The following is a 126,080-nucleotide window of genomic DNA, read 5'->3' as shown; positions in this document are numbered from 1 at the left end:
CCATGTCTTGTCTTATTGCACACAAGAGAATGCTTACAAAAAATCTCTGAACAGACCTGATCAAGTGTCTTCTGTTGTACATCTTAAAACTACAAACTCTGCTTAGTAGTTGCTTGTTTCTCTAAACCATAGTGAACATCAAGCCATGGTTAACAATCCTCCCTTGTTTGCTAAAATGTTCATCAACAAGCCACAGTTAGTTGAAAGCTTCCACTACCCATTTTATTGGTGGAGGATCAGGAAGCATATGACCTTATGGCTCACCCAGATTCCTTCCCATAGCACTAAACTATACTTTAACATTGTGTCCAAACACAGCCTCTACATTGCCTCATGCACTTTGATCTAATACAGGCATGGCCAAACTTGGCCCTCCAGCTGCTTTGGGACTACAACTCCCATCATTCCTAGGTAACAGGACCAGTGGTCAGGGATGATGGGAATTGTAGTCCCGAAACAGCTGGAGGGCCAAGTTTGGCCATGCCTGATCTAATAGGTTTATTCACTGTAGAGAATGTTATGGTTAAATATTCATCTATCTATTCATTTATTTTATGATATCCTACTTTTCCCCGTGCAGAATCCAATGCACTTCACAGCATAAACCAAAACAGATACAACTAAAACCACACAAATATAAATATGCATGCGCCTGGCTAAGAAGAAATGGCAAGCCTTAATTAAATTTTTAGAGTATCCGTATCAGCAGTGTTGGGAAGATTATAGGTGAATAGGGACATTTTGCATATATGGGAATGATACCTTCAAATAATACGCATTGTAAGGGGGAGATTCATACTATTAATCTACTACTAGAAGCAACTGTGCTTTAGTGGAATCTCCCCAAACGCATCTGTAATTCAGGAAAAGTGCCAGTAACATCTTTCCCTGGTAGAATAATGTATTACAATGTATTGGAAAAGGAGTGAGTTTCATCTCCTGCAGCCTGGAGGCACAAATGGAAAAAGCAGCTCTGGCAGACAACTTCACGGCATCTTAGCTGCTGCGTTCTTAAGCATCTGAATGTTACATTGAACCTGATTTTTTCCTTTACGTGCTATTGTTAATTGGAATAAACAGCATTTAAAAATTACATTAGAGTGGAGGAGGTTAAACCTTTGCCTACTTCACGTTGTTCTGGGCTCTCATCACCGCTTGACTGGTGTTTACTTACAAATTTTAAAAGATTTCTAAACTTGCTACCTCACTACATCCTTTGAGACAGGGGCTTATATCTGACACTCTTGCTTTCACAGTACTTCTGAAAGTGACACCCTAGAAGTGACTTTCAAAGAAACTAACAGCAGATACGTTGAAAAAAATGTGAATATACTTTAGGGGTTTTTTTAAACCAAAATGAATAGAAGACTATCACAAAAGTGAGCCTTACAGAAGCTAGAAAAGACGTAGGAATACTTGGGGCCTTTTAAATGAACATTAATTCTTCTTCATATTCTTTTTGATTGCCCATCACAAAATGTCGTTTGCAGAAGACTTACAAGCAGAATAAAAAAAAGGACTTAGAAACAGCAATTACCAATGTGTAACTAAAACAACCACCTCACAAATCACATCAACAAAATCAGTTAAAATCACCTATTGAAAAGTTGGTGCCCGATGGGTCTTAGTGGGTGTCTGTGACGGACAGCAGAGCCAGACCACAGTCTGGTGATGCAGTGCCTCAGAATTCCACCAGAATGCTAGAACCTCTCTCTGATTGGCTGCCAAAAGAGCTAGCCAGAGGGGGGGTGGAGCCAGCACTTTGGGAGGGAGTATATAAAATGAGCCATTTCCAAAGGGGAGAGAGACAGGGACAGAGATAGGGCTTGATTTGAGATGGAAGATAGGGGTTAGGATAGGATTTCACCGAGGGAGAATTGGTTCTGAGTTGAGTGGAACATCCACACAGAGGAGACTTATCCACAGCAAAAGGAAAAGTGCCTCACAGTTGAGATTTGGGTTGAGGGTCTGGGGAAACGGGATCCTGGCTGTGAAAAGCTTTAACAACGATCCTCTGATTGGGTCAAGGAGCAGGATAGGAATTGGTGCAGAACAAGCTAAATACAGTGGTGCCTCGCTTAACGAATGCCCTGCTTAACGAAATTTCCGCTTAACGAAAGGTTTTTTCTAGTGGAGGTTGCCTCGCTAGACGAATTCGTTTTATGAAAAATTCGTCTAGCGAATCGCAGTTTCCCATAGGAATGCATTGAAATTCAATTAATGCGTTCCTATGGGCAAAAAAATTCAAAATTCAATGCATTCCTATGGGATTCGCTAGACAGATTTTTCGTTATAAGAAAAGACCCGTGGAACAAATTAAATTTGTCTAGCGAGGCACCACTGTACGTGCACGCCTCCCGGTACCATGACAGGAAATGTGGAGCTGCATCCCTCACCAACTGATGCTTCTGAGGAGCCCCACATGGAGCACACTGCAGTTCTTATATCATTGTGCCACACCATGCTTCAGAAGACCTCTGCCTCCCCGTTCTGGAAACATTGGACTCCGTGTCAGCAGGGCTATCCCAAGGTGGGAGGGGGGCGCTAGGGCAAATCACAGACTTTGGGGACCTTCATTCTCTCCTCTGCCGCATCCGCCCTCTCCCCCTTGCTCTAGCTGGGAGGGAGGCAGCAGGGCTGCCAGTTGCAGGCACAAGTCAGAGGTAGGTTTAGGGCAGTGCAACCAGTTCCATCACGCTGGGAGCCGAGCCTAGGGGGTGCCACAGGGCGCTGCAGCCACGGGGTAGTGAATTGAGAAGAACAGGACACCTCTGAAATCTGTAAGGCACAAGTCTGCCCCTGCCTAGGTCGCACAAAATGCGTAATGGTGACACACAGGCCTGAATGTTAGCATGGGGAGATTTATCTTAACCTAATTTTACCCACTGAATCATAACTAACATGGAAACTGGGTAGTTTGAGTAGCAGGGGAAATGGCATTTATATTTATGTTTCACATACATGCAGCATTTCAATAAGAAACCAGAGTTTCCCTCAAGTTTAAAAATCTAGTCTTAAAATACGATGTGGCAGAAGAATGTCATTACATCTACTCAGTGCTACCAATGGATGTTTTTGTACTTTTGGTATTTGCCATGCAGTGGGGGTGGGGAGGTGATTCCTCTGCCCATCATGGTGATGAGGGGGAAGGGTCAAGTGTCCTGTCTCCATGATCTGTGATGCAATCTGGATTGGGTGGAGCAGGGGGCTTGTCCTTAGTTTTCATTTTTCCTTTTTTAAAAAACAACAACAAACCCTTGTGTTGCACCATATTTGATATAATGTAATCGCCTGAAGTGGGACGTGGGTGGCGCTGTGGGGGTGAGCTCCCATTGCTCAGTCCCTGCTCCTGCCAACCTAGCAATTCGAAAGCACGTCAAAGTGCAAGTAGAAGGGAAGGTAAACGGCGTTTCCGTGCGCTGCTCTGGTTCACCAGAAGCTGCTTAGTCATGCTGGCCACATGACCTGGAAGCTGTATGCCGGCTCCCTCGGCCAGTAAAGTGAGATGAGCGCTGCAACCCCAGAGTCGTTCGCGACTGGACCTAACGGTCAGGGGTCCCTTTACATTTACCTTTAATCGCTTGAAGTAGCCACACAGAAGAAAACCTGCTCTGTCTGCCTTCCAATGTACTAGGCCAGGCATCCCCAAACTGTGGCCCTCCAGATGTTTTGGCCTACAACTCCCATGATCCCTAGCTAAGAGGACCAGTGGTCAGGGATGATTGGAATTGTAGTCCAAAACATCTGGAGGGCCAAAGTTTGGGAATGCCTGTTCTAGGCCAAGGAACTGGGATAACTAAGAAGCATAACTAAGCTGTTCTTTTGAAACAAAATAAAATAAAAATCCTTCCAGTAGCACCTTAGAGACCAACTAAGTTTGTCATTGGTATGAGCTTTCTTGTGCATGCACACTTCTTCAGATACAAAGAAAGCTCATACCAATGGCAAACATACGAAAGCTCATACCAATGACAAACTTAGTTGGTCTCTAAGGTGCTACTGGAAGGATTTTTTTTATTTTGTTTTGACTACATCAGACCAACACAGCTACTTACCTGTATCTGTTCTTTTGAGAGGGAGAGGGAGAGTGAAATGCAGCCCAGCCGGTCTCTAGCTCTGGCCCTTGGGACCAGAGAGCCCTGCCCACTCCCTAGGCAACATCTTTCTTTGGCTCTGCTGCAAACCCTCCTCAAGAGTTCTTGACCTGTGATAGTGCCCCTTGCTTGCCTGGATGGAGAGAGGTGTGTGACTCTGCATGCTTTTTTGTGTGCGCGCGCATAGCATTCGGAGGCTGAATGTAGCCTACTATACCAAAGGAATGTCCCCCATCCCTCTTTTAAATTTTAGGCAACATGTATTTAGAATTCTGCATCAATCCCTCCAGCCCACCTCCATTCTGCTGTAGCGCACAATAGAAGAATCACCCCAACCTGTCTGGTTGGAGAACAGTGTAATGTTTTCCTTCCTTCCTTCCTTCCTTCCTTCCTTCCTTCCTTCCTTCCTTCCTTCCTTCCTTCCTTCCTTCCTTCCTTCCTTCCGAATTGCGAGGTGCTGTTACCTGTCATTTCCCACATGGTAGTCACTTCTTCCCCACCTGGTGGCATCTAAGTTTCATGGCCTCTTAGAGATTGAAATTCAGGCTCCTAGGGGCTGGGCTAAATTCAAAAGTAGTGTTGCTTGTGTGGAGGTCCTTTTGTTTTTCGGAACAAGGAGGACTGGGCTGCAGTCTCTTATGAATCTGCATTTTCTGTTACTAGCGCAGGGGAAGAATGTTTTGAAGGAAATTGCTTTCCCGCTCATTCTAGCATTGTTGCTTTCGAGAATATGGTATGGCCTGTTTTCTTCAGGCTGTAGACTCTTGTCTGGTAAAGTAATTATCTGTGAGGCAGACAGGGAAGAAAAAATCCCATCTGCACAAGACAGGACAATCCGGCCGGGACAGCGGGGGGGGGGGAGAAGCTGAGGGGATCCCCACTAGACTCACTCAGAGCTCCCCACCAGGCAGAGGAGCAGAGCTTGCCAAAAACAGTCAAACTGATTTATGGGGGAAAGCAAAGGAAGCCATTTCACCTCCAATAGCTTGGACTGGTGTCACACTGCAAAAAGAACTGAACATGTTCAAACCATGTCTTTGTGCTGCCCTTTCTTTTATGTCACCTCTGCAGCAGTAAATAGGGAGGAACTAAATAAATAGCTTATTTTCACAGAGGTGCCTGCTGGAACTTTATAAATAAATAAATATAATAATAATTATTTGTTATTTTTACCCTGCCCATCTGGCTACTCAGCCACTCTGGGCGGCTTCCAGCAAAAGATTAAAAGTGCATTAAAACACCAACCATTAAAAACTTCCCTAAACAGGGCTGCCTTCAGATGTCTTCTAAAAATCTGGTAGTTGTTTTTCTCTTTGACATCTGATGGGGCATTCCACAGGGCAGGCGCCACCACCGAGAAGGCCCTCTCCTTGGTTCCCTGTAGCTTTGCTTCTCGCAGTGAGGGAACCGCCAGAAGGCCCTCGGCGCTGACCTCAATGTCCGGGCAGAATGATGGCAGTGGAGACGCTCCTTCAGGTATACTGGGCTGAGGCACATCACCAGCAACCATTCATTATGGTGCTTATTTTGCATACATTCCTACTTCTGATTGGTTGTTGCCTGTCCATCTTGCACTACATTTCCCTTGCGTTTGGTGCATATGTACCAAATGCATTTATGTACTCACTAAGGATTATACCTCATGCATCTAATGCAGTGGGTTCCTGTCCATGGAAACTTATGCTATAAGACGCCACAATACCCTTTCTTGATTTTGTGGCAACAGACCCAGTTACCCAGCTATCCCGCTGGTGATGACTCACAAGCAATCCTTTGTTCTAGGATTTCTACTGAAACACCTGCAAGAGGTTCAGGTAGCAACAAGCAGACCTTGCAACAAAATGCTGCGTTGCAGAGTCCCTCTGTTCAGGGTTCTAGGCAGTCATGTACAGTACGGAATATTCCTTTCCACACTGCTACCCCCACAATAACTGAATTGTTTTCAGATGTCCTCCCCCCCATCTTTGTCTCCCCCATAATGTTGTTTTCCTTCAGCAAAACTTGAGGGTTTTCCAAGCCTCCTGCCACTGACCCTGTTTTGTCTCTGGGTGGTGCTGTTTTGGCTACATTAGGAGAAGTACTCAGAAAATGAGTTTTCTATTAGTATATATAGGATATGTGCTCCTTCTGTCCAGCATTCTAGCCAATGCATTCCATTCTCCCAACAGTCAAACAGAATTTTGTAGCTACTGGGACAGCTCACTGAGCTGCTTCCAGGCTTCTCCTACAACCCAGGATCCTGCCTTTCTCAAAGACTCTTTGTACTTCTGCAAACATTGAGGCTCCTACATGGATGGAGGCATTTTCTTTCCAGAAGCAATGCAATTTTCACTACATTAGCAATGGCCAGAACATTGGAAACAGTGTGGGGGATCAGAGGCAGAGCAAGGGGGGTCAGCGGGTATGGCCCCTGCGCGTGGCAAAGCTGCAAAGGAGGATCGGGGCGGCCCCCACGCGAGGATCGGGGCAGCGGTCTCATGGGCAGGTCGCCCTACCCCCGCCGTACCGGGTACCAGAAGAGATAGCTAGCTATGGCAAATGATGATTCTGTCTACTTCAAAACGCAAGACAGTGTTATTAAAAAACTTACAAGACAGTTGTTATTTGTAACAAATTTACAAATAATGACTGAAGAACTAAAAAAGCTAGCAGAGCTTATGAACCAATAGTCCAGGCATCCCCAAACTGCGGCCCTCCAGATGTTTTGGCCTACAACTCCCATGATCCCTAGCTAACAGAAACAGTGGTCAGGGATGATGGGAATTGTAGTCCAAAACATCTGGAGGGCCAGAGTTTGGGGGTGCCTGCAATAGTCACTACATGTTAATAATGGCTAAAACCTGGTGCTATATATCAGGGGTGGCCAACTCTGAAGAGACTGCGATCTACTCACAGAGTTAAAAACTGCCAGTGATCTACAAGCTTTTGGGGGGTTCAGGTCAAAGTTGTTAAGCTTTTTAGGGAGGAGGAAAGCCCCATTTTTAGGGGTTTAGGTCATAGTTGCTGAGATTTTTTTAGGAAGGAGGAAGGCCCATTTTTTAGGGGTTCTGGTCAGAGTTGTTGCGCTTTTCTGAGGCGGGAGGAAAGCCCTGTTTGGGGGGGCTGAAGGGCTAAAATGTTGAGCATTTTTAAAGGAAGCCAAAGTTGTTGAGCTTCTTTGGGGGGAGCCAGTGATCAACCAGTGATCTACCGCAGACACCCAGTGATCTACTGGTAGATCACGATCTACCTGTTGGACATACCTGCTATATATAATGGAAAAGTCTCTGTTCCTATTTCCTTTTCTCTCAAATTCAAGCTAACCCCTCTTCTATGACTAAACTGGGATTTTTCTGCCCAGCACATGCAGTTCCTCATCAACAGCCTAAAACGGGTGGAGAACCTATGACCCTCCAGATGTTGAACTCCAGTTGCCACCTGGCCCAACCAGCCTGGCCTTTGGCAAAGGATGATGGGAGATGTAGTCCAACAACATCTTGAGGGCAACAGGTTCCCATTAGCGGTAAAGGGTGAATATATATTTATTGATGAAATTTGTCTACCACCCTTCAGCTGCACATCTCAGAGTGGTTCACAACATAAAAATGCAAGATAAAAAAAATACAATTAAAAACATGAACGAAAACTAACTCCCTCCCACAAACACGTTTAAAAGGCGAAGGGATGTTAATCAGCCCAAAGCCTGGTTGAAGATGAACATTTTCGCCTGCCGCCTAAAGATGTGTAATGAAGGCACCAGTATTTTTTTTTGGAAGAACATTCTGCAAATGGGGAGCCATTGCAGAAAAGGCACATTCTTATGTTGCCACCCTCCGGACCTCTTGTGGAGCACATGAAAAAAGGTCTCAGAGAAAGATCTCAGCATCCAGGTGGGTTCATATGGAGTTTGTGGTCCTTAAGGTTTGCAGTCCTGAGCTGTTAAACTGTTCAAAACCAGTACTGAGAACGAGCCGTCTCAACAGTTTCTTCCCTAGAGCAATTTCGGCCTTAAATGGAAAGTCTGGACTTTGGAGTCATCTTATTTTTACTTGCCATTTCGTATTATATTGTTTAATTAATGTTTTGTAGTTACAGTGGTACCTCTACTTACGAATGACTCAACAACTGAATTTTTCAACTTACGAATGTTTCGACATCCAGAAAAAAAACGCGGCGGTTTTAGATAGGGATTTTTCGACTTACGAATTTTTTGATAGGGTTGCTTCGACTTATGAGTTTTTCCGTTTCCAATGCATTCCTATGGGAAATTGCATTTCCAATGGCATTTTTCGACTTACTAATTTTTCGACTTATGAAGGTGCCTTCAGAACGGATTAAATTCGTAAGTCGAGGCACCACTGTATTTTAAATTTATGTGGAGTGCCTTATATGAGTGGATGGAGCAGCCGAGCAATTTCGTTGTTCCCGCAGGGGGGCAATGACAATAAAGATTATATTATCTTATCTTATCTTATCTATCTTATCTATCTTATCACCTTGATTCGGGCCTAGAAGCTAACTGGCACATAGCTGCCAAGTCTCCTGCTGGAAAATGCGGGACCAGCAGCGTCGCGGCGCCGGAAGTCGCTTCTACACATGTCCAGACATGCGTAGAAGCAACTTCCGGTGCAGCTCTGCCCGATTTTCGGTGCCCAGGCATGGGCAGAACGGCAACGGAAGTCACTTCTATGCATGTCCGGACAGTGGAAATCGGGTGGCGCCGGCACCCAAAATGGAGCCTCCCTGGCAGGTAGGAAATCCGGGGGATTTACGGGATTTTTTTTTCCAATCCGGGCTGCCAGCGGGAAACGGTTTAAAATACAGGGGTTTCCCGCGAAAAACAGGAGACTTGGCAGCTATGAACTGGCAGCCAGTGCAGTCAGGCCAGAATCGGCACAATATGCTCAAACCTTTCTTGCCCACATGAGTAAGTAAGTAAGTAAGTAAGTAAGTAAAACCTTTATTGGCATCAAACAAACACGCAAACAAAATAATAACAGATTAAAACTATCACTGTGGCAAACGCTGTGTTAAGAGAGAGAAGGGAGTATTCCGCTATCCGCTTTCACGACATTGGGGCTTCTAATAATTCAGACGTCTGCAGAATATAACGACGAGAAAATAGCAAATGAAGATAATGAGCCACCATCTTGGTGAGCTCCTGGTCCTTCCCCAACAATAGGAATTGTAGGATTTCCCGCTCTGGTCTCCTTCTGGGGATGCAGAGCCGGTCCAGGAATTGTTGACGAAGGTCGTCGTAAAGTTTACAATGAAGAACCATATGTAGAAGGCTTTCCACCTGGGGGTCATGACACGGACAGATCCTTTCACCCTCCTCCCTGCCCGAGAACCTTCCCCACAAACGCAAACACCCACATGAGCAACCTGACCACCAAATTCTGCATCAGCTGAAGTTTCTGAACCATCTTCAGATGCATTGCAGTTATCTAACCTAGAGGTTACCAGAGCATAGACAACAGACACTATAGAGACAACATTAGAAATATGGAGGCTTAAAATGTGGGTTGTTTATCCTGCCTTTCCTCCAAGGAGCTCATGACAGCAGCCATAGTTCTTCCTTTCCCCCTTCCTTTTATCCTTGCTACTGCCTGATGAGGTAAGTAATGCTGAGGGACAATGTCAGGTCTCAGGTTCATAGCCATGTGGGGATTTGAACTTTCATCGCCCCCCACGATCCAACACGCTAATCACACTGGCTCTTTTTTAAATATATCAAAGCTTCCACTGAAAGACATTTCTGCTCACCCAGAGCTAGGAAATGCTTGCTCATGTGCGAAGGAGTTGAAGCAGCACCCCTAAAAGGCAGCGTGTTGGTGCCTCTACTTTGGTGCCTCTACCTTCTGGCGGTTCCCTCGTTGCGAGAAGCCAAGTTGCAGGGAACTAGGCAGAGGGCCTTCTCGGTGGTGGCGCCTACCCTGTGGAACGCCCTCCCAACAGATGTCAAAAAGGAAAACAACTACCAGACTTTTAGAAGACATCTGAAGGCAGCCCTGTTCAGGGAGGCTTTTAACGTTTAATAGATTCTTGTGTTTTATTCTTTTGTTGGAAGCCGCCCAGAGTGGCTGGGGAGACCCGGCCAGATGGGTGGGGTATAAATAATAAATTATTATTATTATTACTCAGTGTGCCATGAGAAAGCACCAGCAGCTAGAAAATAGGAAACTGCCATAGAACATTTGGCTCAGATTTGCCTACTCTGACCGGCAGTTGCTCTTCATGCAGGCTTCTCCCCCCATCCTACCTGGAGATGCAACGGATTCATGCAAAGCAGTTGCTCTACCACTAAGCTACACAGTTCTTCCTCTACGCTGAATGCCTGCCAGGCAACTGAGGGGAAAGGCGAAGAGGAGGAAATCTGCGCTGTCCTGGCAACCTTGAGCCTTCGGTAGCCTTGCCTTCCAAATCCCGAGAACAAAGGATGTGGGTAAACAGAACACTGGGAATAATGTTTCTTGGGGTCATAAAAGGTAAAGGTAAAGGACCCCTGACAGTTAAGTCCAGTCGCAGACGACTCTGGGGTTGTGGCGCTCATCTCGCTTTACAGGCCGAGGGAGCCGGCGTTTGTCCGCAGACAGTTTTTCCGGGTCATGTGGACAGCATGACTAAGCGAACCAGAGCAGCACATAGAAACACTGTTTACCTTCCCACAGGAGCGGTACATATTTATCTACTTGCATTTTGAACGGCTAGGTTGGCAGGAGCTGGGACTGAGCAACGGGAGCCCCCCCCCCCCCGTCGTGGGGATTCGAACCGCCAACCTTCTGATCTGCAAGCCCTAGGCTCTGTGGTTTAGACCACAGCGCCACCTGCGTCCCTTTCTTGGGGTCATAGAATCATAGAATTGTAGAGTTTGAGGGTCATCTAGTCCGACCCCCTGCAATGCAGGAATCTTTCTGCACAGCGTGAGGCTGAGACCCTGAGATTAAGAGCCTCGTGCTCTACCAACCGAGCCCAGCCGATTATGACTGTGAGAGCTCACTTTATCCGTCTGCATAAACCATGGGAAGATTGCCCCCCCACCCTGGAACATGCCCACTTTTAAAACAAAAGAAAAGGTATATTTCCAAATCAGTTTTTGCAGGCTCCCATGTGAGCGAGAGCAATCACTGCCTTTAACTTCCTCTTCCAGAGGCAGGGTCTGCAGAAGAAGAAGAATTTTTCTGTGTATATACATATGCATTCATAGCAACGGGGTCCACAAACATAACAGAAGGCCCATATGTTGAAAGACTAATCTGCTAGTAATGAGAATTGCCGCGTTTTGGGGGCAGCGTAGTGGGACAGCTCCACAGCAGCTGTGGCTTACTCAAGCGGCAGCTAATTTCGCGAGCTGAGTTTAAGGATATTTCCCAGAACTACAAAACAATGAATAGCGGTATTGTTTCAGATTACCACGAGGGGCTTACACCCTCCCCTGACTGGAAGCAGAGGGAGGAAGCCTTTTATCGATGGTTCTGGGGCAGAAGTGCAGGATTCCTGGCTAGTCTATCCCAGGCAGCCCCCAGGGGAGCAGAGGGGACCGAGGTGGAAGTAAGGAAATGGTGCAGGATGAAACAAAGAGCAGTGCCTCAGGAAAGGAAAAGCACTTCAGATGACAAGGGAGGCTAAGAAGGCCAGATCCTCCTGGGGCCTATCTGAGGTCTTGTTACATCAACTCGTTTTAGAAAGGAATAATAATAATATATACATATATTAAAACTTGAGCAGGCGAGACTTGGTCTAAAAGCGTCTCCAAAGCATGCTAAGCCTTATGTTCTATATATTTAGAGTGCCTTTCTAAACCAGTGTGTTCATTGTTTTGGATATAAATAGGCTGTTTTCAGAACATGTAAGTCTAAGTTAAGCATCATTTACCAGGGCTTAAGCAGCATTTCAAAGTTTTCAAAAGAAAGATGTGATTGAAACTTAAGCCCTTTGAGAGCTGGTGCAGTGCAATGGAAGCACGTGAGTTGAGCTACGAAGCCCACACTTCAACTCTCTCTTCAGCCATGAAACGCCGTATGCAACCTTTTCCAGCGACGTGGCCTGCAGTTATTTTGGACTACGGCTCCTATTAGGCCCTAAACTTATAAACGCTGCAATGGAATGCTACTGATTCTGGGCTGGACTGAGCACCAGTTCCTTCTATTCCGCTCTCTTTTTTTGCTTTACAATTTTTGCAAATATTAGAAAACCAGAGGCCTCAAAGAAATTGCCAGCAACAGTTGCTTCTGCAAAAATCTTAATCAGGACTATATCCAAGGCCAGAAAACCTGCAGTTTTTTTTTAAAAAAGAAAGTTTCTGTCCATAAGGACTGTGAAGATGGGCTTTAAAGTGTGCAGGCAACTTGTGTGGACACAGTGCAGTGCTCCTTCCCTGGGAATTATGGGAAATATATCTAGATCAGGCATGTCCAACAGGTAGATCATGATCTACCGGTAGATCACTGGATGTCTGTGGTAGATCACTGGTAGATCAGTGGCTCCCCCCCCCAAATAAGCTAAAAAACTTTGGCTCCCCTAAAAAAACCTCAACACCTTTGCCCTGCACCCCTAAAATGACCTGAACCACCAAAAACAGGGCTTTCCTTCCTAAAAAAAAGCTCAATATCGCTTCCTTCCTAACTAAGGAAGCTCAACAACTTTTACATGAACCCCAAAAAACAGAGCTTTCCTTCGTAAAAAAAGCTCAACAACTTTGACCTGAAACCCCCCCCAAAAGGGGGTAGATCACTGCCAGTTTTTAAACTCTGTGAGTAGATCACAGTCTCTTGGAAGTTGGCCACCCCTGATCTAGATAAATAGGAATCTGCTTCTTTTGCATGATTTGCAGAGTTGCAGAATTAAGCTTTTATTGTTGGAGAATCCAGTAACTGGTATAGACTCCAGTTTTTTGTGTGTGTTTTAATCGGGTGTTAGAAATGCTTTTCTCATTGTGAAATGGACCATTTAGTCAGATGGCATGGTTCAGTTTTAGGTTGTATTTCTTTCTGCATCTCTCCATCTCTCCAGGGGTTGGCACTGCAAATTTGTTACAGGTTTTGTACATGCTAACAGAGCCCTGGTAGACAATTAAGTTAGATCCAAAGAACTTTTTCCGATTAGAAGAAAGCAAACAGGGAAGTGGAAGAGGGATTGGTTTTACTTTTGTTGTAATTAGAGACAGATTGCAAAGCAGTATCATTGCACATAGTGCAGTGGGTTTTCAGGACAATTTCCATCCTCTTCACCCTGTGCACAGCTCATTCCTATAAATATAGTTCTTTATTGCTGTGCAGCTGAGATAACTTCAGAGCTAGTGCACCACAATGGACAGACAGGTTGTCGAGCTGGAGAGGCTCGAGTTCAAATCTTGCTGGGCAATTCACAATTTGTCAGCTTAGCCTGCCTCACAGCATTGTGGGGTAGCAATGTAAGGATAAAATGAACTAACCCCAAATATGTTGCCCTAAGCTGTTTGTTTCGGCCCCCAAGACCTCTAATCATTCGCTTTACCAGATAAAACTGCAGGGCTCGAGCGCCAGCTATCCTGAGGGACCCAGGTGGCGCTGTGGTTAAACCACTAAGCCTAGGGCTTGCTGATCAGAAGGTCGGCGGTTCGAATCCCTGTGACAGGGTGAGCTCCCGTTGCTTGGTCCCAGCTCCTGCCAACCTAGCAGTTCGAAAGCACATCAAAATTCAAGTAGATAAATAGGAACCGCTACAGCGGGAAGGTAAACAGCGTTTCCATGTGCTGCTCTGGTTTACCAGAAGCGGCTTTGTCATGCTGGCCACATGACCCGGAAGCTATACGCCAGCTCCCTCGGCCAATAATGCGAGATGAGCGTGCAACCCCAGAGTCGGTCACGACTGGACCTAATGGTCAGGGGTCCCTTTACCTTTACCTTTAAGCTGTTTGTAATAACGGAAGGAAAGAAATACGGTAAATAAATGAAAATAACCCACAGATTCCAGAGGGGTAGCTATGTTTCATTCCTTCCTTCCTTCCTTCCTTCCTTCCTTCCTTCCTTCCTTCCTTCCTTCATTCATTCATGATTCGTACATACATACCCCACTCCGCTTAAGGTAAGTTTACATATAAAAATGAGAACCGCGAAAAATGTAGAAAAACCCACAATCAGTTAAAAAGCAATTAAACATTGAAAGGAGAAAAACATAAACAACACAATCAGCAGCTCTGGGCTCTAGTCCTTACATTCCCGCCCTGGGGGGCCATTACAGAGCACAAGCCTTGGGGAACATTCCTGGTCGAAAGGGGGGAAGGCCTGGGCACAGCTACCTCCTCTCCCATGGGGTGTTTACTTGTCTTCCCTATACGCATGGGGAAGTCGGAGCTGGTCCTGTCCCAAGTAGGACAGATGGAAATGGTCCTGTCCCAAGCGGGGCAGATGGAAATTGGTCCTGTCCCAAAGAGGGGGGCAGATGGTTTAACCAAAAGCCTAAGCCAACACTCAAATATAAATTGTATTTAAATAAAGTTGTGGCCAAAATAATGCCAAAACCCCAAACCTAAAATATTGTGTCTGTTGTGAGTTATTTAGGGGGGATTTCTGTTAGCCTCGTCACGCAATCAAAAAAACTTTATTAAGCCCCCAGCCCCAAAACTGTGTTATATGTTTACAGCAGGGGTGCCAACTTGAATAAAATATTGCGGGGGTCCAGGTAAGCCCTGCCCCACACAATCAATCACATGATGTGGTGCACACAAACCATTTGAATGGCAGTGCCCATCAACTCAAATATTTTATTGTGGGGGCCGAAGCCCCCACAGCCCCTAGGCGTTGGCTCCTATGGTTAACAGAAAGATTCCAATTAGCCTTTGTCATTGCTCACTTAAAGAGTAGGTTGATCTCATAGGTGGCAAACCATAAATACAGGCACTTGAAAGGACATGTACCCTATTCAGTGGCGGTATGAAAAAGGGTATATAATCTGTGACTTTTTAAATGTTGCAATTGTTTTCTCCCCCTCCTCTTTGTAATTTTCAAGACTACCAATTTTTTTTTTAAAAAAAAGGAAAGGGTTTTGTTCGTTGGTTGCTCTGACCATGAACAAAACCAGAATAAATTCCACATTACTGAGAGCAGGAACGCCGTAGCAAAGGAGAAAAAGGGGATACGATATGCATGCAGAACATGCCCCTTGCGATGTGAACTGCATAGCAAAGAGCAGATTATAGAACAGTCCTGACTTACTTTCACAGGCAGCTATTTTGTAGTCAGCATAAGGAGCAACCACGAATAGAGAATAGCAGACAAGACACAAATTACAACATTGACTAAAAGAAGAATGCTGATCATGTGGCACTTTAAACGGCAGACCAGATGTCTCAAGAGATGCATTCAGTGGTTTGTGATTCGCTTTGTGTGTTTTCCTTTGGGCGGGTGTGTGTGTGTGTGAGAGAGAGAGTTAGTTGCAACGAGATAGTCTTGCAAGACAGTCTCACAACTGTCACTCCTCCACAACCGGCTAAATTAAAAGGTGGGGAAGATGTCTAGCAACCTGCCAACATTTGCAGTAAAAACACCACTGTGGGTATGAACTGCAGCGCAGTGTGCATGTCAAATAATAGTTTCATTTATTTATTTATTTAGCAAAATTTATACACCACTTGATTTTTGTTTTTGTTTTTTTAAAAAAACACCCCTCAAAGCAGCTTACAAAACAGAAAACAGTAAAAATCAAGGGAGGGGGAATCACAACCATGCTTTAAAAACATGCAAAACTTAAAATCCCAAAACAGATTAAAAGTCAGCTCTGAAGATTTAAATTACTAGTTTTGCAGTTCAAAAGAGCAGGGCTTGAATTGTGGGGGAGGGTCTGCAGAACAGTCAGGGAATTGGTTGCATCCTGCCGGTGTAGCGTGCAGATAATGTTTCAGATACATATATAAATAAAGAAAATTTACTTTCCCTCCCATTGGGAGGCTGGGTGAAATCAATGTGCTACATGTCTCTGCACCTCACATCAAGGAACATAAAACTCATCATTTTTAAATTTCATCTATAGCTAGAAAAGAGGTTTGTTCAAGTTTTTTATGCAGCCAAAACAGCAGCATCCACACACAAGAAACAAGTATTTGCAGAACCCCAAGGCATACAAAACCACGTACTGTAAAAGGATCAAATTGAAAAAACAAGGACACAGAATTTATGAAATTATTCTTTAAAAATATCCCTGAAGTTGAACTCCTCTCTTCCCAGGTGGAAAAAAGCCATTGCCTGGGGACCAGCAGAAAGTCTCTCCTCACTCAATGGTGGTTGTTGTTGTTGTTTTGATTTAAAAAAAAACACTTGTGGAGGTGAGGGTGGGAAGTAGTCAGTTTATGAACAATTTAATTATTAGATTTGAAGGTTATTGTGAAAATGTTTGGAAAAGTAATACCTGCAAATCATTTTGAGAAATAACAAAACAAAAACGGGTTAAGTGGGACTTGATTAGTGAACTGTGATGAGCAGAAGACAAACCTGAACTCCCCTTTAGACATTAGCTATAATACTTGGCCAGCCATCATAGGTCTGGGTAGGAGTGCTCATTATCATTTTCAGAATAATATGTCTTTGATTAAGGTGGACCTCTTACTTCTCCATTTCCAAGCCTTGACAGACGTTTTGCAAGCGCTCCAGGGATTTTTTGCTTGCCCACGTGAGCTGCTCTGACGGGTGTGCGGCCCTTGCGGCAAAGCAAGGAACTGCTTGCCTCTTGCAAAGCTTGTTCACAGCTTTCATGGTGCTTTTTAGAGAGTTGGATTAAGGTTTAGAATTTCGGGGTGATAGCTTGCTTCTTCTCCTGCCGACCATGGTTAATAGGGTGATATAGCTAGTCTGGCTATTGCTCTCCGTAGGTCACGGGGGCCAACTTGATTAAAATATTGGGAGGCCAGCTAAACTCCAGCCTACATAATCGACTCCAGGACTAGGGCTGCCATATTGGCAACCCACCCTACACAAGACGTGGCACATGCACACCATTTGAATGGCAATGCCCATCAACTGAGGGAAGGCTGCCCCCTCAATTTTTTTGGGGGGGGGAAACAAGGGACATCGGCCCCTAGGAGTTGTGGGTTCATTCAAACATGATTAAATGGGAGTCAAATATGGGAGTCATTTTGGACTCACAGCTGTCCATGGAGGTGCAGGTCATTTCTGTGTTCAGGGCAGCTGTTTACCAGCTCCATCTGGTACGCAGGCTGAGACCCTACCTGCCTGCAGACTGTCTAGCCAGAGTGGTGCATGCTCTAGTTATCTCCCGCTTGGACTACTGCAATGCGCTCTACGTGGGGCTACCTTTGAAGGTGACCCGGAAACTACAACTAACCCAGAATGCGGCAGCTAGACTGGTGACTGGGAGCGGCTGCCGAGACCACATAACTTGAAAGACCTACATTGGCTCCCAGTACGTTTCCGAGCACAATTCAAAGGGTTGGTGCTGACCTTTAAAGCCCTAAATGGCCTCGGTTCAGTATACCTGAAGGAGCGTCTCCACCTCCATCATTCTGCCCAGACACTGAGGTCCAGCACCGAGGGCCTTCTGGCGGTTCCCTCGTTGCGAGAAGCCAAGTTGCAGGGAACTAGGCAGAGGGCCTTCTCGGTGGTGGCGCCTGCCCTGTGGAACGCCCTCCCAACAGATGTCGAAGAGGAAAACAACTACCAGACTTTTAGAAGACATCTGAAGGCAGCCCTGTTCAGGGAGGTTTTTAATGTTTAATAGATTACTGTGTTTCATTTTTCTGTTGGAAGCTGCCCAGAGTGGCTGGGGAAACCCAGCCAGATGGGCAGGGTATAAATAATATATTATTATTATTATTATTATTATTATTATTATTATTATTATTATTATCATTATCATTATTATTTCTTATTGACAGGTTTGCCAACGCTTTGAGCACACATATATTAGAGTGTAGATAGAGAGCCATTTTATGTTCATGTTTAATTACAAGGCATTCTAAAATATGCAGATGGTAGAATGCTAATACTATTTATAAAGACACCCACACATTGGCACACAGTGGTACCCTTGAAGGCAGGGTACAAGATTCAAGGTCCCTGACAACGACTCATTAATCAAATGGAAGATAATCAAATGTTAGTGGCTACTAACCACAATGGCAATGTTCTACTTGTACTTCCTCCAAGCAAGGCAGCAGTACCGCTTCTAAGGATAACAAATGAGGGTACAGCAAATTGATTTGTGCCTTCAGCACATGGGGCCCTGGGTGCCCGAGCACCCACAAAATTCCCCATGTGCATCCACAAATTTCAGTGCCAGGGCCATGCACGCTGCTTGGCACCCACAGCCCTGGGCAGTCAAGGGGCCGCACTGGCCCTCCTGTTTCAACACATGCTGACAAAGGAGCTGGCGTCTCTCTTACTACCCCTGATTCACTTCATTTGGGAAGCCACAAAATATTCAAGCTTCAACTGCAACACCACTACACTTATTGATTCTTCTGATGGCACAAGTGAAAATACATATATAAAAAAACACTTGGCTTCTGACCAGAAGCAAGATAGTTTCCACCCTTGAAACTATGTGTGTATTTTTGGTGCACTAGCTTTGCATCCTTCAGAATTTTTAGAGCTCCCGCACCCTGCATTGCTGGACACCAAGGCACCATCATTCATCTGATTTTGTCCGTCTTCACCAGGAATGAACTTCGAGCAATATGGCAGTCGCTGGCCCGACTTATTTTCTCACATTGTCACTTTGAATCTAAAGACAGAGCCACTTGGTTGGTTTTAGAGTTCAATGTAAAACCATTGACAAGTCTATTAGCCTTCCCTTTGTAAAATGAGGGTACTTGGGATTTGTTTTTCTTACTACCATTTTTAGAGTTTCATCTCTCTCTCTCTCTCTCTCTCTCCCCACACAAACACACACACCTAATTTCAAGACACTTTTACCACAGCATTTATGTTCAGCAAGCTTACACTCAGGGCCGTCTTAAGCACCTCTTAATCATCCCTCCGGCGACCCCCCGGCAACCCGTTTTCCAGCGTGGCGGGCGGGTGGGCGGGTTCAGCACAGAGCGCGGCTGCCAAGGGCGCTGCTGCGTGATGGGCAGGTGGGCTTAGCGCGCAGTGCTGCTGCCGAGGGCGATGCTGCGCGGTGGAGCGGCTGGCGCCCCCTGGTGAGCCGGCGCCATGGCGCCCTGCGCCACCCAGCCTGGCCATAGGGCCAGCCCTGCTTACACTCATAGATGAGTGTGGGTCTCCATTAGCCTCCATCTTTCCCTCTAATAGTGAACTTGTGTGGTCAGATACCTATCCATTTTAATTAAAAACGGGGCTGTTCAAATAAGAAGATAGTGGCTTTTTCATTGGCTCAAGGGCCAGATTTAAAAAAGTACAGAAATGTGTACATTTTTAACAAAATCCCAAATGGCTCTGTGAGTTTCCAGGACATCAAAGGAATCTTGAGGACACAGAGATAATAAAAGGATTCAGTGATTCACATCTGGAGGGATAAATGCTATGTTTTTGTTTTTTTTTTAAAAAAAACCCAACAACCGTCCCTTTCACTAGACAAGGTCTTGTGCAGTCATAGCACTTGAGAAAGTTCTGTGGAGGCTTTATAAATGTGAGTAGGAGAGTAGAGCAGCCATTCATTGGGAGGAAATTATTCACAATAAATATACTGTGAATTCCTTACAGATATACAACAAAGCCTAGTACAATGAAGTCAGCAGTCATTTCTATGAAGTAGCATTATAACTTTGGAACTACTTACCCAAGGAAGCCCATGTGTCTTGATTTGGGAGGCCCATAGATTTTTTGAGACTCATTCTTATGGACCTTACAGACAAACTGCTTATTTGTTTCTGACTATCTCCCACTTGGACTATTGCATTGTAAGGGGAGACAGACTTTCTGGTCTTCATCAGGCAATACTGCTTCCACCTGCCTTGCCCTGGGAGCCTTTCCCAGACCATGACATTAAGAACAACAGCAGCAGCAGCTGGGAAGAAAGGAGTTCAGGGATATTTAAAAAAGAAAAAGTTTTATTAGTTGCGTGCTTGTTTCTCAGTTTTGTTTTTTTAAATGGTTTTGTATGTTTTGTGCTATTTTATGCATTGCAATTTGGTGCAATTTTTATTGATTATAGATTAGTAATTCTTTCTTGTGGTTGATGAGTGTAAACTGTTTTGCTGATGTTTAATTTTACTGTTTACTATTAGCATAGCTGCCAAGTTTTCCCTTTTCTCGCGAGGAAGCCTATTCAGCATAAGGGAAAATCCCTTTAAAAAAGGGATAACTTGGCAGCTATGACTATTAGATTATGATGGATTGTTGAATGTTGTTATGATGGATTGTTGAATGTTGATGGATTGTTGAATGTTGTCTTTTCCCCTTTTTAGAGAAACTTCTAGCCAATCAGCAACCTGTTGCTGGGCTCCTGTCTCTAGGCAGACTTTTGGTCACGTACTCATGCTTTTGGCTTTCTGCCAGTTCACTAATTGATTCACTCACAAGCTGCAGTTTCTCACAAAACCTCAACATATTTGTCATATGATTTGTGAGTTTAGAATGAGTGGGGCAGCCTTTACCCCAGGCTAAAAATTAACTCAGTGCATATAACTTCCCTAGCATCTGTGGGATAGGGTAATTTAAGTCTGAAGATCCTATACAACTGGCAAGTCTAAGATGCTCTAGTTGTGCATGGCATCCAGTTGTAATGGTGATGCAATACCCCACACCTATTTTGCCCCCCCCCCATTGTTGCTACAACAGCTGTCACCATATTGGCCCCTCCACAGGGAACCAAGACTAGTCCAGCAGAAAACACACATACACGATGATTCCTTGTACCTAAACTTCAGATGCTAGCAGTAGATTAGCTAATTGGCTCTAAATTGCACTTTGTTAGCACATATGAAGTGTCCACAAGATGCCATTAGCCAACAAACCACCCGTCAGCCGCAAGTTTTTCCTGCTTCCTTGCTGCAGTAATTTCTGCAACCAAATTAGCTCAAGTAGGCATATACGGTAGCATAGCTCTCTCCTCAAGTCAGTGTCCCAGTTCCTGCTGGCACTGCGGGCAGCTCAGTACCCCTAGCTGAGCTATTGCTTACTTGTGCCAACCTTCTGTAATCTTCCTTTTAATTTTGATGGTATCCGACAGTCTTGAGAGGCAATGGAGTGCACCTCGGGGGGTGAAGTGAAACCATGGGAGAGTCACAGCACCTGCAGAGACCGTTAACTCAAAACTGTTGCCTCCCATGTTGGTTTTGCTGCATTAACAGCAGCGAAGTGGTGTAAGCCCAGGCAGTGTGTCTGAAGGTGCTGGGCTGCCCAGACCTTCCCTCTCAGCCGCATTGATGTGGTCCAAAGGAAAGCCAAGCAATACGTTTGGCACCAGCTTGGCTGCAGGAGCTGCTGGAAAGAGGCGTACAAGACGACATGCAACTGTCTTCAGGATTCTGCTCCACTCCAGATTTGTGTAACGGTTCTCACCAAGGAACATAGGAAGCTGCCTTATACGGTACTATCTCAGACAATGGTCTTCTTCTGCATGGGACCAGAGCATGTGCTGGACCACTAAGCTACAGATTCTTCAATATAATTTAAAGTACATCATTTAAATTATTTTAACACCACCATTCCTAAGCTTCTAAAAATACTTCTCCAGGCTCCAAGTCCCTCTTTTTGAGGGTATCCTCCCCACAGAGCCCCACACAGAGTAAAATAATTAGTATGCTGTTTCCTCAGTTTGCTCTGCTGGCTTGGATGGTGACATCACTCATTGCAATTTCCTTTTCTCCCTTCTTGCAACTTAGCACCACCTGGATGGGGCTGGAAGCAAGACTGAGCATCAGCTGCTCCCGACACCTCAGTGTTAAACTACAGATTGTAAGGATAACTATTTATTATCCTGGCTCTCATTCTTCCATGTTATTACGAAGTGTCCTCTTGCCTTTTACCGTGGGGAACGAGAGCTCTTCCCTTTGCCGTTAAATACAGATCTTTCCAGATTGGGGTATGTGTTTTGGATAGCGGAGCTCAGGGGCTCTTTATTCAGGGAGTTCTCTAAAATGGCATTCAACACAGCCCAAGAGCCATCTGCTGTTATGAGTCACACACACACATTACACTTGCATCTCCTCTATTCTTATCATAATGAACTTGAATAACCTTGAGCTGTGCACCAATTTACCTCTCTCCCAGCATTTAGGAGGGATAGTTCCCTTTCCTCTTCTTGTTTCTCTGCTGAAAGTCAGAACAAACAACACCCCCATGGCCACCACAAAAGGAGGGAGGAGTATCATGGATGTAATAATTCCAGACAAGGCTCGAAAGACCAGCTGAGACGTGTTTATGGCTGCCACAGACCAGCTGCTTCCTGGTGGTCATAATACAGGTGTGCATTTCTTCGGAGGGAATTGGAGATTTCCTGTTCCCCGTGGTTGCCATCCTTTTACCAAGGGGTGGGGCTGATTTTGCCATGAAGAAAACCAAAATGCTGCATGTCAGGCAAATTCTGCGTAGTTTTTGCAAGCTGTTTCTGAAAAACCAAAGTGTGTTGATGAGGTTGCTGCATTCAACAGCAGAATTCCAAAGCATTTAAGAGGGAAGAGGGTTTAATTAGGGCAGTTACAGGTAGGTAGCTGTGTTGGTCTGAGTTGAAGCAAAATAAAAAAAAATCCTTCAGTAGCACCTTAAAGACCAACTAAGTTTTTATTTTGGAATGAGCTTTCGTGTGCATGCACACTTTGTCAGATACACTGAAACAGAATCCACCAGACCCTTATTTATATTCAGAGGGTGGTGGGTGGTGGTGGTGGGAATGGGTGATGGGCTGATGGGAGTGGTAAACCTGTGGATGGCTGTTAACGACTGCTGATGACTGCAATTGGTCCTGGGGGGGGAAAGCAAGGGCTGAGGCGCTAAAGAAAGCTTGATCATGCATAATGAGATAAGAATCCAATGTCTTTATTCATCCCAGGTGGCTCCATGGTTTTAAGCTTGGTAATAAGTTCCAATTCAGCAGATGAGAGATGGGAAAGGAAGACAGTGAAGCAGACTTTTTCAGTTATTAAGCCTGCAGGTCTTTATGCAGTCAGTGGGGCTACGCAGGAGGCATGCAGAGGACTGCCCTGTTGTGCCTTAGGGTTTACTCTTTGCTGACACGGTGTGTAGGGAACATTAGCTAATAAATTGTTTAATTCATTGGTTGTCTTTGGACGACAATTGCCTCTACTTCTTTTACGGGTCTCAATTAGACCGACTGCCTTTCTGCTTCGATTAAGCCATGCCTGGATCTTGACGGAGGAAAGAGCAAGGCATCCAGCCATAGAGGGCAATACAGGTGACCACAAGTGTGGCCCACAGCAAAATGTTGCTGTATACCTCTGGTATGTGTGCAATATCTCAGTCTCTGGCTGAGGGGGATGAAATATCAAGGATAAGGGGAGGAACTCTTAAGCAGGGTCTGTCTTCAAGTGTCATTTGCTTTGTTCAATTGTTGCTGGATTTGACCTGAGAGGAGCCCCCAAGGTAGCAATTTAAAGTACCGTATTTGTACGAATATAAGCCAAACCCCCAAATGCTGACTGTTAAAAGTTAAAGTGCAGCATATATTCGGAACCAAGTGCTGTGTGCCCGCCTCCCAGCACTACTGCCATGAACAGGGGCGCCACCGGCTTGGGGAGGTAGTGCCAGGAGGCGGGCACACAGTGCGCTCGGAATCAGGGCACTGAGTGCTGGCCACCCCCCGTCCAGGCAGTAGTGTCCGGAGGCAGGCTGCACCCGCAAATAAGCCTTGAATTTTAAAGGTGCGTCTTCTTTGCGTCTTATATTTGGGCCAATACGGTAGATTGACGTTTGCTGCAGCCTGAGAGGCCAGTCCCATGCCCACCTTCTCTGGATTGCTGTGCCCACTGATAATTTTCTGCCCTCATTAGGCTGTGTCCCCCCTCCTAAAATGTTTTTGTACTTCTGCAAACCTAGGGGTTCCCCTAAGCCTGCTGATTCCGCTCTCCTGTGTGTGTCTGTTGCACTTTTGAGAATGTAAGAATTGGCACCCACCCCACAAATAGAGGGAATCATGATAGGCACAGAACTCTTGGCAGAAAAATCAAAGAATGGGAAGCTGTGTTGAAAAGAAAAAAATACATTTAATCCCCCTCCCCAGTTGAAAGTAAACTACACTCGGGGCCCTTCTAGGGTCTGGAAAGAAACAGCTCACCTTTTGAGAATCATTTGCAAAGCGGATGGGCCTGAAAGGACAACAGCCCTCCAAGAAAAAGGGCCCCTCTCCTTGCAGTTGTATTAAAGCCAGGAATCCTTGAGCCTCGCCACTCTGTGTGTTTAAAGAGACTCATAAATGAACCCCCATGTGAAGAGAATACCATTATCTGACTTTGCAGGGAGAATAGCCCCCATCTACCCACATCCTATGTTAGACTTCTTCTGCTCAGAGCACTGGCTAGTCGAGGATCCCGGGGTAGTTCAGTTGGCATAGCATGAAACTGAATCTGGGGGTTGTGGGTTCAAGCCCCGTGTTGGGCAAAGGATTCCTGCATTGCAGGGGGTTGGACTAGATGACAATTCTAGGAATCTGTGTCTGCTGGGAGTGAGCCCTGGCAGGGCAGAGTGCTTCCACTCCTGGAAAGGGCACCAATGGAGTGATGCCCATGTGTGAGGAGAATAAGTCTCGGCCTCTTGGGACCACTCCCACCACCTGAAATGTTGATGGGTGGGATGGGGACATATAAGAAGCTGGTTCAAATTTTGTTACTTTTTGCTTTTTCTTCAGTTGGTCCCAATAAAAGGTATTCCCACATGTCCCCTACTGAACCCCAAGGAGACTCCTTTGCCAACAGACTCCAATGACTGCAACACAGTCTACTCTGAGTAACAGGAAGATCCAGAGATTTCCCACAGCTAGGAATCCTACTGCCAACAGCTGCAGAAATGGACACCATTCCTTTACATGGGTTACTCGGGTTACAAACTTAATTTGTTACGGAGGTCTGTTCTTAACCTGAGGCGCACTTTCACTAATGGGGCCTCCCGCTGCCACTGTGCCGCCGGCACGCGATTTCCGTTCTCATCCTGGGGCAAAGTTCGTAACCCGAGGTACTACTTCCGGGTTTTGTTGTTGTTGTTATTTAGTCGTTTAGTCGTGTCCGACTCTTCGTGACCCCATGGACCATAGCACGCCAGGCACTCCTGTCTTGCACTGCCTCCCGCAGTTTGGTCAAACTCATACGCCTTCCGACCTGAGGGGCTCATCTTCCAGCGTCATAACTTTTATATGCCTGTTGTCTTTGTCCATGGAGTTTTCTTGGCAGGGATACTGGAGTGGCTTGCCAGTTCCTTCTCCAGGTGGATCACGTTTAGTCAAAACTCTCCACTATGACCTGTCCATCTTGGGTGGCCCTGCATGGCATAGCTCATAGCTTCTCTGAGTTATTCAAGCCCCTTCGCCACGACAAGGCATTGATCCATGAAGGGGTTAGCGGAGTTTGTAACCTGAGGTATCACTGTAGTTGAACAGTTGCAGCACTCGGGGTGGGTGGGGCTTCTATCTTGACTAATTCCAAGGTTTTAAACTTTTTTGAGTCCATGGTTCCCTTAACCAACTACATTCTTTCTGTGGTACCCTTGTGGGGAATCACGCTGCAGAGCCAGCAGCCCCTCTTGTTGTTGTTTAGTCGTTTAGTCGTGTCCGACTCTTCGTGACCCCATGGATCATAGCACGCCAGGCACTCCTGTCTTCCACTGCCTCCCGCAGTTTGATCTGACTCACGTTGGTGGCTTCGAGAACACTGTCCAACCATTGTTGTCCCTTTCTCATTGTGCCTTCCATCTTTCCCAACATCAGCGTCTTTTCCAGGGAGTCTTCTCTTCTCATGAGGTGGCCAAAGTATTGGAGCCTCAGCTTCAGGATCTGTCCTTCCAGTGAGCAGTCAGGGCTGATTTCCTTCAGAATGGATAGGTTTGATCTTCTTGCAGTCCATGGGACTCTCAAGAGTCTCCTCCAGCACCATAATTCAAAAGCATCTATTCTTCGGTGATCAGCCTTCTTTATGGTCCAGCTCTCACTTCCATACATCACTACTGGGAAAGCCATAGCTATACGGACCTTTGTAGGCAATGTGATGTCTCTGCTTTTTAAGATGCTGTCTAGGTTTGTCATTGCTTTTCTCCCAAGAAGCAAGGCATCTTTTAATTTCGTGACTGCTGTCACCATCTGCAGTGATCGAGGAGCCCAAGAAAGTAAAACCTCTCACTGCCTCCATTTCTTCCCCTTCTATTTGCCAGGAGGTGATGGGACCAGTGGCCATGATCTTGGCTTTTTTGATGTTGAGCTTCAGACCACATTTTGCGCTCTCCTCTTTCACCCTCATTCAAAGGAGCCCCTCATTAAAAGCAGCCCCTCACCTCTTTTCAAATGCCCTCTTTTGTGAAGCATTCCCTCAGACTCCTCTCGCCTCTCCTAGGGAGTCCTCCGAGCAGCCAATGTCAACCCCCTGGTCTCTGAGCTGCCCCCTCCACCCCAAAGAGAGGTGCCTCCTTACATTGCCTCCCAGGGGGCTGGGAAGAAGATGCCCCCAGCCTTAGCGGCCTGATGGAAACTGGCCAAAGGTGAGTGTGAGGCCAGCACCTTACTCACCCTGGGAGGCAGCAGTGGGCGCCACTGGGCCTGCACGGCGGAAAGGCTCCCCTTTGGTGCTGTACACTCAGCTTCCAGGCAGGCCTTTGCACACAGCAAGCACAAGAAAGGCCAGCATGGTGCCTTGTCTGTCCATTCCCAACAGCTGGGCTCCCTCACCCACATGCCTGCTTACTTTGAGGCCGCCTCAGCTCCTGGAAACCAGCACCCCCTGGCCAGCCCCAGAGGCACCATTCGCTTGCGCAGCTTGTAGCCAGGGCTGCTGCAACAAACAGCTGTGCAAGCCTTTGTGAGGGCAGAGACGTGAGAGGGCATCCGAGGAGGGAGGGAAGGAAAGACGGATGGAGTCAGTGTTGCCTGATGCACCCTTGATGGCACACTGGTTGAAAACCCCTGGCCTGCTCCAAACTCTGAAAGGTCTACCAAGTTCCCTTCAACACCACTGAGACCTTTATCTTCTGCCTCAGCTGCAGGGTTACGAATTTTTTCTCCCAATGCATTCCTATGGGATTCGACTTACAATTTTTTTCGACTTACAAATGTGTGTTCGGAACGCATTAAATTCGTAAGGAGAGGTACCACTGAACTTGCTTTTTGTCCAAGGTACTGGGCTTGCCTTACCTTCTCATCCGTTCCAGAACTGTGGGCCTGCCGACCTCCACCTCCCCTTGCTGGCGGGACACCCCCATGGATAAGGACAGCTGTATGGCAGGCCCATCAGACCTTGGCCGAGAATATTTTCAATCTCAATATAAACGATACCTCGGCGTCTCCACATGCTGCATTGCTAGGTTCAAAGATATCAAAGTGGGGTGGGGGTGGAGAAGCAACAGAAAATTTTCACTTGCTGTCTTTTGCATACCAGGCTGTTAAAATGCACGGGAGCATAGCCCCACCCTGCTTTTGGCAGTGTTTTCCAGAGCATGGTTGGAGGCATTTACAAGCTTCCTGAATGGATTTGGATATTAGCAATATCTTCTTTGCACCCACCCACACTCCACAGCTGCAGAGAGCAGGAATCGGGCATCTCTATTCCAGCATGGTCCAATTCTGAGCAATGGATACAGTTAAACCGTTCAATTTTGACCAGTGTTTTAGGCAACACAAAAAGCAGTGTAGGAGTTCATCTCATTTCTTCCCTCATCCATTAATGGGAAACACAGCTGTCAATCAAGCTGCTTTAGCAAGACATTGCCTTTTTTTTGGTATTTTCACAAGTTACCTGCTGCAATGTTTGATTCTTAGAATCATAGAATCATAGAGTTGGAAGAGACCACAAGGGCCATCCAGTCCAACCCCCTGCCAAGCAGATAACAAAATCAAAGCATTCTTGACATATGGCTGTCAAGCCTCTGCTTAAAGACCTCCAAAGAAGGAGACTCCACCACACTTCTTGGCAGCAAATTCCACTGTCGAACAGCTCTTATTGTCAGGAGATTCTTCCTAATGTTTAGGTGGAATCTTCTTTCTTGTAGTTTGAATCCATTGCTCTGTGTCCACTTCTCTGGAGCAGCAGAAAACAAACTTTCACCCTCTCTTATATGACATCCTTTTATATATTTGAACATGGCTATCATATCGCCCCTTAACCTTCTCTTCTCCAGGCTAAACATACCCAGCTCCCTAAGCCGTTCCTCATAAGGCATTGTTTCCAGGCCTTTGACCATTTTGGTTGCCCTCTTCTGGACACGTTCCAGCTTGTCAGTATCCTTCTTGAACTGTGGTGCCCAGAACTGGACACAGTACTCCAGGTGAGGTCTGACCAGAGCAGAATACAGTGGTACTATTACTTCCCTTGATCTAGACGCTATACTCCTATTGATGCAGCCCAGAATTGCATTGGCTTTTTTAGCGGCTGCATCACACTGTTGACTCATGTCAAGTTTGTGGTCTACCAGGACTCTTAGATCCTTTTCACATGTACTGCTCGCAAGCCAGGTGTCACCCATCCCGTATCTGCGCCTTTCATTTTAGTGGTCAATCTGTGCTGCGCAGATGCACAACATCACTTCAGACAACTCAGTAGTGGATGCAAGACTCCCAAGGATGTTTTAAAAGTTGATGACTGCACTCAGTGAGCTTTACACAAACAAGCATTGCCGCAGATAGCCACCTTGAAAAGGCAGCAGTTTAACTAGTGCATTTTAATTAATATATCATACAACCACAGATGTTACTAGGTCGTGTCTGGTGGCCACCTAAAACCTGTAAAGCTTCTGGGGAAAGGTGGAGAGCGTTTTATATGGTCAAATAAAGGATGGCAATATTGCCTTGCCTGAAATGAAGGCTGATTGGGTATCCATACTGTAATTCTTAGTTCTTCCATACATAAAAGCAATAAAATAATCAATAGCCTCTGGAGAGTTGCATGAATGCAGAAGGAGACCTCCTTTAGAAAACAAATCTGAAATCATAGGCTTAGTTGCTCGGGGTCAAGTCCCATTAAATTTATTGGGAATTGTTTCAGAATGCCAACAAGATTCCCTACCAAGTCCCCTTGGGCTACGGATATGCAGTTATGTCATCTTGCTTAGAAAGCTGCTATGAAGTGTGAAGATCCATGGCACTTATAGGAAGACTTCCTGTCACCTAGCTGAGCTGATACAACTAATCCCAAGTGAGATCATGAGATACAGAAACCAAATATCTTTGAATTTTAAACCCTTCTCTCTAGTTCCTGAGATTTGTGGACAGATCTACAGTGGAACCTCAGTTTTCGAACGTAATCAGTTCCGGAAGACTGTTCAGCTTCCAAAACGTTAAAAAAAACGGAAGATCAATGTGCTTGCTGCAAAGTCAATGGGGTGAAAAGAAAAGAAAAACTCCCCGGAAGCCGTTCGACTTCCAAAAAACGTTAGAAAACAGAAGCAATTACTTCCGTGTTTGGGTTCTGAGTTGTTCGGCTTCCAAGACGCTCGGAAACTGAGGTTCCACTGTACCGAAGTCAAGAGTCTTCTGAAACGAAGGTTAGAAACACAAATCTGTTTGCAAAATTTTGGAGTCTCAAAAGATCAGGATGTTGGAGCTGAAATTTGTAAGTTCTGTGAACTGCACACTGATCTCACGGGGAGGGGGGGGGGATAGTACATCGCCTCTCAGAGAGTTGGGTCTCTTGGGACTCACAAGAGGATTATCCACTAGGCTACAGTACACTTTCAGTATCTCCATACCTAGAATGCATATATTACATGGGACAGTCTCTCCAAGGTTGATAGCATTGAAAGCCCCACTCACTGTTGATCTGGTTCTTTCCCCTGTGAAACTGGATATATCTGTGTAGGAAGAGGGCAGGGCAAGAATGAACCCAGGGACAGAGAATCAACAGAGAACAAAATCTGTTCTTATATGTTAAGAGAATTGAGAATTCTGGAATTACCATGAGAAATGGGATATATTTTTTTAAAGCAGCAAATCATATCAAAATAGCATTTTGCATTTAACATCCTATAGTGAAGCTACAGTTAATTTTAAAAAATTGGGTTGGATGACTCTATATGCACACACGGCGGCTGAGTTTACTGTCACTGCGTAAGACTGCAGCCTAAAATATCAAGTTAGGGGGGCACTATGCTGTCAACACTTCCCAACACACTTACAATGGCGACCAATGTCTCCTCCTTCCTCCTGGAAGAACTGCAAGCACAAATATTGTCCTGTGTATGCTGAAGAGGTGCAGGTAAAGAGCAGCTTTGAATTTAGGACCAGTTTATGGAACTGAATTTCTCCACCTGAAATCAGTGAAGGAAAAAGTAGCACGAGCTACAATATCCATGACTGCACTTTCTAGATCAGCTGCTATCGCAGGGACAGGACATGGCAACGCTTTTCCAGTTCACACTACAATTTCCTTGTGCTAAGAAATTATTAAAGGGACGTGGGTGGCGCTGTGGTGAAAACCACTGAGCCTAGGGCTTGCCAATCGGAAGGTCGGCAGTTCGAATCCCTGTGACGGGGCGAGCTCCCGTTGCTTGGTCCCAGCTCCTGCCAACCTAGCAGTTCGAAAGCACATCAAAGTGCAAGTAGACAAATAGGTACCGCTCCTGCGGGAAGGTAAATGGCGTTTCCATGCGCTGCTCTGGTTTTGCTGGCCACATGACCCAGAAAAACTGTCTGCAGACAAACGTTGGCTCCCTCGGCCAGTAAAGCGAGATGAGCGCTGCAACCCCAGAGTCGTTTGCGACTGGGCTTAACTGTCAGGGGTCCCTTTACCTTTACCTTTTTAAGGAAATTATTGCTCAGAAAATGTATATAGATGCACCTTTAGTATCCTGGAATGCAGCACAAAGATATACAGTATCTTGGTTCTCATCTTTCAGATACCCAAACCTTTTAGTTAAAGACTTGCAAAGCTTTTCTTTTGATATGATGTATTTATATTTACATGGTACATTTTTAAAGCAATAGCTACAATGATCATACATATTAGAAACAATAAAAAAGAAGTTAAGAACTAAAATATACATCATACACTTGTATATATATTCTTTACACAGAGGTAAAAAGGCTTATAAAAATCAATACAACAGAGTTTTAAACTTTTAGTATACAGATACATAATAGAAGGTTTGCTTCAGGCACTTAAATTTGTTAATGTGAGCAAGAGCTTTGGGGGGGAAATGTTCCGAACTGGGGGGGGGGGGAAGGGGAGAAACAGCTTTTGGTTAATGGATTGTTACCACAGATACAAAAATAAAATCTGAATAATTTCTCAGATGATTAATGTCAGTACTGAAAAGCCAACGGAGGAAAAACACTACACACTGCTCAGTTGCAGTGTGGAGATCAATGGGAAATATTTACAGGGGGGAAAAACCCCCTCCCAACCCATTTCTACCCTTGTGCCAATTTTGCTGCACTAACGAAAATGAAAACACCCCCCAACAACTCACATGGAGGGGGAGAACAAACATGGAACGACTGAATCAGGATTAAAACAAAAGCAGAGAAGAGAAAAGAGGGAATTTACAGAAGAGGACAGACATCAAGGCTTGGAGTATGTCTACTTTAGCAAAATAAATAGGGGCACTTGAACTGAGAGGCTTGACAACCTGTAAGATCTCTTCTGTAGTGTTGTGCTTTTGTTGGGGGTGGGGGGAGACCTTACAGAAATTCAGAAAAGCGGAACAACTTGCAAAACCAAAAATATTGTCCCCATCACTTTGTTATTATTTTATTTTGAGGCTGGCATGATGTTTGCTAGTCACCATTTACAGCGATTTGTCATTTGCTTTTAGGCACAAAATATTTATTCTTTCCACAAGTTTACAAAAATAATAATAAATGAAAATGAAAATGAAAAACTTCCCTTGCCATTTAGCAGTCCATTGACATTTACAAATGTAAACCTAACCGTTGCAAAAACATTGCAGCCTACGTTATTAATGTTACAGACAAATCCCAAATCTTGAATACCAAAATATGAACTAGAGAGATCACACAGCCAATCTACACATTATATAGAATTCTAGACTGTATCACTGCACGTTGCAGATTTATTTATTTTTTACCTGCTTAATGCCGAATAGACTAGCACATCACCAAAAATATGCATGCTTAAATCTCTCTGGTCTGCTAGCTTGTTACAAGCAATGAGTCTTTCGTTTTTTAATATGGGGGAAATTAAATGTGACTCCCAAACTTTAGTGGTACAGTCCAGAATTCTTCTGCTGTGGTTCTATATATATATATGATGATGATGATGATGATGATGATGTCTGGGGTCCTCCTTCCATTAGCTTTGAGAAATGGAAGTTACTGCAATAGGCTCTTTTCTTTATGCCAGGCATCCCCAAGCTGCGGCCCTCCAGATGTTTTGGCCTACAACTGCCATGATCCCTAGATAACAGGACCAGCGGTCAGGGATGATGGGAATTGTAGTCCAAAACATCTGGAGGGCCGAAGTTTGGGGATGCCTGCTGCATGCAAAGGTGATGTGGGAAGCCCCAAGCACCTGGGAACAGCCCATGCCTGCAGCTCTTCCCAGAAACAAGGGCAATTATTGGCATGGGGAAGAGCTCCAACACAAACCCTGCCCCTCCCCCACCTGGGAGCTTATGACTGTCCCTTTGTGGCGAGTGGGAAAGGGCTGTGCTCCAGTTGCCTTGCAAGAAGGAGCTCGCAGAAGTCCTTAGGAATGTTCAAGTTTCAACACAGACCCCCACCTCCACCCCAAAGGTTTCTGGAACTGCTCCTGAAGGTCCCCTGAGTTTCGCAACAGTGGCTTGTCTGGTGGGAAAGAGGGTAGGGTGCAGGGTCCATGTTTGCAAACAGGCCTCAAATCACTGCTTTGCCAAATGGCTCTGGATCCTCGCCCTTGAGTTTCTGGGGTTGGCCCAATGGGTGCTGCCGTGTGCCCGGGCGGGCAGTTTAAAAACAAAACAGAAAAGCTTGCCATCAAATCATGAAGTCATTGCCTGAGTGTAAGCAGATCTGCTCAAGCTCCAGGTTTCAACCATAACATAAGCCACACACTCATTGTATATGTAGCTACATGTGACAAAAAGCTGTGGTGACTCCCGGAAGGAGCTGCTGGCCCGCTTTCACAAGGAGAGTGGCAAGCGTGTCGCTATTTGCATCTATTTGGCAATAAAATAAAATAAAATTCAGTTCCTCTTCCTTTAAGACTCAAGTCAATGTGCAAGAAGGAGGGGGGGGCAAGGGTATGCACTCACCGGCCCTTGGCTGCAGAAAAAAAAAGATTATGGCAGAAACAGCAGCGCATGTTCTCATAAGCCGGTGCCTATAGCTGCCTCGGATGACTCAGATTGTACTATGCTATATTATAGCTAAACGGCTCTACATTATTCCTTTGAATAAAAAAAATAATAATAATCGCCATTCCATGTCATATATTAGAAAAATATTATTATTTCCCCAGATTAATTACAAGCCTTGTACACAAGACATGGCTTTGAAGAAGAAAATCAAACCCACACAAAGTCAAAAGCATCGTTTCACCCTATTGTACGCATTTCACAACCAAGTGAGAAGTGGCGTACAGATCCTGCGAAGCACGCACGTTTTACGCACCACCAAGTACTACCGAAATGAACATGCCTTTCCATGTTGGGGCACCCACTGATTTCAACAGGGCCTGCCTCTAACTTAGGGCAAGGCTGGGGGGAAATGCTTCAATGTCCCTAGTGTTTGGTTTGAAGGCACCAAGGTGACTGGGATTTACCCAGCTCTGGCCTAAGGGATGTCTGCCCTGGGTTCTATGCAGATCCCAAATATGCTGGTTCAGTGCATTTGGAAGCAGAAAGTGGCACGACCCTTTGCTGACCCCAGGCGGATCCTGTAGTCTGCACAGCAGACAGAACTGTGGGGTCAGATCAGGCCACACCATGGAAAACCCTGGTAACACCATAGCACATCTCTCCCCCCTCCCCGGTAACTTTCTGCTTCCTATCTGTGCATTAAATCCACCAGGAATTATTCATGTCCACACTTCAAGCGCACCTACTTTGCAGATCCAAAGGCTTGGGGGATGGAAGAGACTTTATCGGTCAATTTCACCAATGCACTTGGAAAAAAAATTGGACGCAAGAGACCCTGCAATGCGCAGCAACGTTAAAGCTTTCTTGAAACTGACGCACACATATTTCTCTACAGTTAGCTTGGAGAATCAGAAAGTTGGATTAGCTCAGAAAAGTTTTACTAGGCTTCTCTGGACTGGTGATGTTTGTCAATTTCACTTTTTTTCCTTTCAGATTCCTGTAGGCCTTCTGAGGAGAACTGAATAATGATAAAAAGAAGCCATGCTCCTACCTGCATCCAGGTGATTGTCAAATGCTGTGATGATGGGATGCCTGTCGTGGTGCTGGATCCACACCCACACCTGACAGTCTCAGATGCAGGCAGTGGTGTTTCCCCCTCTGTCAAAAAAGCTTTCCCCTCACGGGAAGTGATCCCGGGAGAAGTTTCAAAACATCCTCGCCTGGTCCAAAAGGCCTCCAAGGCAGAGAGCGGCAGGCAAAGCACAAATGAAAACACTTCACACAGACCAGCACCTCCTGGCTGGGGAGGCTCCCCTGAATTCCCAGGTTGGTTTGGAAATGCTGGAAAAACACAGGCTCCCAGATCCATTCCCCAAATGCTTCTGGATTCCAGAGAGAGCAGAATTGCCACCCATCCTTAGCACACAAGACTGTAGACATGGTTAAAAATAAAATAAAAATAAAAGACAACTATGTTCCCTCTTATATGTTTCAAGGTACACCGCAAACACATGAGTGTACCTGCTAATTTAGTAACTTGTGAAATTCCCCCTTTGTTTCAAATAGAAACACTGTAGGATAGAGGAGTATTTCCACTGCGAAGAATATCAACACTAAAGCTATAATTTCCAATGTTATTTGGAGGAGAAAGACTAAGGTGATGGTGTGGGGGGAGGGGAGAAGAGAGAAGACACTTAAGGGTTTCCCTTTCACGTGTAAAATTGGTCTGAAACACAAGTTCTCAGATTCACAAATGTTATATAGGTGATACTAAGGCTCGTTTCCCACATTTTGCTTGAATACTTGGTGATCAGAGAAATCATTCAAAGCAACGGTCAAAAGAACTGATGGACTCAAAATTCTCACAATAAAGATTGTCAGCGATACTGTGTCATGGTACACATTTGTTATTAGCACAATTTCTATACACTCACTCACTCACTCAACTCTCTCTCTCTCACACACACACACACACTCACTCACTTACTGGCTGCAAGTTGAACACAATTTAAAGTGGGATTTCATTATACCTTATTTCCACATGTGTCGATAGGTTGCTAAATACAGACACAGCCGTAATTAAGTTCTGAAAGTCCACCACACTCAACCATTCAACTGAGGGGAAGGGCAGAGGGGAGGTATAAACATGTACAAGACATTCTTGCTTGATTACAGATCAATAATACAAAAGTCTTTTTATGCTGCACACCAGTCTGTTAGAACTCCGTGAGCAATCAATGCATAGCAGCCGAGTGGGAAGGGGAGAGAAAGAAAGAAAGGGGGGGGAAGGAAGAGGAGGAGGGACAAGCCCACCGGTTTCTGAGCTCTGTCCGTTTCCTTGGGCCCTGTGATGATGTACGTAAAAATTGAGAACACTCCGGACCAAGGTGCTCCTTAGCTAAAAGGGAAAACGCAAAGTACTTCACAAGCTTTGAGTGTTGTCATCCAGCTGCTTTATGTTTCCCTCCACAGCACCTGCACATGACCCCACAGTGATAGCAAGCCCGAAGGGGCAGGTAACAGCACATACAGGGGGCAAGGAAAGACAAGGCGATGAGGGCCAACCACCGGAGGCAAAACTTTTCATCACTGGTATCGCAAGAGCAAGGGTCTGTATAGTCTCCTTCTGGGTCAGACATACAGTGGTACAGCATGCTGTCCGCGCACCACATACAGCTGACTTGGCGGATGCAGTTCTTTATTCTGTCCGGAGCATCCTGGCACTGGCCCCGCCTGTTCTCCTCGTGGTTGAACATGTCCCTGCAGTAGACGCACCTCGACCTCTCCCCGTCCTCCTTTCGCCGCCGCGACTTGCACCGGGCAGGCTGAGTCTTTACCACGGCGCCCTTGATGTCCTCGCAGAGGTCGAAGTCGGAGTTGCCCACGTAAGGGTAATTGTAATCGTGCTTGGAGGCCTCGGTTTTGGCAAATCGCACATACGAGTCCCCATCGTCCGGATCAATGTACTTCTCCCGCATGGGGGTGTGGCGGTAGTCCTCGTAACCCGTGACCCAGATCTTTTCTCGTGGATTAATCCGCACAATCTCCTCGTCGTCATCCGGGAAGCTGACGTGCCGATAGGATCGTGGGATTGACTGTTGGAGAAGCGTTTCAAAAAGGACATCTCAAAAGCTGGCAACACATGACACACTCAGAAAGTTTAGGTATTAAATATATTTTCTGTTATTCTATCATCTAATCTCTCTCTCTCTCTCTCTCGAGACATACACACGTTTATCTACATAACAACACAATATAAGCAAGACAGACTTCGTTTTAAATTTTTCACTGCTCCAATCGCCAAAAGGTATTTGAAGTGGATGAGGAGCGCGTTCATTCATTTAAAATGCCAAAAACAGTGATTACAAAAATCCCATTATTCAAGTTATTATGGTACATATAGCTGGAAGTGGAGAATATCAGATCAAAAGCATTTTGCAGATATAACCCGCATGATATCCTGATATCCCAACTGTACCCAGTGAGGAACAGCAATATGACCTAGGCTACCAGCAATGACTGCAGTAGCTGGAGAATGGGCCACTGCAATTGAAATTCTTTTTAATATACAGTACCTTCATTCCATAACCTCTCCCAATCTTCTAACTGTATATTATGTCCAATATCTTTAGCCCAATGTATCATTACCGATTTTACCTCCTCATCTTTAGTATGCCATTCCAATAATAATTTATACATTTTTGACAATAATCTTGTCTTATCATTCAATACATCTATCTCAACTCTAGATCTTGTTTCAAAGCCATTTTTCTTTTTATCCTCTTTAAACACTTCATTTATCTGACGATAGTGTAACCAATCCCTCAATGATTCTTTTATTTCCTCGAACGTTTTTTTTTAAAATTTCAACTGGTTTCCTTCCTCCATCACTACATCTCTGTAGCTCACCCATTTTCCTTCCGTATTTAATTTTTTAACCGCAATCGCTTCCAATGCCAAGAGCCACCATGGAGTTTTTACGTTCTAATAGACTTTTATATCTATTCCACACCTCATAAATTGACTTTCTTATAATGTGGCTCAGGAATCCTTTATGCATTTTCCCTATGCCGTAGATCTGTGTGCCATCCAAATCTGTTATCATATCCTTGCAGATCTGTGTCAGCTGTAAGTCTCGTGTAGCCAGGCTCATGCTGACGTTTCAATTTATTTCAGAAACAGGCAAGAAGAAGAGCATTGGTTTAGCAGCTAGCTTTTACGTGCAAGCCCTCCCCCGAAATGCTAAATCACAGGGATTCATCTCTGTCTTTTTAGGCAACTGGCATATACCAACCTGACAGGAGAAGTCTTGCGCTGCTTCCTGAAGGTCAGCCAAATAGTCCTTGGAAGACCATGGCAAGCAAGGCTTCTTATCAAGAGAACCCCCCCTCCCCAGTTCCAGCTCCCACTAGAAATGCATCCACAGAGAATTACTTGAAGCATATGGACTCTGGTGTGCCCATGAGTGGCAGTGGCAAGAACACAAAAGGTGAAAACTGAAAACAGGCTCACTTGTTTTTTGTTGGGACTGGTGGACAAAGAAATTCCAAAAACTGATTTAAGATTTTTCATGTACGCCACTGTGGCTTCTAGGATTCTTATCGCCCAGAAATGGAAAACAAATGAAATTCCATCTATTACTGAGTGGCAAACGAAGGTTTTAGAATTCATGGAATTAGCCAAATTAACACACAGAGTGCGAGACTTGGACGATGTGAAGTTCCGATCTGAATGGAGTAAATTTATAGAATATGCCAAGGGTAATTACACGGGTATGAGAGCGTTAGGGGTAGTAGCATAACCTCTACAATGATACAAACTGGATGTAAATAGAAAATACGAAATAGGACTGACAGAATTTACCACTTGGTGGAAGGAAGGAAGTCAAATAGTTTGGAATATATGTAAAGTTAAATTAATGTTATTATGTTTAAGGAAAACGAATAAAAACTTATTTTCAAAAAAAGAAAAAGAAAACAGGCTCACTTGTTCTAGATGATACTGGTCAGGGTTAAACTGGTCGTGCAAATGTCCCCGGGTGCAAATTCTGTGGTGCTCACAGGATGGAGGAGGTGCCAGTGTTCGCAAAGGCTGCTCCCTCTTCTGAGAAGAATTAGAGGAGCTGTCTGTAGCATTCTGTTAGTAACATAAATGGGAACAGTGAAGGTAAGTAACACAGCTCCATTTCCATAGACCCGGGCCGAGCTACAATCCAGATTTCTCCTTAGGCACTGGGGGGCCTATCCGCCCCACCCCCGCCTCACCCCCCCCAAATCACACTGCCACCCTATAAACCTCTTTAGAAACACACATGTTTTTCATGAACAGCAACATGGTTTGAGAAATGTCGGTCTAAAATACACATATTTAATCTGCTCACAGAAATGACGTTGGGCAGTTCCTTGGGTTTTGCCTCCTCCGTTTGACACCACTTTGCTTTATGATAAAAATAACAGTGTCTTGCGGCACTTTAAAGACTTAGGAAGTTATTGAGACATGAGATTTCATGGGCTGGAGTCCATCAGATGCATGCGACGCAGCAGAGACTAACATGGTTCCTCTCCCCCCCCCCGAAACTGACAAGTCCAACACACACACACACACACACACACACACACACACACACACACACACAGCACAAAAAGGGTGGGACAAGTGCATATTTTTAACTATGTTTTAATCTAAAATACATGTAAGCTGGGGTCCAACCAACACGTGTGTGCCTCTTAAAAGTGGAATAACGTTAAAAATACACAGCCTGATTTGATTCTCTGTACTTATTCCTTATATAGCTGTGTGACAAGACATGAAGATGCCACACTGACAAAACTGAGCTGCCCGATCAACATCAGTTTATTGTCTGCTGCGGCTTATGTGCAAGTTTTTATTATTATTATCTCCAGATAGGTTCCCTCCAGGTAGATTAGCATCTTTGCCTACACCAGAGCAGAGAAATGGAACGCCGGTTGCACCCGCCTTGCTCCCTCTGACTGGTTACAATGAGCCCAGTATCTATGGAATAGTCTAAAATTATTTTAGAAATAAATTTGCTGGCTGTTATCGTCTTTCCTTTCTTCTGAAAAAGGAGAAACTGGAGATCAATAAATGTTATGACACTTTACATAAAGCAAAGAAGAATATTTTGGAAGTTTTAGTTGCATCAGCTGTTGGGTTCTATTTCAGTGGCAGATTCCAGTTAAAGTTAAGGGTAGATGATCATAACTGCAAATAAGTGACCCCATCTGACTTCTTAAAATATCGTTTCTGTCTGCTCTGAGAAGTCTCTGCCTGCAATAACCTTCCTTTCAACTCTTAAGCACAAGCTCATGAATGCGCAGCTGAAGTCGGGAGGAATTTTTAAAAGCCGTAAATAGCAAAGTATGAATGCAAAGCACGTAGATCTGCATGAAATATTTCACCACAAAATTTGCACTGAAATACTTCTATTTTAGACAAATATAATATCTCACCTGTCATCTTATTCATTCTTGCATATAAATCTGGAGGGGTGGGCGCCTGTCCCTGGAAAGTATTTTCTTTCCTCTTTCTGCATGGCTGTTCCCTTCAAAAACTTTAACCCCCCTATTTTAAATTTTATAACTAATATGCAATTTGCTCCAACAGTTTATAAAACTATGTGTTGTTGTTGCTGCTGCTGCTGCTGCTGCTTAAAGTTCTGGTCTTTTATAGTTCTGGCAATTTAATGTACAGAACTATATTTAAGAAGTCAAAACTATGACTCCATGATCCCAACCAGTTAAGAATTACTTGTCTAGAGGCTTGCTGCCTTGTTTCATCCTATTCTGCATTATCAACCTCCTATTTTGCATTATCCAGAGCAATCTCTTCTGGCACTGCTAACAGCCAAGCAAGCTAACAGCGGAAAGAGAATAACTCTGTATATGTCAATGAAACAGTTAAGCCTGTCACTTTAAGCAGCCTATGCCTGGGAAGCACCTAGGATATGAAGAATGGACATGCTCAGAGAAGAATCATCTAAATTAATGGGCGTGACTATTAACTAAGGAGCATTAATTTCAATGGGTCTACTCTGACTATACAGTGGTACCTCTACTTACGAATAACTCTACTTATGAATGTTTCTACTTACGAACGGAGCTCCATTCGCCATCTTGGATGCAGTTTAGATAGGATTTTTTCTACTTACAAATTTTTAGATAGGGTTGCTTCGACTTACGAATTTTTTCTCCCAATGCATTCCTATGGGATTTGACTTACAATTTTTTTCGACTTACAAATGTGCGTTCGGAACACATTAAATTTGTAAGTAGAGGTACCACTGTACCTTAGTTAGATACAACCCACTAATCAGGGGAGGCTGATTTTTCTTCTTCCTGCCTTCCTCTATTTTACAGCTGTTTCATTTCCCCCACTGCATGGCTTTGGCTGACTAATTGCATTTTTGTTTCAAATGCAATTAGATGGAACAGAACTTCAGTAAAAAAAACACATTAAGGAAACTGTGTACACTCCATGCATATTTCCTAAAAATTAGACTAAATCAGAGGTCAGTATCAAATCTGAATAGGTCTTGTGGAAGTAGTAGAGCAGAAATTTGGCATTTATCTGCCCTGTGGTCTTATAAGAGTTCCCCTGCCCTTCTGCCTCCATGAAGATACCTCAGAGGCTAGCTGCAAATCTCCCTTCCCTCTGAATATTCATAGGAGCCTTGCCAATGTCTTGCATTATAGGCTGCAAGGCAATTCTCTAATCCTTTTCACTTTGTTAACAGGAAGTTGTCAATCATCTTGTTGTCAGGCTGCCAGGGCTGACTTTCTCCAACCATGTTTACATGCCAAGCATGGCCTGCCCAGTGCGTCACCTTCGGGGCAGAATTCAGGAACACACAAGTATTTCTCAGGGCTCTGTTTGCCACTCTGGGAATCCAACAAGATGCACATTTTTGTTTTCAAAAAGCATGCTGTTGAATTAAGACCTCTTCTCCCCACTGCACTCACCACAATATACTGTGCAAAATTTTATTTTTATTTTTACCTCTCTTAAGAATCCAGGATCCAGTTCTCAGGAATATCCTGGAACAAACTTTATGGGTGACATATTGCGATGGACATCTGCAACCATGTAGATCTATTGGAAGTGTCAAAATCTTTTCCAAGGTTGCAGCATTACAATGCTAACCCCAGGTTCATTGTTATGGGTGCAATGGAAGCTGTATGCCGGCTCCCTCGGCCAATAACATGAGATGAGCGTCGCAACCCCAGAGTCGGTCACGACTGGACCTAATGGTCAGGGGTCCCTTTACCTTTACACTTAAAGTTAAATTGCTATATAGACCAGGACAATATATAACAAAAAGCTTAAGTTGCATAATGGGTTTAAATTACTATGGGCGGGATTCAACTCAGTCCAACTCATCAACAGCACAAGTTGGGAAGCAGGGGAGCTCCTGTTGTTCTGTCCTAGCTCCTGCCAACCTAGCAGTTCGAAAGCATACTGGCGTGAGCAGATAAATAGGTACCGCTGCAGCGGGAAGGTAAACAGTATTTCCGTGCGCTCTAGCACTCGTCATTGCGTTTCGTTGCGCCAGAAGCTGCTTAGTCCTGCTGTTCACATGACCCAGAAAGCTGTCTGTGGCAAACACTGGCTCCCTCGGCCTGAAAAGTGAGATGAGCGTCGCAACCCCAGTCGCCTTTGACTGGACTTAACCATCCAGGGGCCCTTTACCTTTACCTTATTCACTACCTGTATTTCCAAATTCCACCAAAAAAGGAACCTAAACACGTTCTTGAGGGACGTCAAAGGAAAGATCAGCCCACACAACTTTCTAATCACTGCATTCAGCAACGATGGCTCTAAAATGTTCTCTTTCTAAGGAAACCCTGATAAGGTTCTAAGGCACTCCTGGAAGACAGACCAAAAGTCACTCATCTAGGAGATGATAGCAGCTCTCTCTCTCTCTCTTTTTGCATTCAGAACTGATCTGCATAGAGCAGGAGGGAGGAACTTGTGGCCTTACAGGTGCTGTTGCTGCCCTCCAGCTCCACTCAGCAGGGCCAATGGCAGCCAGAGTCCAGCAGCACTGGGAGAGTCAAGGGTCCGTCCCCCCCGGGATACAGAGCCAGATGCTTCCCATTCCTATCATTAGCCTAACCCAGGCTTCCTCAACCTTGGCCCTCCAGATGTTTTGAGACTACAATTCCCATGATCCTTGACCACTGGGTCCTGCTAGCTAGGGATTATGGGAATTGTAGGCCATAAACATCTGGAGGACCGAGGTTGAGGAAGCCTGGCCTAACCATCCTACCTCAAGCAGATTGGACAAAAACAAACAAACATCTCCAGAAACCATTTTTAATCCTCTTTTCCACCAGATGATGTGAAGACATCATCATTATTTGAGAGTTTTTGTTTCTCATTCAGATTGTCAATCTTCATAATTTTCAGGGTTCCCCTGTCCTCCTTAATCTACATTTTCTGGCAAAACAAATGAAAATTTGTTTTACGAACTCAGCTGAGATGTTGTTTGGGAGATAAAGGGAGAGCGGGTGGGGGTAGGGGATATGTAAGCGCTGCTCTCCCTCTTGTGTGCATATTTTAATAGTTCGGCTGAAACATACTTGACACTCATCTGGGAGACCAAAGTAGGCCAAAGGTTTCATGAAGGAGGCAGCAGAAAGAGATCTGGTTTCTTCATTTCATGTTATTTATGCTGACTACGAAGAGAAAAGGATGCTTGAGTTGGTTAGCAGGATCTAAAGGTCCAGATAAATCTTTCCCATGCGCTATATATACTGCATTATGTATATGGAAAGTCACTTATAGTAAAGCTAAGACAGTCGTCAACAGGTAGGGTCAAGTATATGCCATAAAAACCTTTTGCTTCGGGCTTCACAACTCCCATGTTCTAAGTAGTCGTCAACTACCATGAGGTGTGAATTGCCATGTTGTGTTTCAGAGGCCCTCTCCTTTACTGAAGGGGTGGTATTTTTAATTGTGTGGCTTTGGGGGTTAACTGAACCCCTCTTGGGGTGACTGAGTAAGTCAAACATGCACATAAGACGACAGGCGGCAAAGTAACCCCAGCAAATGCTGTACAGATCCACCAGTTGCTACTCTCCATGCCTATGGGTGCTTGGCCCAGGATGAGCTCTGCCTCCTTTGTCTTTGCCCGTTTCCTTAGTGTCAGCAGGGACAGTCCGTACCAGTTGTTGCAAGGTCTCCCCTTTGAGGATCACTAATTGTTCATCATTTGTATTATTCTCTCTCTCTCTCTCTGTGTCATAGCTGCCAAGTTCCGGCCTGAGAAATAAGGGACTGGACCGGAAGTAGCATACCGGAAGTAGCGTGGCGGCCATTTTGGAACTGGGCGGAGCATGCTCAGAAGTGACTTTTGATGCTGCTGTGCCCAGTTCCAAAATGGCCGCCGCACCAGAAGTCGCGCTGCAGCCATTTTGGAACTGGGCAGAGCAGCATCAAAAGTCACTTCTGAGCATGCTCCGCCCAGTTCCAAAATGGCCGCCGCGCCAGAATAAACCGGGGGAAAACAAAAACAAAATCCGTTTTTTTCGGCTGGGGACAGCTGGAAAAACGGGGGTTTCCCGGGGAAAACGGGAGACTTGGCAGCTATGGTTGGGGAACACACCTCACAGATTGTGCACAGGGGCACAGCTATCAGAAATCGTAGGGAGGGAACTACTTCACATTGTGTGAAAAGTATAGAATTTGCAGCACCAAATGCAGTGGTGTCCACTAGTTTTAAATGCTTTAAAAGGATAATAGTCAAATTCGCCCAAGCAAAAACAGCAGCACTAGTCAGGATGCCCACATAAGACCCACCAGGTTCAAAGGCAACATGCCATGGAGTATCATTGGCTGAAGAGGACAGGGAGGTGATCGTCTTCCAACACCCTCTGGGTGTGGACTTCCCAAAAGCATGTCGTTGATCACTGTGAGAAACAGGATGGACACGTGTCTGCTCTAGAAGGAAGTCAACAGCTAACATAAGCAAACCAGGCTGGGAATAGCCCGCCAAAGACAAGTGTGGACGGAGCACAGGTCCACACAGAGATGCCAGCTCCACTGACCTGGTCCACATAGAATGCTACGTCATAGGCTTAAGTAACCAATGTTAAACTTTATTATCTGAACCCAACACTTGTTCACCAAGGTTTGCTGTGGCATATACCGTACTTTTCCGTCTATAAGGCGCCCCCATGTATAACACTCCCCCTATTTGGGGGGAATCAAAGTTAAGAAAATGGGGGGGAGATGGCACAGAGTTGTTGAGCTTTATTTAGTGGGGATTGCTGAAAATCACTCACCTGTGCGTGTCCCAAAATCCACCTCCCGTCTGCCGGCAGAAGCTGCCAGTCACCCGCCCAACTGCAGGAACATCAGCCAATCACACGACCAGCCAATCACACGACCAGCAACCAATAACACGAACAATAGCTGCTGACAGCCACGGCAGCAACCAATCAAAAGTCCACCCTATGCACTGCCCATATATAAGACGACCCCCATTTTTTGGCATGATTTTTTTGGAAAAAACAACAACATAGTCTTATACACGGAAAAGTACGGTAATTCTTGGTCAGAGTTAACCTTAGCATTAAGCATTAAACATTGTATGCAAAACCAGAACCTCTAGTCACAACTCAAAGCTGCAGAGCCACAAGAGAAGCACAGCTCAAAACTCAAAATAATGGTGGGGGGAGAAACTACCGTGTTTCTCCAAAAATAAGACACCGTCTTATATTTATTTTTCCTCAAAAAAACACACGGTGGTTTATTTTCAGGGGACGTCTTATTTTTTAAAAAATTAAGTATGGTACAGTTTAACCTACAAAGTTAAAATGCCTATCACTATGGCTTATTTTCGGGGTATGGCTTATTTTTGGAGTATGGCATATTTTCAGGGTATGGCTTATTTTCAGAGAACCACGGTATGCTGTGGTTTAATAGGACATGGTGTGAGTGAATGCCTGCGAGATGCTCTGGCTTTAACCAGTTTATAATAAACTATGATCAACATTAATTATGTCCAGGCCTTTGTTTTATCACAAGGCTGAAGAAGTCACTATTCTGACAGATGCAGAGCTGTGTAACAATCAGTTTTCTCAGCGGATTTTTTTTTAAAAAAGAATCCATTCACACAGCCTTCCTTGGGTCCCCAAAATATGTTGGGCTATAATTCCCAGCCACCACAAAACTATTTGCATCCCTTCAAAAAGCTACACAGGAGGTTTACAAAGACATCTTCCAGAATCTGCATCTATGCATTCAAGGACGGAATGATAATCTGCATCGTCAGCTTTTCTTTGCCTCCCCCCCCCCCGCCCGAGATTGATTTCAGGATGGTCATCTTGGGAGGGTTTCGACAAGTTTTGCTATTTATTGTCCTGCTGCAATAAAGAGACAAAGCAAATATGGTAGTTGCAGCCTCATGTCATCTCTCTCTACACCGCTGCACAGAATGAGTGGCTATGGAATATAGAGAGCGCATTACATCATGATTCAGTGGTACTTCCCAAAAGACGAACATTTATCCAAAGGGGAAAACAATCTGAGTGCAGAAAGTGGATTAATTAACTGGAAGCAAAGTGCAATTTCAGATTGCTGGCAAGCAAGATGCATTCTCAGTCGAGGCAAAAATGAACAACTGGCTTCACTCAGGTCGCCTCGAGAAAAGAGCAAGCATACAATGTGCAGAGGCTGGAGAAATAAATTTTCAAGCATATGGAAAACATTTGTGGATTGTAATGAGGCTCTGAGTTAAGGTAACATTGCATTTCATTGCAGAGATGCCTCCTAAAGGGAAACTTCATCTTTGGAAAACACAAAGAGCATAATTCAGCCACAGTAAAGATTTTTTAGCTCTCTTTGATTTCATTGAGGGGGGGGGGGAGAGAGGAGAAGGGAGAGAGTTAAGTGCATAGTAAACATTCACTGGAAATCAATAGGGCTCATATATGTGCATTGACTTTGCCATCTTCCAAATAAACAAAAAGGCTTGTTGCCCTTTCTGGGGATACTGAAGTCTCTGTTCTTGGGCTGATCCAGGGAGAGAGCAGAACGGATTATCAAGGCAGCACCATTTGTGTTTTAGAGGGGCAAAGATATACACAGCTGATGTTTTAAGCAGGACAGACCTGATACAGATGTACGAAGGCATCTTTGCTGAATACTTTGCTATTAAATAGTATGCCATTCCAGCTCAACTGCAGCAAAAAAAACAACAACAACCCACCACCTTCCATTCCTCCCTCTCCATCACAGAATCTATAAATCACTTCTGGCAGGTAGCTGGGAAGCAGCTGCTAATGATAGTTTTGCTCTGGAGGAGAGGAAGTCACCTTTTAACCCTGCCTGCTGTTGTTTGTCTTATAACTATGACAAAAGAACAGAGGAAAACAACATGCCAACTGTCACGGAGGATCTGGTCACACGCTACGGGAAGCCCATCTCAGGCCCTCAACGTTATCAAGCCTTTCAGGCTGAGGATGTTCGTCCTCTATAATCAAAAAGATTCGACTGCATGGGTCCCGGTCCTGGTTCCCCCCCCCCAAACAATCTCCACTATTTTATTCACATGCAAAAAGAAAAAAGAAAAAAGAAAAAGAAAAGAAAGTTTAGCAATACATTAGAGAGGCAGTCATGGTTTTCCATTGAAACAGAAATGTCAAAGAAGTCTGTTCTTTCAACTTTCATCTCCTTATTTTAAAAATCTGCAGATACTTCCAGCAGTCCCCTCCTCTGCTTACATTACGGCAACCAGATTTTACACTGCTCAGTAAGAACAGACTTAGGACTTGGTCACACAAGAGGTTTTTTGCACCTCCCCAGTGCACACACCTATTTTGTTCTTGCTTCAGCCGGCAAGAAGGTCTGAAACAGGGTATTGCAGAAGTGGCCCTGCTGGATCCAAAGTTTGTTGGCTCACCTGGCAGGCCCCTGGATCGGATCCCTAAACTGTGCCTGCCTGGAGGTGGCATAGTTATTGCTAGCCCTCTAGAATGCAAAGAACTGAACAGCAAGTCCCTGTTACTTAGCAAGAAAAGCAAGAAACAAAAATGGGGCTGGCATTATTATTTTCAACATGCACAATACAAGGCAGTTACAATCTAAAAATTGCCACTGGGAAAACTGAGGAAGAGGGAAGTACAGTAATGTTTTGTTGTTGCAGTTAGAGGCTTAGGGAACGATCCTTAGTCTTTTATGCCCTTGTCACTTCCAGGTTGGGTTATTGTAATAAACTGTATGTAGGGGTTTGTCCTTGAAGACAGTCCCCAAGCTTCAGTTGGCTCAGAATGCTGCAGCTAGACATCGCATTATGTCAAATTTGTTCTGGCTTCATTGGCTACCAATTTGTCCTGGGCTCATTTCAAGGCGCTGGCTTTGGCCTTGGGACGAAATGGCCCTGGGACCAGTGTCTCTCAAGAATCATCTCTTCCAGTATAAACTTGCTCAAGACCCGTGCTCTGTTTCTGAGGCCTTCCTTGTTGCCTATTCACCAACAAAATGCATGGCTCGTGAGGTCAAGAGAGAGGGACGTTCCAGCTCTGGTGCTCCCAGGAGTAATTTATCCTGCCCCACTTCTGCTCATTCTTTAAAAAAACCTTTGGAGTAGGTTTATTGTTTCTGTCAGAACTTGTGCAGGTCTATACTAATGATAAAGGTAAAGGTAAAGGGACCCCTGACCATTAGGTCCAGTCGTGACCGACTCTGGGGTTGCGCGCTCATCTCGCATTATTGGCCGAGGGAGCCGGCGTATAGCTTCCAGGTCATGTGGCCAGCATGACAAAGCCGCTTCTGGCAAACCAGAGCAGCACATGGAAACGCCGTTTACCTTCCCGCTATAGCGGTTCCTATTTATCTACTTGCATTTTGATGTGCTTTCAAACTGCTAGGTTGGCAGGAGCTGGGACCAAGCAACGGGAGCTCACCCCGTCACAGGGATTCGAACCGCCGACCTTCTGATCAGCAAGCCCTAGGCTCAGTGGTTTAGCCCACAGCGCCACCTGGGTCCTTGCTAATACTAATGATGCTGTGTGTTTATTGTTAGTCTTGTATTTTAACTTGCTCATTGATAATGTAATTTTTTGGTAACATAGTCTTGAGTATGATTTTTCACAGAAAGGTGGGAAAAGAGATGAAGTAACAGAACAAAGAAATACATGTTCACATCAAATTTTTGCCAGAGCCTCCTTGGACTCTGTGAATATCTTTCATTGTACTGATAGCAACCAGAGTCAGATACACGGCAGCCTTTAGTGGAGAGCAACAAAGCCATTCAGAGGGCATAAAGAGCAATTCCTATTGAGAGATACTTACTGTAAAGACATCATCATCTCCAACTTCAGTCTCATTGTGGATTGTTGAGGATGAAGTTGTAGATCCTGGAAAGACATTTTAAAATGTACACTGTTTCTATATGTAATTATCACAATCCACAACAAGCCTATTGACCCTGGTGCAAAACATGCACAACTAGGGATTTCGATTCGTTTTTGGCACAGTAGTGTCTTATAAGTTACATATAAAAGCTTGCCCGTGTTTCAAAAGCCAACTGGTGATGAGGGATGGTGGAAGGGATGCTCCAGAAAAAAGAAGAAAAAGGGGGAAAAACTAAACAAAGAGCCCAGCTGCATGCTTAGAACGGACATATATGCTCTCCTGGAATGTGGCCAGTATTTTTTCCCCCTGCTTGTTTTTACAGAAGCAATTAATTTTATCTGAATGTTCTTGGCAAGATCCAAAACACATCTTTGAAAATGGTAAAGGAAATTGTGTCAAAATAAGGAATCGTCATTCTATGTGGGTTAGAGAAGTAACTAAGAAAAAACTGCTTCAACAAATTTAAGTTTAGTTTAACTTGCTTAATCTGGCAGCATAAAATCCCAAACAATTCATTCAAGACAAACAAAGATTAAGGCTGAAGTCACAGAAAGCTGCTTAAGAGGTCATGTGCTAGAATCATTTGAAACTTCATTCAATCTGAGACTCTGTGAGTCAATTAATATTGTATTCATTTGTGGATTAGCTTCAAATATATAAATTCCTAGATATTACAAGAGATTGAATAACTTGAATCACATCCTCCCTAGGAAATTGAAAGCTGATACAAAAGACTAAGACTTTGATTTAAGGAGTAGCTCATTTTTGTGAAAAATGTGCGAAATTCAGCCTTCAAAGTTGTAACAACAACAACAACAACAACAAAGCCACATAGCAACAAAAAACAGAGTCCCTGGATGCTGTTTTTGTACCTTCCATGAGATCTTCAATGGCTTTTCTCACACCTCTATCAAATGCTCGTGCATCAGCGGGGCTTAGAAAAGTGAGCCCAAACTTTCTGTTGTCGACTTTCCAGTGATGAAATGTAGGGTTTGCTTTAGTGTAGACCAAGTCCTTCTTCACATAGCATTCCAACACTACCTGGGGTTTAAAACGCAAAGAAGTAAAAGGATGTTTATAAGTAAAGGTCATGGGTTTGTTAGTCTGCTTCATTACTGCCTTTCGCGTAGTGAAAAACATGTCTACTCTCTCTATGCAATTGTTTTGGTGAGAAGAAGCTCTCTTCGCAGAATAGGTGAGCAAAAATAGCTTTTTTTGCAAGTGAAAACAAAATGTTTCAAACACTTCCCGCTTGGATGACAAAGGAACACCATTACATTATACAGAGCCATAGCTGGGCTAGGGGGTGGGGGCTAGCCAGGTGTTTTGTCCCAGGTGAAGCCTCCAGAGGGGCACCATTGAGGCTCCCAGCTTGTACATGTATGCAAATGTGCATGAGGAGGGTACCAAACTGGGTCTTGGACCTTGGTGAAATAAAGCCTAGTTTTGCCGTTGCACACCTGGGTCAAACAGATTCCAAAACTTAAACAGAGCAGTGGTGCCTCACTAGACGAATTTAATTCATTCCACGGGTCTTTTCTTATAACGAAAAATTCATCTAGAGAATCCCATAGGAATGCATTGAATTTTTTTTTGCCCATAGAAACGCATTAATTGAATTTCAATGCATTCCTATGGGAAACCGCGATTCGCTAGACGAATTTTTCATAAAATGAATTCGTCTAGCGAGGCAACCTCCGCTCGAAAAATCCTTTCGTTAAGCGGAATTTTCGTTAAGCAGGGCATCCGTTAAGCGAGGCACCACTGTACCCAAATCCCTCTGCAAAATGTGCACTTTTGTCTTGCTTAGTCTAGTAGACAAATGTAACAATAAAGTACAATTCTAGTAACATTAATAAGGATACACCAATTTTGTGTACAGTATAATGAAATCAAATATATGCAGATACGCACACACACTCTAAATGCCCCACGGAAAACTAACTTGCCACACCCTGCCACTTATTCTGTCTTCTTCTGTAGTGAGCAGCTTGCCTCATTTCTTTGATTCAACGGCAAATATTTAAAGAGAAAATGTGGTGCAGTGGATAGTGAATCGCAAGTTGGATGGGGAGACTTTGGTTCAAATCTCCACTTGGCAGTGTTGCTGAGCAAGCGTCGCCTAGTGGCTCTAACCAACATCATAGGGTTGTTATGGGGATTCAATGGCAGTGCCCCTGTGTATAGGGGCTCCAAGCTTCTTGGAGATTACAAAAAAATCTGTTTTGCAAGTGTGTTGGTACTATGGGTGCACCCTGTTAAGTTTCTGCTTATGGGACATTTTGTAGTTTTAAATCTGATGTGCCTATGGAGGGAGAGCCACTGCTGTATTCTCAGTAGTCAGCCTTTTATAATAATAATAATAATAATAATAATAATAATAATAATAATAATAATACCCCGCCCTTCCCAGTCAAGACCGGGCTCAGGGCGGCTAACAACAAAAATATCAACGCAAGTATAAAAGAAACAATTCAGTTAAAATGCAGATTAATACAATGTTAAAATTCAATTGTGAAATTAAAAATCTACAAGTAAGATAAAACCATTATAAGATAAAACCTTAGGGGAGGGTAACTCTGGGGTCAGACTGCGTCAGTCCAAAGGCCAAGCGGAACAGCTCTGTCTTGCAGGCCCTACGAAAAGATGACAAATCCCGCAGGGCCCTAGTCTCCTGACAGTGGCCCAGGGTAGGTGTGTTTATCATATTTCACAGCCCAAACCCCTTCTAGGAAGTCAGCATGTACAATATAGATGGCAGTAAGAGGTCCGTGGTTATTGGCCACATTCTTAGATGTGGCCAGATAATGATATATACATACTAATAGTGAACCAGTCCTCCATAAGTAGCCATAACACCCCCATCTATGCAAAGGGGGGGGGGGTTATCACCCCTAAATTTCTGAAGAATGACAAAAAAACCCTAGACAGAGAAGGACAAAATAAGGACTGAGCACGCTCCCTGGGCATGGAGCACTGAGTGTCTGGGTGGGGGAAGAAGATGGAATGGAGTGTCATGGAGAAGACCATGGCTGGCCAAAACTAAGAACAAGGGCACACCGTATACTGCAACATTTTGATGCAGATCCAACTTTTATCATATAAAGCCCAAATGTGCTTAATTGATGTTGGGCTAACAACTTCCGAAAACAAGAATCTCTCCCCTCCCCCACATTGCAATTTAAATTTGGTAAGGACCGTGTTTCTCCGAAAATAAGACACCGTCTTATATTTATTTTTCCTCAAAAAAACCACAATGGCTTATTTTCAGGGGATGTCTTATTTTTTCCTCCTCCTCCTGCCATGGCTGCTGTGCCTATCAGTATGTCTTATTTTCGGGGTATGGCTTAAATTCCTTCAATGCTTTAAAATCCTGCTATGGCTTATTTTATGACTACGTCTTAAAATAGGAGAAACAGGGGATCTATTTCACAGGCCATTCGCTGGCCATCCCTGGTCTGGTAGCTAGCTGATTAGTTCTTGCAGCTTCATGATTTAAATGTGAATCCCCCCCCCTTTCCCGTTTTATTTTGTGCAAAAAAGCAGGAACTCTTGGTTCTATAAACAGCTATGGTAAGGAGCAAAGTGTCAATCCACAAGATAAATTACCCTTGCATTTTTGCTCTACCAGCCTATACCTCAAGCAGAAGGTGGCATAAATAATTCATTGCCATTTTAAAAGCTTGAATTACTCAGTACAACGTGACTGGCTTTTTCTATTCTTTATACTACAATCTGCGATGCTACAGGATTTTGGCAGGGTGGAGGAAAGTGTCAGTTTCACTTCTTTGAATAAGAAGGTGTTAACTGCATAAAAAATGGAGGTTTTAAAACATTAATGCGCAGCTGCTATTTTGGGGGAGAAAACAGATTGTGTTCCTTTGAAGCAGAAGGAGGGGTTTTTGCCTGATGGGTCATGTATGGTCTTGTGAAATGCTAAGAAAGCTGTGGAGGCGGGGGGGGGGATGAACCAGAAGCAAATACTGAATTAGATTAAATTACCAGTTTGTCTTTTTGCCTTTCTCCGTGGATCAGAAATCCACTTCTTCCATTGCCCTCTGGGCACATGACCTTGCAGACACCAACTCTACTGAGACCGCCTCCTTCTTGCGGCAACCATCCTCCACTGGAGTCATCTCGGGTCATAACCACAGCTTTGACTCTCACAATATAGCTGTCACTGAAACAGACAACAAGAAGAAGAGACCGTTAGATCAGGCAGCGCAGTTCACAAATGTTAGCATCTACTTATCAGAATCCATGGGGGGAAACATCAGCCAGCTTCTGCAGATGAAGCCACTAAGAGTGCTCTCTGATATAATAGAGAGATACCAGGACCCTCCCATACTCCAGTAAGTCAAAGTGGTTGATTCATACACATGAAGGGAAGCTCTTACTCTGTGAAGGAGAAAGGAAACTCAGCATCCTCAAATCTCAAATATTTTGGTTTTGAATAATCAAGAGTTTGTTTTCAGAAATTGGGTGTGTGCAATGAAAGTGTTCCATTTTCATGTTTCATTCTGAAACATTTTTTTTTAAATCTTACACAGGCATTTTGGAGGTAATAATGCAATGCCCAAAAAAGCTCATGCCACAAAAATAAGCCTGTGTTTCAACAGTCTTGTGGCAGCTTAGACAGATGTGAACTTTTTGGGCTAAGAATCAACTGGTGGCAATGGGAAATATGTAGTTAATTTGAGGGGATTATGAAGGAACAATTTGACTAGAGGCTGAGCTGGAGCCACAAGTACCCCGGCAGAGCAAAGAAGCCTTGTGCCGTAAGTTCTAGGCTTACCATAGGCTCTAACCCTGCATCCATTCTCTAGTCTGCCTCCCTTTTCTCCCTGATTGGATTACTGCGCCCATTGGGTTCACCACTCAGCGGTCGTAAAAGACAACTGAACTTTGGAACATGGAATATATGGACTTTGTTGGATAACACAGATACTGAGCACCCTGAATGCAGAACCGCCATAATTGCAAGAGAGTTGCAACACATTAACATTGATATTGCAGCACTTCAAGAAACTCGAAGAGCAGGAGAGGGACAACTGAAGGAAGAAAAAGGAGGCTACACATTCTTCTGGAAAGATCTACCTGAACAAGAACGTTAAATACATGGAGTGGGCTTTGCTATCAAAAACAATTGTGTGAAGCTCTTGTCAGCAGTCCCTACAGGCATTAATGAGCGATTTTCAACCCTTCAAATAAAACTTGCCCCAAACCAGCCTATGCACTAACACTGGATGCCAATGAAGACATGATTTGTTTTACTCTCAGCTGGATACCACCCTATCAGAGATTCCGAAGGAGGATAAAATTTTAATGCAAGAATTGGGAAAGATTTCGAAAAGAAGGAAAGAAGGAATTGGCAACAGCAAGCAGAACGAAATCTTACTTTTGACTATATGCGCAGCGAACAACCTTGTTATTGCCAAACACTCTTTCAACAAAACAATAAATTTAGAACATCATGGAGGCACCCTAGGTTGAACCACTGGCATCTCTTAGACTTTGTAATTGTCACCGTGATGTGCTCCCTACCAGAGCTATGGCAAGAAAAAGAAGCTATTGCACTGCGCTTGAAAGAACATTACCAACATCTCCTTAACTGCAACTCCCATGAAGCTGCTGAGGTCCTCTCACAAATTCCGCAAAAACAAATTAGAGATAAGCTTGCAGTACCTCCAAATCTGGGAGAGTTGTGTACATCTATCAACCAAATGAAAAACTACAAAGGCAGCGGACCTGTTGGGATACCTGCCGAAGTCTTCAAAGTGGACGGAACTGAACTTACCGTACACAACAAATTCACAAGCTCACTGAAAAAATCTGGGGGAGAGAGGAGAGCACATATAAGCTCCACCCACACCATTATGCCCCACCCCTTCCCTGCCGCTTATGGCATGTGCACAGTGGTGTAAACCACTAAGCCTTGGGCTTGCCCATCAGAAGGTCGGCGGTTCGAATCCCGTTGCTCGGTCCCAGCTCCTGCCAACCTAGCAGTTTGAAAGCGTGTCAAAGTGCAAGTAGATAAATAGGTAGGCACCGCTCTGGCAGGAAGGTAAACAGCATTTCCTTTACCTTTTTATATTTCATTTGCTATTCACTGAAACAGATTCAATGTAACAACAGTACCCTTCCGATTTATTTATTTTTAAGTCTGCACTGCAGAATCATCTTGCTTTGACTTAAAATACAACTACAGTACTTGCAGTTTATCTCCAGGGGTGCTTAAAATCTAAAAATACTTTCTGGACTATATTCTTTAAGTGTTCCTTGGCAAACATAGGACTTGGGTCAAGAAGGAGGACATACACATTTAATTATCTGCTGTCTCTAAATGTGTGGGGCTAACAGCACTCCAACACACCTCCCCCCCCCATTTTCTTTCTATTTCATTTAGAAAGAAGCAAGGACAAGAGACACAAATTTGGTTACTCAAAAAACAATAAGTGTCAGCTTTCTTGCTTTAACATAAACAACTAATTTCCTTCCAAAATGCATTTTGTATAATAATTATACCTCGGGTTACAGACGCTTCAGGTTACAGACTCCACTAACCCAGCAATAGTACCTCGGGTTAAGAACTTTGCTTCAGGATGAGACCAGAAATCGCATGACGGCAGCACGGCAGCAGTAGCAGGAGCAGGCCCCATTATCTAAAGTGGTACCTCAGGTTAAGAACAGTTTCAGGTTAAGAACGGACCTCCAGAACGAATTAAGTTCTTAACCCAAGGTACCACTGCGCTTATTAATATTTACTATCTATGTAGTGCTTTTAAGTAGTTCAAAATACTTATGCAATAATCCTTACAACAGGGGTCGGCAAGGTTTACCTCGCCTGGGCCGGTTCACTCCAGTGGAGATCCCTCCATTGGCAAGATCACGCGGGCATGTAAGCGCATGCCCAGGATTTCCAGGGCTGCGGATGCGAGTCCCTGCACCGCGCCAGTTTAGCGCAGCACACAGGGACTCGCTGAGCGGGTGGCTCGGTTTGGGGGCGGCTTGTGGCCCATGGGCCTTAGGTTGCCTACCCTTGCATTACAACAATATTTTAGGTAGGTTGGAATTGTTATCCCCATGCCAGGCTGAGAGTGTGTGCATGTTTGCGCAATCAATGCACCAAGATACACAAGAACTTTAATTTGATTTGCTCCCAAGCTGCAGCCATCATCACATGCTCCAACAATTCATCAATGGGCTTTGTTTAAAGTAATCAATGTGAACTTTTTCATTCTTAGTGTGATTAAAATTATGGTAAAAGAGGAGAGGGAAGTCCCAACTTGTTAAATCATCTGCTCCCTGCCTAAAGTTTAAAGGAGCAGCTAAAAAAAGGACATGGAAAAAGGGAAGGTATCAGCAATATACAAAATCTTACTCCAAAATCCCACAGATCCCCTAGACAGGATAAAACGACAATGGGAGGATGACATAGGATATGAAATCAACCCTACCCAATGGACTAGAATGTGGTCGAAACCCCCCTTCAAATACATATCAATGAAAAGAAAAGAACTCTCGTTGAAACTAACTCACAGATGGTACCTAACTCCAAGGAAACTAGCACTAATACGTTCAGGAATCTCATCGAAATGTTGGAGAGGATGCACCTCCATAGGCACATATCTCCACATGTGGTGGGAGTGCCCTAAAATTCAATCATTCTGGAAGACATCCATGCAAGAAATTTGTAACATAACTAAGCAAGTGCTAGAAATTACCCCAGAATTTGTTTTACTAAATATCTTTCAAGATAACAACGCTCACGCAACTCATAAAGAACTTATAATCCATCTGTTGTCAGCAACCAGAAACATCATAGCCAGGCACTGGAGGGACCTATCGGGAGTGGGCTTGGACCAATGGTACCATGTTGTATGGGAAACAGCCCTACTAGAAAAACTAACCAGTAGGAACTTCCGGCGAGGCACTCTCACGAGGCAGATCAGGGAAACTTTCTCCGCTCCTGGCTGGGGACTGGGGGGGCAGTTTCGGCGAATTTCTGCCCCCCAAAAAAGGTCTGAGAGGATAGTTCAGACCAGTGGTGACCAGAGCAGCGCAAAACGAGGGGTTCTTGAATTCCCGGCACTGAAAAGTGGAAGGGAGAAGAAGACCCCCCCAGCGCATGTAAGAAGGGCCGCCTCAGCCAAGTGACGCCGCGACGATCTGGTGAGTGGTGCCGAACTCTCCGTTTCTAAAGCCGCGCTTAGCTGGCCCCCAAATAAGGCTACAACTACCAATAAACACGAACAAGGGACTCATTTAAGAAGCGGAAATACATTATAAGAGAACAAACGGGGCCAGAGATAAGTTTGAAGTAAGAGAAGTAAGAGAAAACGGCGGCTGAAAAAAGATTTAAAACATACCGGAGCTCCGTGTTTACTCGATGGGCTGGAATGCAGGAAAGATCTTCATATCGGTAAATACACACTCTTTATAACGCTGTGAGCAGAAGTCCAAAACCGGGAGGATAAAGTAAGCGACTGCCTGGGGAGAGTATTAAGCGAAGGAGGGGATTTAAACCCCCAGCGCTTAAAGAGAACTGTGTTGTAAGAACTGCTTTTTAAAACCCAGGCAGAGAAACTAATAGTTAAATATATACAAAGCAAAGGAACTGTGAGATCGCAAGGGAGGCTGAAATATATGTTGAAATACACGCGCACCATAGCAAAAAGCAGTAAACAAGAGCGGGGAAGGCGGGGGGAGAGAGAAAGAGAGAGGAGGCTCTCGAAATAAAATCAAAACAAGAGCTAAATAGAAAAGCGAGAGGAGGAGAAAGAGGACGGGATCGATGAGGGGAGAAATCAGGAATACGAGGGAGAGCGCAGGAGATCGCCGAGAAAATAAATAAATAAAGGATTAATGGCGACGAAAGAGAGTTAAAAAACGCTGAGTTCACTTCCGCCTTCTTCTTGCACAGAGGAACGATAGAGTCTATACATATTGCAGACCTGGAAAGAAACCATAGGAATCTCACAGAAACTTGGAGAAACGCTCTCATAGCGACACCCAGTGGAGGGACAAGGGAATTGAATGAGTTATTAAATGAACTGAAAGTAGTGAATCTAATGTATTGAATGTATCTCTCTTTTTTCTTTTACATATAGTGGAATGGAAAGGATGAACTAAGAGTGTAATTACCCCTAAACTCCCAGGAATCAAGGTGTATAAGTAAAGGTGTATAATTAATTTTAATTCGATAAAAGGGAAAATTATTATATATTTTTTTAGAAACTAAAAGTTTGGAAGGTTAAATTGAATTGATTGGATCAATTGGATTGGATCAATTAGATTAATCAGATTGGATCATTTAGATTAATTAGCTTGGATCAATTATGAAATTTGTGGTTTGATTTAAGGGGGATATTGTTGGTTTGAGCGGTGGGGGGGATTTTGATACTTTCAAAAAGGGGGGAAGGATAAGGTGCATTTAATTGATCAATATAGGGTGGGGACTGCAATTGATTAACTTTGTACATTGTGTATATAGAGGAAGAACCATGACATCAACTAAAAAAGGACAATCTCAAATGACGATCCCAGCGGCTCTGCCGAGAAGACAATCTGCTCCGGAAATGGACCATAATGCAGATATTAGAGAATTGATAATAAATATGAACAAAACATTGAATGATAAGCTGGACAATATGGGACTCAAAATAGAACAGAATTCCAAATTGATAGAACAAAATTCGAAAATAATTACGGACTTATCAGGACAGATAAAGGATTTAACAATCAAAAACATGGAGACTGAAAAATCAGTGGCGGAAGTAAATACAAAAGTGATGAAACAAGAGGAGATGATGAAAGATATTACAAAGAAAATCCAGCAAGAGAACAGAGATTTAAAGAAATACCAAGATACCACTAATGTGGGAATGAGTCAACTGAAGCAGGCCCAGGAAGATATCCTGGACCAAATTGCGATTTTGGAAATGTATCAGAGGGAGTTAATTTTGAGATTTAGGGGCGTTCCGGAGGTGCAGGGAGAGGATATTATGAGTAAATTGATAAAAGAATTAGCGGAATGGCTGGGAGTAAGAGAAGAAGAGTTGATAATGGATGTGGATAAAATATTTAGAGTGAGACCGGAGGGGAAAAAACAATACAGAGGTCCAGGAGATTGTCTGGTGTATCTGAATTCCAGATTGTTAAAGGATAAGATATTGCAAAAACGGAGATTGAGAATAGATGGCAATAATGTAATCATATATAAAGAAATTCCAAAGCGCATTTTGAAAAAGAGGGAAAAATATAAGGTTCTAACAGACGCGCTGAAACTGAAAGGGATTAGATTCAAATGGCTAGTCCCGGAAGGTCTGTCCTTCACCATTAAAGACACAAGGAAGGTTATCAGATCAGTAGATGTGATGGAGAAGGTTAGAAGAACATATAGAAAGGAACTGGGGGAAGAGGGGGATTCGGAAAGAGAGGAAGAGGAAGGAGTAGGAGAGGAGGAGGCAGAGAGATTGGGGGTGACAACGTAAAACGAACACAATAACGAAGAACCATTTTATAAGTGACTTTGCTTTCTTTTGGTTTAGAATTTCTGTTGGTGATTCTGTAAGGTATTCAAATAAAGTGATTAAATTTCTTCGACTGTAGTGAATATAACAAATGGAGCTTAGGATAACATCCTGGAACGTAAATGGCCTAAATGATAAGAAAAAGAGAAACAAAATAGAACATATATTAAAAAAGGGGAAATGGGACGTGATCTGTCTGCAAGAGACACATATCGCACAAAAACATAAAAGGATCTTGATTAACAAAAGATTGGGAGAAGAATATATAAATTCAGATAAGGTAAAAAAAAGGGGAGTTGTCATGTATATAAATCCCAAATTAAAAGCTGAATATAAATTTAAAGATCAAGAGGGAAGGATACTGGGGGTACAAGTAATTAAAGAAAATAAGAAATTACTTTTAGTAGGAATATATGCCCCAAATGGGAATCAAGGACCCTTCTTTGAGAAATTGCATAAGATGTTAAATGATTATAATGATGATGATATGATATTAATGGGGGATTGGAATGGGGTGACATCAGTAGAATGGGATAGATCCCAAAACAATGCTAAATCAAGATTAAAATCAGGAAGATTACCAGGGACCTTCTTCCAACTGGTGGACGACCACGGTTTGGAGGATGCATGGAGGGCGAAAAATGATAAAGTGCGACAGTATACATTTTATTCGGAGGCTAACAAATCTTGCAGCAGAATTGATGCCATATGGGCTTCAAAAGTTTTAATGACAAAAATTTCTAAAGTTGAAATAATGCCAAAATCCATCACAGACCATAATCCGATGAAGCTGGAGTTAAAAGGGAGTAGTAGAAGGAATAAAAGTTGGAGGATGAATGAGTGGTTATTAAATGATGAAAAAATAGTAAAAGAGGCACAAAAAAGAATGAAGGAATATTTTGATATAAATATGACACAAGATATAGATATAAGAACGGTCTGGGATGCGGGGAAAGCATACATAAGGGGCTTCTATATTCAACAGAGTATAATACAAAAAAGAACGAAGGAGCTTAAGTTAAAACAGATACAGAAAGAGATAGAATTGAATGAGGGGCTATTAAATAAGAACCCAAGAGATAAGGAATTAAAAAACAAAGCCAAATTATTGCAGTCTCAATTATCCACACTTTTGTCGGAGGAGCTGGAGAATAAATTAAAGTGGATGAAGCAAAAAACATTTGAAAGCGGGAACAGGCCTGGAAAATTGCTCGCCTGGCAAATAAAGAAAAAACAGAAAGAAAGATATGTGAATAAAATCGTATATGGAGGGCAGGTACTAGATACAGAGGAGAAAATTAAAGAGGGTTTTTTAAAATTCTTTAAAGGATTATATAGCAAAGGCCAAGAGACAGAACAAGAGGTAACGAAATATTTACAAGGGAAGGAAATCCCCATGGTTAATCAGGAAAATATGAAGTATTTAAATGAACCAATATCGCTGATGGAGGTACACCAGGCAATTGCAAAGATGAAAATAGGAAAGGCACCTGGCCCAGATGGGCTAGCTGCGATACATTATAAAAAAGTTGAGGATTCGCTAGTATTGCCATTGAAAATCCTGCTGAATAAAATCATGAAAGAAGGCTCAATTCCAGAATCCTGGCAAGAAGCTACTATTACACTAATACACAAACCAGGAACGGATGGAGAATTGGTAAATAACTACAGACCGATCTCTCTGTTAAACAATGACTACAAGATCTTTGCGGGAATCCTGGCTGATAGATTAAAAAGGGTTATGAAAGATGTAATAAATACAGATCAGTCAGGGTTCCTACCGGGAAGATATATAAAAACTAACATGAGAGTAGTTATTGATTTAATAGAATATTTGGAACTTAGACCCAGTAAAAGAGCCGGCTTTGTACTAGTGGACGCGGAAAAAGCGTTTGACAGCCTATCAAGATCCTTTCTCTATAAGGTTTTGGAAATGGCAAGGCTAGGCGAAGATTATTGTAGGGGAGTTAAAGCAATATATCAAAAGCAAATTGCAAATATAATTATAAATGGAGATAAAACAGATTGGTTTGTAGTGGAAAAAGGAACTAGACAGGGGTGTCCCCTTTCACCGATATTGTTTATTTTATCACTGGAAGTACTGCTGAATCAGATAAGGGCTGAGGAGGAAATTACTGGAATCACACTAGGAAAGGAAATTTTCAAGGTGAGAGCCTTCGCGGATGATATCCTAATAACAACAGAGGATCCAGAGAAGAGCATTAGCAAAGCATTGGAAATAATTAGAAAGTTTGGGGAAGTATCCGGATTCAAATTAAATAAAGAAAAAACCAAATTATTAACAAAAAATGTACAGGAAAAAGACCAAAAGAAATTAGAAGAGGAGGTGGGGTTAAAAGTTGTGAATAAAGCCAAATATTTGGGAATAGATATCACTATGAAGAACATAAATTTATTCAAAAATAATTATGAGAGAGTTTGGAAAGAAGTTAAAAGAGATTTGGATAGGTGGAACAAATTGCATTTATCATTGTGGGGAAGGGTCTCAGTTATCAAAATGAATATATTACCAAAAATGCTTTATCTATTCCAAACTATACCGGTGATAATAAAAGAGGATGGCTTCGATACCTGGAGGAAAGACATAACTAAATTTATATGGCAGGGCAAAAAACCTCGTATAAAATTTGGATTATTGACACAAAAGAAGGAAAAGGGGGGGCTCTCACTACCAAATTTACGATTATATTATGAGGCAGAATGCTTAATATGGATGCGGGATTGGATGAAATTAGAAAATACAAAAATTTTGGATCTTGAGAGCTTTAACTCTAGCTATGGTTGGCATGCATACCTGAATTACGGAAAAGCTAAAATAAATAAAGAATTTACCAACCATATATTAAGAGGGGCATTATATAAGGTTTGGGTCAAATATAAGAGGTATATTGATTTGAAAACGCCGCTATGGATTTCTCCCATAGAGGCTTATGCACGCAAAAAATTAACCACTGATACAAAATGGCCTATATACAAACAATTAATAGAAGAGCACCATGAGGGGTATAAATTAAAGTCATATGAAGAATTAAAATGTTATGGTATCAGTAATTGGCAATATATACAGTTGGTCAATATATTTAGAGCAGACAAAAAGATAGGTTTTGCAAAAGAAGATTCATTATTTGAAAGAGAATTCATTGAAAATAAAAGCAATTTGCTATCCAGAACATATAATCTATTACTGGGGTGGGACTTATTTCAAGAAGAGACGACAGAATCTATGATCAAATGGTCCCAGGATCTCGGTCGGACAATACAAATCGATCAATGGGAGAAATTATGGAAGCAGGACATAAGGTTTACGGCTTCTTATAATATAAAAGAAAATTTTATCAAAATGTATTTTAGGTGGTACTTAACACCTGTAAAGATGGCCAAAATATATAAATTGAAAAATAATTTATGTTGGAGATGTAATCAGGAACCTGGCACATTTATACATATGTGGTGGACGTGTCAAGTAATAAAAAAGTTTTGGTTAATGATTCATGAAGAATTAAAGAAAATGATGAAAAAATCGATAAAGAAAAAACCAGAGATTTACCTATTAGGTTTATTAAGCGAAGAGATCCCCCCAAAGAATAAGACAGTGTTCTTGTATGCGTGCACAGCAGCCAGGGTTCTAATAGCTACATATTGGAAGACATCCAAAATACCAACGAAAGAAGAGTGGATAAACAAGCTTAGTGAGTACTTATTAATGGCCAAGCTAACAGTAGCCTTGAGAAATCAACCGAAACAAAAGTTAAGAAGCGAATGGGAAAGTTATGATGAATATATAAAAAAATATTTTTTAAAAGAGGGTATGTTCACATGTTTAGAATAAAAAGATATGAAGGGTTATAAAAATAAAGAGTGGAGATATAAGATAAGAGTGATAGAGGAATACAGGAAAGGAAGAATGCATGCAGAGAAAATATATAAGTGATGGACTATAATTAGAAATTGAAACCAAAGTGAAAAAAGAAGTCGGGTAAATAAAGGAGGGAAGCTTATGGGGGTGGGTAGGAGCTGGGGGGTGATTGGTAACTGGTGATTGGTAAATGGTGAAACTCTGTATATTTTGTTTTTTTTTGTTTTTGTTTGTATGTTTGTTTTTTTTTTGTTTTTTTTATTGTTATGATTATTATTTGTGGATATTACGGATTATTTTTTATGTTCATTGATTTACAGAATATTTGTTTATTGTTTATGTTGAGTTGTACAAAGATTGATGCTTAATAAATAAATGAAATTCAAAAAAAAAAAAAAAAAAAAAAAAAGAAAAACTAACCAGTAAGCTGAAACTGACACGGGGACAAACAGAAGAAGACACCTTCACCCCAGTATGGTTCCCCTTCATCACTTATACAGCCCAACAGGACAATGACAAAAACTTACCGTCAGCATACAAATCAATATGGCTAACCTAATCAAAACGTCCTCCCTCCCCACTCACACAAGAAACTAAAGATCCTCACAGCCAACCACAAATGAACAATCACATCCTAAGACAAATCCTGACCTCTCTCACCAACAAAGAAACACGAACAAACAACAGAGAACCTGCACAAACGACGCTGACGCCGAGCCCCTACACATATCAAGAAGAACAGAAACATCGGCAATCCACCATACCTAACTCCCCATCCCACCTACCTCTTCCCCCCCTTCCTCATAATGTCTCAACAAGTAAAATTGATGTGTAAACATGATGCATGAAAAAAAATGAGACATTGCACTACCTTTGTAACCTAAGAAAATCTTTAATAAAAATAATTATAAAAAAATAAAATAAAGGAGCGGCTAAACTGATACAGGAAACGCATTAGCTGTGCTAAGTTGCATTAGGCACAATGTGAAAACATTTTGAGTGTGTACCTTTGCCCATTAGCCTTAACGCTTTAAAACAGAATAATTGTAGCACCATAACAGATGTAACACTTGAAACAGACATACTGTGGCATAAACCTCCAAGGAGGAGAGAGCCCACTTCTTCATATGCATGGAAGTAATAGGCAGGTAAACAACCACTCGTACCCAGGCGTAGAGAAAACAAATGAAAATGAACCCTCCATCTCATGCCAAAGAACCTTAATATGGCTGAAAGAGTATTTAAGAAGGAAAAGGAAATCAAAGTAAACAAGAGCAGTGTGTGTGTGTGTGTGTGTGTGTACGTACAACCCTTGCCTTGAAAGCAGCAGCTCGGTCAGCCTCAAATAAAGCTGTCTTTACTTTTTACTAGAAAGCTGAGAAAGAGGAGGTCATACTTCCCACCAATTATAAACAGTTGAGCCAAAAGATAATAAAATCCAAGAATATTATGACAATTCTAGGCAAAGCTCAGTTGTATACAGAATGACCACAGTCACTTTTTGCAACAGCAGTAAATATTTGAATTTTGTAGTGGGAGCGAACCCTTTTGATTTCACTTGAGTTCTGAATGGGGATGGGCGTGTTAGAAACCAAGCATCATATAGGGAGGCTGGGGAACAGCCCTTCTCTCAGATCCTTTGATGGTGGCATCAGTGGACGGCATTCTGCTCTGTTTAGCTAAGATTATGTGGTAGGCTGATCTGCTTGCAGATTTCTTTCATATTGGGAACAGCAAGAAATCACTATATTTGAAAGCATAATCCCATACTGAAAGCATAATCCCATACACACCAGAAGGTGGCCATGGATCCCCCAAACTGTAAATTATTAAAGTGTTTGGGTGTGATGGAAAGGGGATTTTTGCTATTAAGTCAGAAGCAAGTCTCCCCAGACCAGGCTGGGGAGCTGAAACTCTTCCAAACTTCAAGAATTCTTCTTGACACTTTTAATTTAAAGTGTTGGCCAATACAAGAAATAACTTGGGACAACCTAAATTGGTTTTCTCTCAGATGGGTTTCATTTCATCGTTAACACCTTCCATCCCCCTCACCACTCAAAAGAGACAAAAACAGTAAAGAAATGAGCAAAGCAACTTTGAATTCACTGGCAAAACAGAGACAAACCGCATAAAAATGAACAATTACCCCTCTCACCATAAACAAGTTGTAATTTGAAATGATTTCAGAACCTGTTTATTTTTACAAGCCAGGGGGAAATTAAAATGAGCAAACTTTTCTATGGCCAAGCATTTGACTTATAATTCTTCAATAATTCTATAATTAGACATGCATTAAATTACTTTGTACTGATGTGGCTGCATACAGAACCAAGGATGCATGTAACCCACATATTCTTACATTGTGTGTTATGACCAAACTGAGTTCTGTGGAGCACAAAAACCCTTATTTCTCTCCAGAAACTTCAAGCATAGAACAAACCATTTGGCACAGCAAAAAGCTGTAAGAATAGAGTGCTCCTAATGACTCCACAATTTACAATGGAATAATCATCTGGCTCTAAAGCATCCATTCAGCAAAAGAACATTATAGTGTCAGAGGTCAAAGGTGGAGGTTGTTAAATGGGAACAGACAAAAGGAAAGGGTGGAATCCAATAAAGAGGCAAATTAATGGCTGAAACACCATTCAGAATCTGCACTAACTCCATTCAGCTTCACATTCTGCATTCGCATTCACATGAGGTAATGGTAAACAGGAATAAACCAGATTGATCCAATTACTTGGAAAGAGCAAATTTTATTGGCTGCCTGGTAGGTGTTTTTTGTTTTTGGGAAAAAAACCAGGGCATTATTTGAAGGCTAGCATTCTCTAAAAACAGAGTTGAACTCCAATCTCAAATCTACCGGAGGAATCAGCAATTCTACTACAGCAATTCCTCATATCTTTTACCTAGGGCTGCCATATTTTGAAGAGCAAAAAAGAGGGGACACATTTGCCAAATCCTACATTTAACTATGGGTCACTATGGCGACTCTCATTTTCAATACCGCTACTATATGTAGGCTATAGAAGCTGTGATATATATTGTTAATAGCAATGTTCTTAACTTTCAACAAACGCCCTTCAGATGACAATGCGTGTCACCACAGTTTGAAGTAAGCTGGCCCTGCTTTCTCTGGGAGTCCTATGGATCTTTTTGCCGAGTCTCTCTCTGCCTGAAAGGTCTCTACTCTGATGGGACCACATCAATAGCAGCTCCACACATTAGGCAGTAAACAGCCTGAATAAATGTGGACTGTACTATACAGGCTCCACCCAGGGGACACCTGGACAGAAATGTTAACACTGAAAAAGAGGTATGTCCGGGGGGTGGGGGTGGGAGAGGATGTATGGCAAACTTATTTTACCCACTGTTACCAAATTGTGTCATAAAAACTATTTTCTGTTTGAAGCAATGTATCATCTTTTATATGACAATCTAAGGATTGATGGGGAAAACCTACGGAAGTCACACTATCCTCCACCAGGGCCAGGGCCTTTTCGGTGATGGCACCGACCTGGTGGAATGCTCTGTCCTACAAGACTAGGGCCCTGCAGGACTTGATCTCCTTCCACAGGGCCTGTAAGACAGAGCTGTTCTGCCTGGCCTTTAATTTGAATTCCCTTTCCCCTTTCCTCTTCTATGAAGAAACCCTTCTGGGACCCCCACATTTAAACTCTTCCCTGGTCTCCTTGCTGGCCCTAGCAGGACCAACTTGGCCAGTTAGCCCTGGTGATCATTTGATGTCTACTGACTGGGGTCCCCCCGAAAAAAATGACCCCTGAATTTTTGAATTTTATTGACATTGATACTGCATTTATGTTGCATTTTATGCTGTTTTTAAGTCACATTTTAATCAATGTTTTATATTTGCTGTTAGCTGCCCTGGGCCCGGTTTTTAAACTGTGAAGGGTGGGGTATAAATAATAATAATAATAATAATAATAATAATAATAATAATAACAACCCGCATGCACTGAGGATCAGTTTTAAAAAAGCATATGAAAAACTCTTCTTCAAAACACTCACAGGAATCACAGCTTTTCTAATGCAGTTAGAATGCAAAGTTCTTTTCTTTGCAGATCAAGAACCTATCAATACATTATGCAGATTAAAGCAGCAAATTTCTGAATCGTGCTACTTCTGGTGGCAGGTATGAGATGCATGTCAGATCTGAGTGTCCTCCTGCACATACAGAATTCCCTGCATAATTAGGAAACCAGAGGGGGGGAAAGGTTTAGTGCAGCTTTCTTTCTGGCAAGGTAATGCATATGCAATTCTAGGCAATCGTCACATTTTGTGTGCTGCATAGAATGGCTGCAAGTTTAGCATATTACAAGTTTTAGTGGTGACCAGTAAATTTTAATACCCACTTAAATTGCATGGAAACTGAATGACTAGCAGCAACCTTCCCCCCCCTTCCAAAGAAACCCCAAAACTCAAACACCCAACTATTCTGGTGGCTGCCAAGAAGCTACCTGCTCAGCTGCCATCCAATTGGTCTATTCCTGGTGATGAATACAGCCTACATTTGAGACTCTGTAAACACAAGCCAACATTGGGAAATTGAAATGGTTTACTTTTAAACACTTGTGGGTAAAGCCTCCTAACACCATAAAAGAATATCTGCTCCTACTTACAGCAGGCTATATACACAGGGCAGCAGGTCCCGGTATGATAAATACCAATAAATCCTTTTGGAAAGTATACATTAGTCTGCATTGCTTGCAGAGAGAGAAAAAGCAATGCATCACTTTTACCAGAATCACATAAGCAGAATTCCTAGGCTAAAGCATTTTGTTACAATATCAACAAAGGACAAGAACACTGGCTCAAAAGACAAGTATCAAAAGATCACATTCCTAGCTTTTTTTAAATAAAAAAATGCTTTTTGTTCAAAGAACAGATTTACCTCTTCTAGAATATATAAAGCTTAGATGCCTGGAGAAAGACGGGTCCTCTAATAGACACACCTCTTGTATTGCCTTGGTCATGTTTCTGGAAGTGGAAGGGGAAGATGTGGACCAGCAAAAACTCTCCCCTCTATTTATTGGAGGGTTGGTCTGAGATCTGGAATCAATGACGTCATAGCTTTTGAAGTTAACCAATGAAATTTATCTTATCCCAAATGGGCCAATGGTAGGGATTTCATTTCTAGGGTACCACCCATGGGATAAAACAAACCTATTAATAGAAGCATGAGATTGTGGACATGTAGACGAGTGAAGTGGGAGGGGCTCCCCTGTTGTTAGGATGAGGCAGTTCTCCTCCCAGAAAAAAGTATTGTGCAATCTGCTGTGCTTTTCCTTGAAAATGGGATGCCAAATACCCTGTTTCTCATATTTTAAGACATACCCATAAAATAAGCCATAGCAGGATTTTTAAGCATTCAAGGAATATAAGCCATACCCCGAAAATAAGACATAGTGATAGGCGCAGCAGCAATGCCGGCCGCAGCAGGAGGAGGAGGAAAAAAATAAGACATCCCTTGAAAATAAGCCATAGTGTGTGTTTTTTTGAGGAAAAAATAAATATAAGACATGTCTTATAATATGAGAAACACGGTAGCTTTTTTTTGCTTGGGATATTCAAAAGGATTTCTATCCCAGGAGACAGCATATATCCAGGAATCATTGGGAGATGTTATCACTTTGATTGCATTCTGCTGCCCTATCGGCTCATCTTGGGCAAGAGTTATCAGGGGACATGGTGTCCTGTTCCTTTTAGATGTGGAGCTACTGGAGTGCTTCTATGCATTCCTGGCAGAAAAGACACAAAAGGTAATTGCTGCTCAGCGCAATGAAACCTCCTTGTGATGTCCCTTTGGGTCCCATTTCACAGCTTCATTTTCAGCCATCTGAAAGTTGCAGGAGTGTCTTTACTGGGTGTGCTGTTTTCCAGACATAACTCAAGGAGATACTATCTCAACAAGCCCTTTAAAAGCCTGGACCCCCAAAGACATTTCAAGGTCATATCTTCCCTTACATCTGGTTGAAATTGCCACAGCATTCTTCTAGGATACTTTCTCTGCAAAAGTTTAGGCTGCATGTGGCCAGAAGTGCAGAATAGAGTGGGCTCAGCAAAAAGTTTATGGCCCCCCCCCTGCAGAATTGCCAAACCAGGATGCCCTTTTTGGGTGGCTTTCGTTGGTGATGGTTGATGTTTCAGCCTTATGAAGATCTGTTTTTTGATCCCAAGTTATAACCAGCTGATGAGCGAGACAACTTAGAAACAAAAAGCAAGGTTAGCAGAACACTCAAAATATGGAGCAGCCTCACACAACTGGATGGGAAAGTCCCAAGACCACTGTGTTTATGTGATGGAGATTCAGACAGACCCATCCAATACACACCACCCTGCTTGATAGCAACAAAAAAAGGCATTGTGCAACTTGTTATGCTCTCTTCACATCCTTGTCAATTTGCCTTGTTTACTATGTCCCTATTTCACATTCTCTTTGAAAGTGTGTTTCTTTGGGGTTCATTGTTTGATCAGGGGCAGACTATCGTGCTACTCTGGATAAATTCTTTGTATTAGATCTGTGCATGCTAGTCTGATCCTGTCAGCTTGAGACCGTGGGTGGGGAAAAGAGAACTTAATGATTACTGATCACAGTATTGAAAATCACAAGAGAATTGCAGGCGGAGAAGTGACGTGAATTCCTTAGGGGAAAAGGTATATCTCTGAACCAAGTTTTCAAACGAGACATCACATTATTTAACATTCCAACAAAAGGCATTTTGGAATGAGCTACATTTTCTGATTTACATCAATCATTTATTTCTCTTTGCCTCCTTTGTTCCTCCCCCCGCCCACCTTTCTGTCCTATGGGTCATAAACTCGGAAGTCGAAACCTTTGGAAGTCGAGTCATTCGGATGTCGAGGTACCACTGTACTGTAAGATGCGCAGAGAGTGGGGTACAATTGCTTTTAATAAAATAACTAGATGTCATATTGAGAGGGTGAACAAACAGAAGGTGAGAATTTTAATGAATTGATAATTCTGCTACAATTGTATCCACAGCTTTTAAAAAAAAGAAGACATACAGATGATGTATGTCATTTTTAAAAATCAAGATAACCTTGTCATTAGACAACTACTATTCTTTCTGTTTCTTCTAAACAACCAGACAAGTCTCCCTGTGGATAACATGGTCACATGTGCTATGGCTACAGTTCAATAATACTTTCTATTGGCAAGTATTGCTTGCCGAACGGTGTGTCAAAGCATTTGTCCTTCCAGGCTGTGATGCCTTATGATTAACATTTTTGATTATTGTGTTTTCTTTGCTTTTGCTATGTTTGCATTTTGTTGTTGTTATCAAATTAATACAAAAGGGAAAGCATTTATTCAATAACGTTTTTCTTCTGTCTTTTGGCAAATATTCCACAGATATGGACATGATAGGAAGATGGTGTGTGTGAGAGAGAGGGGGGGGAGAGAGAAATGAAGCATGGATAAGTCAATTTAGAATTGGGCTCTGTTGGAAGGTGAGCTTTTGCTGGTGAAGCCTGCTTAAAGTTTTGGAGGGGCTTTGAAGGACTGAGGGGACCTAGGGACCATTGGGACGCGGGTGGTGCTGTGGTCTAAACCACTGAGCCTAGGTCGGTGGTTCGAATCCCCCCGACGGGGTGAGCTCCCGTTGCTCGGTCCCAGCTCCTACCAACCTAGCAGTTCGAAAGCACATCAAAGTGCAAGTAGATAAATAGGCACCGCTCCGGTGGGAAGGTAAACAGTTTCCGTGCACTGCTCTACTTTCGCCAGAAGCGGCTTACTCATGCTGGCCACATGACCCAGAAAAACTGCCTGCGGACAAACGCCGGCTCCCTCAGCCAGTAAAGCAAGATGAGCGCCACAACCCCAGAGTCATACGCAACTGGACTTAACTGTCAGGGGTCCTTTACCTTTACCCCAGCATCCCCAAACTGCGGCCCTCCAGATGTTTTGGCCTACAACTCCCATGATCCCTAGCTAACAGGACCAGTGGTCGGGGGAGATGGGAATTGTAGTCCAAAACATCTGGAGGGCCGAAGTTTGGGGATGCCTGCCTTTACCTTTAGGGACCATTAGCTTAAGCTGCGATGCTAAGCACATCTATCAGCAAAACTGCCTCGACCCTTACGCTTTGTTATGCTTTACAGGCATAGCTATAAATAGAAAAGGTGGGTTACTGGATCAGCAAGCCACACCACCAGGCCCCTGGCAAAATGTAAGTATCCCCACAGACTTCCATAAATGTACCTCCATATGTGGTTGAATTTGTCTTTTTTTCATCCATGGTATTTTTGTTTTGTTTTTAATGCTACATAAAGCAAATACAGTACAGACAAAAATAAATAGTAATACAGCATTTTCTGAAGTATAAAAGAAATTGTCCATTTTGAATTTGGTGGGAGGGAAATCCTCCCCAGGGCAAGAGCCCTCTGTTATTACTGCATATACCAGGGGTCAGCAAACGTTTTCAGCCGGGGGCCGGTCCACTGTCCCTCAGACCTTGTGGGGGGCCGGACTATATTTTGAAAAAAAAAATATGAACAATTCCTATGCCCCACAAATAACCCAGAGATGCATTTTAAATAAAAGCACACATTCTACTCATGTAAAAATATGCTGATTCCCAGACCGTTCATGGGCCGGATTTAGAAGCTGATTGGGCCGCATCCGGCCCCCGGGCCTTAGTTTGGGGACCCCTGGCATATACCTTTGGTTAAAGTCTAATTTATCACAACACAAATCACCTATCAAATCATCCTTCAAGGAATGTTAGTCATCTGCCAGCTAATATAGATTAAGAGCCGCGGTCCCCAATGATATGCTTTGCCATTCAAAATCCAGTTCCCCTTTTGCCCTGTCACTCAGTTCATGAACAGGTAGTCATCTCTCTCTCTCCCCCCACCCCAACTCCACATTTCAATCCTAAAGAGTCATGTAAGCACAAGTTACTCTCCTCAGTGAAACATTTTAAACGTAAGCCATTAAAATGTGCCTTCTTTCCACAACAGACCACTGCAGAATTTACGGGCTTGTTTTAAAAAGGGAGACTAGAAACCATGGAAAAGGGGGGGGAGAGAAACAGCTACCTGAGCCCAGGCACACACAGGATCTAAAAGAGGAAGACACATACCTGCCGACAGATGCCATTTCCTCTGCATTTTATAACCCCGCGTGCAGTTTTTACCATTATTGCCACAATAAACCATACGATAAAATGGATTGCCTTGCTGACTCGAGTACCAGCTGGTTAGTAGAAAAGTGGCTCCCTCCTCCTTGCATGAATCAGTCTCCTTGACAAATATACTGCATTGTACTAGATGAGTCATCAGAGGACTATTCTGCATTTTATAGGCCAGTTGTGTAGTTCCTCATGTTTCAGCATTCCCACAGTGAATTAAACCAAAAACTGACCAAACACTTCCACTTTACTCTTCCACCTTCTCAGTTAGTGTTGTTTTAAAAACCAACAACAGCGTCCTGCTATTACCATTCATATCCTGCTCTCACCACTGAGCAATCATCCTTGCATTGCGCTGAAGCAACTGAATGTCTCAGCACTGCTTCCAATGCTAGGAGGCTAAAAGCTGCAACACAAACATTTTACTTAAGGACCGCTAACAGAGCTGGCCCTACGTGCAGGCTGGGTAGCGCAGGGCACCACAGCGCCGGTCCGCCAGGAGGGCGCCGCGAGCTGCGCCGGCCGGCCGGCCAGCTGCGCCCACCGCGCTGGGAAACGGGACGGGAGGGCGCCGGAGAGATCGCACTGTGCCTGCCCGCCCGCCGTGCAGTGCGCTGCGCCCACCCACCCAGGGAAATGGGGCGCCAGGGGCGCTTAAGACGGTCCTGACTCCTAAGGATGCTAGGGGCTGGTGCTATTCTGATTTGGGGCAATGTACATCTGCTGGACTAGACCACACCTGAGGGACCCAGGTGGCGCTGTGGGTTAAACCACAGAGTCTAGGGCTTGCTGATCAGAAGGTCGGCTGTTCGAATCCCTGCAACGAGGTGAGCTCCCGTTGCTCGGTCCCAGCTCCTGCCCACCTAGCAGTTCGAAAGCACACCAAGGTGCAAGTAGATAAATAGGGACCGCTCCGGCGGGAAGGTAAACGGAGTTTCCGTGGGCTACTCTGGTTCGCCAGAAGCAGCTTTGTCATGCTGGCCACATGACCCGGAAGCTGTCTGCGGACAAACGCCGGCTCCCTCGGCCTATAGATGAGCGCCGCAACCCCAGAGTCGGACACGACTGGACCTGATGGTCAGGGGCCCCTTTACCTTTCATCTGTTGGAATAGACCACACCTGCACAAAACAGTGACCAACTGAGGCAAACACATGCCACAGATTCATGCAAGGCAGCCCACAGCACCTCTGAGAAGTTAGCAAGAGCCTTGTGGCTTATGGACTGAATCTGTTAAAAATAGTGTCCCCTGATAAAATAGCATCTGTCCTTTAAATGGACTGAAATATTTATCACAATGTCATTGTAATAAATACTTTTGCAGAATTCCATTATATATATATTTATTTTCTTCCTCCCATTCGTGATTTGCTGTTGGTCATTATGGAACTACGTATTGGTCCTATCTGGCTGATCACTTATAAGACATGTCCTTCATAGGGAAGCATCAATTGCCAAGGTCAAACAAACATTGGGGGGGGGGGCAGAGGGGTCATTTGTACAGGAGAACTGGCATGGGGAGATGGGGGCATTTAACCCCTTCTGCACTCACCAATTCTCCTTTTGAAACCCCTTTGCTCCCAGAAGTTGAGCATATTTCTGGTTTTGGAGCCCAACTGATTTAAACACAAGGGAGGGTAGAGGGGGGAAGTTGTGGGAGAATCAAATACCGGTACTCCCTCTTCCACACGGTGCTCCAAGTGTATACCTGAAGGAGCGTCTCCACCCCCATCGTTCTGCCCAGGCACTGAGGTCTAGTGCCGAGGGCCTTCTGGCGGTTCCCTCGCTGCGAGAAGTCAAGTTACAGGGAACCAGGCAGAGGGCCTTCTCGGTAGTGGCACCCGCCCTGTGGAACACCCTCCCACCAGATGTCAAAGAGAAAAACAACTACCAGGCTTCAGGGAAGCTACAAAGGGCAGGGGCAGCAGCAAACCATAACTGAAGCTCCCCTATAAGCAAGTTAAAATTGGATGTTAGCAAAAACTTCCTACAAAAGAGAAGGGTGTGGAGGAACAGGACAAGCCTCTCCCTAAGAGAAGGGGATGCTACGTAACAAGCAGAGAGCAGAAGCAGGTGGACACCCCCCCCCAACTAATTCCACAGGTTGGGACCAGCCACTGGAATCGCCTGCAGGGACAGTTAGGAGGTATGTAGAGAAGAGTGTGTAACTAGAATTCTCCTTTTTTAAAAAATGGGTTAGGGTAGATTTTGACAGCCGAGAGAAGCCTGAAACAAGGCAGATAGTTCTGCATGCTTATGTAAATATAGCTATGCAACACAACCACCCAGTTTTGATCAATCTTGTATTAACTGTGCAGCCTAAAGATGACAGAGCTCAGTAGCAGAAGTGGTTTGTGAAGAGGACGGCAGGCGTTGAAGAAAGGGATAAGTGAGTCAGATCAAAAGGAGCACAGAGTGCTCTTTTTAAAATTAAAAAGTAGCATTTATCTATATATTCAGAGTACGTTAAAGGCTTTAGTCACAACTAAGTTATCAAATAATATAGAAGAAGACTGGAAGAGATCCGGGCTTGCTGTTTCCAATAGGCGAAGGATTCTATTGAAGAAACATGCACAAAAATGCTACTATTTTTAAATATAACTGGCTTTGAAGCTCTAATTGCTTTTAATTCACTTGGATTTTTCAAGGAGAGAAAGGGGGAAATGATGAAGTACCTTTGAAACAGTTTCAAGAGCACAGTGTGACAGACACACACACACACAGCAAGGTATTTTAAAGATTTCATTTTCTTTCAAGATAGCAGAAATGGAAAGGTATCTGATGTTTATTTAAAAGCTTACATCCTTCCCTAAAAGAGATTAAAAACACCATAACATGCCTGTTTATCATCCTGAAGCAAGCAGGGGGTGTACTTGAAAACAAACCAAAGACAAGCTTTTCACACTCTGGTTGCTTCCAGACAGATCTGTTTACTGAACATTCATCCTGATTCGTCTGCATATCTGCTGTTTCTTGGGCATTCATTCCAATTTCCTTTGAAGGGAGGTTACACAATGTTACACCAAGGAATTCTCACCCCACACTTTCCAGTGCATTTTCCTGTCACTTTCCTAACGGCAAGAAGTCAAGGGTTGTTGTTGTTTGGAGGCCGGGACGGGACGGGACACACAGGTTTGTAGTGCAAAAGCACCAAATCCACTTTAATTTTACAACCTGAATTTGCCAGTATGTTATTGAATCCCCCCCTCCAAAAAACCCCCAGTGACAATATGAAAGCTGCCTCTGTTTCAAAAGCGGCAAAAGAAAAGGAAAATCTTCCACAGATCCATGACGGGCAGAAGAATCTAGTGGGTAAAAGGAAGCAAAATGCCCATGAGTTTCCCCACCAGAATGGAATCCATAGAGTCTTCAGGCGTATTTTATATGATTTAATTGACACAAAGCAGTGGTGTCCTTACTTTTTTCAAAGAGGGCCAGATTTGATGAAGTGAAGGACCAAAGTTGTTGATGACCCTTTTTAGGGTTGGAGTCAGGGCCGTCTCTAGCAGGTCGGGTGCTCTGGCGCTGAGGCGCTGAGATCGCTCCGGCGCCCCCGCCCTCACAGCGCGCAGCGCCCCACCTTGCCGGCCCCGCGCCACCGGGACTGGTTGGAGTTGTTGAGCTTCTTTTAGGATTGAAGTTGTTGAGGTTTTTATCCCAGGAGATAAACTGCCACAGGGGCCGGATTAACCTGACCGGTGGGCTGGATTAGGCCCCCGAAACGGACAGCATGGGAGTTGCAGGCCAAAAACATCTGGAGGGCTGAGGCTGAGGAAGCCTGACTTAGTCCAACCCCCTGCAATGCAGCAATCTCAACACACAGCCCCCTATCCAACTTGAAACCAGACCAAGCCCTGCTTAAGCTTTGCAAATGTGCCAGCAGTTCTAGGAGACAGGTGTGTGTGTTGCTATACCTCTCATACATCTCTACATGTCTGCCTCCTTATCTGCTCCTCTTGGCTGTGTTGCTTGAATGAGGAAGTGAGTCGCTTGTCTTTCTGACATCATGTATGGAGGCAGAGTTTCTATGTGCATTCATTTATAGGCGTCCTGTGACTGTTGCATCCGCTGCAAAAGGAGAAGTAGGCGAGGCGAGCCGGCATTTGCATTTGAACTCTCTAACATGAATTCATAGATTTCCCTTCAAGCTTCTCTCTCTCTCTCTTTTAAATATAAACTTTATTAAGATTCAAATTAAAACATATAATACATCAAATTTAAATCATAACATTATAATAAATAATACAATACCAATAACACAAAAATTCAAATCACATAACTCATAATTCTCTCCACTCTGTCACTTCCACTTGTTTACAGTTAGTAGTTTTTTGAAACTGCTTCTTTTGATTTTATATTTTTTACTTTTCTATTGTGCTTCTCTAATCGTTGTTTTCAAAAAAATACTGCTATACGCTACAGCAGCGGCACGTATATTAATAGCTTCATATTGGTGCCACCTATAGAAACCACCAAGCAGCAAACACCAAGGTCTCAGGCATCCGCCAAACTTCAGCCCTCCAGATGTTTTGGACTACAACTCCCATCTTCCCCAACCACTGGTCCTGTTAGCTAGGGATCATGGGAGTTGTAGGCCAAAACATCTGGAGGGCCACAGTTTGGGGATGCCTGAGCTATCTCCACATTTTGACACTGGCCTGGTCAACAGCTGCAGTGCCATAATCTCACTAGGGAAGGGAGGGCAATGGCTTACAGATCCTTGCACAATGCAACTAAATGGATTTTCCCTATAACCCTTCCTGCTGCAGCTGTAATCACTGTCCGGTAAAACTACACCAGGGACTGGGAACCTAGGGCCCTTCAGATGTTGTTGGGCTACTACAACATCAGGAGGGGCTACAGCTTTCCTCTGTCCCTGGACCTACAGGTCTGAACCTGGCCAGAGAGCTACATCCAAATGAAAACTTGAGTCTGCACCTAAATAAACATGACCACAGCTATACTGGATTGCTGGATGCAAACATTGGCAGAGTAGAAGTCCCATAGATGTAGTAGAAGATGTGAGGTGGACTAGTCCAGCCAGTAAGATATTTTCACTCAGGGTCTGAATGGGGAAGGGGTTTTTTCAGGGTGGGGGATAGGGAGATGGGTCAGAAGAGGCAGTGGATATTCTGCATGTCGGGTTGGGTGACTGGATGGTACCCTGAATTTCTCTCTCACTGCTTGACTAACCAAACAGACACCACACTGTCCCAGGAATTTCTAAAGGAGGGTGATGAAGGGATTTCTGTGATAAACTGGATGTAAACAGCTGCAAACAAAACTTCTGTATGCAATTCTAAGGATCCCAAATTGAATACGTTTAAATGCTTCAGTTCTGATCTATAAACTATATATCCAATTCCTTCTCTTCCTAGTTTTTCTAAGTAAAGAAATGTATTTCTTGAAACAAATCAGGTATATAAATAGACAAAAAATTTAGCATTTCCTGGGCACCATGAATCAATTTGGATAAACGTCCCCTTTGAATGTAAAAAGCTAAGTACCCGGATTTAAGCCAGCTCTAAGAGTGGGTTCACTTTTAATAGCCTTTTTGAAAATGCATATCATAGGTAAGGTTTCAGGAAAGTGGAACAGTCAGGTATATGAAAGAGAAACCTAAAAATAATCTAAAATAATAGTCTAATAATACTTCAGATGATAAATGCCATAGATTAGGGAACAATACTTAGAGGTCATCTTTTTACCTAGAAATTGAAGTAGAGTTATGTGGGAACCTAGTGACCCCATTACAAAACCTACTTATAAAAATGTAAGAAGGCTTTTTGTGAAGCCAGATTCCATAAAGTACCTCTCCAGTACCAGTTTTGAGCACCAGTCCTATCAGCTAATCAATGTAGTGTGTGTGTGTGTGTGTGTGTGTGTATTAACACTGGCAATTTCGCAATACCCTGTCAGTACTCTTTGCTCCCTTCAATAGGTTCACAGGTGGAAGTACATCTCTCAGGAGCTGAATTTAAGGTGTGGGTTCTACAACACCCAACTTTTACCAGGTTAAAAAGAAAGAAACACAATTTTATCCACTGATTTACCAAGGTTGTTGAAAAGCAATTTTGATTCTGTACTCCTAGAATTGTTCTGAGGAGGCCTTTCAAAAACTTAACATCTTAAAGTTAGGAGTGAACTTTAAGTTGGCCTAACCCAAAAGATACTCCACTTTCCCTCATCTAATAACCAAGGCAGAGATAACACATTTTATAAAAAATAAAGGAGGAAACTTCAGCCATTACGGTAAAACAGATCAACTATAACATGATGGGTTTTAACAATTAAAGCAGTTTCCACCAATAAAATGTGTGTGCATCTATCCAATGCCAGCAAAAAAAACCCCCTCACACAAGCAGCAAGGTAATGAAAAGAATAAATTGTGAAGTCCATGTGTGCAACTGAATGCTTCAATGTACAGCATTAATGTACAGAATAATAAATGAATGATACAATTTAAACTAGAAGCTACATGTTCACAATCCCAAGGCTTCAAAATAAGATTTGCAACATCCAGTGCTTCTCCCATAAACCCATCCCAAATCTAAATTTAAGAAACTGGCATTGGGGATTAAAGAGACTGAAGCATAAATAAAATCAGTGAGAGATTGAATTTGGATCCTATCCTATGATATACAGTCGTACTTCTGTTTATGTAACCCTCTGGTTACGTAAACTTTGGGATGCGTGCAGCAAACCCGGAAGTATTGTACCAGGTTGTGGAAAACTCGGGATCCAAGCGGACCTCTGGAACGGATCCCGCCTACAACCGGAAGTACCACTGTACAATGATGTCCTAATCTCAAGACCACATATTTGGAAATTCCCTTGAAATCAATATTGTGACGGTAGCTAGGATCTAAAGAGTATTGAGGGATTTCTTTAAATGGTATGTTAGGGGAGTAGTACCTCAGCTGCGGGGTACGTTGCACTCCTTCTGGGCTAGTTTGTGCACCTTTGGTCCCCACCCTACACTCAAATCTCACCTGTGCTCATCAAAGTTGTCAGTATGCAACAGTGGCCACACCCCAGGAACTGCTTTGACTGGCCGACTAAACCAGGTGAGGGTAGCCAATGGGTCTCAAACTGTTGTTGAATTAGGGACTTCCTGTGTATGTGAAGACAGTCTCTGACAGACTGAGGACGCTTCCTCTTCTATGCTCTAGGAACTGCCTTCTAGAATCCCAGGAGAGGGGAAACAGACAACAAATATAAGCAGCTAACCAACCAGTTAGTCAAACACACATAATTCTTCCCCCAAAACTATCCCAGGAAGAACCTGGGCCCATAGCATTTGTGTGCTCACAAAGAGCTTCACATGCGCTTCATGTACATGTGTGAATTTGTAGGTCAGAACGGCACCGTTGGCGCCACCTCAAGGTCATGTGGCCCCCAACCCCTGGTCCCAATCGACACACCTTAGATGTGGACATCTGCAGGGGAAAGCCTAGACCCATGGCTTCCCACAAATCCCACGTGAACAAGAACCACAGCAGCGCATGGTTTTAGCTGTGACATTGGGGCAGGCCCAAAGGGCTGTGTGACCCTGGGGTGGGGCCAAAAGCCCCTTACTATGTGTGATTCCCCCTCCCTCAAGATGCATGTAAGGGTTTCCTTCGGCAATCTATTCAGCAACCCAGTAACGTTGCTCGGTATCCTCATAGCCATACAGTGGATAGAGTGGTGGTGCGAGAAGGTAAAGGGACCCCTGACCATTAAGTCCAGTCGTGGACGACTTTGCAGTTGCGGCGCTCATCTCGCTTTACTGGCCAAGGGAGCAGAGGTTTGTCCACAGACAGTTTTTCTGGTCATGTGGCCAGCATGACTAAGCCATTTCTGGCGAAACCAGAGCAGGGCACGGAAATGCCGTTTACTTTCCCGCCAGAGCGGTACCTATTTATCTACTTGCACTTTGACGTGCTTTCAAACTGCTAGGTTGGCATCGCAGGGATTTGAACCGCTGACCTTCTGATTGGCAAGCCCAAGGCTCAGTGGTTTACACCACAGTGCCACCCGTGTCTGGGTGGTGCGAGAAGGTATGCAGAGTTCATGTGGGAGGCGAGAGCCGAACTAGGGCATTCCTAGCAAACTGCACAAAGAAACCTGATGCCCAGCTTCTGCCTCTGTTGTTCCTGCCTGTTCCTACAGCTGCTGGCATGTGGATTCCACCCCCCTTGCCTTCCACTAATGATTAACACTTTTCAGGTAAATATACAAAAGCTCTCCTATACATTTTTTTCTGCATCTACTGGCAATGACACCGTATCAGGCACAAACATGCCCCTGGAATTAGTTTTGCCTGAACTATTTTACTTGAGCACATAGCCTGTCAGCTAACTCTTGGGGGTACCATCTGACGTCTACTAAACACAACCCATCAGAAAAGCCATTTCCCCAGGGGAAAACACTGGCGGGGCAGAAAGGATCCATTGTGTCTTCTTCTGTGTGCTTTAGGAGAAGGGGGGGGGAAGAGACTGCTAAAATGTGGGAGTTTTAGGAACCGTGATTCTGTTGTGAATTCTGCCACTCATTTCATACCCGTTTCGTTGCCTAGGTTGTACTTTTGTATGATGCCCTTTCTAGTGCATTGGAAGTCACCATAAATAATTAACACCACCAATAAAAATAAAATAAATGAAGATTAGAGCAGGCACCCCCAAACTTCGGCCCTCCAGATGTTTTGGACTACGATTCCCATCATCCCTGACCACTGGTCCTGTTAGCTAGGGATCATGGGAGTTGTAGGCCAAAACATCTGGAGGGCCGCAGTTTGGGGATGCCTGGATTAGAGTGCTGAGCCTGACACAATATAGAGGAAGTTCCTTTCCTTTGCAGCACTGTGCTTACTCTTAGAAGGAGAAGGTGGCAGATTTCAAGTTACTGCAGCATTTGTAGTTCAGTGTATCCTGTTACCTTTATTTACCCTATAGACCAGGCATAGGCAAACCCCAGCCCCCCAGATGTTTTGGACTACAATTCCCATCATCCCTGACCACTGTTCCTGTTAGCTAGGGACGATGGGAATTGTACTCCCAAACATCTGGAGGGCTGGAGTTTGCCTATGCCTGCTATAGACAACTGGCCTGTGACTCACAAGCATTTACATAGCCGAGGTACCACACAGTGACAACTGAGAACGGAGCTGGGGCTCAGGTGGCCAGTGACTGGTAAGATGTAGAAGCAAACGCACACTTCTCCTGGGAAGTCTAAAGGGCTACTCTACATATTACCTGCTTCAATTGTCTGCCAAAGTTCTCCCAAGCAGTATGCACTCCTGCACTGCTGCATGTATGCATTAGGGCTGCAATTCTAAAATTCAGGAAAGGGATGGGGAGGAGAGAAGAGCCAGAAGTCTTAGAAACGAACTTTTGATGAATGTGAAGCCTTTTAAGCCCAAGGTTTCTTTCTACACAGAGAAAAGAGGGACTTTGTATAATCTTTTGCCAACACGATGCACTCACAAGAATTTGTCAAGCACAAACATAGCAGTGATGAACTTGCAGTCCACACACAGTATAGTTCATAGGTAGGCAAACTAAGGCCCGGGGGGGGGGGGCAAATCCAGCCCAATTGCCTTCTAAATCCAGCGCACAGACAGTCCAGGAAACATGAGTACTGTAGAATGTGTCCTTTTATTAAAAATGCATCTCTGGGTTATTTGTGAGGCATAAGGTATTCATTCATTTTCCCCCCTACAAAATATAGTCCACCCCCCCCCCAAGATCTGAGGGACAGTGGACCAGCCCCTTGCTGAAAAAGTTTGCTGACCCTTGGTATACCGGTAGTTCATGCCAAGGTCAAACTTTAGACAAGAGGACAATTTTTAAGAATAACCAGGTGTATAAGTAATCAGGTGAACAATCAAGGATACCAGCAGGACTAAGAAGAATTGTCTATAAACCAAGACAACTTGCAGACTACTCTCGCTTCCAAGATTAACATCCTTTGGCTTCTTTGTTCATGCCCTGGAGCACCACGCAAAGAATTTAGTAGTCACTCAGAAATTCATTACACGCCCCAGCACTGTTTAAATTTATATACTGTGCAGAGGGATGCTACAAAACATCATGTCTAGACATGCTGCTGGCAAGCTTTTCTGTAACAGTAAAATAAAAGGATCCATTATAAAAGCTGTTCTCTTTGCACCTTTTCCAAAATACTGTACTGGTTTTGTTTTGGCTGTTTTATACGATAGAAGGCAAAGATCCCACAAAACTATCCAAAGCATCCTTTTTTTATTTTTACGTTAAAGCAAACAAACAACTGAGGGTGAAATTCAATGTTGTGCAAGCGCCCTTCTACTTATGATGGGGCTTCCCCTTCCCAAATGCATTCTAGAGCCCCCCCCCCACCTCCAGAGCAGACTGAGGAGGACATGGGAGCTGTACTGCTCATGCACATCATACACCTTCCTACACATGCCCTTGTACATCATACACCTTCCTACGCATGCCCTTGTAGGCAAAAGTGTACAGTGGTCCCTGAACACTTTTGCCTACCTGAAGCACCTGCAGGAACAGGCCTTGCTAGTCCCTCCACCCCATATGCCACTATCTCCCCCAAGCATAAAAAAACCCTGCTTTTTGGACTTTTCTGCAAGTGACTAAGAGCATCTTCACCCACCAGGAAAACCATGCATTTTTCAACAAGATTATAAACTGCATGGGGCTGCAGCCAATCTGCGTGCATCTGGAACATCGAACGGATTTGGGGGGGGGCGGGGAGAATTAAAAATGTGCAGAGTCCTTAACACTAAAAGAAAGGCCCTAAAAGAATCAGTTACTCAAGCATTTTAACTGCAGTTTTTGCTTAGTTGTGACTGCTTATTCCCCACAGGTGATTGATGTCCTGTTTTGAGTTGTCGAGTTTTGCGTTGTTGCTTTAACATTTTAATCACTTATGGCATGCCAAGCAAGACAGATAAAGATAAGTATCGTTCAAAGTGATTAGGAAAACCCCCTCTATTCCAGCAAATTTTCTGCAAACTGCAGAGAACTCTGAAGGAGGGATCAGATACAGTGGTACCTTGGTTTGCAACCGCTTTGGATTACAACTATGTCAAACCTGGAATTGCGTGTCCCTTTTTTTGGATTACAACCCATTTTTTTGGATTACAACCAATTTTGGGGGGGAGGCCCCATCGGCAAAAGCGTGCCTTGGGTTACAACCTCTTTTGGTTTACAACCGGACCTCCAAATGGATTATGGTGGTAAACCAAGGTACTTCTACTGCTAAATTCTCAATTGCTTCCTGCCAGGCTCTAGGGAAGTAGTTAAGTTCAAGTGTGGTTTTTTTATCAAATCCCTCCTCCAAGTTCTCCGAGCATGGCAGATGACTCTTGGGAAGAGATTTATGACAACCATAAATAATGGCTGGCTATTAGCCCAAACCAAAATCTGTGGATCCCCCTTTGGCCTCTCCCCAGTCTCTTATGCTCCAGGTTACATTCCCACAATCATTTGAGGTCCAAATCTCAACCCACCTCCAAAGACAGAGAGAGTCCATAAAGCAAAAGCAACAAATAATTCTTGTGGCATCTTAAAAGCCCAGAAAATGTACTGTACAAAATTTTACTCATAGTTACACTATCAGGGTGGTCTTGCCTTTCCCCCCTTGATACACTCCAATTTGAGGGGTGTGTGTGTAAGTAGAATCATATCATAGGATCATAGAGTTGTACCTCCAAGGATCATCTAGTCCCCCCCCCACAATACAAGAATCTCAGCTAAAGCATCCATGACAGATGGCTGTCTAACCTCTACTTCAAAACCTCCAAGGAAGGAGAGTCCACAAACTCCCGAGGGAGAGCATTCTACTGTCAAACAGCTCTTTCTGTCAGAAAGTTTTTTTCTGTATGTTTAGTCAGATTCTCCTTTCTTGTAACTTGAAGCCATTGGTTCAAGTCCTGCCCTCCAGAGCAGGAGAATACAAGCATATTCCATCTTCCATGTGGCAGCCCTTGAGATATTTGAAGATGGCTATCATATCTCCTCTTTTCCAGGCTAAACATCCCCAGCTCCTTCAAGCGCTCCTCATAAGGCTTGGTTTGTAGACCCTTGATCTTCTTGGTTGCTGCCCTCCTCTGCACATGTTCTAGCTTATCAACATCCTTCTTAAATTGTGGTGCCCAGAATTGGACACAGTATCCCAAGGCGTGGTATGATCAAAGCAGAATAGAGCAATACTATTACTTCCCTTGATCTGAACACTATTATTTCAGTTGATGCAGCCTAGAAAAGCATTAGCTGGTTTTGCTGCTACATCACACTGTTGAATCAAGTTAAGCTTGTGGTCCACCAAGACCCCTAGATCCTTTTTACACGTACTGCTAGTAAGCCAGGTGTCCCCCATCATATATTTGTGCATCTGGTTCTTCCTGCCCAAGTGCAGAACCTTACGTTTGTCCCTATTGAAATTCATGTTGTTAGCTTGGGTCCAGTTCTCCAATCTGTTAAGGTCATTTTGAATTCTGAATCTGTCTTCTGACAATAATATCCTAGTGCTCATTGGTACACAACTGGGCAGTTTTGATCGGCAAATTTACTGACTTTTGAGTCCAAGAACCTTTCCCCTTTGATCTTGCAAATAACCCATGTTGCTATTTTTCCTGTCTATTGTAGTAACAGAGGGTCTTGCTGCTATAACGAAAGCTGTGCAAATTGTGTCAGTGGATTAGTGGAATGCTTACGCCTTTGCTATAAGAGTTTACTTTTTAAAATTGTTCTGCTCTATTTGACTTCAAATACTTTGCTACTTTAGTCACATCTGCTTTGCGGAATTGCAAATCGTGTCGTAAACAGTGGATATCGAGTACTTGTCAGATACTATTCACAGCAGCACCTGTAACATGCAAGTGAGGTACATTTTGGAGATGGCAACACAAGGTGGAGTATCCAAACCTAATTCTAATAATGGACAGGAGACAGGTAAATCTCCTCCCAAAGTGTGACAAACCTGTATTTGACTTACCAAGTTTGGATTACATATGCCATTTGCAGAGGATCTAACCTGGATATTTAGCAAGGGGTGAAAATGGACTAATTTTACAGAGATGGAAAGAGCAGGAGCACGCAACCCTATAATCTGCCACTGGCATGTGCAACTGATAAGTAAGTCAAATGTATCACCCAGTGTTTGAAACTCCCATTGTTCTAGGTGAATTTTGGGGAATTTCATTAGCGCGAGCTGTTTCTGAGCTCTGGGCACAGTACTCAGCGCCTAAGATTTCAGAGTAAAACTGCAGAGTGGAAGGAACTGCCTCCCCCACTTCCAGCTACTCTCTGAAGACCTGAGAAAAGACCCTCTTAAGCAGGCATGTCAAACCTGCGGCCCTCCAGATGTTTTGGACTACAATTCCAATCTTCCCCAACCACTGGTCCTGCTAGCTAGGGATCATGGGAGTTGTAGGCCAAAACATCTGGAGGGCCGCATGTTTGACATGCCTGCTCTTAAGAATATTAGAGGAGGGGGGTAGATGGGCAGGAGAAGAACTAGACCATCTGAAATATGAACATATTTTAGCTGCAGTTCATTCACTTTCAGCTTTGTATTCTTGTTATAAAAATGCGTGCCTAGAAGATACATTACACCAAAGAAAGTGGCTAAAATGTATAAGACGGGATAAAAAGACTTGTTGGAGATGTAAAAAAAAAGATGATACATTTTATCATATGTGGTGGGAATGCAAAAAGGTCAGAAATTATTGGGAAATGATATATAATGAATTGAAAAAAAAAGTTTTAAAAGACCAGAAAAAAAATGTTTTAAGAAACCAGAAACATTCCTCCTAGGGATTTTAGATCAAGAAATATGAAAAGACGAACTGGAAATTATTTATGTATGCAAAAACAGTGGCAAGAATTGTACTAGCACAAGCTTGTAAGGCAGAAGAAACCCCAACGAAAGAACAATGGCAAGAGAAACTCATGGAATATGCGAAATTAGCAAAATTAACAGATAAATTACATGAAAGGGACAACAAAGACTTTAAAAGAGAATGGGAACCATTTACAATATATATGAAGAGAAAACATGAAGAGTTGGACTCATTGGCAGGGTTTGAGTAAACATTCACAAATGTATATAATAAAAAAATAGATGTAAATGTATTAGGAATTAATTGGGGAAATAATATGCAGGATGAATAAATTGAAAGTAAGACAAAGTGGAAGTATGAGTGGAAGTATATATACCAATAACTATTAAAAAAAATAAAAACGCGTGCCTAGACATTCCGTTGTTGTGCCCATAAACTAGGTTTAAGGTGCCATTTAGCTCCTAGCTTTCATATCTCAGTTTCTAACACTGGCATCACCACCACCATTCAGTAACAGAATGCTTAGGCTGAAGACAAATGTCATGCAAATCCATGTTCTGGGGACATATCGTAGCATTACAGCTCGATTTCTCACTCGCCAGCATTCAGCTCAAAGACACATTTAATACTGAAGCTCACCTTTGACATTTTAACTGTACAGAATCAGAACTTCTCCAAGATTTATCTAGGTATCACAGAAGACAAGGGGCTTCAACATGGTGTCCTTCAGATGTTGCAGACCCCCCCAACTCTGACCCTCCCTCACCATTCTGTCTGGGGCAGTCCACAACATCTGATGGGTGCCATGTTGGCTATTTCTAATGTAAGTGATGAAAAATCATCACCATTATACATAAACCATTTCTACATATACACCCAGAAAATCCAGAAAGGATAATTTGTACTGATAACAGACTCTGTCAACAGACCAGATGTGATGTAATACCCATGAAAGTATCTTGTCTGCAAGTACAGAACTAGTGATATGAGGTCCTTTCCCTTGTGGTGGATGGGTGATTTCTATGACCAGTTGTTGCCAACAGGAACTAACCACCACTGATGATAAGCCACACGGGCATTCCCAGTCCATACAAAAGTGGTTACATTCACGGTGTTTAAATCCAGGACAGTAGGCCTGGGCAATGTATTGATACACCGTCCAAGATCGGTATGAGGGCCAAACTGCAATGGTTGCTTCACCCGGCAGTATATCACGGGTGAAACAGAAGCTGTTCCTGAGTCCCTCTGCCACCATAAGGTCATATGGAAAAGTCATTGCAAGTGTTGAATTCAACACATGGGAAGTAATTCTGCTATGGTTGTGTTCTTCACAACGCTATAACCCAATACCATAAATCCTTCTGGTATTCCCTTCACCCAAACATTTTAATTTCCCTCACAGTTTTGCAATACATTTCTTCTATGTCGTTTCGTTCTCCCCTCTTTGACTCTAGATTCATGCTAAGGTACTTTGAATTGGTTTGGTTAGCAAGGCACTTAAGTCTACTCTACATTCCCCAACCTCTTAAAGAAGATTAACCATTTAAACTGCTTTAAATTGATGAGGTTTGCCCCCAAATAAGTACTCTGGTTCTGCACTGTTTCTTGGCAGACAACGCAAAGGAGAAAAGCAGAGATTGTGTTATGACTTCTTTTTGTTGTAAAAGTTATTGATTTGGGGTAACAGCCAATTATGTCTACCCACATATGCCATGGAACCCTCAGTTCCTTTTCACACATACCCTCCAGAGCAGATATAGGGGGTGAAAGAGCAGCTGTAGAGGGTGGAGAGGAAGGACTCAAACCATGCTGGATTACACCATTGGGGCTTATCTGTGTCCAGTGTTGCTTGGGTGTTGGCAATGGGCAGGTTGATTTCTAAGTGGTATTTGCATAGTTTTAGAGATATCTCAGCTCTTGACATTAGTAACTATGCTAACACTAGAGAACAGGATTCTAAAATAATTGGTAAGGAAAGAACCCGCAACTGAACCAGGTTTGAAGAGTGTATGAATTTTTGTTTTTTAACCAAACTGTATTTGTGGATGGTTTTCACATTTTATTCTTAATAATAATACTTTTTAAATATATACCCCCGTCCATCTGGCTGGGTAGCCCCAGACACTCTGGGCAGCTTCCAATTCACATATAAACACACAATAACAACATCAAATATTAATAATAACAATCTGATCCAATACAAAACGTCACAACAACTTATATCAAATAAAGCAATATTCAATAATCCATTAGAATCTAATAGCAAACAGTAAAATTAAACATAAGAAAATAATAATTACGTTGTTTACACTTATCAATTACAATAAAGGATTACTAATCTGTAATCAATAAAAATAATGGGAAGTCTCGAGGCATAAAATACCACAAAACATACAAACCATATAAAAGGATCAAATTGAGAAACAAGGACACAGAACTTATAAAATTACTTTTAAAATGATATGCTGCATATTATATTCTTATATGATGCATACCACCATGGTTTATTTTTTTTATGAGAGTGCTGATTATAAATACAGAAACAAATACACACAGAGAGAGAGAGAGAGAGAGGGAGAGAGAGAGAGGGAGGGAGACAATACTGGCAAGGACAGAATACAGAGCTGAATTATACTGTACTCTGGCAGAGTGAGAAGGTAGCTTACTATCAGCCCTGGAGAAAGTGTGTAAAGTTCGCCTACAAATGCAACTGCTCTTATTTATTTTAGAGATAAAACCGCAGCACTTCCTATGTAGCCCTTTGCACATGGGCCAGCAGCAGGTTAAGAACTTTTCCAATCACATTTAGTGGTGCCTTTGGATTCTCGGGTTATCACAACAGCCTGCCACCCCTGCTGGCCAAGTCCTCTCACTAAGGCATCTCAGACCACAGGTCAAATTCTTAGGATGTAACTACTTAGTGTAAAGTTACCACATGCTTCCCTATCTCTTCTGATAAACTATATGCCAGTATAACCTTACACTTCAGTGTAACATTATATAAGCTGCACTCCCGTTCCACGAAGTATTGCTTGTATTTCTCACACACCATTAAAATGAAAGATTTCACCGTGCATTTTTTCCAATGAAAAAAACCTGCTCTGTTGGAGAAGCATCGGAAGGTGTAGGAAAGCAAGCTGCGAACTGTGCAGAAGGAAAAAACACATGCAGAATTCCTAGGCACAATCACTGCATAGGACTGAACAGTTTCAGATTTCCGAGCAGTAAAGGACATTTCATGAACCACATAAAAGCCTTTTTTCCCCACACAGTGAACAAAAGACAGAACACACTCATAACCAAGCCTAAGAACAACTTCCTTTACTGTACATGGTGCCATTGTGAGTGCACACGCACAGAGTTCAGTACAGTGGTACCTCGGTTTATGAACACAATTGGTTCTGGAAGTCTGTTCATAAACTGAAGCGTTCATAAACTGAAGCAAACTTTCCCATTGAAAGTAATGGAAAGTGGATTAATCCGTTCCAGACGGGTCTGCGGAGTACTCAACCTGAAGCATACTTAACCCGAAGCATGGGTGTAATTGGTTCCAGAAGTCTGTTCATAAACTGAAGTGTTCATAAACTGAAGCGAACTTTCCCATTGAAAGTAATGGAAAGTGAATTGATCCGTTCCAAATGGGTCCGCGGCGTTCATAAACCGAAAATTCGTAAACCGATGTGTTCATAAACTGAGGTTCCACTGTATTCACCTTTTTTGTGTGGGTTTCCAAAACATGGGTGCGGTAGTCATTTTTCTGCTTTCAAAACTACTTTCAAAGTGAAGAATAATCCCTCTAGAACAGTTGGACACTGGTACCAGAGCCTGCAATAACTTTGCTGCCGCATACACCCGGACAACACCATTACTGGCCCCGACAACATCAAAGATGCCCTCTCAGGACTATTTAATTGCTTATCTTCTAACATTGTGTATGCCAGGCGTGTCCAACCAATAGATCGTGATCTACCGATACATCCTTGGCTGGTCCTGGTAGATCACAGGACCCTTATCGATTGTGGGATTAAATAAAATTTACCAAAAGTTAACAAATAAAAGCTGAAGAACTCTGGGCAATCCTACCCCCAAAAAAGCTCAACAACTCTGGGCTCAACAACTCTGGGCAATCCCCCCCCCCACGCACGCTCCTCCTCCCTCCAATGACAATGGGTAGATCACTGCCAGTTTTTTTTATACTGGGAGTAGATCCCAGTCTCTTGAGAGTTGGACGTGCCTGGTGTATGCCATCAAATGCCAACAATGCCCTTCAGCTCTCAATATTGGACAAACAGGCCAAACCCTACGCCAAAGGATAAATGGACATAAATCTGACATCAGGAATCACAAGACAGAGAAACCAGTAGGAGAACACTTCAGTCTCCCAGGACATTCTATACAAGATCTCAAAGTAGCTGTCTTATTACAAAAGAATTTCAGAAATAGACTGGAAAGAGAAGTTGCTGAACTGCAACTCATTACCAAGCTTAAAACCATGGAGAGACCTGGTCTGAATAAGGACATTGGATTCTTATCTCATTATACATGATCAAGCTTTCTTATGCCACCTCACCCCTTGCTTTTTCCTGCAAGACCAATTGCAGTCGTTAACAGTCATCAACAGGTTTACCACGCCTATCAGCCAATCACCCATTCCCACTACCCTTCTGAGTAATACCCCTCCCCACCCTCTCAGTATATATAAGGGTCTGGAGACTTCTGTTTTAGTGTATCTGAAGAAGTGTGCATGCACACGAAAGCTCATACCAATGACAAACTTAGCTGGTCTCTAAGGTGCTACTGGAAGGATTTTGTTGTTGTTGTTGTTTCGGCTACGTCAGACCAACACGGCTACCTACCCTCTAGAACAGCAAGTGTGCTGACTTTGGGAGCACATGAGCGCATCATCGAGATGAAAAACTACACAGATACAAGTTAAGAACTTGCAAAAACATGAATTGGCTTGACTAATGGCTCTGGAGAAGCTGTTGGATAGAACAGGTGTTTGGGAATCAATTTTAACACACACATCTGCTAGAGAGAGATGCTTGAAGCCCTTTCCCCCAGGACATACTGGGAGACACTACAATTAGCTCCTTTATCCACTGCAGGCACCGGGGAAGGGATGTGGGTCCCCCTGGAGAAAAAGCTTGCTTGACACAATGCACTTAAAGATGAGAGCTTGCTTATCAATCGTACCCTCTGATCTGCAAGCCCTTTTCAGTAACAAGGTTGTCAGGTGACTAAGAACACACCAGGTGCAGGGAGCTCTTTAGATGTTGCAGACTACAAACCCCATAACCACTGGCCATACTGGCTGTCACTGATGGAGTTCCAGTTCATGATAACTGAAGGGCACCTTGTTGGCTACCCTTAGACTAGGTCCACAGCAGCCCGAGGTGCTTGAAACAATGGGCAAATGTTTTCATATATCCCAGAGGAATAAATTGCCACCTGTTCATGTCTGCAGACCAAGGTGCTGTTAGAGGCCCAACAGACAGATCTGCAAAAAAGATGGGTTGCAGGTATGTGCAGGCGGACTGTGACTTATTTCAATCCTTCCGCATATGCAAAGACATTTTCATTTCAAGATCAAAGCACAGAATTAAGACCTTGGAACAGGCAACGGGGGTGAACTTCAAATCCAGCTCTGACATGACGTCTTAAAAACAGGCAGCAGTCAGTGCTCGCTTCCCACCTACCAGCCTACCCACCGATGCCTGTCCCCATCATTTGGACGAAGGAGGCTGCTTCCCTTTCAGTTTTCTGGATTTAGGAACAGAGTGAACAGAGTGAACCACGGAGTCAGCCACATTAGCAGCATCCTGCCATGGAAACAGGCTGCATTGCCATGGAAACCAGCCTGTTCCAGTGGCATGCAGTTGGTGGAGGAAAAGGTGGGCAGTGACAACCTCTCCTTTCTTAAAAAAAGGTACAAGACTGCGCCACACCAGAGTGATGAGAGCGAACGTTTGGGATGGGGGGGGGGGAAAGGAAGCAATACTGTATGGGGTCAAATCACCAAATAAGCCCATTTGAAGGTATCCACCAATTTGATGCCTAATGGTGGGAAGACAGGAATTTCTTGAGGCAAAACAGATTTCACAGCCCTTTGATTACCTGGCTCCTAAACAAGTGAAAGTTCTCTATAGGGACAGCGACTTCCAGCGATTTGGGGGGTGGGGGGGGGGAGAAAAAACTGGTAAAGTTACCATAAAGTCTTCCTATGGAAATTTGGGTGATTTACAGTGGAAATTTTCCTGACACCCTAGAGTGTGACCTAACTCAATGTGTTTGGTTTACTTGAATTTTAGTAAACAAAGCTTGAAAGATTGAAACTGTCAAGCTTGACTTGTATTGCAATTGGCAGGCATTCACAGTTAGCAATGGACTTATGAAATGGGTGAAATTGTTGCTGAAGAATAAAGCACTTGAAAAATGTTATAGCCCGTAACACTGCCAACTTCATGTCAGGATATATGTATGCAACTGTAGGCCACCCCTCAGTCTTTAAAATTTGTAAACAAGACAAAGAACGACCAGCAGTTAAAGGCCCTTTGCAAGAGGTATTTTATTCAAGACTATTAACAACAACATTTTATTTGTATCCTGCCCGTCTGACTGGGTTGTCCCATCCACTCTGGGTAGCTTCCAACATATATAAAAACAAAATAAAACATTACACATTAAAAGGCTCCCCTATACAGGACTGCCTTCAGATGTCTTCTAACGGTTTTATAGGGACGCGGGTGGCGCTGTGGGTTAATGCACAGAGCCTAGGGCTTATCGATCAGAAGGTCGGCGGTTTGAATCCCCACGACGGGGTGAGCTCCCATTGCTTGGTCCCAGCTCCTGCCAACCTAGCAGTTCGAAAGCATGTCAAAGTGCAAGTAGATAAATAGGGACTGCTACAGCGGGAAGGTAAACGGCGTTTCCGTGCGCTGCTCTGGTTCGCCAGAAGCAGCTTTGTCATGCTGGCCACATGACCTGGAAGCTGTATGCCGGCTCCCTCCGCCAATAACGCGAGATGAGCGCCGCAACCCCAGAGTCAGTCACAACTGGACCTAATGGTCAGGGGTCCCTTTACCTTTACCGGTTTTATAGTTACTCATCTTCTTGACATCTGATGGGAGGGCGTTCTGCAGGATGGGCACCACTACCAAGAAGGCCCTCTGCCTGGTTTTATGTAACTTCACTTCTCATAGTGAGGGAACCGCCAGAAGGCCCTCAGAGCTGGACCTCATAGTCCAGGTTGAATGATGGAGGTGGAGACGCTCCTTCAGGTTTACAGGGCCAAGGCCGATTAGGGCTTTAAAGGTCAGCACCAACACTTTGAATTGTGCTCGAAAACATACTGGGAGCCAGTATACATCCTTTAGGACCGGTATTATATGATCCTGGTGCCGTCTCCCAATCATCAGTCTAGCTCAGGGGTAAGCAACCTAAGGCCCGGGTGCCGGATGCAGCCTAATCGCCTTCTCAATCCAGCCAGCAGACGGTCTGGGAATCAGCTTGTTTTTACATGAGTAGAATGTGTCCTTTTATTTAAAATGCATCTCTGGGATAAGAGAATAACAGCTTAGTTAAGACTAACAAGGTAAAATTTGAAACAGGGTCTTCCTGCGTCACATCTCAACCATATACTCTAGGCCATATTATTTGGAACAGTGTGGCAGATGAAGCTATTTCACTGGAACCATTTTTATCAGGTTCTCTCAACTATTACCATTGTAGGCACAGGCTTCCCCAGAGACAGAAAAGGCTCAGAATGACTATATTCCTACTATCTGAAGCCAGTGAGATATTGACATGTCACCCTTTAAACATCTGTGGTGCAGTTTTTAAAGAAGATGATGGGCTGGTTTGGGTAACAGGTCAGGGGAGCTTAGATACCAAAACTTTTACACTAACTTTTATTGCGCTGATAGTTTTTTTAAGCAACAGAAATGCAAAACAATTGCACAAGCACAGCTTACAGACCTGACATGTATGTGCACATACATACACCCCTTGCTTCACCTCCAAAGAAATCCACATCCATGTTTTGATCTTGTGCAAATAATATTGTAAAGTGGGAGAAACAGCCTCACTAGGAGTATGGAATTTCAGTACGGAATGAATTATGCAGTAGGGCTATGCAATAAATTGCTATACCGTCCAATACTAGTATTGAAATGACATTGTGGGCAAGTGTTTGAATCAGGCAATATACCGTGAGGGAAATGTGAGCAAAAGGTGGGGACTGACAGCTTCCCGGGGGGGGGGGCAAGCTCAGCTGAACCCGATACTTTTTTTTCCGCAAGAAGGCACTTCACGCTGAGAGTGGGCAGCCAATTCCCCGATGATCCCTTGCCTGAAAGCACACAAACCAACTCTTTAAGCGTAACTTCCTGCTCTTGCTCCCAAAACTTTCAGAGTTCAGCTAATGCTGTGGAGCCGGCTAACAATCCAGGAGCAAACACGCATTTGCACGCACACACACACACACACACACACACACCCTTGGCTAGACAATCAAAGAACCAGCGGCAAAAACGTGATGGAAAAACGCAAAGCAGGCAGAAGTAGTAACTTTAAGGAGTCAGCAGAGCCCAGACATGACTGCTCGCAGCTCAGGGAGGGACATGCCAGCGAATTGGCATGTCAAGATCTGGAAAGCAGGGCCCTCGGCCACTGATTTCGCATACAGATACTTTTCTTGGCAGGAAGGCACCTCCGTCTCCCTGCTTGCTCCTGGTATGTTGTTGCCTTTGCTTGCTTTTGCGTGTGTGTGTTTGTGCCTCCGTGTTGGTGGTGCCTTTACTTCCGATAAAAGACAAAAAACCTTGCTGTGTTGTTTAAAGCTCTGTACCCCCGAACTCTATATTTCCTTGTATGCTTCGTCATTTCCACCACCACGGTTGGCCGGCAGAGGAACTCAGCTGCCACCACCGCGGGGAGGCCCAGCCCCTCAACACTGGGGGGTTCGGCCCCATCCCCGCATACTTTGGGGCCCCATAGAGTTGCTGTGTATGAGTTGAAGCATGCAATCAGACACTGTGATACATAAAAATAGTATGATTCGGCTGGTGATATATTGCAATGTTGAAAACCAGGTATCGCCCAGCCCTATTATGTAGGCTGGGCTACAAATCCTGGCTGCAAGATAAAATTTCCACTGTAAATCCTTGAGTAGAAATGCAATAGCATGCAGCAGTGAAACAATATTTATTTCATTATAAGCATGCTGGAGATAGAAGCTAATCATCAATGCATTTACTCCATTCAGAAAAAATTGTAACGCTGCTACAAACATTATGTGTTCGTTCTGTCTTTCTGTCTGTCTGTCTCCCTCCCTCTTGTAAAGTCACTCTCCCAGCAAATATTCCTACGTGCTTGAAGGATTTATTTAATGTTACAAAGTGCTGAAGTCAACTTCTACCTGTATCTAATTCAGCATTAATTGCACCCAAAGCTGAAGTCTAGAAGTGGCTTAGTAGACACAGGATCCCCTTTCAATTCCCTGCCATGAGAGCCTTGGAAAGCTCACTTCCATAAGCAAATTCAACAAAAATACAGTCCATTCTGATGGTATGTTGCTCCCAAAATTTTACCTGGGGAGGGAATTGTGAGGAAGCCCCAGCATGTCCCTGCTTCATTCATCCTCCAAACCACCCTATAACAGAAAAAGACCCAGCCAAGATGATCCTGTGTTTAAACTGAACATGAGATTTCACTGACTCAGTGATGCAGGGACCCAATATCTCTCTGGTTTGATCATTCACTGCTTCCTGCAGTGGGGTGGTGAGGGGAAAAGGCCCAGGTGGAGAGAGCAAGGGAAGAGGCCAGCCAAAGAATCCAGTAGGCGATGTATTGTCTTCACCAGCCCTTAGAAAAAGAGATGTTATGGCCTGGACCCAGAGAAAGAAACAATGACCTTCCATTTTATCCATGGTCATAAGCTTTCCTGCCTCCAGCTGAGTTTTATGTTCCTTTAAAGCTTCCAGGCATGGCCAGACGTGGCCCTCCAGATGTTTTCAGACTACAACTCCCATCATCCCTAACTAACAGGACCAGTGGTCAGAGATGATGGGAATTGTAGTCCCAAAACATCTGGAGGGCCAAGTTTGGCCATGCCTGCTTTAAACACTATATGAATTAATTAAGAAAACAACCATGTAGATACCAGAGTTAAGGAACTGCTGGTTCCATGGCAATTTTAAATTTGCTGCTTTAAGCCTTATATAAAATGCCTGTGTGAATCTTTCTGGGATAAGTCTAGAAATTGCCTTGAGGGGACTAATCACTATCTGTGTTTTGCCCATTGTGGGCTCTCTTCCAAAGGATTACAAGACAGCATCCTATTTCTTCCTACTATGTAGTAGTGTACACACACACAGGGTGGGGGAGAACAAGCAGAAGTGATTTCACTGTTGTGTCTGAAAACGCAGGGATAATATTAGAGCTGCCCATTTCACCCATCTGGCGGAGAGAATCCCAATTGCCTCTGGTATCAACATCCAATGCAAAAATGGCTTCCAAAATGAACACATCAAAACCCTTGTCACAGTGGCCGGAGCGGGCTACTTCAGAGTAACGACTCTACACAGCTCTGCATTTTATTCTTTTATTGGTGCTGCGTATTTACAGTGCTGAAGTCATTGCTATATACACGGAGCTATGTGTTCAGTCGGGTTCAGAACCTCCGAATGGCTTTTGGCGCGTCTTTCTCCAACACAAAAGCCTCGGTAGACCCATCCTCTTTCCTCTCCTCTTTCTGCGCAATTCCGGAGTTGGGGGGATGGGTCTCCCCCCCTTATTTGCCCCTTCCTGTTCCACCTGAGACCCTGGCTCCGCTACCTTGCCTGAGCCTCGGACACGACTTCCTGCTTCCCCACTGGAATCGGAACTCTCTCTGCTTTCCCCTGTGCTCGGGGATGGGCTTGAACTCAGGAGGGGAGGGACTTCGCGATATCCCCTGTCCCTCACATCCACCCCCCTTCCAAGCTCCCCTTCTCCCCTCCCCAGGTCCCCCTCGGGTGTCGGTGACGACTGGAAGCCTAAGAACTCAGTACTTTCCGAGCCCGTTGGTGTGAACACCTCCCCCCAGTCTTGCGAGCCCCCCCTTCCGCCTGGGAGGACTGGAATCCCAAAAAGTCTGTGGCGTCAGAGCTGGTGGGGGTAAAAATGTGCTACCAGTCTGATTCTTCCTCTGAGTGGATCTCGGCGACGCCCATACTTCTTCCTCTGGTTCCTCAAACTCTGCTTCCCATCCCCATGGTGAACTGCTCTCCAGTACTTCCTCCCTCTCCCCCTCCCCCTCCCTTTCCATGTGCCAGGGCTTGGGTCTGTGGGGAAAGAGGGCGTGAAATTCTTCCACCAAGAATTCCTCCTGTATCTGAGAGGCTGGGACCCACTCATTTTGGGATGGCGGGGCGTCCTCCCATGCCATGAGGTACTCCAGGCCCCCCACCCCTCTCCGTGAATCCAGGATGGCCGTGGCCTCATTGAGTTGCTCCCTGCCTTCCCTCTCCCCCCCTCCCTCGGGGGTTTGGTCGCTGTCTCGGAGCCTGCTGCTTGCCCTGTACGGCGACAGCAGCGATCTATGAAACACTGGATGCACCCTCATGTCCTCTGGTAGTGCCAATCTGAAGGCCACCGGATTGACCTGTTGCGTGACCGTGAAGGGGCCCAGCCGTCTGGGCGCCAGCTTTTTGCACCTCCCTCTAATGGGAAGGCCCTCCGAGGACAACCAAACCTTGTCCCCCACCCTGATGACCTCCCCTTGTCGCCTGTGGCGATCTGCCCCCTTCTTGTACGCTTCCTTGGCCCTCTCCAAGTGCTCTCTGAGCTGTTGGTGCACCGTCTCTAGTTCCTCTGCCCACTCCTCTGCCCGTGGGCCCTCCTCCCCCTCCTCCCCCTCCCTCTCCGGGAAAGATCTGAGGTCGCGCCCATAATTGGCCTTAAAGGGCGACACCCCTGTGGAGACGTGCACTGCATTATTGTAGGCAAATTCCGCCAGTGGCAGGCGATCCACCCAGTCCGTTTGCCTCTGGCTGACGTAGCATCTCAGGTACTGCTGCAGAATGGCGTTGACCCTCTCCGCCTGTCCGTTAGTCTGCGGGTGTCTAGCCGTCGATAAGCTGACCTCCACCTGCAGGAGGTTCATGAGCCGCCTCCAGAACCTGGAAACAAATTGGCGGCCACGATCCGAAATAACCCTTAAAGGTAATCCATGCAGTCTGAAGATGTGGTCAAGAAACAGTTTGGCTGTCTCTTCTGCAGAGACCGCCCTGGCACACGGTATAAAGTGGCACATTTTGGACATAAGGTCCACCACCACCAACACTGCGGTCTTGCCCCTGGATGCAGGCAGGTCCGTGATGAAGTCCATGGACACCACTTCCCACGGCCTGTGAGGTGTGGCTAAGGGCTCCAGCAATCCTGCTGGCGCTGCTCTGACTACCTTTGCCCGCTGGCAGGTGTCACAGCCCCGTACATAGTCTCTAACATCTTCCCGCACCCCTGGCCACCAGAAGTGTCTCATGACTAGGTGAGCGGTTTTGTCCCTTCCAAAATGACCCGCCGTCGGGTTGTCGTGCATCTGCTTGAGGATCTTACGTCTAAGCTGGGTGGTGGGCAGGTATAGTGCCCCCTTGTGGAAAAGCAGCCCCCTGCGTTCTGCAAAGTCTTTTGCCTGCTCCCTCCCCCCTCTCAGTTCTCTGAAGATGCGGGTGGCAAACACATCAGCTGCCGTCAGTGCTGTGAGTTCTGCCTCGCTCACCACTGCTGCTCCGCAGCACCATGCTGATGGGGGGGAAATGTGCCTGGGTGCTGGTGGCAACTCCTGCTCCATGTACTCTGGTTTGCGGGAGAGGGCATCTGCCCTGACGTTCTGCTCCCCCGGTATGTAGTGGATGGAGAAGTTGAAGTTCGAGAAGAACTCTGCCCACCGTATCTGCCGCTGGTTGAGCACCCTGGCTGTTCTCCAGAACTCCAGGTTCTTGTGGTCTGTGCACACCTGGATGGGGTGCTTGGCGCCCACCAGGAAGTGTCGCCAGTGCTGGAAAGCAGCGTGGATCGCAAGAAGTTCCCTATCAAACACCGTGTAGTTGCATTCTGGCTGGGTCAGCTTCCTGGAGAAGAAGGCACAAGGTCTCCACTCTCTGTTGGCGTCCAGTTGCAACAGGATCGCTCCCAAAGCCCTTTCTGAAGCATCGGTCTCAACGCGTAGGGGCGCATCCTGCACCACGTGGAACAGGTTTTGGTCCGAAGCGAACACCCTCTTGAGGCTTTCGAACGCTGCTTGCGCCTCCTGTGTCCACCTGAACTTCTGCTTGCCTCTCAGGCAGTCCGTGATGGGAGCCGTAACCCGTGAGAAGTTCTTGATGAATTTCCTGTAGAAGTTGGCGAAGCCTAGGAGGCGTTGGGCATCTTTGCGCGTCCTGGGGCTGTGCCAGTCCAGGATGGCTTGTACCTTGTCCTTGTCCATCGCCAGCCCCTTGTCTGACAGTTTGTAGCCCAGGAAGTCTACTTCCCTGGTGTGAAACTTGCACTTCTCCAGCTTCACATACAGGTGGTTCTCCTTCAGGCGCTGCAACACCTCCCTGCTGCAACACCTCCCTGACATCTTTCACATGTTGCACTGGGTCGTTGGAATAGATAAGGATGTCATCCAGGAAGACCAAGCAGTTCTTGAAGAGGAGGGACCCCAGGACGTGGTGCATAAAGGCCTGGAAGCATGCTGAGCCCCCTTGCAACCCGAAGGGCATCACCAGATATTCAAAAGAGCCCAGGGGCGTGAACATCGTGGTTTTCCACTCATCGCCTTCCCGGATCCTGATTAAGTTGTACGCCCCCCTCAGGTCTAGCTTGGTGAAAATCTTGCCCCTGCGTGCCGCTGTCAGGAGATCGTCCACTCTGGGCATGGGGAAAGCCACTGGCTCTGTCACTGAATTCAGTCGTCTAAAATCCACCACAAGACGGCGCTGTTGCGTGTCTTTCTTGTCCACCCAGAAGACCGGGCTGCCCCCTGCTGCCTTGCTTTCTCTGATGAACCCCCGTTTGAGGTTCTTGTCTATAAACGCACGCAGATCCTCCAGCTCCTGATCTGACATGGCGTACAGCTTGGCTGGGGGTATCGTTGCCCCTGGCACCAGGTTGATCTGGCAGTCAAAAGATCTGTGTGGGGGCAGGTGGTCGGACTCCGCTTCGCTGAAGACCTCCTGCAGGTCCCAGTATGGTTTGGGTATCGCCTCACCCCCTTTGACGTGCATGGTGGCCACCGTGGCTATTGGAGGCCCCTCCCCTGGTTGGTGCTGCATGCAATGTTCCAGAAAAAAGTCCGACCCAAACGTGATGCATCTCTGGTGCCAACTGATGGAGGGGTCGTGGCGCGCCAGCCAGCTCATGCCCAAGACGATGGGGGGGTCTGAGATGGTGGTGACGTTGAATGCCAGTGTCTCAGAGTGCCTTCCCACCGTCATTCTCATGGGGGGGTTTGATGAGTGATGGCCCCTCCCAGCAGCTCCCTGCCGTCAATGGTGGCTACGTGCAAGGGAAAGTCCAGCTGCAGAAGCTGTATTTGGTGCTCTTCTGCAAAGTTTCTCGAGAAGAAGTTGGCAGATGCACCACTGTCAATTAAGGCGAGGACTGTCAGGGGATAGCCATTTGGGAGCGTTAACGTCACTTCTAGAACCACTCCTGCTCTGGGAGGGGTGGGCTGGCTCTGCTCCGCGCTGTGCGGGTGGGCGGGCTGGGGCTGTTGTCTGCTGACTGCGCCTGGCTGCTGCCCCTTGTCTCCTGCAACCAGGCTTTCCCGTTTCCCTGCTGTGGTGCTGCGTCAGTGGGGGAGGGCACAACCATTCCCGCCTTTCCTTGCCACTCTCTGCGATGTGGGCAGTCTCTGACGAGATGCTGGGGGGAGTTGCAGAGAAAGCAATTCCCGCCCCTTCCCTCCTTGCGTCTTGTCGCCGCTGGGGTTTGAAAAGCCCGCGCGCACGCGCTATCAATTTGCATGGGTTCCTGGTCCTGGCTGGTCCCAGGCGTGGCTTGGAAGGGTTGTTGGGGGAGTGGCTTCTCCTGCGACCGTGGGAACCAAGCCCGCTTTGCGCGCGTTGCTTGCTTGTCGTTCCACCGGGATTCCTGTCTCACCCCCACCGCCAGAGCCGCTTTGCTCAGCTGATCCATATTACTGGGCTTTGGACCTCTCGAGAGCTCATCTTTCACATCCTCATTCAACCCCAGGTAGAACGCCGCTTCGATCGGAGGCGAGTGCAGTTCCCACCCCAGTCTGTGCACTAGCATGGTGAATCTCGCCCAATATTCGCGAACTGTCATTGTTCTTTGCCTTAAATTATGCAGTTCCTCCTTGGTCTGGTCCATATGACTATCGGACGCATACATAGTTTTTAAAGCCTCTAGAAATAGTTTGACATTCTTCATGCAAGGATTTTTTGTCGCGATTAACGGTCTTAGCCACTCCCTGGCTGCCCCTGTAAGGTGTTCCACAATAAACGCTACCCTGTGCTCATCATCAGGGAACTCATCATGGTGCAGCTCAAGAGCATACACGATCTCAGTCTCAAAGCCATGATATTCCCTCGGGTCTCCATTGAACTTGCTTACTAGGGTCCCCGCTCTCCTTCCTGGCAGCACTTGGAGTTGGGGGGCCCCTCCCGCCTTGTTTTTCTCGGCATCCAGCTTGTTTTGGAGCTCTACCGCCACCGCCCTTAATTGCTGCTCTTTTTCCTGAAGCGCTCTCACCTGTTCCGCAAGTTGTAGCCGGTCCTCCTGGACCTTCTTGGTTTCTTCTTTAGCTGCCTTTAATTCCCCCTGTGCCTGCAGCGCCAGTTGCTGCAGGTCCTGTTGGGCTTTCTCCGCGATCTGCCGCCATTTCTCCGCCTCTGACGCACTCATCCTGGCAACTCCAAAGTAGCCCCAAAAAAGATTCGGAGGTTGCTGTCACAGTGGCCGGAGCGGGCTACTTCAGAGTAACGACTCTACACAGCTCTGCATTTTATTCTTTTATTGGTGCTGCGTATTTACAGTGCTGAAGTCATTGCTATATACACGGAGCTATGTGTTCAGTCGGGTTCAGAACCTCCGAATGGCTTTTGGCGCGTCTTTCTCCAACACAAAAGCCTCGGTAGACCCATCCTCTTTCCTCTCCTCTTTCTGCGCAATTCCGGAGTTGGGGGGATGGGTCTCCCCCCCTTATTTGCCCCTTCCTGTTCCACCTGAGACCCTGGCTCCGCTACCTTGCCTGAGCCTCGGACACGACTTCCTGCTTCCCCACTGGAATCGGAACTCTCTCTGCTTTCCCCTGTGCTCGGGGATGGGCTTGAACTCAGGAGGGGAGGGACTTCGCGATATCCCCTGTCCCTCACAACCCTATTGCACTAGATCCTGATTTAAAGTATGTATTGCTATAGATTTCCATAGAGCATTGTGCTTCCTTTTGCTGAAAGGTGAACTGTAATGATTGTGCTCTGAAATGCAAAATATTTGCTAACTCTAGATGCACATTGGAAGTCATGAAAAAGAACCTCCCGTCTTACGGTTCTGAAAATCACATCTCTTAAGATGTGTCAGAACAAATCAGAGTTATCTGCATAGAAGTTTACTCAACAATATAACTGGAAATAAGACAAGCTTTCCAAGAACCAAGCATGATGAATCAGATCAGCGCAAGACAACTCTTCTCCGTTTGCATTGCAAGATAACGTATCACCCATTGTGCCATTTCAAATAACTTTGCTAAATCTGAGTTGCTAAATAATGTAGTTCTGGTGCTTGTAATATTGGGTGTCTAGCAGTTCAGGTTTAGCAAAGTTAGCTATTAATTCTTTGATTTCAAGATATACAGGGGATACCTAGGCTTAGAAAGTGCAAAACAGAGAAAAGTACTAAATGTATTGCTTAACTGAGAAGCCTGCTGCAGCCAACTCCCAACATACATTTCAGGGCAAATGTAAGAATATACAAATGAGCTCACCAAGTATCTACTTTGATTTTCTTGACTGTCAAAAACAGGGACATAACCTTAGATTTCAATGCCAGAAGATGATGTTTAGTTGCTCTCCTTTTAGATTTTCAACAGATTGCTGTTATGAACATTCTGCAAGCTATCAATCCCATTCCTTTTCCTACAATGGGAACATGGGAGGAATACAAGGCTAATAGGACTTGTATTTCCCAACAGAGGGCAAAATATCAGCTGCATACATTCCAAGTACTCGAAGATGAACTGTTTTTATCCTTCTAAAATTCATCATATGAAAAAAAGGATTGGATTGACAAATACACTCATTTTCAAACCTAGAATCAAAAGCCAGAAAGGAATGACTGGGGGACTGCTCCACTGAACACCACACATCTCAGAATTTTCCTCACTACATGTAATAAGAAATCAGGTAAGATGCCTGCAACGTTTTTGATTTTTAAATACATACTGAGATGGCAAGGGTTCAGTCTGATTGGACGATTTCATTAAATATCAGGTCCACAGCCAGAAGACAAGGGATAAGAAAACACACCCACATCCACGAGTCCCAGCCTCCCACCCACTCTGGCATTTGAGCATTAGTGTATTCATAGCATTTATGTGCTTTACTTCAACTTGAGATTCACGTTTTTGTGTGTGTGCGTGTGTGTGCGAGCGAGCGAGCGAGCGTGTGTGCGCGCTCACGCTCACACACTCCTTTATATGTTCCAACTTGAATTTTTCATAACCTAGATCAGCTCCAGGGCATAGCTTTTTACTCATAGCCTATATAAACAGGCAGAAGATTCCTTACCAAGTGTTAAAATACAAGCACAGAACCTTCCCCCTCTCCCATCTTAACAGTTCTAAAATTACACTGTTAAAACATGTTTGTGGAAAATATAGGCTGAAAGCAAGAGTCAACTATACAGTGTTCGCCTTGTCTCTAGGTGGTCATTCCCCTGAATGCCTTTAAAGAAACAGAGAGAATGAGAGGGGCAATGAAGACGAAAGAAGCTGCTCTAATTTAACTGCCGTTATTCGAGGAGACCATTTGGACTTGCTTTATGTTCTGTGTCCCGTCTTTGTTCTACACTGGAACTACTGTCAACTGCGCCAACCCAATTTCTCAAGATCCTGAGAGAGGTGAGTAAAGGTGGTCATCCATGATGAGACCAAGTCTGAATCTAAGTCATAGTAATAAAATAATAATAATAATAATAATAATAATAATTTATACCCCGCCCATCTGGTTGGGCTTCCCCAGCCACTCTGGGCGGCTTCCGTCAAACATTAAAAGCTTCCCTAAACAGGGCTGCCCTCAGATGTCTTCTAAAAGTCTGGTAGTTGTTTTTCTCTTTGACATATGGTGGGAGGGCGTTTCACAGAGCGGGTGCCACTACCAAGAAGGCCCTCTGCCTGGTTCGCTGTAACTTGGCTTCTCGCAGCGAGGGAACCGCCAGAAGGCCCTTGGCACTGGACCTCAGTGTCCGGGCATAACGATGGGGGTGGAGACGCTCCTTCAGGTATACCGGGGCCAAGGCTGTTTAGGGCTTTAAATGTCAGCACCAACACTTTGAATTGTGCTCGGAAACGTACTGTGAGCCAGTGTATATCTCCCAGGACCGGTGTTATGTGGTCCCGGCGGCCACTCCCAGTCACCAGTCTAGCTACCGCATTCTGGATTAGTTGTAGTTTCCGGGTCACCTTCAAAGGTAGTCCCACATTAAAAAAGGCACCACTTCAGAATTATACAATGAAGTAATTAAAGACAACAGTAAATGTCACCATCCTATTTTACGAATGAACACTCCCCAATCACATAGTTTGCTTTTGGGGTAAAAGGGCACACCACATAATCTCCTATGCCCCAGTGCAAGAAACACCTCCAAAAAGGTGAGATTCTGCTCTAATGGAAGCAGAGAACCAACTTTACTGCAGTTTTATCTGTGTACCATAAACATTTCATTCACAAATTAAGAACTTTCACATCTTCTGCCATAATTGTATTTCATATGCTGCTGCTCCATGTCCTTGGTCCTAATAACAATCCAAACTTTATTGCGGTCCAAAGACCCACAAAACAATTTCAAAACTAGTTACAGTTAAAGCGACCAGACAGACAGATGGAAGAAACCAAGGCATATTGGACCTAATATATGCAAAGCCAACCTCTACAACTTCCATTAATCACCAAAAACAATTAAGAATGGGTAGCATCTGACCAAAGAAGGAAGAAATCTTTAACTCTGTATTCAATTTTATTTACCTTTATATTTTCAGGACTTAACTTAAAAAAGAGGATTTAAAAGATTTCAAAATTTCCTGGTTCTACAAAGGTCTGAGTGCCTGGATACCCAAGATCATGCGATATTTGCAGCTCTCTCATCTAGTATAAAGAGGCCTGCACTGAATTAACAGGGAATAAAAATTACTAAGTGGGAACAGAGGTATTCAGTTTCTAAAATATTCTCAAATTCCAGAATATTCTAAATTGTTGCATATAATGCCAGCAGGGTTAGAGACAAGTTGTACAATGTTGTATGTTTTGCGAATCTAATTTGCATTCAGAGATCTGCTGCATCTGTATTCAGCGTCTGTCAAGCCCTCTTGTTGCACAATAAATTCATTCGCTCAGTTATTACTAATCCCAACAGCTGGATTACTATTCCTTATTCCTCAGATACCAGAATCACAACTGAATTAAGTTAAGTACGGTAGTTAGAATTGCTCCAGCTCACAGAATCGTAGAGCACCATCCCTCCTTGTCCCTTTCCATGTGGCAACCATGCTTATAGAGAAAGAACAAGCTTTCTATCGACTCCAATAACTGTTTTGACTAATTGCTATAGGCATGTGGGTGGGTGAGTGAATTGACCACCCTGCCAAAGATCTCCCTTGTGGAGCAATTGGGCATTTAAAAGCAAAGAAACAAAAATCAAAAGCCACCATTCCCATTGGCTCAAGGGTGAGGCTACCTTCCAACTCTTAAGTGGTGCACCGGAAGGGGTGGAGAGAAACCCACACCTGGAGAGGGGAGGATTAGGCCTCCATTACCTGTGATCTCTGTCATTCCTCATTGGAGGAATGCTTTTGTTCAGGTCAAGTTGCCTGGTGTCAAAGTGTGAATATACACGTGCACAGACACTTACACACCACGGACTGTAGCGCTGCAATAACACTGTTAACTAGATAAAGTTATGTCTCTCTGGCCTACAAGTCCCTTACTATGCAACTTCAAAAAGCCCTTACATACAGAAGTTAAAACATTTCAACTTTGAAGGCAAGTATACTGCTAAAATCACCCTCTTCTTGCCCAGGGCCCACTATGTAAACTGAAACGAGCTTGATTTTTTTTTGTTTTGGATGCAAGGAACAATTGTCATGCTTATATTTCCCAGGCCAGCATTTCCTGCCTTAAAAGTGCAGGATGATGTCATGACAGGAGAGCACAACAGGGGTCCATCTGCACAGCCAGTGCTCCCTGAGGATGAATACAGTTGGGTAATCACTGTTACTACAAAGCCATTGATGATATTTCATAGGAAGGGGCTGCCTGGGAGAGAGAGATAGAACCAGCGTCACACAGAGCAATCTTTGGGAGTCCTCTGAAGCAAAGCAACGTTATATTCAGATTTGTTGTGCTTGTTCTCACTGCTGTCCACGGACGCTTGGTTCCAGAGCTCAAAGAACAAAAGCAGCCCATGAAATGTTCTCTTGCTCAGGAAACATGCAAACAACACCAGTCATTGAGAAGCAACTGCAGCAGCCTATGTCCTCCCACCCACGCAGCAGCAAAAATCATGTATTAAAGGCACATTAACGGTTGGTTTTTTAAAAGTTGTTAAAAGAGCTGATGGAACAGATGTGCTGGCTGGGAGTTGTAGTTCAAAACATCTGGAGGGCAACAGGCCGGGCAAGGCCAATGCAATAATTGATCAAGCCGGCAACAGGGTTTTATTTATGGAACAAAACTGATGTACTGCTTAACTGTAATAAAATCTCTAAGAGGTTTCCAGTAACTACGGTGTTTTTTTTTTAAAAAAAGTAAAATTAAGAGTAAGAGCCTTATTAAAATTAAGAGCCTTATGAGGAACGGCTTAGGGAGCTGGGTATGTTTAGCCTGGAGAAGAGAAGGTTAAGGGGTGATATGATAGCCATGTTCAAATATATGAAAGGATGCCATATGGAGGAGGGAGAAAGATTGTTTTCTGCTGCTCCAGAGAAGCGGACACGGAGCAATGGATTCAAACTTCAAGAAAGAAGATTCCACCTAAACATTAGGAAGAACTTCCTGACAGTAAGAGCTGTTCGGCAGTGGAATTTGCTACCAAGGAATATGGTGGAGTCTTCTTCTTTGGAGGTCTTTAAGCAGAGGCTTGACAGCCATCTGTCAAGAATGCTTTGATGGTGTTTCCTGCTTGGCAGGGGGTTGGACTGGATGGCCCTTGTGGTCTCTTCCAACTCTATGATTCTATGATTCTAAGAGAGATTGAAATGCAAGTGGGATATTCTTCCCCCAGCCCCCATCAGCAATTTTGGAATAAGAGTGGCCTAGGCTGTTTTTAGGGATCACTGAGGTAGCACATGACACAGGTTAAACACGTTAAAAGACCTCCATATACTATTATTGGTTACTTTAAAAAAAAATCAAAAAGGGCACATCCAGACACAGGTCTGTTTTTTACTCAGTGTTCGAAGTCAGCCAGGTGCCAGGTGCATTTTGCACCTGGCTTTCAACCACTTGCGACCAAGTGAAGATGCCTGGGTGCCAGGATGACACACGACCACTCTACCACGGAGGTGCATGCCTGGGGATAATTGAATCTGGACTGTTTTCACATGCTAATACCACATCCTGTAGAATTCTATCAGTTACCATATATTTTATCTGCACAATCAGAATGAATTCTGGAACCAAAATGCTTTTTCTGTGCAGCCTCAGCAGGAACAGTCACCATTAAGAAAAAAGAGGTCGGAGTAGGCCAATATATACGTGGACTGTCCCTGGATCATGGGACTTTTCTTCTTCATGTTTTCAGAGCTCTTAACCTAGCTCAAGGTAGTCATCTGAACTAGCCAGATGTTTAACCGAGAAGCAATCACGGCCAGTCCATCATTTGGAAAATAAGACTTTAGAGCTGTCTTGCCCCAAAATGGCAACGAGGCATTCCATTTTGGGGACTGTAACCTTGGCTTAAGAAGCCATTTTGCGCCTGGCTTATATACCTGAGTTTCTAACACTGTTCTTATCCAGCTTCTCGCCGAATGGGCCATTACTAACACGAGTACCAAAATCTCAGGAAGCAATTCCTGTCATCGGACCAGGAGAACAGACATGCTGGTTTTCCTTACTCATAGGAATCTGCCTTATACAGAATTAGACCACCGGTCTACCTTCACAAAGCGGCCGCAGCTCTCCAAGGTTTCAGAAAGGGGTATATCACCATCCCACTTGGGAGTTGTCAGGAATTAAAACTGGGGCCTTCTGCATGCATAGCATGTGCTGTGGCCCAGGTATGGCCCATCCCATACCAACCAACACTGACCCCTCCCCTTGAGGTCATGTTTCTCCCTCGCACTGGGCTTTCTGCGGGGGTTATGAGCAGCAGCATATTGCCGCCGCCATAGCTTTGCAGAAAAGCTCAGCAAAAATATCATTGTGCTGGGTGTGCGGGACGAGGCAGGAGAGAATGGAGGAAATAGGGACACTCTCTGCCAGCGCACAGGAGGAAAATGACTTTATGGAACCCAGAATCAAGACACTTAATCTTTCCATAAACTGATGTGAACATGGTAGAGATTGGGCTTGAGAAGGAGGAAGAGAAAAGGAGGAATGTGTATTCAATCAGCTGGCTCTCGATTTGCAAACCATGGTTTGTTGGGAGTCCATGTTAGGCCAGTATCATACTTCTGCTTCCAATGTCACAAGCTTGAAACACATGTCTTATGTCTAAGAGTGAGTTGGCAATAAATCATGCTGTTCAAAGTTGGAATTAACTCTTTTCAGACCTAAATGACACTTCTTGGTAGTCTTACTCCCTGAAAATCAGTTGTCGAGACTGAAAGTCCCTGTCTCCTCGCAGCCACCTAAGGTATGCCCCTCCTCCTCCAGGGCTTTCCCTGGAAAGGGCTTTTTCCCCATCGTAAGTCTAGGTTTCTAAACCTAGAAATGATTACATACATAGGAAACATTAATCTACAAGCAGCAGGAATTTTCACCCAGTCTAAGGTGCGCCTTAGACAAACAACAAAACAAAACCATATTATGTTGCCCCATACAGAGGCATGCATTTATTTCATTCCACTTTTACCCATGTTCTTCCAAGGAGCTCAGAGACATTTGATTCCCAGGTGGCCTCCCATCCAGGCAATTTCAGACTCAAACTACCGTAGCTAAGCGTCACCCTTCAGCCTATTCTTAGAAGATAGCTTCTTGGCCTCCCATGCTTCTTTCCTATCACCCCGGAAATTCCCTTGAGCAAGAACCTTCTTAACCACAAAACAGAAGCCTACACCAGACAGTTTTACAACCTATAAAACAGGAATCTAAAGCAGGTAAGGATTACAGGGATGTTGCAATGGGTCCAGTAGAGGCGGATCTGACACAGCCCACTTGCCTGCTCTGCCCTCAGTGGACTGATCTGCAGCAAATCCAACACTGCTACTAGGTGGGCAGCTAGCAAGGAAAATAAGCACTCTTATTATTCTTAATTATCAGTTATATCCTTAATGTATTCACATGAACTCTTGCTTATGCCTTAAATGGCAATTTATAGAAAAGTTCCAGCTATGCCGCCACTCCCACCCACACTTAAAGTTTAAATCAGGCTTCTTCAACCTCGGCCCTCCAGATGTTTTGAGACTACAATTCCCAGCATCCCTGACCACTGGTCCTGCTAGCTAGGGATCATGGGAGTTGTAGGCCAAAAACATCTGGAGGGCAGAAGTTGAGGAAGCCTGGTTTAAATCTTTTGGATTTCATAGAGAGGAAACTTTTGATTATTTATCCATTCAGCATTAGAGTCCCACCAATTTTATTTTCCAAGTCCGAAATCCTTAGGTCACCTACTCCAAAGAAGTGCCACTGACTTCAATGCAGCAGTGGGGAACCTTAATTAGGGGCTCCATAGGGATGGCAATTTGTCGCATGAGGCTATTATCCAGTTGGGAGCTCTGGAGTGTGGCTGATCCAAGCTGGGCTTGAGGTCACCACTGCTCAGCTGATTAATGGCGACTTCAAGCTTCCCCTTGGATTGGCTGGGATCTTCCTCTGCGGTGTGTCTTGAACTCAAGTCATACTGCAAAGGAAAAATGGGTGACTGGATGCCATGCAAGGGATGGCTCCTCACATGACAAAGTGGCCTGAGTGGAGGGGTAGGAAACAAAGGATATGGCCTGCTGAGATGAAAAGATTCCCTGCTCCCGCTTAGTGGAATAACCCTGGAACAAGCTGTTGAATTGCAATCTAACATCTGACCTTACAATGCAAGGGGTGGAAAGGTTCCTCCAAACAAAATTAATGAAACTGTGAAGGTCAGCTTACAAATGACCAGCTTCACTTAAAAGCATGATTTACACTAGACCAGGCGTGGCCAACTCCCAAGAGACTGTGATCTACTCACAGAGTTAAAAACTGGCAGTGATCTACCCCCTTTTTGGGGTTCAGGTCAAGGTTGTTGAACTTTTTAGGGAGGAGGAAAGCCCTGTTTTGGGGGAGTTCAGGTCAAAGTTGTTGAGCTTCTTTTAGGGAGGAAGAAAGCCACATTTTGGGGCAGGGTGGATTTGATTTAAATCAAACTGATTTAAATCACGATTTATCACGATTTAAATCACTAGTCAGTAAGGCTTGATTTAAATCATAGTTGATTTAAATCATAAAGACTAATTCTTGCTGGTATAACTTTATTATGCAAGTAGATGAAGATTTTTAGAATAACAACTTTTCATATTAGTTTTTTTATCCCCAGTTTAATAGGTTAATCATTCATATTTGGACAACTTTACTGTTGTACTTAGGAAGGAGAAAAATAATCATTATCTTAATAATAACAATTTAAATAGATTTATTCAACTGAAACAATAACATTTCAGCAAATGTTATTTGCTTAAACAAACATCCATGTTTGTTAACTAATTTGGCTAAACAAAAACAATATATATATATTTTAAGAAACTTAGACTGTCAGCCCAGCCTACACATGAAAAACTTAAATACTGTCCACTCCAAACAATCAGAAAAATATTGTTTCTATTCTATTCACTGAACTTCTTGAAACTTAGCACTGAAGGGGTTGTTTCTGTATTCATAGGTTTGTAGAACAATAGGATTAAGGTCTTTTTCTCAACTCTGTTCATGTTATAACATTTTTGCTGTGAAGAAGAGGCATGTGATCTCTGTTGAGTCAAATTCAGTTTTGAGAACTGCAAAAGTAAACCAAGCACCTGTGATAATATCTTGTAGGCAGAGAAACTGCCCAATAATCTTACAAGAACCTCTGGAAGAGGTGAATGGATTAATGGAATTTATTTACCCCAAAAATTAAACATATACAACCTTATACTACATAATTAAAAAAACTAATCTTTATTTCATGATGGAATAACCTTTGGATGGTAATATGTTTTCCTTAAGAAGCATTTTATTTAAAAAAATCCAATTTAAATCAAAAAAATCCGATTTAAATTAAAAAAATCTGATTTTTTTGATTTTTTTAAAAAAAATCATTGATTTTTATCCACCCTGTTTTGGGGGGATGCAGGGCAAAAATGTTGAGCTTTTTTTAGGGGAGCTAAAGTTGTTGAGCTGCTTTGAGGGGAGCCAGTGATCTACCAGTGATCTACCACAGACGTCCAGCGATCTACTGGTAGATCACAATCTACCTGTTGGACGTGCCTGCACTAGACCAAAGGATGTCTAGTGTAGCACTGCAGGCCAAGGGGAGGATGATCCAACTTCCAAGGGAAAATATCCTTTAATTCCAGAGTTTTCATAGAATTGTAGAATAGGAAGGGACCCTGAGGGTCATCTAGCCCAACCCCCTGCAATGCAGGAATACGCAGCTGTCCCATATGGGAATCGAACCTGCAAGCGTTGCATTATCAGTGCCATATTCTAACCAACTGAACTATCCAGATGTTTTATACACATCTCTCTTGCTTCAGAATACACCTTCTTTCAAACTTTATACCTTAGGCCCCCTTCCATACATTTGTCTGCAAAGGAAGTTCTGGATATTGCAGAAGATTCTGAGGAGCGTTCCAAAGTTCACATACATTTCATGGGCAGTGCAGTGGCAAGGTCTCATCCAACATGGTAAATGCAACCTAGAATGCACACCCAATCCTCCTCCTTTGGGTAATGTTAACCAAATCACTCTTCCAATGAATCACAGAATTGTAGATTTGGAAGGGACCCTAAGGGTCATCTAGTCCAACCCTCTGCAATGCAGAAATCTCAGCTAAAGCATCCATGACAGATAGCCATATCCAACCTCTACTTAAAAACCTCCAAGGAAGGAGAATCCACAACCTTCCAAGGGAGACTGTTCCACTGTCAGAAACTTTTCCCGTAGCTTGTCAGGTCTTCTTGAAGATCCCCTCCCCCAACCCCACAATAAGCCTTCAAGGAACTCCAACTTCCCTTGAAATCATTTCAGAAAAACCTCTCAGTGGAAGTAGAAAAATAGTTCCTTCTTTTCTGGAAGTCTTATGGGTATTTTCAGAACATTAAAAGATCAAACCAGGCAGACTGAGGCAAAATTGAATGAGGCAGAAGTTTAAAATATGCAGTTCACCAATATCTTCTTCAGAATGCACCAACAGTGTTATTTATTGTTGCTTAGACAGGCTGCAATCCTATTTGTAAAATAACCACTTCTATGCAGATTAATGATTTTGTGTGTGGTAGTCTTAAGAATATGGATTTTGGGAGTTGTTCTTTGACTATGCATTTCCACAAGTGTAAACCTTTGGAAATATTAGTGTTATAGTGTTACCCTTTAGCAATGCTTTAGCAATCATACTTTTTACAATGTTAGCATACCAGGCTAGCTGGCTGTAACACCATCTTACCATGCTTTGTTGATACAAGCAGTACAGTATATCACACCCTAAGAATTTATATGCCAGCACAAAATATCTTTATATCAGATCATATCCGTAAGATTTTAGGTACTGTCTCCATTGGCAATACAGTGATCAGTTACTTTTAAAGATTGTTACTAATAGGAAATGAAACTAAAGCTTAACTAAAGTCGTCAACAGGTTTACCACACCTATCAGCCAATCGCCCATTCCCACCAGCCTCCTGAGTAATACCCCTCCCCACCCTCTCCCCATATACAGTATAAGGGTCTGGTGACTTCTGTTTCAGTGTATCTGAAGAAGTGTGCATGCACATGAAAGCTCATACCAATGACAAACTTAGTTGGTCTCTAAGGTGCTACTGGAAGGAATTTTTTTTATAAAGCTTAACAGTAATCAGTTAATTGAACATTTACAAGAAAGTACATTAAAATCATTGGAGAACTTCAGTCCCCCACCCCCAGCTGCTATTTAAATGGTGTATCGCTAACAGAAAGCTGCATGTAAAAAGACTTAATACTTCCATTCCCATTCAACCTTGGTTAACATAATGCACTGAAGGGAAATGTCTTGCACACTTAACTGGGATACAGGAAGTTACCTAGGTTAGTATTCAAGTGCATGGAATCCCATAACAAATGTAAATATTCATGCAAATGGCCTAGAATCTCTGCCATCAATAATGGTATTAGCTAAATCAAAGTGGGGGGAGGGGGAGGGAGAGAAAGAAAGACATAGTATTTAACTGTGCCAATACATTTCTCCCTGTTGTGCAAAGTCAAGATGTCTGAACAAGCTGGGGTGTGCTGAAGAGCATTTATAAAACTAGTTCTTCATCCTCATGCATCCAAATATAAGTGATGGCAAAAATGGCATCAATGAAAGCAGGGAAAGAAACACAAATTTGATATTTCCATTTTCAGGTCTAACATTATCAGGTCTAACATTCAGGCCTTGCATTAATGACAACATGCCTGGTACTTGCCAGGCAAAAAAATATATATTTGAAGCATACAGTTACATTTATCTTATGAATTAGCTGTGGCCCTCTGGTTCATTATACATTGTCAATTTGGCCCTCTGTGCTGGAAAGAGTTGGCTATCCTGATTTACAGCTACTAATATTTTGCAGCCATCTGCAAGACGGAAGGATTTTTGTTTTGAGTATTGCACATTCCAGACTGTATAATCAATGATGGGAAGCCTGGGGTCTTAGAGATATTGTTGGAGCCACCAGCCCCAGCCCCAGATGGGAGCTTAGCCCAGCAACATCTGCAGGGTCACACTTTCCCCAACCCTGCTAAAAATGAATGCTAAAAATGGTTGCTTATAGCAGACAAATCCCCCACCCCTGCCAAAACTAAAATAGCCACTGCCATTGGTAGAGAGGACTAGGCAACTGTTTTTATCATCCTTGTACCCATGCCAAATAAGTTTGCATCAGACTGCTTACTATAAAAGGGACGGAGATTCTGCAACAACTGTGTTGGTCTCACAGAATAAAGGGCATTTCTAGATGTTGCTCCAATTAGTTGGTGGTGCTGAAACAGTAAGTGCCATGTAAGGTATCTGACAGTTAGGTGCCACACAGATAAGGCGACTAGTTACAAATGCCCACTGGTTTCTAACTTTGAGCTATTCCTTTGGATTGCATGTGGACATATGCAAGTGGACTAATCACAGGCATGCCAGCATCATCACCTGGGAGGAGAGCAAAACGAGTGGCTATAACTAAATTTTAATGGGATCTGCCTTTGCTGCAGAGTAATTAGTTCAAAACAGCTACCGTACAAACATAAAGCTATGAGGTGAAAGCCAGCCACTTTTTCCTAATTGCAACCCTCATACCAAATCTACAATATGGGGAATGCAGCTCTGAACTACATTACAAAGCTGTTCTAAGTCACTCTCCCACATGCCCCAAAATATGGTCATATATAATCTCTCAGCCATGTCTACTGTCCCTACTTTGCAGCATGGGTTTATTCCTAACGCACAGTTTATTTCTCTCTCACACAGTGTAAGAAGTGTTTGCAGAGCGTTTTTTTAAAAAAAAAGCTCCGAAGTTCATATTGTTCCCACAAGAGCAATGAATTTCTCTCTTACTTCTTGGGGAGGGGGTGAGAGAGAACAGCACAAAGCTACCAATCATTGCAGGGCCCATGATTTCTACACTGTCTGTCACCCAGGAGCGGTTTTCATTTTGCCACCCTAAGAAGAGACTTCTCCATGAAAGAGAGAACCAGGCAAGCCAATGTAAAAACTTTTGCTCTGGCCTTTTCCCCATCTGCACAGCAGCAACCTGTCAAGGCGAGGAGTTAAGGCTTGATCAGAAGAACAACAGACCGTAGGAACAAGGCAGGCCACAGCCGCTCCAATTCAGGGCCCAAAAACAAGCCACAGCAGTGTATTGAAAGCAGCATTGCAAGCAGAGCCACAAGCAAGATGGATGTTGAAGCAGTCTTCCTTCCACCTTTGCAAGGCCCAGAAGCCCGAGAGGATTTTGCAGTAGTCAAGTGCAGCTATATATTATTTTAGCGGCAGCTACAGATCACAAACTAAGCAGCAGACGATTCACAATACTGCTAAGCCTCTCTCTTGTCGAACTCAAGCTAGAAATGGGCAAGGGCGATTTATGTAAGAACTGCTCTTTCCCTCCAGCCCTCCCCATTTCCACAAAGCTGAATTAGCAACAGCAACATCCTCTCCACGGATGTGCGCTTCAAACCTTCGACCATCAAACGTTGCATTAAGGAAGGGGGGGAAGAGAAAGAAAGTGACTCACTTCCCATTTCCAGCATGGAAATGAGGCCCTTTTCTGGTGCCAATAAGGGCTATTTTGACTAGGGTGCCTATTTCCTAATTCTGCAGGATTGCCTTTTTCTCTCTCTCTGCCCCCCCCGCCGCCGCCCCCCACAGTCACCCCTGCTTCTCTCTCCCTATTCAGGAAAAGGGCAAGGCAGCAACTACAGCGAGTTCGTGAATGAACGAAGGCTGAAGGTTACCGGATTTATGAATGTCAAGATCATGTGACAATAACGGGAACCCGTCTTATTCACAAAAACACATGCAGAGGAAAAGAGCGGCGGTGCGGAGGAAAAACTGCCGAAGCCGAGAGAGGGAGAGGTGTGTGTCCCCGAGGCAAGTCACCTTTAACCACTACTAGCCTCAGCAGCCCCGCCCAGCCACTTCGCAAAAGGAAAGCCGTGCCTTCCAGGAGAGGTGCGGTTGCACGGAGATCAAGCGCGGGTTTCAGGTACCTTTGGAGGGGTTCTTCTGGAAATTAGAAAGCTTTCGAGGGAAAAGGCGGCTTGAAATTAATTAAGACCCCCCCTTTTTTGCACTCACGCTCTGGCTCCCGCTCACACACACGATGCCGATCCGCTGCCACGCTAACCATGTGCTATTTATTTTTATTTCAATTCCTATACCGCCTTTCGCCCGAGGACCGCAGGGCGGCTTGCAATATAAAAGCACAAAAACGCGTGGCATAGTAACAAGCGAACACAAACACCGCCCCCTACACAGCTTCACAGGCCGTCGGGAGCTGCTGCCCACCCGCTTCCCCCCGGCGCAGCTTCGGCGCCGGCCCAGGCCCAGACTGGGGGCCCTCCCTCGCCGCGCGGCGCTCGGGAGAGCCGAAGCCTCGCTTTCTCCCCCCTCGGCGGGGCCCGGATCCGCCTGGCAGCAGAAGCCCGGCCTCCCCACCCCCACCCCCGCCGCGAGCTTTCTTTCTCCTGCGGCCAGAGCACAGACTCCTGGCCTCCGAGGGCGGCTTTCTCTCCCTCTCTCTTTTTTATGAATGGAAACGCGTTATGCAAATGAGCGCGATTCAAGGCGGGGGGGACACGACGCAGCAATGGCGGACGCGAGTGCTGCGAAAATGCGAAGGGGGTGTGAGGGGAGGGCGAAGCCCCGAAAGACTGGGGGGGGGAGCCGCGGAACAGAGCGGACCGCGAAGAAGCGAGGGCGCCGCGGGGCATTTGCCCAAAGCACATCCGGCGAAGGAAACGCAAGTCCTCTTAAACGCCCCCCCGGCCACTTCCCAGAGGGGGGGGAGGCTGTGCAACATTTCCCCACCACCACCACAAAAAAGCGCCGCCGGGCTGAGAAGCGGGGTGCCCTCCGCCGCAGCCAGGCGAGGGAGACCCAGCATCGCTTCGAAGCCACCCAGGAGGGGGCGGCGTCGGGGGGGGGGAGAGACTTGGGAAAGGGAAAAGATGCCACGGCAAGCGCCCGGCCGAGGGGCGCGCGCTCTCGTTCTCCAGATGTTCCCCCGCCAGATGTTCCCCTCCCTCGTCCCCCTCCCTCGCCGCCTTCCCGCGCCACTTACTCGTCGGGGTGGGCTTCTTCGGTCATCTTCTCCCCCTCTGAGCTCATCCCCCTCCGCGAGCCGCCGGGCTGCGCCTCTTCATCATCTTCCCGGGGCTTCACATCGCCGGGAGCGCGCGAGAGAAGAGCGGGCGGCGGGGAAGGCCGTCTGGGGGGCAGGGATGGAGAGGGAAGGCAGGCAAGCAGGCAGGCGGCCGGTCGCCTGCCCGCCCGCCGGAGACGGCGCGCCCACGAAGGCCTCGTCGGGGCAGGCGAGGAAGCGAGGGCGAGGGCCGCGGGCGGGCGTTCAGCGCGCGGGAAGGCAGCGCGGCGCCGCGTCGTCCGGTGCGCCCGGGCGCCTCAACAGCAGCAGCAGCAGCAGCCGGCGGCCCCGTCCGAGCCCCATCGCTGCCTTTACTCCATGTTGGATTCTTACAGCCGCCAACAGGAGGAGGAAGCTGGGCGGAAGCGATGACGTGATCCGAGCCCAGCTGCTGTCGGGGAGGGAGAGGGAGGCAGGCAGGCAGGCCCCGCGCCAGCTTCGCTTCGCTCCCGCGCTCCCGGGACTCAAGATGGTCGGGAGCGAGCCAGGCAGAGAGCGGGGAGGCGGCGGCGGCGGCGGCCTGGGGCAAGCGCGGCTCCGCTTTCCGCCCCGCCCTCCGGGTCCGAAGCGCAGGCGGGATCTCCGTGGCCCCAGGGGGATGCTCCGGGGGAACGGGCCGACCCCTTGGCCCGCGGGTGGGTGCGTAAGGAGCAGCCTTCTCCTTCTGCCCTAGCCCCACCCCCCACCCCGCACGAGCTTCCAGGGTCCCGGCACAGCGACGGGGCTTTTCTGAGCATGTGCAGAATGCTCCGCGAACCGCTCGCAGCTTTTGGGGATGGCTGAGGAAACCAGGCCAGGGAGTCTCGGAGGTTCCAGGGCTGAGCCCAACGCAGACTTCGCGCTCCTTTTGAATTAAATGCGAAGTGCTAGCTTGCTAGTTAGGAGGATTTCCTCACGCGATCGGGCCCAAAGTTGCTGGAGGAAAGGAGGCAGAATTATTGCGACAGGTAGCTAATGCCATCTTCCAAGAGATCCACAAGGCAAACGTTGCCCTTTTGCAATTTCCTCCCCTCCAAGCAATACACCAATTATTGTTATTAATTGGCGTGCTGGAATCGCAATGTTTCTTTTTAAAATTCATTTTGTTTTTATTTTAACTGTACTCAACACACAATTATACATTGGTTATATTTCATGTTCAGATACAATTGATGGAAAATCTCACCCTACCTACAAGAAACCGATCAACAAGAGTTTCCCTATTTTACACTTCACATGTTAGAAACATTTCATATTTGTATGCAGCTTATTAATATATCATTAGTATCCAACACCCTTTCTTCAATATGTCACAGTTTTACACAATTTTACTCTAGTTTCCATCTTCAATCAACCTTCCCTCAACTTTCAAAGCAAGCAGCTCACTTTTAGCTACATTATTAACCTTAGAACCTTACATTTTTGCACTTCTGTTTAGCTCCTCCACAGATTCCTTTGCCGATTCCTCTTGTGTTAAGAAATATACGGTAACCAGATTGTCAGCATACAGTACCAGTTTATATGCCTTCAGTATGTATGTCATCTCATTTCATCTTCTGATAAGTTATTCTGGTGCTTGTAGCTCAACAGTAAAGCTCCTGCTTTTTGCCCGCAAGGCCCCAAGTATAAACTTTGCATTTCCAGTTAAAACAGTCTTCCAAAAGACTCTTGTCATAGACATTCGGGCGTGTCGCTAGTCAGAGTATGGACTAAGATGTACAAATGATTTGACTGAGTTTGAGGCAGAAACTGTTGGACATCAGTTTATTTCATTTCGCTTTTAATTTGTATACCACCTTTCTAGGACCCAGGTGGCACTGTGGGTTAAACCACTGAGCCTAGGGCTTGCTGATCAGAAGGTCAGCGGTTCGAATCCCTGCGACGGGGTGAGCTCCTGTTGCTCGGTCCTAGCTCCTGCCAACCTAACAGTTCGAAAGCACGTCAAAGTGCAAGTAGATAAATAGGAACCGCTACAGCAGGAAGGTAAACGGCGTTTCCATGTGCTGCTCTGGTTTGCCAGAAGTGGCTTTGTCATGCTGGCCAGATGACCTGGAAGCTATACGCCGGCTCCCTCGGCCAATAATGCGAGATGAGCGGGCAACCCCAGAGTTGGTCACGACTGGACCTGATGGTCAGGGGCCCCTTTACCTTTACCTTACCACCTTTCTATATTAATATACACAAGGCAGTTTACAAGCAGGGGGGGAAAGAAACAATGAAATATACAACAAAGGTCACACACATAAAAATTTGATGCATAAAAAGAATCCTAGAAACATAACCATAAGATAGTACAACATCAACTCCCATCAGCCCCATTTAGTATGGCCAATGGTCAAGAATGATGGGAGTTGTAGTCCAGCATCACTGGGAGACCACAGGTTAGCCATCCCTGCAGTAAATAAATCCTCACACTATTAACATCCTTCACACACAGTTTATGGCCTTGTCTTCAGTAGGGTCTTCTTCTACATTCAATAAGGTCAATAGACCAGGCGCTGGGAACCTTTGGACCTCCAGCTTGCTGGGGTTCAAGAGAGCTGTAGTTCAGCAACAACTGGCGGGACAAAAGTTCCCTACACCCGCAATAGAAATATGAGCAGTCTAGAAGGAAGTGCCAGAGAGTGGCATGGCACGCATGTTGTGAACCAAAACAATGCAATATATTGAAGGTGTTTTGGGGCACAGACTATAATGGCCAGTTCGAGCTCTAGATTTGAAGCAGCATAATACGTTGCTGATGATTGGGTGAGCTCCCGATGTTTCCCTGCGGCACACAAGAAAGGAAACACCTTGCTCAACATGCAGCACAGAAGTCAAAATGTGTACCGTGGTACCTTGGTTTACGAACTTAATCCGTTCCGGAAGTCCGTTCTTAACACCAAAGTGTTCTTAAACCAAGGCGTGCTTTCCCATAGAAAGTAATGGGAAATGGATGAAAATGGATGAAAAACAACCCCTAAAACAGCAATTTAACATGTTTTACTATCTAACATAGGGTTACCAGACACCCCCGGTTTCCAGGGACAGTCCTTGGATTTGCAAATCTGTCCCTGGGAAACATGACAGCGGCAGTCTCAGCAGCCCGGAGTCAGCCTGGTAGCGCAGTTGGCTCTGGCTGGCTTCCGGTGGGGGAAAATAGCGGGCGCCACAGCAGTGAGCAGCTCCTGAAGCCAGCCAGAGCCAACTGCGATACCAGGCTGGCTCCGGGCTGCTGACTGCTGCCGCTGCCGCTGCCAAAGGGGAACTGGGGACGTCCAGCAGTACAGGTCTCCTGCCCCCTTCCCCCTTTGTTTTGACTGATCAGGGGAGGCTCAGGAGTTTTGGGCGGGCAGCCGTTGTCCAGTTTTTTTTAAAAAAAACAACTGCGCATTTATGTTTCACAGGGTGCGAAAGAAGGGCTTTGCACCTTTGCCTGGCAGAGAAACTGCTGGCATTGTGCCCCTCCTGGGCAACGGCCGCTCGCCCGCGACTCCCAAGCCTCCCCCAATCTGTCAAAACAAAGGGGGAAGGGGGCAGATCCTCGGGGAAGGCTCAGGATGTGCAAGGTCTTTTGCCTCTCCATCCCCACTACTGAATCCCTGTTGCTACTCAGCTTCAAAAAGAAAAAGAAAAAAGTCCCCGGATTCATTGAAAAAAATCTGGTAACCATACTCTAACAAGACCATTAATCCATAAAATGAAGGCAATAATCAGTGTGCTGTACTATAAAATAAATAATACAGTATTGTAGATGATAAAAATTAAAATTATTTTATTTTCTTACGTGCACTGATTATAGTCATTGTTTGGATCATAACTGTCAAGTTCTCCATTTTTTAAAGGGAAATTCCCTCATGCTGAATAGGCTTCCTCGCGAGAAAAGGGAAAACTTGACAGCTACGGTTTGGATGGGGGGCTTTTATCTATTTCTGCAGTCACACAATCAGCTGAACTGGGTTCCACACAGTCACAAAAGAAGTCACAAAAACGAAGTAACAAGCTACAGTCACAAAAACGAAGAACAAGTTACAGTCACAAAAATGAAAAAGCCACAGAAACAAAACCACATTTTTTTTAAAAAAAAAAGCAAAAACAAAAGCTGCAAATGTCCCCTCTGTGTTGCATCGGTGCTTAGGACTCAACAGCCAACAGACTCAACAGGCAGCCTCTGATTAGCAGCCGGGGACTCATTTTACAAATGGAACACTCAACAGGAAGCGGAACATGTTCTGCTTCCAAGGCAAAGTTCACAAACCAAAACACATACTTCCCGGTTTGCAGCGTTCTTATTCCAAGTTCTAGTTACAGGTAGGTAGCCGTGTTGGTCTGAGTCGAAGCAAAATAAAAAAATTCCTTCAGTAGCACCTTAAAGACCAACTAAGTTTTGCATGCACACGAAAGCTCATACCAAAATAAAAACTTAGTTGGTCTTTAAGGTGCTACTGAAGGAATTTGTTATTCTTATTTCAAGTTGTTCATAAATTAAGCTGTTCTTAAACCAAAGTGTACATGGGCCCATTTACCACTGGTATGTCCACTGGTGTGACCATTTTTGATGTGAAGGGAATGTGACTCTTTTCCCACCCCTAGGTTAAAACAAGCTTATCCAGCATTATAAGGCATCAGAATGGCTTCCACCTTGTATTTGGCACATTCAAGTCCAACTGAGTCAGCAACAAGTCTGCCCTTGATGTGGCAAAATGGATGTGGATTGCTTCATAATAATACAACAGTACAGCTCCTAGCAGACTGTTGGTGCTGAACATTATTATTTTTAAAAATTTATAATAGGGGTCATAATTTAGTGGTTGAGCACATGCTTTGCGTACAGAAAGTTTTGGGTTCAGTCACTGCCATCTTCAAGTAGAGCTGGGTTAGCTCTGGAACCCAAAGAGCTGCCGTCTGTATAAGGCAACTTCCTAATAACTTGTACATATTTTAAATCTGTTTGTGTTTACCATCTACAGTGTTAAGTCAGAAGCACGGGGCATCTCTGTTTGTAGACTGTTTTTATCTCTTTCCCTAGTGGTGGTTTTCATAAGTCAGTTTATTGCCCGCTTATATAAAGTGCCTTCCCCTAAGGCATGCTGTAAACAGAATCCCATGCAGGATAATAAGTCATGATTGCTATGTATTTTAAGTGCACAGCATGCATACCTATTATCCTATAATACTTAATGGGCAATTCTGCAAAACCTCACAGGAATGTACAGCGGCGCCAACTGTGAGTAGTTGCATGGGATTCGGTGGCAGTGACTGCTAGGCATAAACAGCCTAGCCAGCATGTGTGTCTACAGGATATGCGAAGTCATCATTACTTTTCCAATTCGAGATGCTGTATTATTGCCTTAACATGTTCAGTGGATCCCTGCTATAGTTCCATCATGAAAGCCCTGTTTTGAAAGGCGTTGTTCTGTCTTTCTCTTCTGTCCCAGACCTCATGGCTGACTTCAGGCCATTAAGTGACCGTCAGTGAAATGAGTTGGGCTTGTTCTTAAGAGTGCAAAGTGATGGAGATTGTGCTCTGACACTCCCCAGCCTTTGATAACCTGGCACTTTCCAATTGTTTTGGTTTGATTTGCATCAGCACCAGCCAGGACAGCATCCTGAGGCTGATGAGAGTTGTAGGCCAAAGCAAACAGAGCGGTAAGAATGAGTCCAGTTGCCACTGGAACCTTAACAATGTGGTCCCTGGGTTGCTGGAAAGGTCAGGAAGTCTATTTATCCTACCCCCTCCCCCTGATATACTGTTGTGCTTGGGGCTCAGCAACCACCATCCCACTCACTTTCTGATGAGAACAAACAGCTACCTAGTTCTACCTAGAAGGGCTCCCAGTTCAGAATCTATAATTGCCAGTGAGGCTTGAGTAGCCCCAAAAGGGAAGGAAATATACCTGAATATAGCAACGCATGACTCCAGCTCTTAGTGATGTGCCCTGGTCTTTGTCTCTCCTCACAAGGTGTCTAGAAAATCTGGTTGGCTTTTTAAGCTTTGAAGAGGATAGCGGGGGAAGGGGGTGACATCGGACAACAACCCTCCCCAGACTGTGTCTACAATGTGCATCCTTAGTCTTACAAGAAGTTTCTGTGAGGAAGTGTGTGTTGATCTAAATTTATGATATGATTTGTAGTAGATCATGGCATAACTCTCGCATGATTTGAGATCCTTCATGATGAGTTTTGGTGACCCTGGAACAAGCCAGATTCTAGCCCCCTGCTGAAAGGCCTTTGGGCGTATCCTGTGTTCACCCACATCTGACCAGAAGATTAACATAAGTATGTACATGATACTCAACTTCTAAGCGAGATCCATCCCCACGATGGTAAGCTGATTTGAAGGCAGATCGCAGACAGAGATGCCTAGGTTCAGATAATTGCTCACTATCAAAGTCTTTCGCCCTTTTTTTAAGTAAACAAGATGGCCAGTTTTAGCCAGTTTTCACTAAGGTGGGCAAGGTGAGGATTAGGCAGGAAATTCCAGAACTATGGGAATTATAGAAACCCCTTGGCAAAAAGGTATTTTAAAAACCCATTGATTCAAAGGTTAGTTGGCTCTTCTACCATTGTCTATATATATAAAAATGTAGGCATTGTGTGCGCAGAGGTCACAGCCTTTCTCCGTAACCGCTGAACCAAATTGCATCAAATTAGGACAAACGTACCTTGCCCATCAGTGAGGGATCTGGCATAATTTTTTTAAAAAAGTACAGCTTTCATACCTTAAATAGTGATTAAACGCAAAAAAGTGGCCCACAAATTAGACATCAGCAGAAGCTCTGAAGACTCCAGCAGCATCCAATAGAAAGGCAGATTGCATGCTGTCACCAGAAAAAGCTCTGAAGGGCGGCGCCAAATAATGACATCATCAACCAAGCAACTGAAACCACCAAGGCGGCCATTACCAGACCCCTAGGCCCCTGCCAGGCTGCTAAGCTCCCACTAGGCTGGGGGGGGGCGAGCACCTGGATCGCAGACCGTAGCACGGCCTTTGTTTTATATAGGCCCCTGTCAGGCTGCCAGGCCCCCACTAGACCCAGGGGGGGGGAGAGGACGAGCGCCCGGGTTGCAGGCCGTAGCACAGCCTTTGTTTTATGTAGGCCCCTACCAGGCCACCAGGCCCCCACTAGGCCCGAGGGGTGATAACCCACAGCAACACACTTGGGGGCAACGGCAAGGGGTTTTTACTTTAAAATTTAGTGGGTGTTGTGTCACATGCAAGGCTTCGACGGCCATTTTAAGTAAGGGCAGTTGTGCTCCTTTTAACCTAGGCTTTATACTATGACTGATTGCAAGCCTCTGGTCAAAGGTTTTGGTTTTTTTAATTGACTTATAGTCCAAAAAATGCATAACTGTAGCTTGTTTGTTGCACTCACCCAGCCCAGTATTGACAAGAACAACAGCAGTTGTGTAAAGAAACATGATAATATCACCAAGGCAACTATCTGTAAACAAAAATAAACGTCCATAAAAATGGCAAAAGTAGTTTCTTTCCCAAATAGGTTTTACCTTAAACAAGAGCAAATGCAGTAATAGAGAGTCCACTTGTGATATACCAGTGGTTCAGTGTTTGGACGTCGTTTCGGTAATCCGACATTTTGTCGCTAAAGAGCTTAGTCATCGAGCTTTGTAGTCAGTGCTGGATTTATGTATAAGCTAAACAAGCTATAGCTTAGGGCCCCACTCTCTTGGGGCCCCCAAAACATTTAAAGGAAAAAAAACCACTGGATGTATATTTCCAAAATATAAGATAAAAAACAAATAAAATAAAATCTACATACAGCAACAGTGGCAAATGGCTTTCGATACCTATTAGGTCCATAATTTACCATATAGCATATATTCAACACAAAAAACAGCGACAATTGGTTGTTGACAAAGGACAGCTGGACATATAATTGGCCCCATTACCTTCAGTAGCTTAGCGCCTCATCAAACCTAAATCTGGCCCTGTTTGTAGTAACTAATATAAAAGAGAAGATAGTATGTAAATGACTTAAAGCAGGGGTAAAGGTAAAGGGGCCCCTGACCATCAGGTCCAGTCATGTCCGACTCTGGGGTTGCGGCGCTCATCTCACTCTATAGGCCGAGGGAGCCGGCGTTTGTCCGCAGACAGCTTCCAGGTCATTTGGCCAGCATGACAAAGTTGCTTCTGGCGAACCAGAGCAGCGCACGGAAACGCCGTTTACCTTCCCGCCGGAGCGGTCCCTATTTATCTACTTGCACTTTGATGTGCTTTCGAACTGCTAGGTGGGCAGGAGCTGGGACCAAGCAACGGGAGCTCACCCCATCACGGGGATTCGAACCGCCGACCTTCTGATTGGCAAGCCCTAGACTCTGTGGTTTAACCCACAGCGCCACCTGGGTCCCCAAAAAGCAGGGGTATGTCTGCCCATTTGCATGTTTCCATCTGGAGGAGCATACTGGTAGAAAGAGGACAATGTCCTTCAGTTGATGTCTCCTATCAGCTGG

General features: G+C 44.5%; 1 protein-coding gene across 2 annotated transcripts; it reads right to left on the bottom strand.

Moving 5' to 3' along the window:
- Positions 1 to 35,845: 35,845 nt before the first annotated feature.
- Positions 35,846 to 118,055, bottom strand: SPRED2 (sprouty related EVH1 domain containing 2). Of its 2 annotated transcripts, XM_088667143.1 has the most exons (7): positions 76,283 to 76,308; positions 69,003 to 69,017; positions 52,790 to 52,967; positions 49,660 to 49,828; positions 48,725 to 48,789; positions 38,396 to 38,545; positions 35,846 to 36,504 (listed from the first exon to the last, which is right to left on the bottom strand). In XM_088667143.1, exons 1-7 carry the CDS (start codon positions 76,291 to 76,293, stop codon positions 35,851 to 35,853), a joined length of 1,242 nt encoding a protein of 413 aa, XP_088523269.1. In that variant the 5' UTR covers positions 76,294 to 76,308; the 3' UTR covers positions 35,846 to 35,850. The 2 variants fall into 2 exon arrangements, with proteins under 2 accessions (XP_088523269.1, XP_034966165.1); XM_035110274.3 differs by lacking the exons at positions 69,003 to 69,017; positions 76,283 to 76,308 and adding an exon at positions 117,570 to 118,055.
- Between the last annotated feature and the right edge of the window lie 8,025 nt (positions 118,056 to 126,080).

This window comes from Zootoca vivipara, chromosome 3 (assembly GCF_965207765.1).
Source record: "Zootoca vivipara chromosome 3, rZooViv2.hap1.1, whole genome shotgun sequence".
NCBI classification, from domain to species: domain Eukaryota; kingdom Metazoa; phylum Chordata; class Lepidosauria; order Squamata; family Lacertidae; genus Zootoca; species Zootoca vivipara.
This window is presented reverse-complemented; position numbering and strand designations above follow the sequence as displayed.

Coding starts and splice junctions, on each gene's coding strand:
- SPRED2 (XM_035110274.3), bottom strand. CDS start 117,616: ATGAGCTCAGAGGGGGAGAAGATGACCGAAGAAGCCCACCCCGACGA. Junction 52,968..117,569: donor GAAGAAGCCCACCCCGACGA/GTAAGTGGCGCG, acceptor TGTCTGTTTCAG/TGACAGCTATATTGTGAGAG. Junction 36,505..38,395: donor ACCAGTATCATCTAGAACAA/GTGAGCCTGTTT, acceptor CTTCTCCAACAG/TCAATCCCACGATCCTATCG.